General features: G+C 42.7%; 1 non-coding gene across 1 annotated transcript; it reads left to right on the forward strand.

The window, feature by feature from the left end:
* The first annotated feature begins 16,202 nt into the window (after window positions 1-16,202).
* Window positions 16,203-16,274, forward strand: Trnaa-agc. Its single transcript has one exon. It is a non-coding gene; the product is annotated as a tRNA-Ala (tRNA).
* Window positions 16,275-144,179: the final 127,905 nt, after the last annotated feature.

A 144,179-nucleotide genomic window follows, 5' to 3' on the forward strand; every position in this document is an offset into this window, starting at 1 on the left:
ATTTGGTATGACAAAACAGTTCATTGACACTGAATTTATTATGTAAAAATACTTCTACTTTAACTATTAAGCGGCGTTCAGACTGTTGTGGATTGCCAAGAGTGCCAACCTGGTATGAGAGGAAGCCGAAAGGCACACGTTTTATGTCACGCAGGCTGGCGTGAGGTCTGGAACAGGACAAGGAAATTAGACTGTCGCAAAAAAGGACGTAGCTGTTGGAATACTTAACTTTAATCCGTAAATGGTGAACGTCGCTCTTGACGGTACATGTTTTATAGCATCAATAGTAACTGGTAATGGCGCCTTGCTAGGTCTACCACCTAGCAAGTGTGGTGTCTGGCGGTGACACCACACAGACAAATTCGGGGAACCTGCAATCCTTTATACCGGTAACAGAGAGTGATACACGTGTTTCCATTGCGTCAGCAGCCGGCAAGGGTGGTATGAAACGCATGATCCATGGCTGGCACATGCTCTGTGGTTTCCGAGTGATCGTATCTGGTTCTTGAGAATGGTGAAGATTTTGTAGGTACCATGTGTCAGGAAAAATATGTGTTAATCACAACAGAGAATGTAACTACTATTAATTTCCTCCAAATATTCGAAAAGCTGCAACAGCCGTTAACCGAAAAGCAACAAGTCGTTTGTCATCTGAATTGCAGGATAGTGAGGGCAACCCACAACACAAATCTCCACGTAGAGGTGGGAGTCCTGTTCTCCCCATGGAGAGACATTGCTGTTTGTGTTAAATGTGCACCTTTCCTTTCCTCGTATCCTATGAGAAGGAATCCCGTGTTAGCTACAGTAGGAGCATTTTTTCTAATAAAACAAATATCAACGAATAATGTTGCTAAACAAAATGTTTAACTGCAATATTTTCTTCCGTAGCAAGGAATATTTGTATAGATGAATAACTTGGGATCCCTACAGTTTATACATAAGCAACTTTGTTGCATTGCTTAAATTGGGTGTGTGCTACAGAAGACGCCGTACATATTTTGATATAATTTTTTATCCAGTGGTAATATACATCTTTGTACTAAGTTAACTGTGAAAAAGAAAATACTGTTATTAAAATGACCTCAATATTCTGTTTTTACAGCAACCCCAATCATTACTCGGCAATGTTTTTCAAATAACTTTTTTTATATGCTCTAAATTCATAATATATTGCAATCAAAATAACTGGAGCTCTGACATACGCACGTGTGACCACTGTAAATTCTACTGATATGGAATTTTTATGTATATGAGTAACACTATCAGATTTATGTATAACACACATACACACATTTATACTCTTGCTTAAATTCTTCTCCTCTCTTCGCACACAAACGTACAGTAGTTCATGTCCGAGTGTTTTCTACAACACTTTCCTCTAAACAAATATTGAGCCTAAACACCATCTTCATAGGACATATCAGGCGGAACGTTTCATTATGCTGTCCTGTATATGTAGAAAAATTAATTTATTCCTCCTATATTACATTTAATGGATGGAGTTTTTCTATGAACCACGTAAGCTGCCGTAAGAAGTATTGCTATACGCCTCTACTACATTTGCAATGGCTGTCTCCTGTTTGGCCTCTTTCAAAATCTAACAGCACCATAACGGTACCAGACGCACTGATGGCTACTGGACCAAGTCTTTGCTTAACAGGTAGTCTGAAATCACGCTTCTGAGAAGAGGTCGACAGAAGCCATACTAGGAAATCTATCTCCTTGACCGTTCGTTTCATTACTATGCTTACTCATTTTGTCAATAACCTATTTTGAGAGGTCTCTGTGTAGAGGTATTGAACACCACTGTAACTATCAAGACAAAATAATAATATTACACAAGTTTGTAGTAAAATTCGCTGCATATACACTCTATATTAACGTAGTACACTGTGGTTACAGTCTAATACAAACAGTCATATTACTCCTGCAGACTTTTGCTATCCAATATGTTAGCAGCATGCCACTCCATTTATGATAGTGCAGTTATGTATAAAGAAAATAACTTACGGTGGATAGACTACTTCGAATAATCTGTGTCGAACACATAAAAGTATGTTTTATATGAACCGATTTTTACACAAAATATAGTAATTTCGTTCCAAAATCGACTGATTTTGTCCCAAAATGGAGAGAGTTCAACAGAAAAATAGCTGAATTTGTGGGTATTACTCTCAACTCCCAGAGTTACAACTACAAATTTCCTTCTATTATGTCAACTGTGTATGTATATTGCCATAAACTTGATTCAGTATTTCTGTATGCCTCCAGTAGCTTTGGAACGATTGTATGTGGATCTGTACATAAAAGAACGTTGCCCGTAACAGCATAGTTGGAAGTAGGCAGATCTCATTCGTGGCGCTGGAGATAGTGATTTCCTATGATTGACTGTTGTCACTGTAAATAACATTACATGACACTCCTGGTGTGGGAAATATCCCACACGAGGGAGGCGCCAAAAACAGGTCTCACAAACCTGACACATACTTAACTGGAACACTGCAACCCTCCAGCACAGTAGCCTGCTGTCCAGTTGTCAGATTGGACCATGGTTACGTATAACATCGTGCATTGCGTATGTGTTGCAATGTGAAGTGGTGCTTCAGATCAAAACTTAGAGCGAGTGCGTGTGATACGCATGAGCTGGCTGTGGTGTGACAGCTGAGGCGTATGACACCATCGAGTTGGAGTGTCATCGTAAAGTTTTCTCCTTAATGGATGACTACCAGTAGCGGAGTGTGTAAGTGTTGTTCTGGCACTGAATAAAGAGCTGTCTGTATGTCACAATGTGTGACATGCTGTACAGAACCCAGTGGCAGCAAAGCCCCTGCTAGTGGGATGAATTATAAACAGTATAGGAACGTGGCACAGGACTTGATGCTTTTGCACAGGTCTTAACCCGCTACCTGATGTTATCATAGTGTGAAACCTATTTGTACAACAAGCTGTAGATGGGACCAGTTGGTAGATGTAGAATGCGACAGTGGCACGTGAGGCTGGTGCTCATTTGTGATCAAGATTTCAGAATGTGATATCGAACTGACTTTTGCACATTGTAGGGCCTGGTGGTGGCTACTAGCTCTGCTCACAAACAAGACCACAGAGCCTGAGTTGCACATGAGCCGGCATTTAGGTGGAACTGCCTCAAGCACGGTTAAACAAATAAATAAACAGTTATGTGTGTGATGTCTGTTCTTTCAGATATGACCGAAAGAACAAATACCAGTCATCGACTTATGCAGCTTCACATTAATAATTTAAGGGAAATCAGTATGACTTGGCTTTTTTGGGCATTGAAGTAATTTCACAGATGCTCTTGAAAATTAGTGCAGGTCCACCGCTCGAACTTGAATCGTCAGCTTGTCTAGAAGAGTTGTCTCAACTGCCTTTCCCCGTCAGGACACGCCCCACATCTGACCCAAATTCGCAAGTGCTGCCACCACTGATGCTGTGAACCCATTCGTTTCCCCAACTGCTCGTAGCCTAACTGTATTCACACAGTGGGACAAATGAGGTCATTCATTCGCACTGAAACAGCCGTATGTCCATCGAGGCCTAGGTATACAGGTATATACGTTGTGTACTTTCGGACATGTTAGGCAACAAGCAATGCGGGAAACGAACAGAGTCGCAATATCATTGTAGAGTATCATTTGAGAATTTGGGCCGAATGAGAAGCGTTTCCAAAAATGGCTCTGAGCACTATGGGACTTAACTGCTGAGGTCATCAGTTCCCTAGAACTTAGAACTACTTAAACCTAACTAACCTAAGGACATCACACACATCCAAGCCCGAGGCAGGATTCGAACCTGCGACCGTAGCGGTCACGCATTTCCAGACTGTAGCGCCTAGAACCGCTCGGCCACTACGGCCGGCTAAGCGTTTACAGGTCGGCATGGTAGTGAAGGTAAGTGTTCTATTGAAGTAGAGCGGATGCAAAAAACTACTTGTCAGTCCAGAATACAACATTTTCAAATGAAGCTGATGAATTATTTCAACATCCAGATCAGCTGTGTCACAACAGTTATCCTTAAGTTAAAATAAATAAACTCTAACACCTCATCGGAAAGGTGGTGGTAATTGTTTAAATAAATAAAATGCTGACACAGTTGTTTCTGTCCTATCATACTAAACACAAAGCAGCAGTGTGGGGCTCTGGGGTGAGAGAAACTCTTTAAAGAATAAGTATGAGTATAGCAGACAACTGGGATGTTAAATGACGCAGTTTTAAACTTGGGACGATGGGCTTTCGCAACTTTATACTTGAATTACCCACTGTTTTTTTATTTTTAATTTTCTGCAATTTTATACTTACCAGAAGTGGCATAAATCAGCCATCTTGGATTTTTTTTTAATTTCCCACCATTTTTTACTTAAAATAACTGAGCTAGTTTGAATTTCCCCTCATTTCAAACGTGGGACAATTTGTTTTGCTCAATGTCACCGATTTCTTAATGTCCCATCATTTCAGAATTTTATGACTATATTATACTAAGGACATTTGGAATAATTTCGCCATCTTCGATTGTAATGTCAGAGCGTTTCGGGACGAGTAGGCGTGAAATATGGCAACTTGACTTCATTGACCGACGTCTTCGAAATGCAGCCTGTGCCAGTAGCCCCATTTCCCTTATATTTCTGGGTTCTGCACGAGTTGCGTATCACCTTTCTGTCCCTGTATTTTATCATTTGTATCATCAGAAATTCAGAGAGAGACTGTTACTGGAAAAAAAATCATCGCTAGCTGTTTCGAAGTTACCAACTTAGTGCCCATACCACGAGCTTTGCGTGAACCTCGTAATTAAGTATGCAATTTCTTGATCATTGCAGCAATCCCGTCAATTATTAATAATCTCCAACAAAAGTATCACAACTGGTACAACATGTAGCAAAACAGGTAAATGTGTGTTTCTTTCGAGCTCGCGACCTGCCCTCGTTTTCCGAGAGGCGTTTCACCTCCACATATTTTATTAGATGAGGTACGCTGACGTAGAATGTACTCGCCCCTGTCCACCACGTGATAGATGGAGGACGGGACGGCGACAAATTACCTGTCAGGTTTCTCAGCAAGCCATTGTTTATACACGACGTGTAGAACTTTAGGGAGCCTCCGAGTTTCTAATTACCGTAATGCACATTTCCGTTAATTTTGGTTCTCAGCTGACGGGTTCTTGAATACAGCGTAGCTGGCCCATATATAAGTAGACATAGAAGTTGCGGGGCTATCTCTTGCTCACACAAGTAAAGTGTTTTTGAACTTGCATGATAGATTTTTTTTCGATAGGCTAACTATACATTCAGTATACGTCTAACTTACTTAAATCAAGTAAGACTTGTGTGTGCAGGACCAATTTACGGGTCGGTAGGGAGTGAAACGAGGACGAAGGAGAGAACAGAAAAGAAACCGTCAGTAGACTATTAAATGTGGTGTTGCAGAAAATTGGTGATGAGATAAATTGATAAAATGTACATCAAAGTAGTCCTGGAATGAAGAAGCAGGATGGTTACATGCACTCATGAGTTAAAACGCTATGACCACTGCCCACCGCCACGTTGGATGCCGCCTGGTGGCGTTGCAGACACGTGACGCAGTAACGAAAGTATGTAGTCGGAGCAGACACGGACGACGGACACCCTAGCGCAGATACGGGCTTCAAATGGAGAAAACCACTGAGATAAGCTATTTTGACAACGAGTGGATTATTATTACGCATGGTGTGTGAATGACTATCTCGATAACGGCGAAACTAGTCGATTGCTACTGTCGTGAACATCTACGGAAAGAAGTACAAGGACAGTGAAACCAGCACTAGGCGCCAAATGGTTGGACGTCCACGACTCTTCGCACATCGTAGGGTTAGGAGGCGTGTCTGCTGGCTCTGTAAAGTAGAATGGATGGTGACCTGTGGCATTTCTGAAGGAAGAGCCCACTGCTGGTGCTCGCACACGTGTTTTCGAGACACACGTTTCATCGTACTTTGTTGAACATGGAGCTCCGCACCGGACCGCCCGTATGTATTCACATGTTGACCCAACGACATTGTCAGTTACGATTGCAGTGGACACGAGACCATCGGGATTCTACCGCCGATCGTTGGAAACCTGTCAGCTCTTCGGGTGAATCACATTTTTGGTACACAAGGTCGCAGTCATCGAGGAGAACGTCGGCTCGAAACGTGCAGCGCGCTACGAACACAGGATGGTGGGAGCAGCATTGTGCTATGGGAGACATTCTTCTGCGCTTGCATTGGACCTGGGTTGTAACTGAAGACACACTGACAACTGTGAACCACCCGCATCCCTTCATGTTTGGTGCCTTTACTGACAGCGATGTCACCTTCCAACAGAGTAACTTTCCGTGCCTCGGAGCCTGAACCGTGTGCAGTGATTTGAGGAGAATTATAGTGATCTCACTTTGATGTCTCGGCGACCAGATTCGTCTGATATAAATCCTATGGAACGAATTTGAGTCACTATCGGGCGCCATCACCGGGTACGCAAATTAGGGGCTCGTTATTTACGCGAACTACATGACTGTGCGTAGACATCTAATGCCACATATTTCTGTAAATCTACCAACAAACTGCCGGATCCCTGATACGCTGATCTTTCCAAAGGCGGACGAAGAATTATTAAGCAGGTGGTCATAATGTTTTCGCTCATCAGTGTATATACAGTCCAATCACATTAATGTGACCATCACTGATGTTCGGCGTCAACCACTCAGAGACACTAGGCGGCAACACTAGCAGTGGGTGGTATATAAGGCGTTATGGATGGACCCGGAATACAGCACAGTCGTTGTTATAACGTGGGAAAGGTGCGATTTATACGACGTCCGAACGAGCATGACCATTGGCTTTCAGTCCAAGGGCGGAAACATTTCCGAAACAGCATTTTTAACTATTCGCGTGCTGCCATGGTTTAAGTATACCTTGTGTGGCGCTATCGAAAACCAACGCCGAAGCAACTGTGGTGTACCACGGGCCATAGTTGACAACGAACGACGGCTGTGGAAATGTGTACGGACGAACAGACGTCCAACTGTTGAACAACTGACCACCCAGATGACCGAAGGGGCAACCGGCAGGGTGTCTTCGACCAACGTTCAGCAAACGTTGCTCTGTCTGAGCCTTCTCAGCAGGGAGCTGGTCCGTGCACCCACGCTGACTGCTGTCCATCGTCGACCAGGACTGGAATTTTCTGGACATTACCGCAGCTTGGCGCCCACTGAGTGGCGACGGGTGGCCTTTCCAGGTGAACCACGTTTTGTGCTCCATCGGAGTGATGGCCGTTGGCGGGAAAAATCGGAAAGGAAACACACCGCATCATTCGCCGAAAGTGTCTCAGCCACAGGAGGGAGCGTTGTGGTCTGGGGAATGTTTTGGTGGATCAACACAAGTATGCACCTATCCTTGGGGACCATGTCCACCTACACAAGCAGTTTGTTTCTCCTCGGCTGTATTGCATGTACCAGAAGAGCAATGTAACGCATCACACAGCTTTTTAGTGTACGTGCGTGGTTCTGAGAGCACCCCGATGCGTTTACCGTACTCAGCTGGCTACCACACTCACCGAAATTAAACCCAATTGAGAACTGTGGGACCTCCACGATCGGGCTGTAACGTGCCATGGATCCTCAACTGAGAAACCTAAGGCAGCTCTCCAAGGCACTGGAGTGTGCATGGCTGCACATCCGTGTCGGTACCTTTGACAGCCTCATGCCTCGAAGCCGTCCGCACCGAAAAAGTGGGCCTTTATCAGGTGGTTACATTAGTGTATCTGGACAGTGTATATTACGACGTGGGGCGTTGCTGAAAACATTAGCTGAAGCGATGATACAGGCAGAACCGCTGTGGCGGCCTAGCTGCGGGTCCGTAAGGCACATCGTCGGTGTTACAGGATGCGATGTCGCAGTGTTGGTGGTGTGAAGAGCAGAGCTGCCAAGAGGCAGCAACGAGAAGTTGCAATAGAAGACGTCAGAGTTTACGGACAAAGCAAGCTCATTAGTTCAAACTAGCTTAGCACTTGCTCCTTCGCTCGCGTGGATATTATGGTCTGCACAGACCTTTTTTGTTCTCTTTAACCAAATTTTTATGTTATTCAGAAATTGATATATTTTCTAAACATTTCACTCCAATTAAAGCTATAGAAACGTTGTCTTTTTTTCCGAATGTACTTCTGACCAAAAAGCGATTGTGGTAGTTCAAGTCGGTGATCTTTGCTAATCTTACCTTTTGGGTTTTTGTGGTTATATTTTTATAGAAATTTTCATCCCCTATCACACATTTCTTTAGAGTTCAGATACCAGTTTTCGTAGATTTACCTTCAAAAATGTTTTAATGTAGCGAAATATTTTCAAAACCGCTGAAACATGTAATTTTTTTTTTACTTCTAACCGTGAAACCAAATACCAATTTTAATAAAACGTTTCATCTCCTACCTCATTCCCCTTCGGGGTTGAATTCCCAAAACTGCTGGAACACTTTCTTTCGCTATTTCAACCGATTAGCGGAGTAATTACGAAAAGTCCCTTTTTAAGCTATGCTTCCACCTTAAAAGATAGAAACCTTCTCCAACTTTCAAGATTATATATTTAGCAGTTTAGTCTGGGCTATAACGAGTCAATTAGTCAGTTAGTGAGAACATTTCCTTTTTTGTATAGAGATAAGGAATTTGAAATGGAGGCAAGTGCTTGAGTTCTACTCATAACATTTTTGAGACAGAAACAATCACAGATAAAATATAAAGTATATCCGGTGCTAAGCACAACAGAAGTGACGGATCAGATTAGTAGGTCTTACGAAGAAATGAGTTCACGCTCATAGAAATTTTGGAACTAAACCGAAATGTCAGTCAATTGTTATTATACGTTGAATTTATCGCCAATCTCTCGCTAGCGCAAAGTACCAGGCGACCGGAAGAAAGCGCACGTGACTCTCGTATATAAGAAGGTTAAAAGAAAAAAGCAGGAGAATTACAGACCAATATCCTTAACGTCGGTTGTTGCAGAGTTCTTGAACGTTGAGATGTAAAAGCTCCTGTCCACAGACCAGCACCGGTTTAAAAGCATTGCTCGAGCGAACTCAGCTCGTTCTTACATGATATCATGATATTTTACGTGATATCATGTAAACCATTTGTGAAGGGCAACAGGCAGATTCTATGTTCCTGGATTTCCGGATAGTGTTTGACAAAGTTTCTCTACGTTACGGCTGCTTGATACTATGTTATAGAAACCAGACTTCCAAAACCTTACTTGGCGTTGCACTAAGAGCAAAGAATCTCGAAACAGTTCTGCTTACTTCAGAAAATATCTACTAGAGGTGATCTGATGATGGTTAGAATTGAGAATAAGCAGTTTTAGTCGAAAGAAGATGAAATTGCAGAGAAAACCATTCATATAAAAGTAAATAAATAAACCCGAAATACGCCGATAAGGGAAATAGGACATATAAAATCCACAACTTTCTGTGCTACAATGGCCCAAAATGAATATATATAAGCCTGGCTAAGAGGCAAGCATTTGTAGGTTAAATGCGGAATGTGAACATTTCTGGAAGTAATGTGGAGGACAGCTCCCAGGTTTGTTACCCGTAGGTTCGATCAGCACGAGAGTATTACGGAGACGCTTCGTGTGCTCAAATACGAATTCCTAGAGGGAAGACGACGTTCTTTTCGCAAAACGCTGTTGAGAAAAATTAGATAACCGGTATTTAAAGCTGACAGCAGAACGATTATACTGCCGCCAACGTACGTTTCGCTTAGGCACTGCGAAGATAAATCTGTTTGTTAGTGGGACATTGAAGGTAACCTACGGAGTGGTTCATACGGTTGCTTGCAGAGTATGTATGTAGATGTAAGGCACTTACAATAAGTTAACCTCACGTTACATATAAGAAAGTCGTTCGTGATAGTACTCTAGGTATTCGAAGTCTTTTAGATACCTTTGCATAAGTATATGTAGGGAATAAAGCACAGTGCCGATTTTAGAAAGTTAATTTTTATTTATTTGACAGTTGGAACATAAGTCGTCAAAGAGAACCTCTCGGTATTTTCCTCAGTTGTTTCCGGAAAAAGTAATTCAATCGGCCGACTGAAACCAACACTTCTGTGGCTTGTCAAGCGAAATTGTATGCCTGGCCCCATCGGTCGATGACAGTCGTCCAATAATTTTGTCCTGCCATGGCTTTTGCTATAGGCCGGTGCTTTGCTCGGCCATGCGCGTACATCTATATAACTCCAACGTCGCAACAATACGTAACCGTGATCAGCCGATTGAAATTCGCTCACCTTAGAAACTTTTAACACGTTCTCTAGCGTAATAGACCACGTTTGCTGATGCAAAACCAAATTTTACGAAGAAGAAGACGGGTGATGATGGAATAAACACGAGGCACGGTGCAAATTATACTGGTGTGGTTTTGCCCACGAAAGAGCAAGAACAGTGGCGACTACAGCTGTGCCATGACGTGTTCGGTAGTGCCTCGATTTAGCTGATACTGCATGTAGAGCCTTGTTTACAATAGCAAAAGCCTGACCACTTGCGTAAATTCACATTGCAATTGCTGTTAACTGTTAACTGCTTCGTATGAGACGTGGGAAAAATTTCGTTTTTTAGCTCGGATCCACAACGCACGTTCTTCTCTGTCGATTATTAAATAACCATTAATGAATCTTAACGTGCGTATTGAACTCCATGAACTGTTTGAATTTCATTGCACGGAGCTGCCATTTAAGTCTCTGAGCGAAAATCACGTTATACTATTGTTGTAGGTGATTCATAGAACCTAGGTAATCATGATTAATGTGTACCATTGGGTACATGCGTGGAAGTTGAGAATTTTTATGGTGATACGATTACGTGAATGATTGTATTACATTTAGTTACGCTGAACGCACTGGTACGAAATCCGTTAATACACGACAGCGGTGTTTTTCGCAGTCGTAATTGCACTGTTATATTACGAGGGGTGTTCAATAAATAATGCAACATGTTTATATTCTAAAAGCAGGTAGGTTTTGTTCAGGATTCCAACATACCATATTATACTCTACTCTTTTGGCTACAAAACCCTATTTTGTAACATTCACCTTACTTGAAGGATCTGTACGCTGTCACCCTACAGGTCGACGTCTGAGCCGACATCTTTCTCCATCAATAACCTCCCAGTCACTCATGTACTGCTTCCCACGGAGTGAATCCTTCATTGGGTCATACAGATGGAAGTCAGATGGTGAGAGACCCTGGCTGTAGTGTACATGAGGAAGCACAGTCCAATGAAGTTAGGTTAGCTCTTCTCGGGTGAGGTCTTTTATTGTCGTGGAGAATGATAGGTGTTTTTGAAATTTTGTGGCGTCGAACAAGCTGAAGCCGTTCCTCCCATTTCCTGAGGGTAGCACAATACACCTCCGAGTTGATAGTTGCACGATGAGAGAGGATATCAAACGGGATAACCACTTCTGACGTTGGGAAAACCTTCCCCATGATTTTACCGGCTGAGGGCGCGGCTTTGAACTTTTCCTTCTGAGGATAGGTGGTGCCACACCACTCTACGGATTGCCGTTTTGTATCTGTTAGAAGTAACGAACCCATGTTTCATCACCTGCGACAAGAAATTGTCACGATAAGCCTCGTAACGAGCAAGCAATTCTGCGCAGACGGTTATTCGTTTACGGTATGCTATCAGGCAGCTAGGAACCGAGCGAGCACACACCTTTGCGTACCCCGACTGATAGAGAAGTGGTTCAGCAATTACAACAGAGGTGTCCAGTTGAGCAGCCAAGTGTTTGATTGTATATGACCTTGAACGACAATATCCGCACGTTCCAGAACTGCAGAAGTCACAACTGTGGGCGGGCTGCCAGGTTTGCAAGACCTTGTTGCGATGATGACACACCAAAAAAAAAGGCTCTGAGCACTATGGGAATTAACATCTGAGGTCATCAGTCCCCTAGACTTAGAACTACTTAAACCTAACTAACCTAAGGACATCACACACATCCATGCCCGAGGCAGGATTCGAAACTGCGACCGTAGTGGTTGCGTGGTTCCAGACCGTAGCGCCTAGAACAGCTCGACCACAGCGGCCGGCATGACAGACCCCTCGCCCAACGACTCACCCTGATTTTTTTATTCAAACCCAAGTCTCTGTAAGCATTCTGAAAGCGCCTATGAAAATCTGCGATACTCCTGTTTTCCGTCAAAAGAAACTCAGTGATAGCTTTCTCCTTAGAAAGAGACCATTTCCAAGGCTACAACCTTTGTGAAACTATAGAGGCTGAAACGGGAACAATCCACGATGTCCCCGACAAGCTCTGCATTTTTCAACCCAAACTGTCCAAGAAAATAATCTGTTAAATTACTTATTGAACGCACCTGGTATTTTATCTTGTCCTATGAAGTGTTCTGATCCTAACGCTGAATTTATAAAGAGTTTATTCTATCTTGAGTGCAGTTCTAGAGACGAATAATTTAATTTTGTATGTAGAAAAAAGAAGTAACATAGCAGCCTTAGTCGCACACACTCCGAAGTCCGAAGGGACACGACTAGCGGGGTTGTTCAGTAAGACGTGTCGCTGCTATGCAAATTAGACACGTGGGTAGGGTTTCATAGCGCTAACGTTAGGTATCGGTACCCAGTTAATTTGGTAACAACTATTCTGTCATGAAGCCACGGTGTGTCATACAGAATGGTCGGTTTACTGCGAATATTTGCGTAAGAATGAATATAAAGGAAAAGGTGGCGAAACTTATTTCGGTGACAGAATATAGACTATGTTATTGGACAGTATTCACAAGCATTTTTGAGTTGGCACAACTGGATGTATGATGTATGACGAGATAAAAGAAATTATTCAGGTAGTGAAAGGAGACGAAAATTTAGTTGTCATGAGTGACTGGAATTTGAGAGTAGGAAAAAGGAGAGAAGGAAACATAATAGGTGAATATGGATTGGCGGTAAGAAATGAAAGACGAAGCCGTCTGGTAGAATTTTGCACAGAGCATAACTTAATCATAGCTAACACTTGGTTCAAGAATCATGAAAGAAGGTTGTATACATGGAAGAACCCTGGAGATACTAGAAGGTTTCAGATAGATCGTATAATAGTAAGACAGAGATTTTATGAACCAGATTTTAAATTGTAAGACATTTCCAGGCGCAGATGTGGACTCTGACCACAATCTACTGGTTATTAACTATGACTTAAAACTGAAGAAACTGCAAAAAGGTGGGAATTTAAGGAGATGGGACCTGGATAAACTGAAAGAACCAGAGGTTGTACAGAGTTTCATGGAGTGCATAAGGGAACAATTGGCAGGAATGGGGAAAGAAACACAGTGGAAGAAGAATGAGTAGGTTTGAGGAATGAAATAGTGAAGGCAGCAGAGGATCAAGTAGGTAAAAATACGAGGGCTAGTAGGAAGCCTTGGGTAACAGAAAAGATACTAAATTTAATTGATGAAAGGAGAAAATACAAAAATGCAGTAAGTGAAGCAGGCAAAACGGAATACAAACGTCTTAAAAATGAGATCGACAGGAAGTGCAAAATGGCTAAGCAGGGATGGCTAGAGGACAAATGTAAGGATGTAGAGGCTTATCTCACGAGTGGTAAGATAGATACTGCCTACTGGAAAATTAAAGAGACCTTTGGAGAAAAGGTCTCTTTAATTTTCCTGTAGGCAGAATCTATCTTACCCCTAGTTAGATAAGCCTCTGCATCCTTACATTTGTCCTCTAGCCATCCCTGCTTAGCCATTTTGCACATCCTGTCGATCTCATTTTTGAGACGTTTGTATTCCTTTTTGCCTGTTTCATTTACTGCATTTTTATATTTTCTCCTTTCAGCAATTAAATTCACTATTTCTTCTGTTACCCAAGGATTTCTACTAGCCCTCGTCTTTTTACCTATTTGATCCTCTGCTGCCTTCACCACTTCATCCGTCAAAGCTACCCATTCTTCTTCTACTGTATTTCTTTCCCCCATTCTTGTCAATTGTTCCCTTATGCTCTCCCTGAAACTGTGTACAACCTCTGGTTCTTTCAGTTTATCCAGGTCCCATCTCCTTAAATTCCCACCTTTTTGCAGTTTCTTCAGTTTTAATTCATTGTTAATAACCAATAGATTGTGGTCAGAGTCCACATCAGCCCCTGGAAATGTCTTACAATTTAAAATCTGGTTCCTAAATCTCTGTCTTACCATTATATAATCTATCTGATACCTTTTAGTATCTCTAGGCTTCTTCCATGTATACAATCTTCTTTTATGATTCTTGAACCAAGTGTTAGCTATGATTAGGTTGTGCTCTGTGCAAAATTCTACCAGGCGGCTTCCTCTTTCGTTTCTTAGCCCCAATCCATATTCACCTACCACGTTTCCTTCTATCCCTTTTCCTACTGACGAATTCCAGTCACCAATGACTATTAAATTTTCATCTCCCTTCAGTTCCTGAATAATTTCTTTTATTTCATCATACATTTCTTCAATTTCTTCGTCATCTGCAGAGCTAGTTGGAATATAAATATGTACTACTGTGGTAGGCGTGGGCTTCGTATCTATCTTGGCCACAATAATGCGTTCACTATGCTGTTTGTAGTAGCTTACCCGCATTCCTATTTTCATATTCATTATTAAACCCACTCCTGCATTACCCCTATTTGATTTTGTGTTTATAACCCTGTTGTCACCTGACCAGAAGTCTTGTTCCTCCTGCCACCGAACTTGACTGATTCCTACTATATCTAAGTTTAACCTATCCATTTCCCTTTTTAAATTTTCTAACCTACCTGCCCGATCGAGGGATCTGACATTCTTATCTCCGATAGAAGCTTTAAACAGAAGTAAATCTGAGTAGGAAAAGATAGTTACTGGCTAGTAGGTGAATCAGGCAACTAAATGTCACCAGCGCTTTGTATCCCTCAACAACCAAAAAAATTTTTGACAGCTTATAACAGTAGCTCCACTGTACTGATTCCAGGTCAGATGGAAGCTATATTGATATACTGTTTATGTTATCAATCTCTTAAGAAGTGCTAATATTACAAGAACTCTACGTGTATTTTTTGAATATCAGTCTCAATCGAAAACTTGTAGATCTACTTAACACCACTTTATGACAGGATTATCCAAGTTCGCTCTGACAAAATACATCCCACGGATCACACCTCATTCCTATAGCTTTCACCCTCTACATGTTTGACCATCCAAGGAGAAGTTCAGTGCCACTCATACGAGCAAATGACACCTGTTCAGATTTCAGAAGTGATTACTTCACACATGTATCTCAAGATATAGTGCCTCTACTCAGTCACCCATAAACCATTAAAAGCCATATTTCCCATACGTGTGGCATCAACTGGTGGTCTAGAAGGAAATTCACTCTCTTTATGTGGAACACTGACAGAATGATACAAGACAGCTAGATCAGCGAAGGTTAGCGGAGGCTTGCTCATGTTACCTCACAAGTTTAATTTGAACACTGAAGGGTCAATGATGGAAGTAAAACACAATCTCCACGTGGAAAATCAACACTAGATGGTTCGCTGATGATGTAGTAGCAGCTACCGAAAGTGGTCAGGAATGGATGAACAATGAAACACAATGGCTACAATATGAACTCAGGATAGCAATGTCATCAGCAAATCGCGTAATTGGTATCCTTTCACCTTGATTTTTAATTTTACTCCTGAACATTTCAGAGGTGCACGGCCTTAAACCAAATAATAGTGCACAAAAGTTATGATCTGAGTTGTAACTGGACAATTTGCAAACTAGGGTGGTGTCTGCCTGCGAGAACGAACATCCGCGCAGTTCTTGGGATGTGGCGTCTGGTCAATACAGATGCGCATGAAGATAAATATTAGATGAAATTATACAGTTCCAGAGACCGTATGAAGTCTCAAACATCTACGATGTGTATATACAGACTGCAGCGACGAATAAAAATTTGTCTGCATAAATATACGTTGTAGATGTTGAAGAGGTATCTGGACCCATGCAATTCATTTCATTAGACCACCTATGCCTGGGATCCACGCAGGATTCGGGATTCCCCATTTCGGTCGATGATATTCCAATACATCTGGAGAGCCTCTGCAGTGATGTTCGAGTTGAGGAGGAACACCAAATGGGCTGAGCTGTGGTGGACTGAGGAGGGAGGTGTGCTAGGGTAGGCCACGCAGTGGGGCAAAGACACCGTGCCAGGGTGGCGTAGTGGTTGGCGCACCTGCCTAGCGAGCAGGAGACCCGGGTTACAATCCCGGCCTTGGTTCAAATTTTCGTTCTGTGTGTATACATCGGAAAGAATAGAGTGCAAGTGTTGAGTGAATGTAATACTGCGAACAAAGTGAGATTCATCCGTGTGAAGTCTCAACGTATGGAACACACGCATGCAAATGGAAAGCTATACACTTCTGCTAGTTACATCAGTCACAAAAATATAGCTTAACAGCGACTGTAACAGTTATTTCGGGAACAGTAAATTACCAGTATTCAGCGTATTTCCAACTTGCGTGTAATACCTGCATGAGTACAATGTTACTGGTATCACTAAAGGGATAATCGAAATAATTCAGAGTTTCCCTAGAAGAAATGTAGCTGGGGAGATTATATTTGAATCTTTGGAATATCTGTGCATCATTTAACACGAAATCGTTTTAAAACGAGATAATATATCGATCCACTGTAGTTAACTTTTGTCGGTACTGTTGAAGGATTAATAAACCTCATACTCTTCTGATTTTATTTTTAGTCGTTTGAGTTTTTGATGCCAGAGAAATCTTATTATGCATGTCCGCTGAAAGTCCCCTCGGAAAGGTATGATTTTGAGAATAAAGGCTAACTGCACTTTGGGGATAGTTTGATGTTTTTTTATTACTAGATGAAATCGAGCATTAGAAAACGTGCCAGCTGTAACGTATTACTATCTTTACGACGTTTCACATCGAGCCATATACGTTATCTCGCATTTGTAGCTGCTTCTCTCACACAAATAATGATAAAAATCGAGAAATTCAGGGTCGCCACCAGCCCAAGCCCTTCCTAACCATTTAGAAAAAAAACGGAGCTAGAAAATTATTAGTTTAATTACTTTAATAATTTAATTAAAGTATGCATATTTCTTTAAGTAGCCAGATAAATAGCACTCCATGTTGTGCATTAAGCAACTTGATTAATTCAGGATTGGAAATCGGAATAAGTGGGTAAGATCAACACCACAGAATTTTTCTTTCACGTAGATTATTTATTGTATCTAAGTATTTGGTTGAAAATCCTAACTACACATAACTGGTACCTGACTAGAAATATTTAAGTATGAAATACGTGAGACTGTAACAGAGCACAGTTAACTACAGCAAGAAGAAACACAGAAAACGTGGGTGGTAGACAATGATACTATCATCTCCTTTGCATTCATACCATAAAAATATCTCAGTGAGGTTCGCATTACGATTCTACGCATGCACTATTCTGGACAGAGGTTTAACCAATGCACGAGGCTGTGCGATAATTATTCAACATACTAACTGCGTCTGCTGCTTGCAAACGACCGAACTAGAGCACGTGGTCCATTCTGAATCAAACTGTTGTGCTTCTTTGTAGAAAGCGCATGAAAGAACAGATATTCTTGCAGAAATTATAACTCATTAAACAAGCAACGGTGTCGCGGTGGACCAGAAGGGTCATTGATTACCAAACACGTTGCACAAAATCGACACACAAAGACAAAAGCAACTTCTGCAAAATATAAGAATTAAAATTATTAAAAATCATACTTGCTTCGACACAGTATTACACTCACGTACGGTTGAAGTGATCCTAAGCAGCTTTTCCTAATCTGATTTACCCTTTGAAATTGTACTCCATCGTTGTTCAAAATGAACAAAGTAACTTCCACACTTTTAACTCAAACACCCAAAAATCGCCTATTTAGAGCAATATAATTATGGCCCTTTCGGAAAAATAACTCGCTTCACACGCTTCAGTTAAGCTGAAGTTCTTAAGTATTTCGACAGTTAAACATAACGAAGTCCTAACTCAACCTGCTTCCTATTGCCTGAAACCCCCCGTAAGAGCTACAATCCGTACTCACCAAGCGTTCAGCGATGAGTGCCTCTTTCTCTTTAGAGATTACCTAGCTCCCCGTGCAGCGGAAGCTACCAGAGGGGTAGCCCTCCGTCACCAACCTCACACACAAAAACAGCATTCGACTAAGATGGGTAAACCTCTCTGTTCAGGTATTGGAAACCTAAGCTGGTCATCCTGTGCTCTCCTTCGAACAGGAAGAAACATCGTCTGCTCCCAGCAGACGATGACCAACTCAGCGTTTCCCACAAAACAAAACCGAAACCAAACATTAAAACACACATATAATATTCAATAGGCCTCATTTGAGTACTCAGTCTTTCTGGAAGAGTTCATGAATTGAGCTAAAATCACGTAGTGAAGTGAATAAAGTGTACCGAATTCGACAGCGTCTTATGAAACGACTTCACAGACATGTTTCACAGTTTTTGGAGAACCACATAAGCCGAGTACAAGGAAACAGGTCAAATAGCTCTTCAGTGGCATGATATTTATGCTTTTCCATGTAATTAGATAAGGATTTCGTAGTTTGAATTGTAGTTATTATTTTTTGTGAATTTATGTTATAAATAATGAAAAGGGATTTAGTTACGAATAAAAGCAAAGTTGCTTTGTCTACACTGCACTATGATAATTATACAGAATTTACATTGCCTGATAAAGAAAGCGAAGCATCCAGAAAGAGAGGAGGCAGCGAAGTAATACTTCGTGGGTGGAGGAGGTATGCGATGTTATCTTAGTGATTACAAAATCGAGCCAAATTTATAAACAACTTCGACGTGTTACAGTACACATCAATATGAATATGGGAGAGTAAAATTTTCTCAATTGGAGCAACCGGCGTTACTCAGTCATCCAGAAGTATTAACAGCTGATAACCGAGAAACGTAAACATTTCAATCCCGTTGCTCAGCCACGAGGACAGCAACCTCGACACTCTTGTGCGCCGGCCGCGGTGGTGCGACTGCTACGGTCGCAGGTTCGAATCCTGCCTCGGGCATGGATGTGTGTGATGTCCTTAGGTTAGTTAGGTTTAAGTAGTTCTAAGTTCTAGGGGACTGATGACCTAAGATGTTAAGTCCCATAGTTCTCAGAACCATTTGAACCATTTGAACACTCTTGTGTATGACTGTGCTCCAGCTCATCAGAAAATGGTTAGAAGAGCACAGGCCGAACTGCTTTCATTACTCGCGTAACGCTTTGTAAGAGACACGAGGCAGGACATAACACTGCCTAGCAGGGGTCTGAATATGCAGAAATTCGTGAGGCAAATTTAGTAGAAGCGAAGACCACTGATAATTCGAGAAGAGCTGCACCGATTCCGTCTGGACGAATGATGTCGTGCAGCAGAGCCTTTCCTTGACGACATAAATAATCCATCCCCACTGGTTCTGAGCACTTGATCAGTAGGATCGGTAGCCTTAGTTTGCTCTCGATTCTCTGGTTACAGTACGGTAATATCTAGAGTGTGAGATTGTTCTAGTGTTGGTGTAACACTTGCTGCCTCAAGAGAACAGTGGTTCATATCGGCAGATAATGAAGTCCAGCATTCATTACTGAAGTCAGCAGAGCAGCTAGCACTGATGGGTACGCCAGGGGTCTACCAACGTGGCTCCGATCCACGGCAGACGATCCCCTAAAACTCCAGCGATGCTCGAGTCTAGTATCGTATCGTACTGGCGGGCAAGGTTTCTGCACACAGCACGACATCACAGTATCCAACACGGTAGTCCACATGCGGGGGCAGCACAGACAGTGATCCGGGAGGGGTTGAGTACTCAGCAAAACAGCGTGTGAACGAAACACACACGTCGCGGTCGACGCCGTCTCCAAGCAGGGCTTCCAACGGGGCACTCCTACCTCGCCAGCGGCTGCAAACTGCCGCACCAGGGTGTCATAGACTTCTACTTCAAGCCGATGCAGCGTCTGCAGCAGCCTCCGTTGTCGCAGAAGACTCGGAAATGACTTCTGTTCGGAGTAATAAGTCGAATAATGTTGAATACATTTTACTGCGTCTAAAGACGCCACATGACTCCTAGGTCTGCATCCTCCATTCCAGGCCGGTAGTGGGTGACCCCTGCAACAGTAAGAGTCCATTTGTCAGTATGACGTTGCAACCTGTCTGGCCTGGATGCGTGCACTCAACAAGTTTGGAATGTTGTGTGTGGGTTTACATACGTTGATTTACATACATGACGCTCCCGTGTACGCGTTAACTACAATCCATTTTTAAATGTTTGCGGTCCCGCATTTCATCCCATGCCTATTCTTTTTGTGATTATATAAATTAATATAATAACCTATATGATGTTGCGGTTAATTGTGATGTCAGTAGTGTACGCATTGCCCAGGAGCACAAAAATATTTGCCCCCCGGCAGAGTCGAACCTGCGACATCTTCTAGCGAGTCCAGCTCTTGCCTCTGACCCAAACACCGCTTCCTAAACGCACTGTCACAGGGGCAATTGCTAAGGTACACATGGTGATAGATCCGTATCAAAATTCCTTTTATTTCCGAAACGCTTCACCATCTGGAGTTTCCACTTGGGGTACTTTCTTGTCTCACCACGCCCTACATGTCCCACGAATTTCGACGAACTCGGAGATTACGAGTAGGCGTCCTCTCCTGGTCAATCGACAGACTGTCAACTCTCGACTGGGGCTGGCGAGTCTGACGTGGGTATCACTCATCACCCATCTCTAAAGTGTCCTTCGGGACTGGTGCACAACGCCGGAAGGGGCGGATGTCCAACGTTAATCAGTAAGGTGTCCTCCATGGCGCAGGATGCTAAATGTAAAGCATGGTGGACTGCTGGCAAGTTTGAAAAGCGCCTGCCGATGCCAGAGCTTCCTCTGTACAGGCTACGTGAGTTTCTCAGGGACACAAAAGCCATTAGAGGCTCGTGTCTAGAGTTAGAATTCGGTTACTCAAAAAACATTTCATCAGACGAAAAATAATTTTATTTCAATAAAATGTAACTTGCTTATACCTTGTCCTCTTACGAGGAGTATCGAATTATCTACCTAGCTTGTATTAAAAGGAGGTAATTCCTAGACAGGCTGGCTGTAATTACTTCTGCTCTGCTTATGCCCACACTGAAATTACTGATGGAAGCCCATTTTAAGCGACATTTAATCACGGCAGCAGATGTCTCGCCCAAAATGCAAGCAGTGAAGCACACGCCAGCTTCTTGCCATATTTTATTTATTAATTTACCTCTAGTCATCACATTTGATTTTCATGTTAGCTAGGACAGCAAAGGAGTCAAGAGTGTAGATCCAGATTATTATTTGCCAAACATGCAATCCCAAAGAATACAATGGCACTCTTCTTTCCGAGTCGTCCGTTGTATTTGCAAACATTTGGCAAGTGCAATAGCCAATGACCGGTTCAGAAAAGGAAGAAGGTACAGAGGGACTTGTAACAAATCTCTCCCACTGGCACCACTCCAAAAGCAGTCATTTCTGTTGTGGTGTTAATGGCAGCCTATGCAAAAGATGGTAATTCCGTAGTCCGGCAGTTACTAATTTAAGATCAATAGTGTGAGACGACACAGGATCCTGCAGAGATTCACTCATTTGTTCTTGGATCGCAACCGCATATGTGAGGGTGTTACGAGGTGCATGGTTACTGTCCCCCTTGTTACTGTCAGACTTGTAAGATCTGAACTTTGCCCTCACGTTCCCATCCAACATCGCACCACTGTCACATCCAGACGCTGCGCACGTCAGAATATTGCACGATTCGATCAGCAGGTCAATGGGGACCCGCAATGAGGCCCCCGTTCAAACTCTGTCACGTGCTGACAATACTGCCTCACGCAAGTAAGCGGCACCTGCTGTACAGTGACAGCATTTGACGTTGTTCACGCCCCATCCATACACCGCCAGGTCTGATAACAACGCTAACCACGAACAGCACTAAAGCAACCTGCTGACCGTTCTACTTGTCACGGAGAACTGCAACTCTAATCATTTACGTACCGTCCAGTGGTTGCACATGTGAGAAGTTGTATTAGTTCCGACTTTGTGTACTGGTTGTTTCGCTTTTTAGTCAGGCAGTGTTATCAGAGTGATAGAATACGCACTCGGGAGATAAGCATAAATATTCTTTCCTTTCTTTTTCCTGTCCTGGAGGTTCTGTCATTCCAAAGACTAAATCTACATGGTAAATTATTCTTGGACCCAATAATGATTTATGAGTACTGAACTGTTAAATAAAAGAATCTGAATGTTTGGTCCTATTCGTGCAGCAACGTACACACTGTGTGGCGATCAAAGGCGCTACAAATTTCTCGATACAGTACTGCGCCGTGTGTAATTCTGTTCATGGAGGAAGACTGCTAGTTCTGCTTTAGACAGTGCCAGGATATACTCAGCGTATCAGAATCACTGTTGATAGATGTGAATCTCACATTCTCGACGCTGCTCAATGGCGAGCCGTCGAGAGTGGCTTAGCCATAATTTATAAGAAACTTCCTAAATTAATTTAGTTAGTACATTGGTTCGTTGGTTCATGACGTTCATATACCCTCCGATAACTACGGATAGCGGTTCTAGTTTCGATCTGACCTAGCGTGTTTAAATAATAAAAGTTTTTGAATACGTGTTTTACATCATAAGTTAGGATGTGTAGTAAAATAGTGGATAACAGTTACTCACAGAACAGTCCATTTAAGAAATAAGTCAAATAAAAGTTGGTCCAAACGTGTTTAGATACTGTGCGAAGTTGTCACATATGGTATGCCTGTTGCAACAAGTCATCATTATACTTGTCATATTATGTCTCTTTTGATTAGTACACAATGACTCACACAAAGCATTCAAAGCGCAAGCCGTGTGTCTAAAGTTATACATAATCTCGATACATCTCTGAGATCCAAACACGTCTGAATGAACCACATATAGTGTCTGTTGTCTCATTTGTTTCTGCTCTTCACGCAGAAAACCCTAAGACGTACTGTGTTAACTGTCGAAGGAACATATCACATGCGAAGTACATACATAAATTGCACTATCTCAAATGATGCTGGAAGACAAGGAACTTCACTATGTGCCTGTATCAAGGGACAAAGGTGGCGTGCGAAATTTTGCACTCAAGCATTTCCTGATTCAAGCTCAACTTTCAGCGGAAGTATAATTGTACTGCCCACAGTTTTGGGTACATCCTTATTATTGTTCTTTTTTGTGGTCTTCAGTCCGAAAACTGGTTCGATGCTGCTCTTCACAACAGTGTGTCTTGTGCAGCAGTTCTATTAATTTCTGGGTAATTATTACAGTCTACATCCACTATAGGCCTTCGTCTCTCTCTACAATATTTATCCCCCTCCATTTCTAAGTTAGCTTGACTGAGGGTGTGTCTTCTCAACCTATCGCAGCTTTTTCTCAAGTTGGTCATACATTTCATTTCTCGCTGACTCGATTCAAAACCTCTTTTGAACACTTATCCACTCTGTCCGTGTAATCCCCATTATTCTTCTGAGTGAAAACTTTTCTAAAGATAAGGACAGACGCTGAAGTAATAAATTTAAATTTGTGCCAAGGCCAGGAGTGAACTTGGGTCACCTGCTTACTAGGGAGGTATGCTGTCCACTGCACCACCCTGTCGCTGTGGCTGACATAAGTGGACAGAATACCTAACACAAATGCCCTCAAAACACAACTTCAATTCACGCCTCCTACCATCTTGATTTTTCCCCTTCTTATATTGTCAGCTGTGTTAGCTACAGTGTCAGGATGGCGTATGGATAGCGCATCTACCTGGTAAGCAAGGGACCTGGTTTCAGATAAGGGATAAAGTTGAGACTCAATATGTCTTCAGGAAAATGTAATTACATTTTTGAAGGTTCTATTCTGTCACTGTACTTTGATGACACAGTTAAATCAAATTGAAATGTCTAAAAAATTTTATTTATTTAAACGGCATTCGATGATGACCGCCTCAGGTAAAATTCTCGATCTTATACTAAAGGTTACTGTTAAGGAAACCTAGTACCAATGTCAAATAGTAAAAGCGTTATTTCTGTAATAAATGTTCGTAGGAAGGTGAGTGTAGTTTGTGAAAACATTAATAAATTTATGGAAAATAAGATATGAAAGTGAATGTAATTTATAAATGTACTGACTGTGACATTCTAAGGGTATTAGAACAGGTAATTCAGTTAAACAAATTGAAATCATATAGGTAGGAGATCCACTATTGTTTTTCGGGACCTTGACGCGAGTGGCGCAAGGGAGGAAAAGAACTATAATCCAGATGCAGTCGAGCTTTGGGAGTGTACGCATCGTAGACTGCCATGCCTGATGATATGAGGCTTAAATAGTAAACGTTCGGTGTGAAAGTGCCTAATGCTTGGGACGATTGCGAGGGTGTCGAACTGATGATGCAAACGCTCGTCAATCTGGTAGTTTTGCTGCTGAAGTAAATAACGTCCAGTGACCAGTAACATCTACTCGGGATGAGGAACAAGGTTATATGTATGATTTTAGCAATAACGTGATAGAGGAAGGTAAATGTGATCAAGAGATTTATAGATTAGTCGCAGAATTTATAGCATCATGTAGAGCAAAAGAAAGTAAAAACGACCTCCATCTAGAGATCGATGCAACCGAAAGTAGTAGTGATGACTCTGGTACCGCGAGCCGCGGAATGTGAATCCCCGCCAGACGTCATGGACGTCGAAGACCCGCAGAGGTCTGCATCATCGCGCCGTAAGCTGTGGCGTACTGGCCTGCATGTAGTATGAGGGCACCACAGTGGAACACGTGGTTCCAGCAGCCAATAGCGGCGCCCCCGATAGAGTATTTAAGAGCCGGCCTCTCGCTCTGCCAGACCTTTAGGAGGAATCGAAACCCAATAAAGGAAAAAAAAAGCTCTGCCAGCGAGTCTAATTGTTGCGTGAGTCACGACACATCGCCACGACAACAGACAGCGTGTTTATCGTACTTTGATCTCGTTAATCGTGGACGTCTCTGGCACTCCGCTGCGTCTTGCGTGTTGTCATCGTAACGTCTTTCTCCATCGTCCGTCGTTGTTTCGTGTCCGTCCTTTCCGTTCGTTTGTGCACGGGCCGCTCTCCGTTTGGTCCAGACGTGCTTTCTCTGCCACCCCGCGACCGTTCCGGTCGCGGTTACGACAGGTTACAGCAATGACCAACTTATCTTGCCTGCAGAAGTAATTGATACTGCATGCAGCACTGAATTGTGTGAAGCCAATAGGACAAAGATAGGGTTAGATAGACAAACCAAAGGCAAAGTTGCCGAATCTCCAGAGGGTCAAGAAGTATTGCTAACTGCTGAAAGAGATGAAGATGAGGAGGAGGAAGGAGATACACGACAGAGAGCCCAAGTAGTTACAGACGTAGATGACAGAAGGAGAAAAAACCTCCAGATAAACAGACATGTGTGAAGGTAGGACTGATTTCTCGTCAGGACCTAACTGCCGAATGGATTTGTTGTGGGAAAGTAAAGAAAATAATAAAGAAAACACTAGTACACGCATAATAATACCAACGGAATTCTATAGTCATGAATTATATATCTTTCTGGATACTAGGGCAAAAGTTAGTGTCGTATCCAATGCGGTCTATGAACAACCAGGTTTGGAGTAGTGAAAATAATAGGAGTCACTGGAAAAGTGAGCAAACCTGTAAAATCTGTGATACTGGCCGGTTTTAAAATACAAGGACAACCATTGTCACATGCCTTGGTGATACATGACCTTAGTACAGAGATAATACTGGGCACAAATTGGTTAATTAAGCAGAAAGTGTTGATCGTTTCTGGACAGGAATTGATTACCTATCACATAGAAGGGAAATATTTGCAAATTCCTTTCAAAGAGACGACTGCCTTAGAGGAATGTCAATTAACACAATTGTACATCAATCAATTGACAACGAATGACAGATTAGGATCCAGCCTGGAAAATTATCATGTACAAGCCACGAGTTAGGATACAAATAAAGAGAAAAGTCTTATGAGAATCATAGAATTAACAGAGGGAATAACATTAGATCAGAAGGAGGAGTTATTTGGTTTGTTGATGGAGAATGAGAAAGTATTTTCTATTAGAGCAGGTATCCAAAAAAGCAGAAGTAGAGAAGGAGATAGATTCAATGTTTGAGTGGAGCAATAATCCATATAATAACACACTCTTTCTGGTAGGAAAGAAGGATGATAGTGTGCGTGTGGCTATTGATTCATGGGTATTATATAAGATTGTAAAAGAAGAGACAGATAGTCTCAAAGATATGGACAAACTTCTCCAAAAATTTCACGAGATTCAATACATGACTATCTTGACTTAACTGCTGGTTATTGCCAGATCACATTAGATGAGGAATCGCGAAAACATACAGGTTTCCTGTTCATGGGTAATTTTTACCAATAAGAAGTTGTTCCCCTTGAGATGAACATGTCAGTTTCCGTGTTCAGCAGGACATTAGACAGTATACTGGGTAATGAATTGTATTCACAGGTACTTATAGTCAATGACCCAATGATTAACACTAAGACCTGACAAGAATATTTGACACTAATGGATAAAGTGTTTGAGGAACTGACAAATGGAGGAATAACGTTAAAGGCGAAAAATTGCAATTTCGTGAAAAAGAGAATAGTGTTTGTGGGGCAGATCATAACTACTATCTGGATTGATAAGGGTCCAGAAAAAGTAAAAGTAATATGGGATTGTGCTAGAGACAGGTCTAGGAAACAGTTAAAGGCTTTTCTAGGTTTGTGTTCTTTCTATCACACGTTCATATCTGACCAGGAATTTAACTACCATCATTTTAACTGTCTGCTGGAAAAGAACAGTGCCTTCGTTTGGAGAAAGGAATGCGAGGCAGTCTTTAGTAATATGAAAGAGAGTTTGATGAAGAATATCTGGTTGTGTCACCCAAAATTACATGAACCAGTTCATATGGCAATGGATAGCTCAGATTGTGGACAAGAAATGCTGGTGATTGAAGAGGAGGTAGACAAATAAAAAAAGGTAGACAACAAGGTAGAACATGAACAAATTGCTTCTGCCAGCTGCACCGTAACCAATTTTTAGAGGAATTATACTGTGTCAGAGACGGAAGTATTAGCCATTATTTGGGGGTTCAGAAAATTTTTAAATTACTTTTGGGGCATAATGTAATTATACATCCAGACTATGAGGAATTGACATTCTTGGAAGATTGCTGACTGTTGCATAACAGGCTAACGAGATGGGCACAGCACCGCCAACAATATGAAATAGAGGCACAAAGGAAGATGGAGAAAATTATGCGCCTGATGGATTATCATGGTTACCCGAAAATGCAGAATTACCAAATGAAGTGGAAGAGAATGATGGTACGTTCAGGAGTAGCTACTTCAAAAATGTGGAAGATAAAGACATAATACGTGATGTTTGTAGAAATGTGAGGCACTATAAAAAAAGCTGATTAGTCACAGAAATCTGTGAAGGTCAAATTTGACAATGCAGATGACACTAATATCAAATCTTCATACAAAATATGTACGGGAGTATAGTATTTACAAAAGACAGCCAACCCAGAAGTATGGAGAATATGTTGGCCAGAGCGGTTTGTAGAAGAAGTGATGGATATTTTCATTTGGATTATGGTCATTGCAGAGCCAAAACGTATGTAGAAAAATTGTTAGAAGGCACCACTTTCAATGATCAGGCGAGGGGAGTATCACAAAGAATAATACTATATGACATATGCCAAAAAGCAAAACTTACAAATGCCATAAACAGAGGTCCTATGTAGGCTATCAAACCCAACAATGTGTTGGATATAGTGTCATTGGACATTTTTGGACCGTTACCAAAAACCACTGTTAATACTTCGTGTATTTTGGTAGTGATGGAACTTTTCTCCAAATTTGTCAAACCGTGTCCACTTGCGAAAGCAACAGAAAAAACCATATAAAATAGAATGGTTCTCTACTATTGTCAGAATGTAGGTAAACCAAAGAGAGTATTATCCAACAATGACTCTCAGTTTTGGTCAGAGTTGTGGAAGGCTGGTATGGCAAGTAGCCAAGTACAGTGTAATATTGCAGCCACTTTCGCCAAATCACCGCGAGCGGAAGTTGAGGAGGAAGGGGCAGGACTCCCTGGGGCGAGCCCCCGGGTGCAGTCATTCTGCGAGCACACAGCGGTAAGCCGGGCCGACGTCGTCGCCTCGCTCAAAGAGGGACACGGTGCGAAGGGCCAGTCTGACAACGAGAAGTGTGCGAGAACTGATGGACATCTGCAGCCATTAGGACGGAACACCAAGAATGTACGCGCGAAAGCATCTGCCTGGCAGCAGTCACTTTACCTGGCTTAGAAAGCAGGGATTGCCGACAATTCCAGCACCCCACGGGCACAGGGAGCAGCGTACAAAAAGCTCGAGGAATTGGCGCAGGGAGGCGTGTGAAAGAGGCTAGCATTCTTAGCAAGGTGCATTTCTCGATAGTGAGGACTTTCCTTGTAAAAGACGGACGCCACCAGATTTCGAGACGGAGCGCAAACATGAGTCTGTCCAGGGCTCACGCAGAGAGAGCGGTTACAAAGAAGTTTTGTGTAGCTGCTCTCCCAACAGCCCCGGAATGCAGGGAAACACCTTAAGAATGTGAAATCGTAGGAAAGATGCCAGTTCACGAAGCACACGCCAGCCAACACCAGATAGAAAATTTCCACCCAGTACGGAGAGGCGTTGCAATGAAACGGCGATCTGTCATTGGGCTACATTGAAAATTTCGTCCGCCAATAAGAACGCCGAAAGAGAGAATATTTCGAAGAGGAGCTGAGCTGGGAGATGGAGGAGAAGAGAGAAGGGGAGTCGTGGAAGCGAGAGGACACGGCCGCTCTTCCACCCATCGCCAACATCCGCCTTCCGATGCCGTGATAGCACAGCTTCGGCCATGCAACCGACGATGAGCAGACAAAGCGGAGATCGTACCTGGGACCCGCCGCAAAGCCGCGATTGCTGATGAGGGCAGCCAAGCCGTGCAGCACAGCTCCGACGCAGCGCCTGCCGCCGACAGCAGTATACGGCGAACGATAACGAGAATGGTGAGACAATTCGTTCCCTCCTCCTTCCCCTTAATAACTGAGTCGTGTCGACGCCCAGTCAAATCGGCACAAAAATACATATCTTTCATGTTTTGAACATATAAGCAATCTTTTATATTCATACAGGAACCCTTTAATTTTGTACACTTTGTGTTTGTTTTCATTTAATTTCTCAAGTTCCATAGAGTTTTGGCGCCCAACATGGGGCGACAGGTATCAGATGTCACAAAATAATTTCATCACTACAACAGGTTATGCGTATACCCACATACCATGTGTCAAGTAATGTGCTGAGAGATATATGCAAGAGACAGGGCAATTATGTTGGACTTACTGCCACAAAAACAACTAAGCATGGGGAAAGTAAATAACTGAATTTGAGCACATAATAAATTCCTTAACCATGAAAATACTGGATTCACTCAATAGGAACTTTTGAAACAACAAGGAACTTGGTGGAAAAATTATTAGATTTTCCCCTTGTAAAGAGAAAACAATGGAAGAGAAGAATGAATTGCTTTAGAAACAAGATGGCAAAGCAAGCTGAGAGCAGGATTCATAGACATGAGGAAAACGTAAAGCTTCCAAAATTCAAAGTAGGCCATTTGTGTCTCTTGTAATCTTACGAGAAATTGAGCGAGGTGAACCATGAGGTAAGAAAATTTAAATTTGAATGTAATTGACCTTACAGAATATTAAATATACCAGCAACTAATGATTACTAAGTAGAATACACGATATCAAAAGAGTGTTCCGGTATTCAGAATGTGGTCCATCCGAGAATGTACGATCTAAGAGTTCAACACGAGAATTGTCAGACGTAAAATATAGCCTGGAAAGAAGGAGAAAATAGCAAAAAATCAATACTGTAATTAATTGAAGTATTGGAGAATTATGTTCAGGTGTATATACAGGGTGTTACAAAAAGGTAATGCTAAACTTTCAGGAAACATTCCTCACACACAAAGAAAGAAAATATGTCATGTGAACAGGTGTCCGGAAACGCTTACTTTCCATGTTAGAGCTCATTTTATTACTTCTCTTCAAATCACATTAATCATGGAATGGAAACACACAGCAACAGAACGTACCAGCGTGACTTCAAACACTTTGTTACAGGAAATGTTCAAAATGTCCTCCGTTAGCGAGGATGCGTGCATCCACACTCCGTCGCATGGAATCCCTGATACGCTGATGCAGCCCTGGAGAATGGCGTATTGTATCACAGCCGTCCACAATACGAGCAAAAAGAGTCTCTACATTTGGTACCGGGGTTGCGTAGACAAGAGCTTTCAAATGCCCCCATAAATGAAAGTCAAGAGGGTTGAGGTCAGGAGAGCGTGGAGGCCATGGAATTGGTCCGCCTCTACCAATCCATCGGTCACCGAAGCTGTTGTGAGAAACGTACGAACATTTCGACTGAAATGTGCAGGAGTTCCATCGTGCATGAATCACATGTTGTGTCGTACTTGTAAAGGCACATGTTCTAGCAGCACAGATAGAGTATCCCGTATGAAATCATGGCGGTGAATCGAGGAAGTACAGTACATACTGACGAAACTAAAATGAGCTCTAACGTGGAAATTAAGCGTTTCCGGACACATGTCCACGTAACACATTTTCTTTATTTGTGTGTGAGGAATGTTTCCTGAAAGTTGGGCCGTACCTTTTTGTAACACCCTGTATATTAACGGTACTGAACAATGTGTGAAGTAATTTTCGAAGTTTCGTGGAAACCATATATTATATAAAGATATTGGTTTCTGAAAGTATTTGTATGGAGTGTAGCCATGTATGGAAGTGAAACATGGACGATAACTAGTATGGACAAGAAGAGAATAGAAGCTTTCGAAATGTGGTGCTACAGAAGAATGCTGAAGATAAGGTGGGTAGATCACATAACTAATGAGGAGGTATTGGATAGGATTGGGGAGAAAAGAAGTTTGTGGCACAACTTGACTAGAAGAAGGGATCGGTTGGTAGGACATGTTTTGAGGCATCAAGGGATCACAAATTTAGCATTGGAGGGCAGTGCGGAGGGTAAAAATCGTAGAGGAAGACCAAGAGATGAATACACTAAACAGATTCAGAAGGATGTAGGTTGCAGTAGGTACTGGGAGATGAAGAAGCTTGCACAGGATAGAGTAGCATGGAGAGCTGCATCAAACCAGTCTCAGGACTGAAGACCACAACAACAACATTGTAGAAAGGACTGAGCTTCTATCATGGAACCTTCGAAATGCAGTAAAATAATAAACAGTGGGTTGTGGGAGAGTAATCACAATGAAGTGATAAAGCGGACCTAACGGCGATCGCGGAGGAACTCACTTACTTCTCCATGAACATAAGGAAAGAATTGAAGTCTTCAAGAGATTTTCTGGGCGCAATTGCTGCAATATTATTCAATTTCAGTAAATTCTATGTTGTGATAAATGTATACTATATAGATAACGAATTTTAAATTGAAACCGAAAAGGGATTGTAGAACAGGAATTTCTTTTGTACGTTAATGTAAGGTAAACGTGTTTCTTCAACGTTCGTTATCCTCATGGGAAATCTATAGTTTTGTTTCAGTTTCCTTATGAATCCATAATGAAGATTTTTTAACCAAAGAAATATTTTTTTGAACGCATCAATTTAGGATGTTTCACCAAAATATGAGGCATATGTAATGATACAGATAAATTCAGATTGAAATGTCTAAAAATTTCTATTTATTTAAATTCTATCAAATGAAAACTGCCTCGATCTTATAATAAAGTTTAGTGTTAAGGAAACATATGTCAAGATGTAAGAGTATTATTCCTGAAACAAATGTTCATAGGTAGGAGAGTGTGATTTTTGAAAACGTTAATAATTTTGTGCAAAATAAAACATGGAAATTAATGTAATTTATAAGTATACTGACTGTAACATTCTAAGGGTAATGGAATGGAAATGAAGTCTCATGCTTCTTGACAGAGCGTAGGAGAACGATTCGAGAGACCCGCACGGCCGTACTAGGCAAGGTCCTAATGGATGTGGTTTGCCGTCGCCTTCCTCCGACCGTAATGGGGATGAATGATGACGATGATCTGAGGGTATTAGAACAGGTAATTCCTTTAAGCTAATTGAGATCATAGAGGTAGGTAATTCACTATAGGTTTCCGACCGCCAGTATTTTTCCTTTCCTTGCTACGTAAAAAGGGAATCGCTCACACATGTAATCGGCCGGTTCGGTTGCAATATATACTGTTTATCGTCTGCGTTTCACTTCCATATAAAGCTACACTGTAGGCACGTACTCGTTACTGCCATTATGCATTCTACATCCCCTGTATTTTGTCTGTCGTCAGTTAATTTACACATAAGTAGCAAAAACTCTTATACTGCATTCAGCGTTCCATTATAGAATCGACCTAATTCGAACACACGTCGTTATAATAAGTAACAGAATTAGTAAAACTATTTTGGAGTGTAACTTTTAAAGAAGTCGTACTGCATAAAGGTCACACTGAATGTCGACAGCAACCATTTGTACAACTTCATTTAGAAGAATGTAATGAAAACCACTACAAGATCTTAATGTACAGACTTAACTCTATGTGTTGACCCTTGGTGACCACATTAACTTCCACAACGTCATCATGAGCTGTACTTACAAAAAGCCTATATCAATTAAGCTTCTATTGGAATACATCGTTTTTGGCGTGAATGTTTATATGGAGGTGCCTGCAAGAGCGCCAGAAGTGTTAGGAGATCGATGAACATTGTAACCTTCGACCTCGAATGATCTTCATAGTAAACAACTTAGATGGAGCTGATGCTTAGAGAAGATACTCGTGTCAAAGTGCTTGAAATCGCAATGAACACTGGAATAGGGCTTAGCTCAGCACGTAAATGATCCAGAGCTTGTATTATGGGAAAGTAGGTTCCCGTTGGCTCACACGCTTTCTGACCAAGAAGCACAAATATAAGAGAAGAACCATCACTCAAAGATTTCTTCACAGTTTTCGACACGGGGGAGACGTTTATTATATGAGTATTGCGCCAGACGGTGAATTCTAGTTACATTCTTGTTGGCCAAACACAAAACACTCATGAATAGAATCGCATGACTTCGTTTTGCCTCCAAGTAAGGAAATCAAAGACAGTTGTGTCTGCTCTGAAATGTAAGGGCAGCGTCTGCCAGCATGTAGAGGGTTGCATTATTATTCATTTTCTAGAATGTGGCAGAACCATAAGTGCTGTCCTCTATAGTCAGGCACTGCCGAAGTTGTAACATGGCTAGCACAGCAGTCGCTTTGGGAAAAAGGTCTCCCATCATGAGCTGTAATAACTTTCGGCTTGTGTGTATGTAAAATTTTAGTAAATACGGAAACTACGGCTAAGACAGACTCCTGGAGACGAGTAATACATTCACTGCCAGTTGATGACAGATGGCGTCATCATTCACTCACGACGCGACCTCGCGTCTTGCTGTACCCACCATTGTTCACTGATAGATTTGACACTGTGCAGGGAAAGCCCTATACACCCTCACTACAGTCCCGAATGGGCACCCTTTGACTGCCATCTATAGGTTCTGCGGAAGAAGAGCAGCGAGGTAATTCTATGAGACGCAAGATGACATGGAGAAAGCAGTGCATCAGTGACTTTGGGCAGCCAGGAAGGACTTGTAGCTCAAGGAAACGTAAGACTTAACAGAACCATACAAAAAATATATGTAATGAAATGTAGATGATATTAAAAGGTGACAGAAGGTGTGTAGATTAAGTTTACATAGTCTGCAAAAAATGAAATCATTCATAACTGTTATTTCTTCATGAGTTTCAGTATGACTCTCGAAAGAGCAGTATCGAACACTACCCGGTCGGTCACACTTTTACACGCGTGCCGCCACTTACGCAGCCATGTTTCTTACAGCCGCCACCTCGGCATGAGGGCGCTGCCAATGAGATGCAAGCTTCGCCTCTCCGGAACTTCAGCGACGGGTGTACCGAAGTTCGAACTTTCACGCACTGACCACATCTTGTGTGTTTGCCTCTTGAATAACATTTACAGACTTTCATAGCGGCCAGGGCTCGACATCTTCTGAATAGACACTGCATTGAGGGGTGATATACTTGTAAATCTTTTGTATCTGTACGTATTTCCACTTTGAAACCTACTATTAGCAACTGAGACTGCCAATAAAGCAACAAAACTATGTATTATTTTTACTATTTGATGTTAGATTTAGAATAAATTAATATCTGAACTCTGTTCTTGAACGGCACCTGTTACTCACTCCTGTATCCGCTAAAGAATCACACAGCATGCGAGAAAGGCATAACAGGAAGTCGTCTTCTACAGACAGGCTGGAATGCTTTCGACGAGAACATAATCAGTACATGATAATTATAAAGTCCCTGAATTATTTCAAAACTCGGTGCTGATAAATAGACAACACTAGCGTAACAAATCATACTGCCTGTGAAAGACAAGCTTTCAAATATTTTTCCAAACTTGATTCACCATAAGAGATGGGCACAGTATTTCACTGTATTTCACTTCCAGCGACGTGACAGTTTCCCACTTAGGCATTCTTGCACACAAGTTTGGAAATGTAGAGCGGCACTCTCTTGTTTGTAGATGAAATTCGTTTTGTCATTTTCAAGCCTGGCATGAACTACAGATGTAGGATAATGTATTGTGTCGAGATTGGTGATACCCTTGAAAAATGTCTCAGTGAAGAAGAATGATCCGTAATCTGTCTCCATGGACGTAACATAGAACTTGCTAACTTTCTCGGAATCCCAGACGTGTTGAACAGTTATCTGAGTTTTCTGTGGATTGTCTATCCCCGATGTGTGTTGTGTCGGTTGAGATTTACTGAAAGATAAAAGGTGGCTTCGTCAATAGTGATTAGTTTTATGCCGAAATTGGGTTTCTGAAGATGGTCCTGCATTTTAGTACAGAACAGCAGCTAGTCCAGTTGGTCGTAATGGCTTACGGATTCCACGAGCTGCAGTTTGTACAGCTTCACTCTTAATCGCCTACGAACGACTTCCCACACTGTTGGCTGTGGGATGTTCAGTTCTGGACTATGTTCATAGGCAGACTTTGTGGGACTTCACACCATCACGTCCCTCACACGATGAGCTGTCTGTTCTGACGCGCCTTGTTAACCTGACGGTTTTGCACCGCAAAGGCAGCCAACTACCTCGAATTTCTTGTATCAAGCCATTATGCTGTTATTGACGTTGTGTAGTGAAACGAACCTCGGGGAAATCTCTAAAAAAAAAAAAAAAAAAAAACCCTACAAGACGTTGCCTTTCATGTACCGCATCATTTGGCCATCACTAATATTGATTTCTTTAAATCTTGCGTGGACTTTATAATTAGCCCTAACTCCACAGTGTGGACGCTAGTGACGTGGACGTGCTTGCCTCGCTGGGTGGAGGCTGAGCGTGGTGCAGCCGACGCGGGCCGCCAGCGGCTTTCCGTCCGGAGGCGGAGGCGCAGTCGAGGCCCCCGGGCCGGCGTGGAGCCAGAGGCGCAGCCCCGAGCCTCCGCCCCCGCCGCCGCTGCCTCCGACGTCGCCCCCCGGCTGCAGCTGGGCGCCGGACACTCGCAGCGCCTCCGCCAGGTTCGCCGGCAGTCGCTGCCCGTCCAACTGGAAGCACTGCCCCATGCCGCTCACCTGCAAACACAACAGAGGGCGCCGATTTGAAACACTGTCGCAGTATCAAAATGCTGATTTCTTGCAGTAATATCACACGCACTTTTTTAGCCCCTTTTCTGTGGTACTGCTTGGCATTGTCATTGTCTTTGGAGCGTTTGAGATGGCCTTGTGCCATTTTTGAGGACTGTGAGGTCAGTGCGTGGCGCAATAAAACATTTCCGCGTAGGGTGGCATCTCGCTGTTGTTTCGAAAAGCCAAGGATCTGTCTCACGGAAGTGGGAACTGCAAGGCAATGAACTGCAGTTGTAGAATTCAACTACCTGGCCCTGATGTTTAAGCTCTTCATACTGTCGGAGACGGCAGAAAATGGTTCAAATGGCTCTGAGCACTATGGTACTTAACATCTGAGGTCATCAGTCCCCTAGAACTTAGAACTACTTAAACCTAACTAACCTAAGGACATCACACACATCCATGCCCGAGGCAGGATTCGAACCTGCGACCGTAGCGGTGGCGCGGTTCCAGACTGAAGCAGGAAACGGCAGAGATCGTCTTACAGTGATGGGGTAAAATCGGAGTACCAAAATTTAATTACTGTACAGTAATGAAATTACAACAATACACTTGTCTGGGTAACATTTTTAAGTGATTAACATCACAAGATGACAGGTTAATGTAACCGCATTGAAATGCTGGTACATTTATAACGGGAGGGTCTGCCAAATTCTGAATGCAAGCATGTGGACGTGCATATATTGGATCGCACAGGTGCCGGATGTCAGTTTGTAGGGTGGAGTTCTGTTCTTGTTATTCTTGGTCGGTCAATACAGGGACGGCTAATTCTGGTTGTGGATGCCGCTGCAGTCGCCGTCAGATGACGTCCTATATGTGCTCCATTGAAGACAGATCTTGTGATCGAACAGGCCAAGGCAATATGCCGACACTCTGTGGAGCATATTGTGTTACAATAGCAGTATGTAGGCGAGTGTTAGCCTGATAGGAAACACCCCATGCAATGTTGTTCCTGAATGCCAGCACAACAGCTCGAATCACCAGACTGACGTACAAATCTGCAGTCAGGAGGCACGGAGGTCCAGTGTGTCTAGCACGCAGACAGGTTGGTTGCTGGCTCTCAACTGACCTCATTGTAACCAACACAGAACATGCTTTCATCAAGAAAACAACAGGCCTCCACTGTGTCCTCCAGCGAGCTCCCGGTTGACATAACGGAAGCAGTAAATGCCGGTGGTTTCGAGTCAGTGAAATGGACACTGCAGCAGGCTTGGCTCGGAGCGATTTGTAACAGTTCGTTGTGTCACTGTGCTGCCAACTACTGCTCAGATCGATGCTGCAGTTGCAGTACAATGTGTCAGAGCCATACACTGAACACGATGGTCTTCTCTCTTGATAAGCCACGTGCGACCGTGACCATTGCTGTCAGCAGTCGTGTACAGTGGCTACACTCCTGCCAAGTCTTTCCGCAGTATCGCAGAAGGCACATCCAGCTACTCGCAGCCCTGTTACACGACTCGCTGAAACTCAGCGACTTGTTGATAATGGCGTCTTTGTCACCTTAAGGGGGTTCTTGACAAACATCAACTCACCACGTCCGATCACAGAGATAACTCACCCTCATGACCATTGAAACGTGTATTGAAAGGAAACCTGATTAGCATCCTCATAGTGGCGCTAGTAACACCATTCGTATGCGACTGGCGCGACATCTGAACAGACTTCATCTTTCAGGTGTAGTAAAACCTCTACCAGCTATCTTTTATGTCACACAACCCCTTCTTGGTGTTGCGATTTTTTTATCCGTCAGTGTATATTAATACGGTGTCTAAATGTGAACCTAAAATCATAGCCTGTTTGATGTAGCTGTTTGATTATAAATGTATCATAAATCAAAGATATTGTTGAGAAGTATATTACGCTACTCCGATGATCAAGTCAAAGGCGTACGTTTTGTTGTTTTGTTATTGTCACGTGATCACAGTGTGTGACTCAGGTGGGCACACTTGAGGGGCGCGACAACAGCTCAGGTGCGGGTGTTGCCAGTAAAAATAATGAAACTATTACATTTGAGTAACTTTCTGATATGATTAGCCAAAGTGACGTGATAAGTACTACTTTCATACAGAGTATTTCAGAAGTTATGGTCAATATTCAGCGATGTGACAGGAATGATCATTCGAAACAAAACACTCAAGTAAACATGGACTCTAAAACCCATACCTTAAGAGCTATGAGCAATTCTTGATCTTCAAAATGGTTCAGATGGCTCTGAGCACTATGGGACTTAACATCTGAGGTCATCAGTCCCAGAGAACTGAGAACTACTTCAGCCTAACTAATCTAAGGACATCAGAAACATCCATGCCAGAGGCAAGATTCGAATCTGCGACCGTAGCGGTAGCGTGGTTCCAGAGTGAAGCGCCTAGGCCCGCTTTTCCTTTCTTTTGCATTTTGTTCGTTGTTGATCGTTGTGTGTGGTCGTTGCGGACATCACATGACATCCGTTAAAGTTCGTTTGTTGATCCTTCCACTCAATCTTTTTATTAGAGAGACCAGCCAGATCCCTGACCGAACACGCTGAGCTACTGTGCCGGCGTTCGCCACAACGGCCGGCTCTTGATCTTCAATACTGTGAAACAAATCTCTTCTACTGCAAGCTCTTTGCTTTCCACATTTTGGAAAGTGGTAGTATTGACCTGCTTCCTGATGATGTGTGTGACAACTGTGTCTAAAGTATACCTGTTGAGTGAAGGTGACGAATGGCTTCGTGTATAGAGATGTACGAAGGTAAGGCCCGACAGGTCTCGAAATTAAAACCGTAGTGAAAATCCGATAGAACTTTGTGCAGATATGTTATGCAGTGTTTCTACTATGCCGCCGATCGCGTGAAGTCGCAATTTTCAGTTTTGAGCGCACAGTGAGCACGTAAATTTGCATAGAACTATAGAGTCTCTCACCAGTGTGTAGTACCTGTTGTCATCCGGTTTCCTAACGTTAAGGGGTTCTTCTTTATTTCATACAGCCCATGCACGATGATGATGGTTGGTTTGTGGGGCGCTCAACTGCGTGGTCATCAACGCCCGTACAAAGTCCTAATCTTCACACAGTCAAATTGTAGCCACTTTGACAAATGATGATGATGACGACGACGATGAAATGGTGAGGACAACGCAAATATCCAGTCCCAGACACCAAAGTGCGGCAATGGTCCAAGAGTTTTGAAGCAGGTCGTGCAGACGTTGATGGTGCAGGCTGTTACGGAAGGAAGGAATGTCAACTGATGGTCTTGTTCAGCGACTGAGTGGAGCGATTCAAGAAATCATCCTTACTGGGCAATTCGGAACAAGTGAAGGCATTGTCCTTCCTCCTGACAACACTTGACCATACACTACAGCTACAGCGAAAAAACTCCAGCAGCATTTTTCGATAGGAGGTGTTCGATCACTCACCGTACTGCCGTGAGTTGGCTCGATCTGATTTTCATCTCTTATGGAGACTGCTGCATTTGCCTTATATCACTTCTGCCATCATGAACCCATGACTGGATGTAGCATTTGTCCATTCCTATTGGCCCCTGACAATTTTCGGGAGAAGAGGGAGGAATGCTCCATTCCTATAAGTTTCCTGAGAGGAAGTGGTGGTGGAGCAAATCCCACTTCAAGCACCCTCTTTGGCAGTCTTGTGAACTAACTCAGTCTGAGATTGTTGGTGAAGAAGACAAGTTCGTCTCTTACACATTTGACGAGTCATTTCTAAAGTGGAAGACAGTTGCAGCATAAGCAGCCATCTGCACAGGTTGTGAAATGCGTCTTCTACCCATCATGAACCACTATCACCGTTATTTGTTGAAAAGTATTGCGCTTAACTCATCCATTATCTTTCCTTTCCACTTCTTATGTAGGGAGCTAAGGATGCACTCCTCAGGTTCTTCACAAAGTGTCATCACTTCTTCTCTTTATGCTGTTCATTTTTGGAACACAACCTACGATCAGCTTAGAGACAGAAGTGATGACACTTTCTGCAGGATCTGACCATCATTTTGCAGTAAAATGCTCAAGCACGTACAATGCAAGCTGTTACTGATTTGTTTGACTGATGGGGCTGCTAAGTGCTATACCACCTACTGCGCTCCCCTGACTTAAGCCCTCGTGACTTCAACTCGATTTCTAAAATGAAAGAAACACTTCACGGCATTCGCTTCAGAACTGATACAAATTCGTTGGGCAGTTGACCGCGCCGCTCGAACTGTCAATACAACTGGGACTGCTAAGAGTATTCTTCAACTTACACATCGGTGGCAGTGGGTTATGCACAATGCTGGTGACTATTTTGAAGGTCAGTAAAACTTTGAAACACGTATCTATTTTGTAAGAGCTGTAGAGAAATAGTTACCACTGTTAAAGTTCCAGCCATTGTATTTAATTTTGAATTATGTACGAGTTGTGATAATTTCCTGGACGGTTGAGCAAAGCTATAACAGCCACTGCACATGATATAAGAAGCAGCTATTATTGTTCCATAAAAACACGGGAGAACTGCCGTAAGTCAGTAACATCTTGCCACGATATTTCGGCACAAAGTCTTTTGGTCATCTTCAGGTGAGTACAGCTGTAGAAGTACTAGCGCATACGCTTTTTTTTTCTTTATTGTTATTTTAAACCTGTACAAGAGGCAGGTTGTCAGCAGCATTCTACGCTGCTCTTCAGCCATAGGATACACAATGAGAAAAAACACTGAGAAGACACGTAAGTTACAGTACGGTGGGCAATAAAACAGTAGGCACATAAAGACAAACACGGAGCCGTTCACACTCGACGAAAATCCACACTGCAAACTGTTGATACGACGCACAATCACTGAAGAAGACGATGGCACTGGTGAACGATGGAGTGTGACGGTGAACACTGAACACTAAACATGCCGGCACACACGAGACACTGATGGCGGTGATCTCCGGCGCGCGAATGTCCACTTAGCGTGTGCGAGTCCGGGGACCTGCCAAGACAGGAGGAGGGGGGGAGGGTGGGAGAGGGAAGAACGGGGATGACAATGGCTGAGGATACGGGGGCAGGAGGAGAGGGACAGGGGAGGGGAAGCCCGGGGGAGGAGTGGGGAGAAATGGAGGAGGGAGGAAAAAGGGAGAGAAAGGGAGGGAGGGTGCCCAGAGGAGCAAGCACAGGAGGAGGGTGGGAGGATCAAAGTTGCTAGGAGGAGTAGATGGAGGGGAGGAGGGCATCATCAGGGAGAGGGAGCTGGCGGAAACCACCTTGGGAGAGTGTAAGGAGGGTGGAGAGATGGAGACCGGGTGGGACGTGGGAATACAGGCGCAGCAGCGGGCGGGGGTGCGAGAGGATCGGGGAGACGAGCGCGTGAGGAGGATCGAGTTTACAGGAGGTGTACAGGATCCGTATCCTTTCAAGGAAAAGGAGGAGGTGGGGGAAGGGGATGAGATCGTACAAGATCTGCGTGGGGGAGGGGAGACGGATGCGATAGGCGAGGCGGAGAGCATGACGTTCAAGGATTTGGAGGGATTTATAAAAGATAGGGGAGACAGAGATCCAAGCTGGATGGGCATAACAAAGGATAGGGCGGATGAGGGATTTATGGGTGTGGAGGATTGTGGAGGGGCCCAGATCCCACGTACGGCCGGAGAGGAGCTTGAGGAGACTGAGTCGGGAGCGTGCCTTGGCTTGGATTGTCCGGAGGTGGGGAGTCCAGGAGAGGCGACGGTCGAGGGTGACGCCAAGGTACTTAAGGGTGGGAGTGAGGGCGATGGGACGACCATAGATGGTGAGATAGAAATCAAGGAGGCGGAAGGAAGGGGAGGTTTTGCCTACTATGATCGCCTGGGTTTTGTAGGGATTGACCTTGAGCAACCACTGGTTGCACCAAACGGTGAACCGGTCAAGATGGGATTGAAGAAGGTGTTGGGAGCGCTGCAGGGTGGGGCAAGGGCAAGGAAGGCGGTGTCATCGGCAAACTGGAGAAGGTGGACGGGGGGTGACGGCGGCGGCATGTCCGCCGTGTACAAAAGGTACAGAAAGGGGGAGAGGACGGAGCCTTGAGGCACACCGGCGGAGGGGAAAAAGGTGCAGGAATCTGTGTTATGGATGATGACGTAGGAAGGACGGCGGGAGAGAAAGGAGCCGATCAGACGGACGTAGTTAATGGGAAGGGCGGAGCTTGAAGAGGAGTCCGGAATGCCATACACGGTCATAAGCTCGTTCGAGGTCCAGGGAGAGGAAGATTGCGGAGCGACGGGAATTAAGCTGGTCGGAAAGGAGATGAGTGAGGTGAAGGAGAAGATCGTCGGAAGAGAAGGACGGCCGAAAGCCACACTGGGTAATGGGAAGGGGGCGGTGCTGGCGGAGATGCTGGTGGATGCGTCGGGTGAGGATAGATTCCAGGACCTTGCTGAAGACCGAGGTAAGACTGATGGGACGGTAAGAGGAGACGGCGGACGGCGGTTTGCCAGGTTTAAGGAACATGAGGATACGGGAAGTCTTCCACAGGTCGGGGTAGTAACCGGTGGACAGGACTACATTGTAGAGCCTGGCCAGGGTGGAGAGGAAAGAGACAGGAGCTTCACGAAGGTGACGGTAGGTGACACGATCGTGACCAGGAGCGGTGGTAGCGCATACGCGCTGAGCTCTGATATTTAAAGCCAAAGGGGGACGCATTGCGCATGCGCTGCGCATGTATTGTTTAGCGTGCGCGTTCACAACTCCGTGCGCTGATCCCGGCGCCCTCCGCGGTGAAAACTTGGCATTTCGATATCAGATCGATCTTCATCTTTATACAGTTGACTACGAAGTTTCTCTACAACAGGATTATATCTCTGAATGCGTAAAACATGACTGCATTAGTCACGCTATATCGACGTTGGCATATTTACAGGGAAGATGCAATTTTTTGAAGGTTTGTAAATGAGTAAAACATGAGAACGTGTACAACCTGCGCAAATAACGATGACGGGAGAAACCCGTTGAAAGTCTTGATTTGGAAGAAAAGACAGTGGCAAGATCGCGACAAATTTTTTATAATTCTTAGTAATGAATGTAATTTGTTTGCTGCATGTGCACTTTGAAAATCTGAGGTTTCATAAATTTGCCGTGACGCTGACCATTGCTGTGAAAGTATCACACTGCCACACTTTAGACGAACACGTGACGGAAACCCACGACGGTGACTAGGAATTGACACGTACATAGATTGTGAGAAACATCTCAAATCAAAATTCAGTTGACTTCATTAGGTATTTTTTGCAAACGTGTAGCGTGGTATCTGAAATTCAAATCTCGTGTGACCATCGCCTCCAGTCTGGTAGCCCGTTCGCCGGGTGCAAGTCTTTCGATTTGACGCCACTTCGGCGACTTGCGTGTCGATGGATATGAAGTGATGATGATTAGGAGAATGCAGCACCCAGTCCCTGAGCGGAGAAAATATCCGACCCAGCCGGGAATCAAACCCGGGCCGTTGAGACTGGCAGTCGATCGCGCTGACCACTTTTTTTTTTTTTTTTTTTTAAGTCACTCATGAAGTTTGTTGTAAATAAGCCACTTTTTTTCCACTTTTTTTTTACATGAAAGACGCTCTATCCATCTTTTTTTCGCGGGCAAATGCTCTACCAACTTTTTTTTGTTTTTTGTGTTTTTTCTTTTTTTTGTTTTTTTTCCTTTTTTTGTTTGTATCCAATGTCAGGCTTACCACCTTCGCTGACATACATGTTGTTGTACTATCGCATAAATAGTGTCTACAAAGTCCATATGTTGACAAATAGTGGCTAATTAGAAAATTAATTAATTAAGGAAATGAATAAAACTGAAAATGCCCGAATGAAAGACATGAAGACATTGCGGATAGTACAAATACAAAAGCAACATGCTCCTGTAGCAATGAAATGAAATTCGTGTCGGGGGCGACACCTGCTCACGACCCGACGTTCGATAGAGCAAGAGAGCCATCTATCGACTCGTTCTCCAGACGTTGGTGTAAGACTGGGTCGTCTTCTCGAAATTAACTAAGGGTCCGTAAGTGTGATCGATGTCTATCTCGGCTTCTTCGTCTATCTCATCTCTCACCCGTCACACCCCATCTGGCCGGCGGGTCGGTAAATGTCAGTCGCAAGTAATTAGCGAAGTCTTGCCTATATGTCTTATGTTGTTGCAGCTTCGTGTGTCCATCCAGGAGAAAATGCCAAAAATCAATTTTGTCCTTTTCCGATTCGTTATACACGTAGCCCACCACCATTCCCCGCACCCATATCACTGCATTGGTTTTTTGGACCGGGAAATAAGATTCTTGGGGGAAAAAAAGTGTGTCTGATGAAATTGTGTGAGGGGCGGAGCGTAACAGGAACGCCAATATCTGTTGCGCCAAGTGCCACACTGGAGCCGTCCCACTACATGCTAAACGATGTTCATCAGTGTCCACTGTTGCGCAGCCTAAACATAGTGGAGTGTCTGCCAAATGAATCGCGTGCCGCCGTTGATTCGTTGCAAACTTCATATTTATCACCACATACCATGTTGAGCGTACCGACGTTGGGAGGTAAACGTACCGTATAACGCGCCATATCTGTCGCCAGTTCTTGTCTGGGTACTCCTTTTCCAGGGTATTCCTGGGGCACCGGCGCAGTAAGAGTTGGTATACGTCTCGCGTCGTCGGTAGTCGTGTTGTTGGGAAGGAATCTCTGACATAGCTAAGCTCCAAAAAAAAAGACTTGAAATGTGACAGCTTCGGTGAAATATGGCCCACATCGACTGGGGGCAGCATTGAAGTGGGAGCTAGTACATCGGCCAACGCACCCGAGATATTGCGAAATTGACCGCGCCACTGTCGGAAAATCGTACTGACGAATAACGCCCGTGCCATTTCATATACGTTCACTAGACCAAGTCCACCCTCTCCAGGTGGTAGCGTAAGCGTTGTGTATCGGATCTTAAACAGGTGTCCCACACTCACGTAGGTTCCGAAAGTTGCTTGTATCCGTGATGCCATTGTGCGCGTTAAAGGCAGGACATGCGCTACGTGAGTGAGTCTCGGTGCTAGGTATACGTTAACATAGGTCACCCTCTGAATCATATCCAACGCTCTTAATTTCTGTAACAGCACCATCGTCCGCATCAGCTTCAATATGCGTCGGTAGTTATCCGCTGCTGTCCGCTGCACATCCGTGTGGAACGTAACACCTAGGCATTTGATGGTCTTAACTAACATGAGCGGACCTTCCTCCCCCGGTTGTAATCCTCGACCGACATTCATGCAGGGTGACTTCAGTAGATTAAGCAGACTTCCTGCCGCCATCCCGTATCGCTGTATCCATGCCAACGCCGTACGTACTTCGTCGCCTTTCCTTGCCACCAGCATCACATTGTCAGCATAAGCGCGGCAATGAAAGGTCAGATGTGGCAACGGCACTCCCTACAACCGTCTTCGGAGACCATATAGGGTTCCAAAGCCATTGCATACAAAAATATCGAAAGGGGCAACCTTTACGAACTGACCTTGAAATAACAATGTAGTCAATGCCCCGCCCATTCACCGAGACCTATAATCGTACGCCGTGTAACAGTCGCATGATCACTAGGATGAAGGCCTGTGGGATTCCCAATCTGCCCATCACCGCACGCAAAAAGGTATGATCCACTCTGTCGAACGCATGATCGAAGTCAATAGCGACGAGTGCCCCACGCACTCGGCATGCCGCTGCTAATGCGATGATATCTCGGTAGTCACTGAGCGCCGTATGTACGTTGCTCTTACCGCCGAGGGAAGTTTGATCTATGAGGAGTCTATCAGAAAGTGAAGACCGCAGGCGAGCCCCAAGGATGCGCGCGAAAATCTTATAGTCGCAGTTCTAGAGAGTCAGTGGTCTATAATCTCCTGGATTTCTGCCACCGCGTGGTTTGGGTATTGGGATGATGATACCCTCCGTGAATTCGGCAGGTATCTCAGTCTGCGGTAACAGGAGTTCGTTGTACATCTGAATCCAGGTCCGTCTCATGAGGTATGCAAAGGCGCGGTAAAATTCAATTGGGAAGCCGTTGTGTCCTGGGGAGTTGTTCGGAGCCCCCCTGGTAATTAGGTCTGTCAGCTCGTCCTCTGCTATCGCTGTGATGAAAGTCTCTGCATCCAGTGGTGGTCGGGGTAGTAACCGGTGGACAGGACTACATTGTAGAGCCTTGCCAGCGTGGAGAGGAAAGAGACAGGAGCTTCACGAAGGTGACGGTAGGTGACACGATCGTGACCAGGAGCGGTGGTAGCGCATACGCGCTGAGCTCTGCTATTTAAAGCCAAAGGGGGCTGCATTGCGCATGCGCTGCGCATGTATTGTTTAGCGTGCGCGTTCACAACTCCGTGCGCTGATCCCGGCGCCCTCCGCGGTGAAAACTTGGCATGTCGATATCAGATCGATCTTCATCTTTATACCGTTGACTACGAAGTTTCTCTACAACAGGGTTATATCTCTGAATGCGTAAAACATGACTGCATTAGTCACACTATATCGACGTTGGCATATTTACAGGGAAGATGCAATTTTTCGAAGGTTTGTAAATGAGTAAAACATGAGAACGTGTACAGCCTGCGCAAATAACGATGACGGGAGAAACCCGTTGAAAGTCTTGATTTGGAAGAAAAGACAGTGGCAAGATCGCGACAAATTTTTTATAATTCTTAGTAATGAATGTAATTTGTTTGCTGCATGTGCACTTTGATAATCTGAGGTTTCATAAATTTGCCGTGACGCTGACCATTGCTGTGAAAGTATCACAGTGCCACACTTTAGACGAACACGTGACGGAAACCCACGACGGTGACTAGGAATTGACACGTACATAGATTGTGAGAAACATCTCAATTCAAAATTCAGTTGACTTCATTAGGTATTTTTTGCAAACGTGTAGCGTGGTATCTGAAATTCAAATCTCGTGTGACCATCGCCTCCAGTCTGGTAGCCCGTTCGCCGGGTGCAAGTCTTTCGATTTGACGCCACTTCGGCGACTTGCGTGTCGATGGATATGAAGTGATGATGATTAGGAGAATGCAGCACCCAGTCCCTGAGCGGAGAAAATATCCGACCCAGCCGGGAATCAAACCCGGGCCCTTGAGACTGGCAGTCCATCGCGCTGACCACTCAGCTGCCGGGGACGGACGGTATCTGTGATGAAATAGGTAATGGGTGTACCTAGAGAACGCTAGGCAGAAGCCGGCGAGCAACTTCCGTGCCTGATGGACTAGCCAGCTCTATCATACATTGAGGTAACGAAAGTCATGATGAAGCGACGTGCACACATACAGGTGGTGGTAGTGTAGCGTACGCAAGGTACAAAAGGGCAGCTATCATTTGTACTTAGGTGATTCATTTGACGTTGTTCTGGTCGCAAGACGGGAATTAAGGCACTTTGAACGCGGGATGGTATTGGAGCTAGAAACGTGATACATTCCATTTTTGAAATCGTTAGAGAATTTCAATATTCCGAGATCCACAGTGTCAAGAGTACGCCGAGAATACCAAGTTTCGTGCATTGCGTCTCACCGTGGATAACGCTTCCTTTGCGTAAAGTTGTCAGTGCAGCACCGGATGAAATCATTGAATGACGATCATACGAAGAACATATACGGTAGGAGAGTCCGCGGAAATTCGGCGTTAAAGGGCTATGGCAGCAGACGAGCGGCGCGAGTGCTTTCGCTAACAGCACGTCATCGGCCGCAGCCCCTCTGTCAGTCTCGGGAGCATCTCGTTTGGATCCTAGGCAACTGGTAAACAGTGGCACGTTAATAGCTGATGGCAGCGTTCGACTGTGGCGCAGATCCCACGAAGCCATGAACCCATGTTGTCAAACTGGTGGTGGCTGCGTAGTGGTGTGCGTTGTCTTTGCATGGAGTGGATTGGGTCTTCCGATCCAAATAAACCGATCATTGGCTGCAAATGGTCATGTTCGGTTACGATGGAGTTTTTATAGATGACTATGCGTCATATTACAATTGTTCAGTTTGAGGAAAATACTGGACATTTCTAAAGAATGACTTGGCCACCCGTATCGTTCGAGATGAATCTCATCGAATATTTATGGGACATAATCGAGCAGTCAGTTTCTGTACAAAATTCTGTACCGCCAATACTTTCAATTATGGAGGCTGTATTTGTAGAGGCAGCGTGACTCAATATCTCTGCCAGGGATTTCCAGCGACTTGCTGAGTACGTGCCACACCGAGTTCCTGCACTACGACTGGCAAAAGGAGGTACGACATCGTGTTAGGAGGTATCCCATGACTTTTGTCGCTTCAGTATATACGTACATGTAGCTACCAACTGCTGGTATTACTCAAATGTGTGTGAATTTCTAAGGGACCAAACTGCTGAGGTCATCGGTCCGTAGACTTACACACTACTTAAACTAACTTTAAATTAACGTATGCTAAGAACAATACACGCACCCATGCCGAGGGAGAACTCGAACCTTCGGCGGGAGGGGCCGCGCAATCAGTAACATGGCGCCCTAAACCGCGCCGCGATTCCGCGCGGCGGTATTACGTCAGTTTCATGAGGCAGAAGAAATGTGTACCTTGCAAAAATCTAGAATAGCAGCAGTTTACTCAACGTAGATTAACAGAAGAGTTAGAAATCACCCAAAAGAATGTACTCAGGTGTTAGCTATAAATGATTGTAAAATGCAGAGATATGTCTGTTATACAACCTGTCGAAGTCGTTTATTTGCAAAAATTTGCAAAAAAGTGCCGGCCACGCCCCACAGCGCTTAACTTCGGTGATTTGACGGGAACCGGTGTATCCACTGCGGCAAGGCCGTTGCCCGCCACACCAAAAGCGGTATAAAATGTGTTTTTTCGGTTTCATTATTCGTGGTCTATTACGGATACCTTTACACCAGTGTGAAATGGACATACAAACTGACATGCTTAAACAAATCGCTGTGGTCATGGTTATAAAACGTCTGACGTCGCGAATTGTTACACTGAGATAAGGAAACAAAAAATATCAGGCCACAACAAGAACTTCCTTCACGTCAATAGTAATCGTACAAATGAAGTCATACTTGCAGCTATGACCTACGAAGGTCATAAATCGCAAAAAATTTGCCAGTGATTTCGCAAAACGGATGTTAGGATTTTCATGTAGACCAATAATTCACTTAACCCTTTGACTGCTGGAGGTACCCCACCTGCTTGGAGCGCTAAGGAGCCGCCACCTGTGCCGTGATCCGGCTGCCCGCGCTGCGTGCCTGTCTGTTCCACGGAGCGGTCAGCGGTGCCCGGCCCGCCCTGTGCTCAATACTTCCCGGCTGATCGCGACTCGCGCAGAGCCAGCGTGAATTTTTGGTGACTTTGCGCTGTAATATCTGGGGCAATAGTTTTTGTAAAGAAATTAAATTTGGCCATCTTTTGCAACTTCATGCGTTCTCTTTAAGTATAGTAATCAAAAGAATTTTACTAGCCATATTGAGCCAGAAAATTGTAAGTAAATCGGCCAAAAAAAAAAAAAAAAAAACCCGAAAAAATTTCCAAGTTTGGCTTCTTGCATCTCCTTAACCAATCTATGACGGACGTGAAACTTGGCATGGAATAACTTAACAACAGAAGGTTCTTAAATATGAAGTTTCATTTTCAAAGCACTTTCCAGTACTGAAAGAATTAAGCACAAAATTGACGATTTTGTAAAAACGTCAAAACTGCGATATTTTCGTTCTGATTTTGCTAAAACATCATGCTCTGTAAAACAGACCAAGCTGTATAACTAGAATGAAAGTTGGGCGCGAAAATCAGGACCGACACCAATGTAAACTTCGGATTTGCATATCTAGTAGAGTGAACGCATGATGAAAATGAGATTTAGAGTGCTATAGATTGACGGAACAACGATTAGACACAAAAACTTTTATTCCCCTTCTATTTTTCAATAATCTATAAATTATTCGAAAAGATGCTGATTTTTATGAAAAGATGAAAGCAGGATATACTCCATACATTTTTTTTTAATACCGTTTTCTGTTAATGCTTCAAAACCAGTCTCTCTTGAACAACAACTTTTAAGCCCCCCACCCTCCCCAGAACAATGAGTTTAATTTCAAATGTTGGCTAACAACAGAGGCAAAGTAGCATGAAAAATCGCACTGAGAACAGAGTTTTAACTTTGGTATGTTGTTTCTCGTCGATTAAAGGCATTTAAGCTACTAATGGAAACAGCTTTTGTACAAGTAGACTGAATGTTTATAGTTTAGAGAGATAGTTTAGACAAATAGTTTAGACAAGAAGAGAATAGAAGGGTGGTGTCACCGCCAGACACCACACTTGCTAGGGGGTAGCTTTTAAATCGGCCGCGGTCCGTTAGTATACGTCGGACCCACGTGTCGCCACTATCAGTGATTGCAGACCGAGCGCCGCTACACGGCAGGTCCAGTCTAGAGAGACTTCCTAGCACTCGCCCAGTTGTACAGCCGACTTTGCTAGCGATGGTTCACTGTCTACATACGCTCTCAATTGGAGAGACGACAGTTTAGCATAGCCTTCAGCTACGTCATTTGCTACGACCTAGCAAGGCGCCATATTCAGTTACTACTGAGATTGATATTGTCAATCATTTACCTTTGAGATCGACGTTCATCATTAATGGATTAAAGTTAAGTATGAAACTAATTACGTCCGCTTTCTGAATTCTCATTCCTTGTCATGTTCCAGACCTCACGTCAGTATAGTTCTTCCCTTCTCACGGCAGCCTGCGTGAGCTAAAACGCGTGCATTTCGGCCTCCACTAGTAACACGGTGTTGGCTCTTCTGCCAACCCAACAAGAAGCTATCGAAATGTGGTGCTACAGAAGAATGATGAAGATGAATGGGTAGATCACAAAACTAATGAGGAGGTATTGAACAGAATTGGGGAGAAGAGGACTTTGTGTCACAACTTGACTCGAAGAAGGGATCGGTTGGTAGGACATGTTCTGAGGCATCAAGGGATCACCAATTTGGTACTGGAGGGCAGCATGGAGGGTAAAAATCGTAGAGGCAGACCAAGAGATGAATACACTAAGTAGATTCAGAAGGATGTAGGCTGCTGTAGGTACTGGAAGATGAAGAAGCTTGCACAGGATAGAGTAGCATGGAGAGCTGCAGCAAACCAGTCTCTGGACTGAAGACCACAACAACAACTACAGACCGAATGTGATCTATAATTTGTACTACTAGGGATAAAAGAATATAACAGTCCATGTTACGTATTAATAATTTAAATGTATCGTATGAATATATGGGTTTTGTTGTACTGGCGCAATGTACTCGACGTAATCACATTTGCCACAGTGCAGATACTGCGCCATCTCAATCACCAAGTAAACTGCTACATATGAAGAAGTCATGCTTCGTTTGAATAATTTTACACGTGTTGCATCTATTTCCCATCCATCTTTTCGATCCAGGATTTGGACCGACACTGGCGAAGTTAAATATATTTTTATATTTTTTCCATTTCTGCCTTTTTTTAGTAATTTATTACGAAGTGTCAGCAAATTTTCTCAGATATATTTCCCAATGATTAGTAATACTTCTTTGTATGATAAGTCTAGAAGCAGGGTACAACTCATAATGGAACGTTGCAAGTTTTGCATTGGTATCTAGTTTCCCGGCGCACTTTTTTGTTTCGTGCAAACCACGCATTGCTCATTGGCGTACTTTTCTGCGAATGTTCACTCACGGTAACAGCCGTAAAATGTCTCCTCGTCAATCGCAGAGGATTCTCGTCATCGTAGCGCCTTCCCCTACCAGAATTTTTCCGTTCAGTAGCATATTTTTCTACAATCTCCCTTACGAGAGAAAGGAGAATCTCTGCGAGTGCCATTTTTTGCCCTGTTACCGACCGGTGGAGAGCATGAGCATTTAGAGTGCACAAATCCCGAATGTGAAAAAAATATTTGGTGTAGCATTTCACCGTCTTACGTGCTGATCCCACTGAGCTCAGTAACACGTGACAACGGTCAACTGCACCCATACTCGAGTTGTAATCTCCAATAAATTGTGGTTTCTTTATTTTTTCGCCAGTATTTCTGTCAGTCTTCTCTGTTTCAACCATTTGTGTTGTGTGACTCGTGGTCAACATGCACACCTCTCTTTTATCGCACCACTTGATAGCAAGGAACTTGTCAGTGGACTTAACCGCAGTTTCTCCTGCAGTTTTGGCATGTTGCTCCTATTCTCACGAAATGTGCCACATGCGGCTGTTCGATGGTTGTGAAGCCGGAGGAACAGGTCCGGGCGAAAGAATACCAGTTATCGACGTATATAATATGACTCTGTTCCAAATACGGTCCCATAAGAGTTGCCCCTAGGTCGCCACTTTTTCCCAAATTGTGGAACCCAATTTCTGTTGTTGCGCCTGTATATATTATAAAATCCCAAATAGATCCATTTTGGCATTCAGAGCGTTTATTTCGAAACTACTTCGCTTGGTTGGAATAAATTGCTTACAAGACAATCGTCCTTTGAACAGCAAGAGACTTTCATCTATGCAAAGTTTGTGATGTGGGCGAAATGAATTACGAAACGTCTTACGAACTTTGTCAACAATCGTCCTAATTTTAAATCGACTGTCGCCTCTGATGTGTTGCCAGAAGAGCCAACACCGTGTTGCTAGAGGAGGCCGAAATGCACGCGTTTAAGCTCACGCAGACTGGCGTGAGGTCTGGAACAGTTAAAGGAGTTGAGTCTACTAAATAAAGTACGGAGTTGCTTGAATACTTAACTTTAATCCATAATTGGTGAACATCACTCTTATTGATACATTAATAACAATCTCAATATAAACTGGTAATGCCGCCTTGCTAGGTCGTAGCAAATGACGTAGCTGAAGGCTATGCTAACTATCGTCTCGGCAAATGAGAGCGTAATTGTCAGTGATCCATCTCTGGCAAAGTCTGCTGTACAACTGGGGCGAGTGCCAGGACGTCTCTCTAAACCTGCCGTGTGGTGGCGCTCGGTCTGCAATCACTGACAGTGGCGACACGCGGGTCTGACGTATACTACCGGACCTCGGACGATTTAAAGGCTACCACCTAGCAAGTGTGGTGTCTGGCGGTGACACCACAGCCTCTAGTACTCGCAGAGTAATCATTGAAGTATAACATTCTCAAAGGAGAAAAAACGGTGTCGGGACATAATTTCGCTGAAAACCGGTGTGTTCAAAAGTGTATCTGTGGACCAATAACCATGCACTGCTGACATCATAGGCCAACAGCAGACTTGTGCTTTTAGATGGACGATTTTACAAACTGCGGCTTTGTATCGTGATGTCATTGCGCTAGCGCAGGCAAGCAACATAAAATGTGGACTGCTTTTCATAGACTTCCATAAGGCATTTGATCAAATTAATCACAAATACCTGATAGAGACAATGAGTCGAGTGGACTTCCTGCCAAAAACCATCGACATCATCAAGAACATGGCAATGGGTGTTCAAAAAATGGCTCTGAGCACTATGGGACTTAACATCTGTGGTCATCAGTCCCCTAGAACTTAGAACTACTTAAACCTAACTAACCTAAGGACATCACACATATCCATGCCCGAGGCAGGATTCGAACCTGCGACCGTAGCAGTCGCGCGGTTCCGGACTGAGCGCCTAGAACCGCTAGACATCCGCGGCCGCAATGGATGTTACTGCACAAATCTCCGTTAACTGTCAACTGACAAAAAAAAATTGAAATAAAAAGGGGTGTTGCCTAAGGAAGCCCCTTATCCATGCTCCTGTTCGTTATATCGCTGGAACCTTTCTTGAGACAGCTACAGCACGGGCTGACAGGCGTTACCATTCATGGAACAAAGACCGTGGTAGGTGCTTACGCGGACGATGTAGGCGTAATCATCAGAGACCAAACAGATGTGACACAACTAGAGATGATACTTGCAAAATACTGTTCCGCATCAGGTGCGACGGTAAATGAAAATAAAAGTAAATTTCTAAACATAAAGCGGCTTGCTAACTTGCGAATTGAGTGGGCGAACCATGTTAATGAACACAAAGTTCTTGGAATGGCATTGACAACGTCCCTTTTAAAAATGATAGCAATAAATTGGCGGTACATGGCAAGACAAATCAAGTTAGCTTTGATTGAAAACTGTCAACGTAGCATAGACCAGTTCCAGAGAATACTGTTTATCAACACGTATATTTTATCCAAGGCCTACTACATAGCACAGGTTCTCCCCATTCCATCAATGGTGGCGAAGACGATCATGTCCACCTTAGCAAAGTTCTTGTGGAAAGGGGAATTGTTTCGAGTGCCGGTGAAGACAGCAGTTTTGGATCCAAGCAATGGAGGAATGGGTCTAACCGACATCAAGTCTAAAGCGGTGACATTGTATGTCAAACGAACATGGAGCATAATGTGTAATGATCCAGGGTGCATTACAGCAAAACTATACGATATTGTCAGGCCAGAAAGTGCAGAGCCGCCGATAAATATATAAAAAATAAGTTTTAAGCTGAAACACATTAGGGAATATTATCTTGAACTAAGTTATCTCAGCAAAAAGCTTTTAAACTCCAAAAACGTTACAGAAAAGGCGATTTTAGCTGAAAGATGGAAACATGAAAGGAGAAATAACATGGAAACCAAATATGCTGGAATAGCATGAAATGTGGCCTGTAAAAACATCAGTAGTGATGTTCTTTCGTCTGACGTGAGAAAAGCGTGGTACAAGGTAGTCAATAACATCATCAGCACTAATGAGCGTCTCTTTGCCATCGGTTTAAGTGACACTAACCTCTGCAGCAAATGCAACCTCGTTGATAGTGTGCCTCATCGTTACACTTGTGGAGATCGGATTATCAACTGGAGGTGGACCAGGGAGAAAATTGCTCAAATAACAAGAACTTCAGCAAACAATGTACCGACTAACATTTTCTTTAGACCAGAAGAAAGTTATTACCCTCAGGCAAAAAATAACGCAGTGATTTGGTTAATGGGCAAATATACAAGTTATGTTTTTAACAACATTGGGAGCGATGAACATATTGAATACAAGATGTATATGGAAAACGAATTCGAGAAAATTCTTAAATATCAGAATCACAATAAGAAATATGGTAACATGCTCCGAATTTTCTTCAACCGAATGGATATAGGTTAGGAACTGGATTCCTAATAGAGAGGGAATGGGTTGGGTTACGTTCCCGATCCTAACCTGCAAGTCACATATGAAAAATAAATCAGTAGTACAGCAGATACAAGGATATGGCGAGAAACATCTGGTGTCTGATGTAAAGGAAGATCTTGAACTCCCTATAGATGCGTTTAGAAGGCTGGAACTGACAAAAATAACAAGGCAGTGAAATATTTTGCGATGTCGCTGTTCGGGACTTCTCTTCTGTCCGTGTAATTTACCCTGGAAGGAACACTCATCAAGGATTTACTGAATGATTAATTTGGGTCTGGGAAATGATGATGAGGAACCTCAGGCTGCAGAAGAAGAAAATGTGCCATGCTGAACTGCCACCAGTTGAGGGTGACAGTGAAGGTGCTATATGTGTGCTACAGCTAAAGACTCATTCTTTGAATGCTGTGATTTATGACTGCAATTATCTGTCACCTTATTTACGTCATTTCATTGTAGTCATCTTTGTTACTGTTTTTGGTAAAAAAAAAAAAAGTTGGTAGAGCACTTGCCCGCGAAAGGCAAAGGTCCCGAGTTCGGCTCTCCGTCCGGCACACAGTTTTAATCTGCCAGGAAGTTTCATTTTTAAATTTCATTGTAGAATTACATGAAGAGTAGCACTGTAGTCCCTGCTATTTAGAGCCTTATCCAGGATATCTGTGTAGCAGGTGTTCTATTTTTATATACGGAGTGTTTCAGTAAGAATACACAAAAATGTAACAGGACATAAGGAACGATCCACCGAAGAATTTCAGGCAGGGAACCTGTGGTCGAAGTTGCCAGATTCAGGAGATATGGAAGGAAACTTGTCTGCCACTTTGTAGAGCATTACCGTTTTCCAGCTAATTTACAACAAACATGTGTGAAAATGATCCCCTAGGACACCACAGCTGTATGGTTTAACGAAGCTTCACAAACCAAAAGTGTCAATCCGTCCAGTGGCATCCGCAATGCAAGCACCAGTACACCAGATTCCACGAGGAACAACACCATCTAGAAGAAGAAACTGAACTTCAAAGGGATATATAGCAATACGAATAGTTTTGATCTAGTTAACAGATGTTGTTCCAACGAATGCAAAATTAGCTTCTTTTAATATGCATATTTTGCTCACATATATTCCGGTAAAATACTCTGTAGATACTGTGTTACAATCATTGTATCCACACAACAATAATCCAGAAGAACAACTGAGCATTGTTAGGATAGTGGAATGTTGTTTGAATCAGAAATATTTCTGTGTTTAAGGGAGTTATTATCAACAAGCAGATTGTCTGGAAATGGGCTCACCTTTATATCCCTTACTAGCAGAAATGTTCATGGACAAGTGGGAGACTGATTTTCTTAAGAGGGAACCACTAGCAAACCATGTGAGTATTGGTACAGATATGTAGGTGATATTCATTGTGTGTGGAAAGGTTCTAATAGACAGCTCCACAAATTTGTAGCACACTAACATAAAGACAGCATGGAGTTGGGGGGGGGGGGGGCAGCATATATCTCCTGTACATTAGCTTAAAGATAGAAGACAGTAACCATAAATTTTATAGCCCGCCCGGTTGGCCGTGCGGTCTAACGCATGGCTTTCCGGACGGGAAGGAGCGCCTGGTCCCCGGCACGAATTCGCCCGGCGGATTTGTGTTGAGGTCCGGTGAACCGGCTACTGTGTGGATGGTTTTTAGGCGGTTTTCCCTCTGCCTCGGCGAATGCGGGCTGGTTCCCCTTATTGCGCCTCAGTTACACTATGTCGGCGATTGCTGCGCAAACAAGTTCTCCATGTACGCGTACACCACCATTACTCTACCACGCAAACATAGGGATTACACTCGTCTGGTGTGAGACGTCTCCAGACGGTGGGGGGGGGGGGGGGGGTCCACTGGGGGCCTAACCGCACAATAACCCTGGGTTCGGTATGGGGCGGCGGAGGGATGAAGTCGACTGCAGTAGTCGTCGTGGGGTTGTGGACCACTGCGGCTGCGGCGGGGCGGAGCCTCTCCGTCGTTCCTAGGTCCCCGGTTAACATACAATACAATAGACTCCTTTACTGACACATTCATCCCGGCTTCCTTCCAACATCCTACAGCTTATAAATTTGCAGCATTCCACCACATGATTCACCGTCTCGTTTCTGCCCCTATGTCCCAAGAAGAGTTTGACCAGGGACTTTATACAATAAAAAATGTAGCCTGAAATAATCAATTTAACTCCAACGTCACTGATAAAATTCTAGGCAAATCGATAAAGAAGCAAGCCAGGTCGCTACTGCCACCAATGAAAAACACAGAGAATCGGGAAAAGAAGTGGGGCAGATTACCTTTTATAGGGAAATCATCAAATAGGATCAGTAACATTCTGAAGGGAAAGGGTTTTTCTGTGTTTTTCTATGTCCCTCGGGCAATAGGTAGTTGCTTGTTCAATGCAACAGACAAGCAACTAGCTATCACAAAAAAATGGGGTTTATAAAAATCACACGCCGTGAGTGTCAGTCTTGCTACATTAGACAGACGGGGAGGTCAATTTGCACAAGGCCTAAAGAACGTCATAGACGATGGAGATTCAAGAAGCCTGGTTCAGCCTTTGCGGAACATTGCCTGAACAACAAACAAAAATACGTAATAGCTGTACAAGTCTTATGCACAGAGGAAAATGGGGCTAAATTCAACCAATTAGAAATTTTATAAATTAAAAGACAGATGCGTACATCCCCACATCTATTATTAAACGAGCAAATCCAATTAAATTATTCCCCCCTTTTAGATGATATCACAACTACAGGACAGAAGCAAACCTTTGATCCTCAGTTCATCAGTAGATGAAAAGTTCTTGACTGATGCATAGCTTTAGCCCCGTCATGTTAGTGGAATTGCTGAATTGCGTAATTCCACTTGTAACTTGTTAAAAAATGAACATTGTAGTAGTGTTACATTAAGCCAGGGATCGATACATTAAAAAGCTGCGACAACGGTCTTTGCCTTATCACGTTGATCTGCGCATTATCATCTTTATGAATCAGTAACGTTCTTGAAATTGGGCTTATAACCAAAAACCTAGGTTGTGCAGTACCATTAATAATAAAATTTGTTTAACAAGGCAAAGAACGGTGTTTGTTTATTCAATGCGTACGAGTTTATTTGTACTGTGCTGTTTATTTACGTGTTCAGTATTTATTTTCTGAAAGTAAACAAGGAGGACAAGCGTAATTACTAGGAAGTCATGATGCAAGTTATGTTTACTTTACTTGTCCACAAGGTGGCTCTGCTGTATCGTATTCACATTGACCCATGACGGAACGTGCTATCAAACAACGACAGGCTCATTCATTACTTAGCGCTATTCAGAGAGGTACAGTATAGTACGATAGAACAGTACTGGTACAGTTTCGCAGATCTCACTGACATGCACTTTGTCTATAGGGAACTACGTTGCAATGCTCTCTCTGCTGAAATGTATACGAGGAAACATTTCCTAACGGACATCATCCTTCACGACGAATGTTTATTTCTCTCGATCGACGAATGCGGGACACTGGTTCACTGGAAAGAGGAAACGAATGACCTAGCAACTTCAGGACCACTCCCACACACGATTTTGAATAGGAGGGGCTGGAACGTGTTGCAGCGGACCCCACGGCAAGTACTCGCACAGGGGCGCAGCACATACTACCGTGTGACGCGTACTACACGAACAAGTATCTCACCCATATCACCCACAACGAGTCCACGCAATGCTGTGACTAACTTCCCACCAAGGGTCTCATTGTGTCAGTGGTTGCTCCAATAATGGATTGATCGACCAGATTTCCTCCAAATCGTTCTGGCCACTGATGCGGCCTCATTTGATGGTAAAGGTATTTCGAACAGCAGGAATAGCCATGTGTGGGATGAGAAAAATCCTCTCACTGTAGTAGAGTCTCTCCATCAAGTATGTTTTGCTGTGAAATCTGGGCTGGCATTGTAGGCGAGTGACCGAGCGGTTCTAGGCGCTATAGTCTGGAACCGCGCGACCGCTACGGACGGAGTTTCGAATCCTGCCTCGGGCATGGATGTGTGTGATGTCCTTAGGTTATTTAGGTTTAAGTAGTTCTAAGTTCTAGGGGACTGATGACCTCAGCAGTTAAGTCCCATAGTGGGTTGGGGTTGGGTTGTTTGGGGGAAGAGACCAAACAGCGAAGTCATCGGTCTCATCGGATCAGGGAAGGACGGGGAAGGAAGTCGGCCGTGCCCTTTCAAAGGAACCATCTCGACATTTGGCTGATGCTTTTTAGGGAAATCACGGAAAACCTAAATCAGGATGGCCGGACGCGGGATTGAACCGTCGTCCGCCCCAATTCGAGTCCAGTGTGCTAACCACTGCGCCACCTCGCTCGGTAAGTCCCATAGTGCTCAGAGCCATTGTAGGCAACAATCTCACTGAGCCATACCTTCTATCTGGTCGACTGAAGGGCCAGCTGTACTTTAGGTTCGTGCCTAGAGTGCTACCTGTGTCGTTGGAGAACGTACTCTTGGCTGTTTGTGAGAGGGTGTGGATACAACATGACTGTGTTCTGCCCCACTTCAGTGTGGATGTCCGCAACCATCTCACTGCTGTATTTCCTGGTCGCTGGATTGGAAGTAGAGGTCCTATTCCACGGCCTGGCGTGAACCCCCTTAATTATATCCTATGGGGATATGAAGTCACTTGTGTATAAGACCTCAGTGGATACGGAGATGGAATTAGTTGCCAGAATTGCAGCTGCCTGGGATGTGATTTGAAACATACTAGGGATATTTGTCAGGATTCGTCAGATTCTTGTTCGCCTATATTATGCTTGCAATGAGGATGATGGCCGTCAGTTTCAGCACATTTTGTAAGATACAGTACAAATTGGTACGTTCATTGTGTCGGTGATGGTAGTTGCAGTTAACTGTAGCTAATGTAAATAGAAAAGTACACAGTAATGTGATTTTATTCCTGTTATCTGCGACTCCAGGTTCCCTGCCTCAAATTGTTGAGTAGAATATCCTCTACGTCCTACTAAATTTTTGCACGCTCTTACGGAAACAACCTGTATACCTACAAGTTATTAAAGATGATTCGATCTTTGGTTGTTTCTTATAACTATTACTAGTGTTATTGTCTTGCGTCTAAGTTAAACGTTATATTCATTTTTAGTCGTCATTACTATGTTCTTTTGCAATACGGATACAATACAATTTATCATCAACTGTGTCAATCCTTGTAAATGCAAATTATCCTGCTCCACCTATCGTCTTTGTTGGCCACTTCGGTCGGCCAATAGGAGGCTTTGCATAAATCAGTTTGCTTTGTCTTGTCAGGTCTGTGGGTATCCGGCATTTCCCTTTTAGTCTTCGACCTGCGCGCATAAGACCGCTATTGCATTCGCCATGCAGGATCATTCTTTTGTAAGCCATGGTATGGTATTTGTCTCTCATTTTATGATTATTGATCACAAAGACTTATTTGTGAAATTACTGCCAACTGGTTGGTTTGTGTGTTTACAGCTACGGAAAAGGCGGGAATTTGTGGAACCGATGTACATACTGGTCCCACACTGGCAATTTTCCTTCATTATTACCGTCACCCTGCGAGATTAAGCTATGTTATTCGTATTTTTAACGCTGCACAGTGCTTTGATGCTTCTGTATCTTGACTCTCACTCATGATCTGCCTTTTACATATGGCACGTTGCCAGTTAGCTATACAAGACAGCGTTCCTGTAGCGTAATTTTTAATTTCATTCGTCTCTAATTTTTAGAGTTTTAAATTTTTTTGGACTTAGGCACAGCCTTCATGGGTTTTATTCTTGAGTTATTGTCAGTTACGTAGTATTTGCCTAATTCATACGGCATGTTGCCAGTTAATTTTGTAATACAGCATCCCTGTCTTGTAATTTTAAGTTCTTTCCGTTGTTATTTTTATAATTTTAAAATTCGCTTTGATGCAGCTACAAGCATTTTCAGATTTGTGGTCCAAAATTTTTTCATCATTTCTGCAACCTTTCTTGCTGACAGTGATGTTCTTAAACTGGTATTGTCATTGTGTTGGTATTTACGAATTCATGTCACTGCGTGACTACAGCCAATGATGCTTTCCAATGCACATTCACCTATTTTTTACCATTTTAACGGTATGTATTTTATAAGGATTAACGTTTTTTGTACCACTCTATTGAATGGATTTGTCAAATGTGCACTTTTACCGCTGGAATTGGCTCCTCATTATATATTTTGGTCATTATATATTTTGTTCTTATATCCCACTTGGCTGTACAAAATTTTCTTAGGCTACTTTTCCTCCACTTGCTTACAGATCTGAAGATGGTTGCAGAAAGCAAACGAAACCTACTATCGTAGTGTAATTGTAATAGGAAAATTCCACTCTAAGCATTAAGATGTTTTACTTTAATTATTTTACCAGTAAACAACGTAATTAGAATTTAACGTCTACAGTTATAAAGGTTTTATATACGTAACGTTAAATATTTAATTCATTTGTATTATAATCAGACGTTGGATGCCGCTTTATTCTTGGGAGTTCGATTCTTTAAAGAACTGGGTTAGGAAGAGGAGAGTAGGGAGAAGTGGTTACTCTTAATCATATATCCGACTTGATCTAGATTGACACTGTAAAATCGTTACGTTGTCTAACGTGCGCAAATTGGCTAAATATTAACCCTGTGCTGTACTAAAATAAAGTAAATCTTAATTAATGGATACCAGTAAAAACAGATGCTGGAAACAAAGTTCGTTGTGTTGGTCCACAGGTTTCGCTTCAGTTTTGGCGGTTGGTCCGTTCCGTGAACAGAGATTCTCGGTGTTTATTCGCCGCCGCAACGGCGACCACCTGGAGCCCTCCAGAGCCGGGGCGTGCGCGTATTTTCCGGGCCTGCGTCCACTCCCACGCCAGTACAGCTCTTTGTTGACAAACACGGGACGCGCAAACCGCCTGTGTTCACAGCTCGCTCCGGTGCCGGGCGCACTCTCGTTTGCGGCGACTCTAATTGACCGCCGCTTCGGACCATTTGCACACACACATCAAATAGTGCACAAAACGCCCGCATGGCGGTTTCGGAGAGACGGCGCGACTATATTCATTTGTAAGCATTTTCGCGTGCCTGCAGCAAAATACACGCTCACGCAAATTGCCGACAGCCGTCCAGAAATCGTCGAACGGTAGAATCCCCGTATCGTTCAATGGACTCTTTTTTACGCTTCTAGTATCACATCGTATGGCCCCTTCCCTCCCCCTCCCCCCCCCCCCAGCCCCACTCCCCCGCCTCGCCGCCCACCCATCCGCGTTGCACGGTGGTATATTTGTCGTTTCCAGTCCACATTTCCAGGAACGCTGACGGGAAGGCACCACCAAGGGAAGGGACTACACAGGATGATTTCGTAATGAGGCTACAAACTTTCAGGGATGGTGGAGAAGGGTAAATGTATCAATCTGAGGTAAGGGACGCTGGTTCAGGAATGACCGACTTGGAAGTTATAAGCGAAAATCTTTCTGATGCCTCTGACAATGGGACAGATATAGCGGAACCGTTGCTAAGATTGTATAGTAGGCAATCTCGACGAGCACTTTTTATTCGTCAACGGATGTAATTCAATCATGAAAGACCCCTACGTTAGGTTTACTGATGGTTCGTGAGCACCTCGATCAGACATTCAGTGAAAAGCGGATAGACAGAGGATATCCCGTTTTGTGGCCAGGACGCTCACTTTATCTCATCCCATTTGATTTATTCTTGTGAAGCCGTGTGAAAAGTTTTGTGTATGAGACGCCTGCCGAGACAGAAGATGCTCTTCTAGCAAGAGGCCTTGCCGTCTTCGAAATTGTTCAGACGACACTCCATATACTAGAACAGGTCATCGTGTGAAACTTGTGGAGATGAATGGAATTCATTACGCGGTGTTTCAAAAAGGACTTAACACTTTTGAAAATTCATATAAATTACTTCAAAGTACCTATAGAGGCGATTGTAGTGTCAGTTTGTAGGGAAATACATCAAGTTTTGTCTTGTGTAGTTCGCTAGTGCCGAATCGCACCGTAAGGAGCGCTAGCGGCAGTAACGTTAAAGATGGCTGCCTTCACTGGACCAGAGTGTGCTTGCTGTATGTTTTGGTTTGAAGAATCGAAGTCGGCGACAAGAGTACAGCGTAATTTCCGTACCAAGTACATTAAAGATCCTCATTAGAAGACCTACAATTTATGAAGGGCACGAATTTTTTGTAGAAACGGTGTGATTGTAAGACATGCGAAATCGTCTAGTCGTCTAAGCACATCTGGCGACGTCCTTGAGCGAGTGAGACAACGTTTTTAAGAAACATTTATGCCACTCATTAATTGTTGGCGTACTAGGAGGATCTTCAGCGTACTTGGTACCGAAGTAACGGTGAGCTGTTGCCACCGACTTCGAGTCTTCAAAGTAAAACACACAGCTAGCACGCTCGGGTCCAGTGAAGGCAAACATCTTTAATGTAACTACCGCTAGCACTCCTCACAGTGCGATTCGGCACTAGGGAACAATGCGAGAGAAACTGAATCTACAATCACCTCTCTAGGTACTATGAATTAATTTATATGAATTTTCAAAGTTGTAAAGTCCTTTTTCAAACTCCCTGTATTACTGTAAGATAGAATTAGGATTTTGCATTTACCTGACATCAAGATAGGTGCGGCGTCACTAATTTATCAATAGGTGGGGATACTGTGGAGTATTTAGCGGGAATTCTGTACGTCATGATCAGGATTCCGAAGCTGGTGCCTTTAATTCGAGCGTTGCGCCAGGCTATGGCGAAGTTGAGTAGATATTCGCTTACAGCTTTCGACTCTGTCGTTTCCAGACTAAGGTACTTCGCCTGAAATTGATGTATATACCCTATTCCATCATCCCTGAAAGTTTGAAGCATCATCATGGAATCAAACTGTACATACAGGGTTATTCGTAAGTACCAGGCGGTTATAACGTAATTGACAGTGTTCCGAGTGTTGCAATGCGGCCTGTACTCGTACGTCGCAGGACGCTGCCAAATTTGTTAGGATATGGCACAAGGTACAAAATGTGTTCAATATCATTTCCCAACTCAGCAACATGCCACATTCATAACACGGTACGGTCGACACTTGCTTGCAGCATTCTCAGCCACATCTCATCCGCTTTCCACGCCTGCCAAAGAAACGAAGGGCTAAGTCACGGCGTTGTAGTGGGTCTTGGAGCTTCATTTGGTGCACATCCTGAATGTTATAGAGATACTAGAGTAAAATGCACTGAAAAATCTTTTGAACTGTTGACCTGCGCAAGGTAAATTGCTGGGACCCAGCTGGACCACTGGTTGCTGAAACTGAGCCATGTTCTGCAAGGTTGGCTATAGCCAGAGCAACCTCATCAACAATTGCCGTGGCAATGGGTCGCCTTCTTCTCCCTGCTGCACCACCTAGTTTACCTGTTTATTCACATTTCCTTAACATATCGTTGAGCTCATTTACTGAGATGTGGCCTCTTTGCAGCTGTTTCTGTCAGTGATATTCCCTCAATGCAGCGCTGCTGTTGCTGCCGCTCTGATCAAATAACATTTGCCAGCATCGCACAGTCTTTTTCTCAATAACCATTGCGTTTCGTGAAGAAAACTTCAATCTTGTTAACTCTTAACGCCAACAGTCACTTCAGAATAGAAATCAAGATGCGTCACCAAACGAAAAACAGCATGCTGACCTAAAAACAGGAAACATTTCACAGGTTGAGTAGTTACATCTCGAAATTTTCAACTGGTGGCATGAAGTGGAACTATTATTTTTTTCAGCACAATCGGTGAGTGCACTGATTAATGAACATCCCTACGATATTTCAGCATCCTGAGACGTATAAAGCCCGCACTCCAGCACTGTGAACACTGCCAATTTAACTAAATCATAACCACCCGATACTTCAAACGATACTGCATGAAAACTACAACACATACAGAACTTAGACACAAAAGTGGACATAGCATCCTCCAAGTTATAGTCGTACCTCACGTTACAGATTCTCTGTAAGGATACCGTCTGTGATGCTAGAAATGTCTACAGGTGTGTGCAGTTCACTGATGAACTACTTGAGAGAGGGAGACAGCAGTTGGGTTTAGAAACCTGTTCATTCGGTTGCCTATCTGCAGGCGTTAGCAAATTCAGTGTAACAGTACAGAGCGAATGATTGGTGCACATTTTCTGACACGGATGGCCCCCAGTCCAACTACGCTATGGCGCGTACCACCGATCGAAAGTTGGGGTGGTGCTCTACCCAATATTACAATGTGTTTCACAAGGTAAGGTAACAAGTCCTTCCCGAAATCAAAGAAAAGGAGTTGCACAAAATTACGAAGCCATTGGTGCTTAAGCTCACTGTTCTCTGTGTATGTGACTAATTTTTTTCCATTCTTCTACACAACAAGATTTCAAAGATTTCCTGGGACACTGACCATCCACTGCCCACCGTGCTACCTGGTGGCGTTGCAGAGACGTCAAAATGTAAAGAGAATTGTGTAAGCCTAGTGGACACGAACAGAGAGTCATTCTAGCGGCGATACGCACGGCAAATGGGCAAATCTACTGACGTAAGTGACTGACGGAGAACGGATTTCCTAGTGCCAGGGAACGAACACCTCCGCAACGGAGGATTTGGTCAGCTGTTCACGTGCTGCTGTCGTGAACATCTATGGAAAGTGGTTGAAGGATGGTAAAAGGACGAGTAGGTGACAAGGTGATGGAGGCGCAGGCCTCCTTACAGGTGGAGAAGGCGGAGACTTATCACCTCTGTAAAGGTGGATAGGAGGCCAACTGTGGCAGATCTAATGGCAGAGTATGATGTTGCTGCAGGTGGTCATAATGTTTGGGACCAGAGTTGTACCCGTACTGTTACTTCTATACTGCCCAAGTCTCCAAGCTGTAAGTAACTAAATTCCATGTAAATAATGTTATGAAGCTCTCTTTGTTTGGTCCATTCCTGCTGATGTTAGTCACCAGTAATAATTTTAGTTTCCGAAAGGCCTATTTTCGGCACATTGTCCTTTCCTTTATACAACTACTATGCGCAGTATGCATACCTCTTAAGGGTCCACTCTCTTCAGTTAGCTTGTATAATAAGCGATGGTTCAATTTTTTTTGAAAAACTAATGAAGCAATCAACATACATGTTTTGCACATTATTTACTGATTTTCTGAAATTTTTCAAGAATTTCAGTCATCATTAAGCTACCGATTCGGGGTTTTAGAGTTGCTTTGCCCAAAATGGGGTGCGTCCATACACAAGTTCTGGAGCGTGCAAATCTTAAAAAAAAAAATTTTTCTTAATCTATACAATACTGCGCACGGAGTAGCAGCATAAGTTTTTTAAATTAGAAAACAACAATAAAACAGCGGACGTTTGAAACAAAGATCTCGTTTTGTTTTGTGTTTTTAGTCCCGTTTTATGCAGCAGGGACTGAATAAATTAAAATAAAGAAAATTAGAAATAATTCTGCCAAATTATAGAAAGATATCTTTCTTAGTATGCCCACAGATCATTCCGTGAGCTTAAGATACAGCGTATTTCAAGTTGAGGGTGTGGATTGCCGGCACATTAATAAAGCCATATTTCTAAACTTTGGCATCTCAGGCACGTCCGAAAGGAGTAATAGGCTACAGTTTATTCATTGGTCACTGGGGAAAACGTGACCAAAACACACGACAAAACTGCGTCGTGTGTACCAAGTTTATTTTTTTTATTTTTTTAAAAGATTGACTTGCGGACTTCAGCACTTCCCTCGTGGATAGACCTCATTTAGGACCAAGGAAATCTAATTCCTCGTATGGAGGCCACAATGATGACTCAGATTCTTAAAAAATCAAAAGATGTTGTACAGGAATCAGTAAATGATCGTCAAAAAGATTCAAGTTGATTGCTTCATTAATTTTTCAAAACAAAAAAATAGTAAATCCCTCGTATTTTATAGGTTGACTGAGGAGAATGGACCCTAAAGTACACGAAGAGGTTAAGTTACTAAATCTTATTTGTTAATTTCTACTCGTCATAAGCACAATGGGCAAAAAGTCAGTCACCTGCATGAGACATCATGGTAATACCATGCAGCACCACCTCTAGCCTTGACAATGGGGTCAATTTCGCAAAGAAGACAGTCAACGTGTTTATTCAGGTATGCCTATCTAGCAGCAATCAATAACTGATGATTCAATGCCACAGGCCTACCAAATTGCGGGGATGTTGATTGTTAGGTTTCAGATCCTCTTCTAAATTGTCCGGACATTTTCTCTGGGATTACTGCCGGGTGATTTAAAGGACCAGTTGAGGGGCAACTGCATGCCTGAGTGTTCTTCAGACCAGGGGTGTAAGATCGGAGCCATGTCGACACGGCTGTTGCCATCTTAGAAAACTGGAGGTTTTGCAATGTTAGAAAACTGGAGGTTCCACAGCATACTCATCATGAGGATGCAGAGAAAAGACAACATTTGATTACCACGAATGTTAAAACAAACATCCTCGTGTTAGTGAGAGAGACGTACTAGGGTAGTCTGTGCAGCTGTACTAGCTGCAGCGCCAGGGTGGCGCAGTGGTTAGGGCAGCTACCTGGTGAGCACGAGACGAGAGTTCGACTCCCGGTCTTAGAACAAGTTTTAAGTAATTACTTCTACCTGCATTCATTATTCATTACCCTCGTTCATATTCAGTAACCTGATTAACGCCACTGAAACGTTAGTGATCTCTCCCTCTGTCCATTCGCCCAAACTACATCCTCCATACACTGTGGAATAAATGTGTCATTGGACCATCTTTGCATTCCTCGCGTTACGTCACTGGAAACTAGGCATAATCGTAACCCATCAGACCACACTACACGCCTCCAGTCAGCTTCTGTTCAGATTCCGAGTCATTTGACTCGCTGATGACGTGGAGCTGTATAGACCACTGTGAGCAATACACTTTTGCAAAGTACCCGACTCGAAATATCGGTTACATGCACTCCCCTTTGCAATATACACTCGGACTTGACTTGGAGCGTTATTGAAGCTTCGTGTAACCGACAAGACGTGGCACTCGTCCTTGTTCACTGTAGTTTATTATCTTTTTACTACTTTTCATGGGCCATGCTACGTGATTGTGAGTGGTACACCATAACTTGTAGACATGTTGGACTGTCCGCACCTATCAATCGGGTAACTACACTCTCGGTGAAGTCACGGGCACGTCCTAAAGCAGTAGCTTCTATGTGCCATATTCTCAGACTCCCTTGCTGAATCATCTTACAAAGCTGATTCCATGCAACCGACTGGCACGTACACACAGCCAGAACGGTACTGCAGTGACTTACGTCACCAGTGGAGGGTCATCCAAAAGCTCCAGCATCTATTGCACCTCAAAGCAACCAGTAGCATATTTCGAGGGGATGATTGCAGTTTTGTCCAATGAGCTTATTTACATTACTATTCGTTTCGAAATATTTTTTTCTAATTTTTCTCTTTCTCTACAGTACCCGGTAAAAACGGAACACTTACGCTATCACTTTGTTGTCCGTCTGACTGTGTGTCTGTCTATCTGTCCACTTGTTAACAACCATTTTTCTAAGAAACGGGTTAACGTATAAATTTGAAATCTGTGTCACATATTAAGGACTAACGTCACTTAGTGCAGTAAAGAGTTGAAGCTTCTGAGTCAGTGCACACAAATCGTACAGATCATCAAACACTGTAGAATCGCGAAACTAGGCAAGATGTAGGCAAGAAGCACGGTTTCATGGAACAACTAAAGGAAAAACTCCGAAAATTGTTAATTTGTAATGATATCACGGGGAAAAATCCGTTGTTCGACTGTAAATGCGGAATGTCAATAAAATGCTCCGAGCAATACGAATGACTGCAAAACGCACAGTGAAGAAATGCAAGTTGATCGCATGGCGTATTTGCACATTCTATAATATCAATGTTGAACGCCACGTCAATGACACTTTTGAAGTTGTTCACTGGTTCAACAATATCGCTGCCAGCGTTCTGCCAAGCGTAACGAAGCATTGGTATGTATACTCCCTCAGATAACTGATTGTAAATGACAGAATGCATATTTATGATAAATAATCAGTCGTGCAGTTTCGGCTGCATATTACTGGAACGTAGTTTAATGAAGTCCGTTATTCTCTTGGCATATATTTTATATTTCCTGAAGAAATACTCATCCAGCGGTTGTGCAGATTTTGTAGTTTTAGGCGGAATGATTTTTAAATCTACGTGTTTTCCGCCAGATGCTTCCAGTAGTACTCGTTCATCCTTATGTCCAGACCAGGAGTCACAAAGTACTAATGACTTTCTCGGCAAATGTTGATTCAAAACTGACAGGAAAAACGTCTTCAGATGTTGTTTCGCCATTTTCCCACTCACACTTGCATCGACGACGACATTTGGAGGGCACCGCGTTTCTATTACCCTTGACACGCGGGGTCCAAACTTTCTACTGGATTCTTGGAAGCAAGTATAGATTTTGTGTGCCAATCGTCCGTTAACTGATTGCAACATCGCGACAGTGTTTCTCTCCCCTTTCATGGATAGTGTTCTGTCACAAGAAAGTTCGTAGTTGAACTGACTCTGATCACAGTTCCACACAGAACTAATATCGATGTTTTCTCTCGTGATATGCTCATTGACGTCAGCAAGAAACGTTTGTGCTCTTTCAATCAGCTCTTCTTCGTCATCCTTATCTTTTCGTGCTTGGGGCATAGTGATACGGTGTGATGTTATCCTAAACTCCTTTTTCAAATTAGTAATATATCCTAGTGAAGCTGTGGTTTGCACACCCGCGATTTCTGGCTACGTCCAATGCCCAATGTTGCAAATGCCAATAATGAACAGCGGAACCGCATTCTCGCGCTTCATCTAATTTCGCCATTACACGCTCCTTGATGGTCTTGAACAACAGTGTACAATTTCCTTTTGCCACGTAATCCTGTATTTTTTAATATTGCTTTTAGACTTCAGTTTAGGGTATCTTTTCAGAAGCTTGTCGTATGTGTCGAAACCTCTTACGTAATAACCATCGTACATGTTCTCCAGTGTGTTGTCATCAAACGCCGTGACGATACTTGCAGCTTTAACCTTCTTCTTGGGAGACAGTTGGTATTCACTCTCACTGCTTCAAGCGCCTCTTCCCGCACTTTCCGTAGCACTACCGTTTGCAATGAGTTGTTCGTCATTATCATCCCTATCATCATCATTATGTGTTAGTGTTACAACAGTATCTGTTTCTAACTTATGCTCATATATCTGCACTATAATAGATACCAGAAAACATGCGAATGACTCGTCTTCTACACCAATACCATCTTAATAAAGAAGGGCTCTTCGTAACTTCATCTCAACCCATCGCAATACATTAGCAGGATTGATTACCAATCGCCGAGCCATCTGACGCTTCAATACACAAATAATGTCACAAAACGCAACTTCAGAGGCACACTGCACCGTCCCTACTGGTCCCGACTGGCGTACCGGCAGGTCAGCGTGCAATGCGGCGTGGCATACGCAGAGGCCTCTAACGGACGACTGCAGAGGTGCGCAGATGCGGGAGTATCACTAGCGCAATAAGAGACGTTTACATTATTTCTCACACGATTTTGGTGTATTTTGTGCTTGTTCGAGGCCAAGTACTTTCATGGTGAGAAGCGTCCGGACGTTAACGGCGAAGTGGGCTGGAGCACCATCATGTAGGAGCCACATAACCTTTCGATTCATCAATGGCACTTTTTTCAGCAGGGGAGGCAAAGTCATCCGCAAGAAACGCCGATAGTTCCGGCGCAGCCGGAATTTGTGGGCTGTGATAGCTGGCGTCCGTATGTTTGGCTTATCCTGGTGCTTATAAATTGAAATTTATAAGCATGAGGATAATTTTAATAGGAAAGAGGAGGCAATAGAACTTAGCGACATATGGATAGTATCTCCGCAGAATCGCTGGAAGGTTTACTCTTTCACAAGACGATAATCGATAGCTAAGTTTTATCTCTGACAAGGACTACGTCTGCTCATCACGTGTTACTATGAGCACGCCCCCTTCCCTACAGTATTTATGTCGGTTTCCGATGTCCGACCGGTCAGGTGACAAGACTCAGTGGAGGAGCGCCTCTGAGAATGTCCAGCGCAGTCCTGGACGAAACGTCAGGAACAAGAGAGTTTCTTGCACCACAACCTCATATCCCGAAAAGTTTACCTGCAGCTATGTCATCCGGCCGTGAAAGCCTTCATTCCATGATCTTCCCTTTTAGATTTTACAGAAGCGACATTCCAAATATGAGCCAAATCAGGTGGCCGCATCTGAGGACTTTCCCTTGTTAACTCTGATATAATGCATTCATAACTGCACAGAACACTGTTCCGATCACGAATGTCACTTGAAACGTATTGAAGACATTGTGTAAGTCCCGCTCGCGGTCAAATACAACAGTGGAAGTTGCAGACTTGTCTAGCATCTGCATTTGTGTTCAAGCGTGCGTTTCTTGCGGTGTTTCTACAATTTTGTCAAATCCCTTTACCTTGAAACAGAAGCTCTTTTACCATGGAACGTGCGGTACTTGCAAGTGAAATGAATTTCTTTGAATCCCGAACTATATCACCTGTCTTAAAAATCGCAATTTGTGTTAGTTCCCAGTAGCGTCTATTTAAAATGCAGTTGAGATGTAACTGGTCTTTAATAATACTTCTGCTTAATTTGACTTCATTTACTGGTTATTAATGTGTACAGCAGAGTAATAATGTCACACATATTCCATTAAATACAGCATTGACAAGATATTTTCGAGTTCAATGCTTTCAAATTTCAGTCTAATATTTATTCCTACAGAACACTGAATAGCTTTTGCATTGGAAATCCTTACTTTTCTGGAGTAGCTTTTGTAACTTCAGAAAAGGACTGAAGCACATGACGTACGTCACATGTATACCATCATTTTCAAACTGAATTAGAAAATATTTTAATTTTCATTTACAGCGCTGGCTAGAGGAGAACGTCTGGAATATGTGCAGAGGTACAACACTCTTCCCTACCAAATGATATCCAAAACTATTTTTCTTTGTCAACATAACTGAATTTTTCTCTGTCGAAACAATTTCCATTAATAACCTTCCTTGAGCTGTTTCTGTTATGTACTCGTATGTTCTTAATAGGTGTCATGTACGCTTTTTCTTTGTCCATGTATCGTAAAACATAAACTATATTTTTCTCTTAGTTATTTGGTCTTCATGCATGCTGGAGAACACTCGTGGGAAAAGTAACAAGTCCTTGTTCAACTATCTGTAACGAGAACAACTCAGAAAATAAAGATTAAGAAGACATTAAAGCACACTCTCCGTTAGTATACTACGAGTGAACGATTGGTTAACGTATACTGGATATCACCGTGCCTCCGTTTCTGCACATGCTCAATCTTCAGCACACTGAAAGTTTTAGAACACTTTCAGTTGGGTCATTGAGTCTACCTGACTGACTGATGCGACCCGCCAAGAATCCATCTCCTGTACGAGTAGCAGCGAGGTGGCGCATCGGTTAGTACAATGGACTCACATTCGGGAGGATGACAGTTCAAACCCATGTCCAGCCATCCTGATTTAGGTTTTCTGTGATTCCCCCAAATCGTTTCAGACAAATGCTTGGATGTTTCCTTTGAAACGGCACGCTTGACTTCATTTCCCATCCTTCCCTTATTCGATGGGACACAACTAGAGTAGCACTTGCAGCCCATGCCCTTAATTATTTGTTGGATGTTTTCCAGTCTCTGCCTACCCCTGCAGTTTCTACTTTCTATAGCTCCATAAAGTATCGTAGAATCTATTCCTTGATCTATTAACACTTGTTCTGCCATCTTGTCACTTCTTATTATTGTTTCCATAATTTTTGTCGATGTTTTCCCCATTTTTCTCGTCTTGTCGATAATTGGGAGACTTCCACACTTTCTGTCTAACAAGTCCACTTAAATTTCGAAATCCGTCTATAGCACCACATCTCAAGCACTTCAGTTTTCTTCTTTTCCGGTTTTTCCACAATACATGATTGCCTTCCCTACAGTACTGTGCTGTGAACATACATTCCCAGAAATTTCTTCCTCAAAGTATCACCAATGTTTCATACTACTTTCCTGGCACTCTCTCTGAACCTGTGCTAGTCTGCCTTTAAGTCCTCCATGATTCATGTGCATGTGATTTTCCTTCGAAGGTCGCAGAACTCCTTCATTTCGTCTACTTTATGCCCCAGTTGCGATGTGAAGCTTATCGCTAATCTCATTTCGACTACTCCTCATTAATTTCTATTTTCTTCAGTTTTTTCACAGTCCATGTTAATTACTCATTAGACAGTTCATTCCACTCAACAGTTCCTGCAATTCTTCTTCACTGTCACTGCGGATAGCAATGTCATTAGCAAATCTTACCATTAACTTCAATCCCACTACTGAACCTATCTCTCATTTTGGTCATTTTTCCATCGACGTACGAAGTGAACAGTAGAACCGAAAGACTGCATCCTTGTCTTATACCCCTTCTAATGTGAACGATTCTTTCTTGGTCTTGCTGTCCTATTTTTCCCTCTTCAGTTTGTACATATTCCTACAGTTTACATTTACTTACTTTACAATATCCGACATCTTGCTTCGTTTTGCATTATCGAATGCTTTTTCTGGGTCGAGAAAACCTCTGAATGACTCTTTGCTTTTTTTCATCATTAAATGCAACTTAGAATTTTGCATTTTCTAAAGGCAAACTTATTGCAATTTTCGGTTTCCTTCTCAATTCTTCTGTGTGTTATTCTTGCCAGCAACTTGGACTCGTCATCTGTGGAGTTGGTTGTGTAATATTCCTAACATTTATCTGCCTTTGCTATCTTCGAGTCTGTGTGGTCAATATTTTGCCGAAAGTATAGTGGTTTTCTTCCAGTCTCATAAATTCCGTGATCTAACGTGAACAACCATTCGGTTATCGCATCCCCAGTCCTACACTCTGAATAATTAAGTAGTCACTGACCGTCACGGACGCTCTCCGAACGCGGTTGGCAGCACATTTGCAGGGCAGAATGTGATCCGCATCTGGCACGAGTTCATTTAGACAAGAAAGTCACTCATGCAAAACGGCTAATAATAATAACCAGAGATCTGCAAGTGCGGTTTAGCCCTGGGTTCATTAACACCGACTCAGTGCAAAGTGGCGACTGTGGACAATTTCCGGCAAGCAAACGTCCGAGCGCGCGCCGCACTCTTTCTCCGGGCGGCCCCGCCTGTTCTTTTGTAACGACCATCGCTGTGAGTGCCTCCCCGGCCGTACGTCGGGTGCGCCATTAATGAGGGCGGAACAAAAGAACGACGCCGAGCGCCGCAGCGGCTGTCCTTTGTCGGTGTTGACCTTTGCGTGTCGGCAGCGGTTATTGCGGGCCTTTATTCCCTCCATTGTAATTTTATTGCCAGAGATCTTCCACTAGTTCTCGATTCCGCCAATCTTACTTTCTGTTTGGTCCTTGCAATTTCTCTGCAGTGAAATGCAGTCGAATAGCGCATCACACATAAATAACAATTTCGGATGAAGTTACCGCTGTCATAACAGCCTCTCCCATATAAAGCAAAATAACATTCTTTGTCATCACATAAATGTCCAGTTTTTCATTCTTTTTATTAGTTAACTCAGGTGCCTTACGTTAACAGTTGTGTTTGCCGAGAGTAAAATAAAATAAAATAGCACCAGTCCTGCCCAATAAATGTTTATGAGCGTTTCATGTACAAACTAAATTATTTAGAAATTATATTCTTCTAAGAGTTTATTGCTCCTGTTCGAAATGTCAAAAATTGAAAATGATGTCAACGAGTCTCACAAACCAAAAGAAATATTATTGACGAAGAACCTTAAGACTTTGAACGAATTTTCTATACAACTATATTATTTTACATTAATGCTATATGGTGAACGGGGAAATTAATAAAACGCTTTGTTTCAATATAAGCATGATTTGTATTTACAGTAACCTATTTAAAACAATGATATGTGTTAATAGAGGTTTCAGTTTATAATGGATTATACTGTAAATGATGAAAGTATGTGAATGCAGCTTGCCGCTAACTTGGTGTAATGTCTCTCACACATAAACCTGTACAGTAAAGTAAGGGCCTCCTGTTGTATCTTTAGGCTGATCCGTGATAAGACAGGCAAACAATTATACTAATGGAGGATTCTGCGTGTTTTCTCTAATTTCATTCGCTCTCTCTCTCTCTCTCTGTCCTTTATCTGTATACAGTTTTAAATATAATATTTCATTACGTGAACTCAGCCCAAAAGAATCTCTGGTGGAGCCCTTCGTCTTAATATTCAGCGGCTGGCTTGCTGTAAAAGATCTTTATATCTATTATTATTTTTAAGCGCTGCATTCAGTTGGGAAAATCGATCGTTTGAACAATTCGTTCATTTTACGACAGATTTAGAATTTCAGATGTGTCCGAAGCCTTTTTGGACGATTTTATAAAATGTCGGTGATTGCAGGCTCTCTTCGTCACAACTGAAACTTCCCCACTAATTACAGGGCCAAGACAATCATCAATGATTCAGACAGAGAACTCATTCGTCATTCACTCTAGAAGAAAAGGGTCACAAACCTTATTTCTGAGAAAAATTGTATATTCAATCCATCTCCATTACATGTTCAGTTTTCTGTTGATTCCAAGTATTACTTAATTTGCGTTTACAGTTTTTCCCTCTCTTCAAATAACCCGCTAGTGGCACAAACGTTAATAGCTCGCTTTAGCGAGAAGAAGAGCAAATATGTCTCTTTTAGCAACCCGACAATCTTCCAACAGATACTTCCGAAGCTGTCCTCGTTACACGTCTCTAACAACCATGGAGAATACATATATGTATCTCTGTTATTCCAAAGAATAAACGTACTAAAAAAATACCTTGGCGTCGACGAGCTGTCGGCGCATATATTACTAGAAAATCCGATCAGATACTTTCCAAAAGTGAATAAGTGTGAATGATTTGATTGATAATTATTAATTATTGCGTGGTAGAGGGTAATTTTCCGTGGGGAGATTACAATGCCCCTCGCAGCGAGCGAAGTTTGTGAGCTCAATTTTGATTTACCGAACACACTTCGCGAGCTATCTATTAGTGTGGATAACCCGGAAGTGATGATTGTCAGTCCTCCGACTGAAAAAGAATATTATGTTTAAAACAGACGAAGAAAAGAAATGTTGAAAACAGAAGAAATGAAGAGACAGGTACCGCGGCTGTATTCCTTTTACGTGCATCTGGGTGTTATGTCTGCTGTGCACAACCAAGGAAGATGATCTTTCATGAAACTGTTAATCAGGGTCTACCCATTCGGGAACTTTCTTAAGCAGGGAAACCTTGGAAAACCTCTTGAGTCTAGACCCCCAGCCTACGGTACATAGAAGATAGGAAAGCCTATAGAAGAAAAAAAAAATAATTTTGAAATAGATCTCTAAAGGAAAGACAGGGATCAATTTATATCACGATTTGGAGAAGAGTGGTTTGTGCCTCTACCAAAAAAAAAAAAAAAAAAAAAAAAACATTTTACAATAAATAACGTGAATTTTCGTTTTACAATCTTGTTCCTAGGACAATATCTTGCGGTGCTAAAGCTCCCCCGGGTCTTGCATGTCCCCGACGTCCACATTTGTAGTCGGTCTTCTACGCGGCCCACTTTGTAGTCGGTCTTCTACGCGGCCCACAATGGGAAGAGTAGAAGGGACAGGGATACTCGAATTCACATGCAACATCTATTCCAAAAGAATCAGCAGTGACCAAAAGGGAAACTCTTCCTGTAAGAGAACTGGTTAGGTTGCACAGTCCAAGATTCTCCTTTTTGAGAGCAAAATCCTTATGGCTTCATGCATCCTTTTTGTTACGACGTACTTCAAGGAATTTAGCCATTAACTAATGATGTTGCCAAAAGCATCACCATATTTACTCTCGTTTGAATATTCTTTTTGACTTTGCATCCCCACTTGTGCTTATAAGCCCAAAAGTTCTGACAAATTTTCTATCACTGATTTGTTCTTCGTAATTTAAAGGATTCATGCAACTTACAATAGATTTTGTATTCAAATCATCTAATAATGGAAAGTGTAGTTCATTTTATACAAAGACATAATCCATGATTTCCTTGAAAAGTCATACAATTTATCTATACTCACAAGCTTTTTATTCTAAATACATATATTTCTCCGCTTGATTGCTGTAATGTAAAAGTTATTAGCATTGAGGAATGCGGATTCACTTCTTTCATTTATTCTCTGATTCATACGGCGTTCATACATGCACATATATGGAAAAGGATTTTTCAAACAAAATTCCCAAACGAACACGAACCATTAAATAACTACTAATTCTATGAATATTACTTTCTTTCATCATTCATTAATAAATTAAAAACTCTTAACTTCTAATTATAACACCTTTTCTTTTTAAAGTTCAACATGAATCAGTTTACCCTCGCGTTTGATGCGAGTCTCTTACAAAGCATATCTGTGTCGTCTATATCGATTTTAACTCTCGCGCCGACGTCAACTGTTTTGCGCGGGAAATTATCTTTGCGGCGTTAACCGTCACTCACGATTCACTGCCTCAACACATCCCTTCACACGTTTACACATCGAAGCGTGCACTTGAAATTATATATGAACCTTCACTCGGAACCTCTTTTGATTATTCAGCGTCATTTACGGGAAACATTTCATTGTTCTTGAAGGTCAGTTAGATCCTTTATAAATCTTGATGACATTAGCAATGCTAAAGTTCCATGTTCACCCAAACACAGGTGAAGCCTATCTCCACTATCTTCTTTGCAACACTCGATTGTAATAGTTAGTCACTATTTTTATAGTCTATGTCACTGATTAATTATTTCAATTTAAAGTTTTCTAACACTACACACACAGTTTATTGTTATGTTTTTTACGAGTGTTCATCTCTGTCACTCGCAACACCATTCCTCCCTATCTTCTAATCTTCATTAAATTTTTTCAAGTCGTTATAGGAAAATAATCCTTTTACTTTGTTCGATCCCGGGTATGCTAATAGATAAGCCCCAGGATTCGGAATTTGTAGGATAATGTATGGGCCAGTATATAGTAACTCCCATTTCTTTATACTTTTCTTTATTAAGGATGATTTGGTATGCCTTTTGACTAGTACCTTTTCTCCTACACGGTATGTCTGTACCCTCTTGATTAATTTGTCATATTGTTGTTTTCTCTGATCAGCCTTTTTCGTCACATTTATGATGGCTTGTCTTATTTTTTCTTCCCAAGGCATCTCAGTTTCCCGAGTTTTGGGCATATGGTCAGTCCAGAAGTTTTCCTCTTTTGCTTCGAACATCAGTTCACGAGGTGTATATCCAGTGGAGGAGTGGGGCATGTTATTGTATATCTATTCAAACTCTTCCACATAATTTGCCCACGCAGTCTGCTTATTATGGCAATACGTCCTCATAAATCGATTGAATTCTCTAAAAATTCTCTCAACCAAATTGCCTTGTGGGTGGTAAAATGATGTTAGTATGTGTTTCACACCGACTTGAGACAAAGTCTGTTTCCATCGGAGTCCCGTGAATATCTTGGCATTGTCTGTCATGATCGCTTTAGGGGTACCAACATGTGGAAGATAATCCCTTATCAATCTTAATACAATTACTTTGGCTGTAGCCGCCGTTATCGGGTATAGCTTTACGTATTTCGTACACACATCGAGAAACGCCAACACATATTTAACACCACCTCTTGAAGTAGGTAACGGTCCACACAGATCGCACGAAATTAATTCTTTTGGTTCTTGGACTAATATAGAGCATAATGGGTGCTTACTCCCTTTTGAATCCGGCTTTGTTTTTTGACAGATTATGCATTTCTTTAAGACCTCATGCACTCTGCGCTTTATGTTGGGAAAATAACAGTACCCACTTATCTTGTCTGCACATTTTGTCGCACCGAAATGTCCCCAGATTAAATGGGTGAACCGTATGAGTTTCTCTATTTGCGCCTCAGGTATACAAACACACCAACGGACTTTGTTTTGCCTTCCACAAAGGAAAAATAATACGCCATTTACCAGTTTGTAATAATTTGCCATCTGATCCGAAGGTTGGTGTTGTAACCTTTGAATGACACTTCCCCATTGAGCATCTCTTTTCTGTAACTGTGCCATATGCGCACACAAATTGACGTAGTACGTCTTAAATGGATTTTTCTGCAGCAGCAATACAGGGAATTCAGAGTTATTATTTACTTCAATCTCTTTAGTCAAACCCTGCGGTGACCTTGATAGAGCGTCAGCAATAATGTTTTGCTGTCCTGAGACATGCACGATCTTAAATTGGTACTGTTGCAGAGCGAGAGTCCATCTAGCCAGTCTGGGGTGTAACAGTTTACACGTTTGTAAAAACGTTAATGATTGATGATCGCAATATACGATAGTCTTTGATCCATATAGATAATAATGAAATTTTTTAAAACCCCAGACGACCGCAAGAGCCTCTAATTCTGTCGTCGTGTAAGTTCGTTCACAGTTGGACAAAACACGACTGGCAAACGCAATAGGACAGAAGGTGAGTTGTCCATTTATCTTGCGTACTTGGAAAAGGCACGCTCCAAGACCCACATTCGACGAATCTGTTGACAAGTAAAATTCTTCTTGCATGTCCGGATGGTACAAAAGCGGTGCATTTACTAATTGCTTCTTTATCTCTTCGAATGCTTCTTGACACTCTAATGTCCAGAGCCAGGGCACATCCTTCTTCAGCAAACTATTTAGAGCTGCTGCGTTCATGGCCTGATTTGTTATAAATCTTCTAAAAAATGAGGCAAGACCCATAAACCCTTTTAATTGCCTCCTATTTCTGGGTGTTGGAAACTTACTAATCGCAATTAACTTCTCCTTGGTTGGTAAAATTCCCTTTGCGTCAATTATATGCCCCAGGAACTTGATTCTGTTTAGTGCAAAATGGGATTTCTGTAGGTTAGCAATTATTCCCATGGTTTTGAACACGTCCAACGCCCGACTCAGTAAGGTAATATGCTCCTCCCAAGTCTTCGATGCTATAAGCAAATCATCAACAAACACTGTTACCCTGCTTCTTAGTTCTGGGCCTAGTGCATAATCTAGAGCTGCTATAAAGATTCCAGCACTAATGTTGAGTCCGAAAGGAACTACAGTAAATTGGTAACTTCTTCCGGAATAAATGAAAGCCGTATATTTCCTTGATGACTCATTCAGCTTGACTTGCCAATAAGAACTCCGCAAATCAATGCTTGTCAAATATTGGACATCCTGGAACCGTTGTATAAGTTCTTCTATGTTTTCCGGATGTGTTCTCACTGGAATTATGATTTTATTTATTTCTCTGGCGTCTAGTACCAGTCTCACAGTCCCATTTGCTTTTGGCACGACCAACAATGGCGAGCAGTATGGGCTTGTAGAGGGTTCGATCAAACCCCATTTCAACATGCGATCTATTTCTTTTTGAACTTGAGCCTTTAACCTCCAGGGAACCGGATAGAAAGTTCTACAATACGTTTCGTGCGGCTTAACGTAGAGATGGCATATGTATCCCTTAATAACTCCTGGCCTTTCATCAAACACGTTTTCATACGCTAATAATAATTCTTTGAGCTGCTTCTTCTGATCTTCAATAATGCAGTCGGATTCATTTAACTTCTCATACACTAATTGACCGAAATCTCCTTTGACTTGGAACTCATTAATTACGTGCTGCTTAGAATTTTGTGCCGTCCTGATTACTTGCACACTGATCCCACTATTATATTTTCTGGTAAGGCTTTCTTTTTTCAACAAGTCCAACTCAATTTCTTGTTTATTTACATTTAACCAAATTTTTCCTGTTTTAAAATCTATTCTGCATCCGTATTGACGTAGGCTGTCGACTCCGATAATGCAATCTACCACCAAATTTTTCACAACAAGGAATGTGCTTAATATTGCTACATTTCCGACTTCTACACTAAGTAGTGACTGCACTTTTACATTAGCCGATCTAGCCCCAACGGTGCCTATTATTCTGCAATTTTTAACTGGAAAAATTGGTACGTCTTATATTTCTGATCTTGTTGAATAGTGCCTCCGAAATAACATTTGTGGTTGCAGCTGTGTCTAAAACCGCCACTATAGGTACAGCCTCCAAAATGACTTGCACTTCGGCTACTGCCACCTGTTCCTTATCCTCATCCTGTGGTTCTAAGTCCTCGGTCAGTTCATCTGCCAGTAATCGTCCATCATTATACGTTAGCATGGGTACACATATCCTGTTGCCCCTCAACCAATTGTTGACCGCTCCTCCGGGGCACGAGTGGGTCCTTACAAGTTTGTTGGATTTTGATTTGCCTGCTGGTTGACATCATCCGCCACTTCGGTAATTACCGGTTGATTCGTAGATGTCCGTCCCCAATGATGTTGGTTATTTGAGTTCATTCCCCCCGGTTGATTCCACTTTCTATTACTGTTATTGTTCCAGGCTTGAGGTCTGAAATTCCTTTCGTTCCCTCACACGGGATTGTATCTTTTCCCATTCCTGTTGTTCCTTGGATAGCCCCTCGCAAGACTATTGCCGGTATTACTATTGAGATTTTGAGGGGTTTCTCCACTATTTAACGATCTCTGTGCATTCCCTTGCCTACCATTTGGCGGAGGTTCTATCTCCCTATATTGGAATCTGTTATTACGGGCTTTCTGGTTGTTCTCTTCGATAATATCTATATGGTCTAACGTCGTGAGGAACGACTCCAAGTCTTTATCGTTGCCGTAAATTAATTGATTCCGGATGCTAGTTGGTAGTCTTGCCTTAAGTATGTTTATTATGTCTGGCAAGGGCATAGGTCTGTCCCAGTATCTAGTTTTATTTATATATTTTTCAAAATACTTCCTAAGGCTTCCTTTTGAAAAGGAGAAAGGCTCTGGGTAGAGCACCTCCTGCCTTAGGCGTTCCTGTACCCCTTCTGACCAGAACTTTGCTAAAAACGCCTTCTCAAAATCGTCATATGTCGAGCAAACAGAAGTCATGTCCGAGGCCCAGATCGCCCCCGAACCTTGTATATATCCTGTAACGAAACTGATCTTCTGCCACTCCTACCAATTTCTGGGTAGCACTCCTCTGAAACTTCGAATAAAAACAATTGGATGGACCCCCCTTTTGTCAGTGTTAAAAATCTGGAATTGCCGATGCTTTATCATTTTTTCTTCGGCATGGCAAAGGCTTTCGTAATCTCCGTTAGATAAGACTTCACGCGAACAACTAGCTCGAGGCAATTTAATGTTTGAGTTACTTACACAAGTCGGTATCGTGTGCGAATGTGCAGTAACTGGCTCTATAGTCGCTGCCAACTTCTGCTGCTGGCCTGTATTCATTTGTTCTGAGCCTTGTTGTGAAACGCGCATCGACTCTTCTATCGTTTGTTTCCAATGCTCTAAATCAGCACCTAACTGCTGTCGCACTTCCTCAAGTCCTTTCGCAAACAAACTCTCTTCCTGTTTGCCAGATAGACTCTGGAATGTTGCCTTAACATTTTGCTCAACGTTTTCACACATTAGCCTTTTGTTTTCTAATGTGATTTCGGATAATTTACCCGTTAATACATTAATTTGGTGGTCTATAACATCTTGACGCTCTGTCAGATGTTCAACACTTTCCTTTAGGTTAGTCTGCGTACGTGCCAATTCAGGAAGTTGCGCAATTGCACATGACATGGCATCTTGCTTTTGTACTAATTGTGGAACCATTTCCACCTGTTCCCGTACGGTATCTATCTTAATAGCCACATACTCCTTCATTTCTACACGTACGCGGTGAGTAGATTCCTCACATTGAGCTTTCACCAATTCTATTTGTGCAGTTAATTTTCGTTCCGTCTCTTCGGCCTGATCTTTGAGTTCCTTGGTCTTCGTCTCTATCCGCTGCTCTAATTCGGAAAAACTGTCTTGTAACTGCTGCTTAATCTCAGTTTTCAAATTTTCCTGCCCTTCCGTAACTGAGGCTAATTTCGCGTTCAAATCATTTTGCCCTTCAGTAACTGAGGCTAATTTCGCGTTAATGTCGGTTTTCAGATTTTCCTGCCCTTCAGTAACTGAGGCTAATTTCGCGTTCAAATCATTTTGCCCTTCAGTGACTGAGGCTAATTTTGTATTCATATTATTCATGCTCTCGGTTATCATTTGCATCTGTCTCATGATAATGACCAATGGATCTAACCCATGTTGCGTACTTGCCGTTTCATCTCCAGCCGTGTCTACAGGGCGTTCTCTTGCGCTATCTGTAGCGATCGGTTCTACAACACTTCTTACTACATCATTATTATCAGTGCTAACAGCTGAAGGCTGTTGCGCGCTGCTCTGCTCTGCTTGACTCATCTTAAACATTGCCCTAGTTAAAACCATATAAATGTTCTACCGTCAATATATATATCTCCCTTCTACTGTCACTGTATGTAACTCCGTTCTAAATGCAACTGGGGCAGGTCAATCAAACTACATCTAGCATGAACACAATTAATCAATGTTCAACTATCCAATAATACTAAACAGAAAAGCGTATACTTCATCTATACTAGCAAGCTTTAATAATAAAATTATAGATCCGGCCTTTTCTCTGCACCCAGCGTGTTGTTTTATGATCTTATTTGTAGATCCACTTAATGTGACTGCGAGTATTTCTTCTCTTTTCCAAGCGTCAGTTAAGTTGGCTCGTCATAGTTCACATGAAACAGAGAACAAAGTTATTTTAACTACGTCCAAAAACGTGTCCTGTCACGGATTGGCCATTATAATGGATTATACTGTAAATGATGAAAGTATGTGAATGCAGCTTGCCGCTAACTTGGTGTAATGTCTCTCACACATAAACCTGTACAGTAAAGTAAGGGCCTCCTGTTGTATCTTTAGGCTGATCCGTGATAAGACAGGCAAACAATTATACTAATGGAGGATTCTGCGTGTTTTCTCTAATTTCATTCGCTCTCTCTCTCTCTGTCCTTTATCTATATACAGTTTTAAATATAATATTTCATTACGTGAACTCAGCCCAAAAGAATCTCTGGTGGAGCCCTTCGTCTTAATATTCAGCGGCTGGGTTGTTGTAAAAGATCTTTATATCTATTATTATTGTTAAGCGCTGCATTCAGTTGGGAAAATCGATCGTTTGAACAATTCGTTCATTTTACGACAGATTTAGAATTTCAGATGTGTCCGAAGCCTTTTTGGACGATTTTATAAAATGTCGGTGATTGCAGGCTCTCTTCATCACAACTGAAACTTCCCCACTAATTACAGGGCCAAGACAATCATCAATGATTCAGACAGAGAACTCATTCGTCATTCACTCTAGAAGAAAAGGGTCACAAACCTTATTTCTGAGGAAAATTGTATATTCAATCCATCTACATTACATGTTCCGTTTTCTGTTGATTCCAAGTCTTACTTAATTTGCGTTTACAGTTTTTCTCTCTCTTCAAATAACCCGCTAGTGGCACAAACGTTAATAGCTCGCTTTAGCGAGAAGAAGAGCAAATATGTCTCTTTTAGCAACCCGACAATCTTCCAACAGATACTTCCGAAGCTGTCCTCGTTACACGTCTCTAACAACCATGGAGAATACATATATGTATCTCTGTTATTCCAAAGAATAAACGTACTAAAAAAATACCTTGGCGTCGACGAGCTGTCGGCGCATATATTACTAGAAAATCCGATCAGATACTTTCCAAAAGTGAATAAATGTGGATGATTTGATTGATAATTATTAATTATTGCGTGGTAGAGGGTAATTTTCCGTGGGGAGATTACAACTTGTCAGCTGCAATTGGTTTGCATTTTCTCTCTCTTTTTTCATTGAAGCTTCTTGTGTAGCTTTTCTACGATGAGACCCTTGCTGAACTTGTCAGTGAAGTGACCAACAGTACTCCCCCATCATAGTGGTGTTCCAGCTGCCTTGGTAGCGTTTTTCCATCACTTTAATGTCCTGTAGAAAACGCTCTCCTTGTTCCTCACTAACATCTCCCATATTGAGTGGGATGTAATCAAGGTGACTGTTCAAAAAATGAGCTTTCAGGATCATTAAACATCGTAAAGTTTTAAGCTTCTTTAACATTGTAGATATAATATAAATGTATTCTTTGTCTCTTTCACGTCCTAAGAACTTTGTAAAGACTTGCTTGAGTGATACCCATGCTTCTTTCTCATTTAAGGTCAATGTGTATTCAGAGTTAACATCAAATGTCAATTTTCTAATATCAAGTCCAACAAAGACGTCTCCTTTTAGTTTAACTTCTGAAACGTGTGAAAACGTTTGGCAGAAATACTTCAAACATGGTCCATCTTTAGGCAAAGCCTTTACAAACTGTTTTATTAGGCCTAACTTCATATGTTGAGGCGATAGTACCTTTTTAGATCTACAAGGTTTTTGTGTAGAATGTTCTTCTCACCAAGTTTTAAACACTCCCTCGAAGGCCAGTTCTTTCTGCACCAGTTTTGATTCCTAGCCCTACTGTCCCATTCACACAAGAAACATGGAAATATAGTAAAGGAGCCTTGCTGACCAAGATGCATGCATATTACTCTTAGATCGCCAATATCATCCAACCATGAGCAGAATAGCCTACTTTACTTAGCACTATTTATAGGTTTTCATAGCTTTCTTTCATATGTACAGAATGTCTAACAGATAAACATGCATACATGTTACCATTGTGCAATAAAAACAGCCTTTAAAATAATTTGGATGAATCAATAAACAGCTTCCAGTCTTCCTTTTTGTATTCAATACCGAACTCATTCATCAGACCGGGAATGTCTGAGCAATACACAAAATAACCTTCATGTTGAAAAAACTTGGAAAATAGCTGCTCTCTCTTTCTATACATGTATATGCTGGTTCTTTTCTTTTAATCGAGAGCCAAGTAAATCAGCTTCTTCTTCGATTAAGCCCAGATCCCTAACCAAATCGTTAAGCTCGGTCTGAGTAAACAATTTGGGTTCTAGACTTTCTGTATTACAATGGAATTCATCATCATCTGGTTCATCTAAATCAGATTGTACATCAGAAAATACTTGTGTTGGAATAGAATTTAAATCATCTGGTGGTTCAGGAACCGGAAAAATCTGCACTATGCCTCACTGGTCAGATGGCGGACGGAAGGTTAGGATAGCTTATTACCTTCTAGTTTTTCGAATTATGACCAGTAATATCAACACTGCAAACGTAGCAATCATCGGAATGATTTCTTGGCTCACTCCATATCATACGAACAGCAAATCTAAAGTCCTTTTTCTCCTCTTTGGACCAATTTCTTAGATCTTCAACACACACGTAATACACCTGATGCAGTACCCAAGATTTATCTTGATCACCAAGTTTAGATCCAAAGCGTGATAGATAAACCTTTTTCACAAAGTCTGTAATGTTCCTTTATCATAAATTCACCTCAAATATGACAAAAGCAGAGTTTTTACAACCATGATTAGACATTATACTGAGCACATGTACAGGAAATGGGAATGTGAGCTGTGAAATTATTTGAAATCGTTTAATTTAATAAATTTAACTGTAAAATGTGAAGAAATGGTGGGTGATACAATTTTTAAGTATCATATTTGGATTTACCTAAAAAATATAAGTATAAGGTATTTTCAGCAAGAAAGTTTTTCTGTCGTTTGTCTGTGTAATTCGTTGTTATACTCTAATTCCCTAAATTACTCATGAAAGGTCTAAAATACTTTTGAATGCTGATGAATACATGTAACTCCATATATATGAATTACTCCAGTAACTTTACTCTTGTTAAACTCTGAAAAGTATGTAGAGATTGCTTTGGAGCCTACTATTATAAACAAGCTTTCTACTATTGCCAGGGAGGAGAGAAATATTAAACATGACAAAGGACATAACACTATTTAATGTGAAACACTTACCCAAAGATTCAAAATTTATTTAACAAACTCTCTACAGGACGTTCCACTGTTACTAACAGATATAAATCTTCTACACCTATTTTTTCCTGAATCAGTTTTCTGCGAATAGTTGATTTCATAAATAATTGGTGAATGTATATACGCAAAGTAAAGTAATTTATTTGTTCTTAAAAAGCTTACATAAGTGAACTGAGCTTTTCTGCATATAGGCTGTCTTTTCTTATACATCAACATCAGTTTGAGCTTTTTCAGCCCTTATCCAATGATCAGCTCAATAAAAATGCACACTACATTACTACATTACCACGACGAAATAGGTACATAGTGGTAGGAATGCAGACTAACAAGAAGACAGCTACCAAGGAAAACGTGCCATGCGTGTAAAAATGGCACTATATTCATATTATGTTTTTCTGTTTCATTATAATTTACAAATTTAAGTGTTATTGAAGGTCTGACAGGTAGTCGGTTCAGATCAGTCGGGAAATGTGAAAACTTAGGGTGGTCTAACAGTATCAACGATCTGGTTAAACATATGTGTATTTTGGAGATGTATTTACACATACATGTGTACAGCCAAAGAAATAAAAAGAGCTAACAAAATACAACTAAAATAAAATTATGAAGAACATACAGTTTACTACAAATGGAAATTTTAAAATTTCGGTTAGTATGTAGACAGTGCACCACACCCTTCTGGAAACTGCAAAAAGGAACTTCTAGTTTAATTTTGATTATCTGCAGCCAGATATCAACAAAGGTATCGAGATACCTTTCGTTTTGACCATCAGTTTGTGGAAGTTCGACTAAATACATTCCAAGTGGAAAAACGCAGATGCCATTTAATTAATTTGTGGATGTGATAACCACAATACAGATGATTTACATACATCATTACGGAATTTGTAGCAGAAGGCTTTATTAAATGGGGCATATTTGTAATTCCCAGAACTGAAGAATCGTATAATTGTGTTTCGCTCTCGTGTTTTATGAAATGTAGCGAACTATATGTTTTGAATTATCCTAAAATTCACTTAACCTCGAACATCTGATAATATTGTTAAATATTTCTTTTGTTGCCTTTTCAGTAAGACCACAGCAACTGTTTATAATTGTTTTCAGTGTGAAAATAATGTATACAGAAATAAAGGGACGACCAAAGGTACAACCCTTTCGTTCAGCGGGCGAATAGGCTTCTAGATTCAGAATGGCTATTACCTCTTACTATTCTTGTCACTATAAGATGTGGTATTAACCTTATTAGACAACTGAAGAAGTGGTGGGGAACAGAAATTCTATTATAATGATCCATAGTGAATTAGAGCCGGTTTAAACGATGGGCGTGTATTTTGGACATGCGTACGTTAATATTCCTCTCCAGTCATGTTGTGTTTCGTTTTCTATGGTTACTATAAATCACTTAAACACACTAACAAAAGATATCGCAACACCAAGAAGGACTTGTGCGACTTCAACGAAATTTGGTAGGCTTTCTCTCTGTCTGAAATATTATTAGTCAAATTTCATGTCAGACGCATAAAAGTGGAACTAGTAACGCCGCTATGAGAATGAAAATCGAGTTTGCTTTAAATACACGCTGTAACGGTCGTGAGCGGTAGTTATCCCTGAGATGGAAAATGGTGAGCTCATGTTAGGTAAGAATGCATTTAAGGCGACAAAGGGGCCACAACCAACACCCCACCATCTTTGAGCAAGGTCGTGTAGTAGGCCTACGAGAAGCTGGATGTTCATTCTGCAATACTGCAGAGAGATTTGGTAGAAATGTTGTAACTGTGCATGATTGTTGGCAGCAGTGATCACGGGAATATACAATCGCCAAGAGTCCTGTCGCCAGACGATCACGTGGCTTCTACCGAGAGGGAAGAGCATCGTGTTCGACGTGTGGCTCTGGAGCATCGTACTGCATTTGCAGCAGCAGTCTGAGCAGCGGTTGACTCCATAGTGATATAATGAACTGTTACAAATCGGTTACTTCAAGGAGAGTTCCGAGCCGCACGCCCCGTAGTGTACATTCCACTCACCCCAAGCCACGGCCATTTGCAACTTCAGTGGTGTTGCATGAGCGAATTGGTAGGCAGGCTGGAAATGTGTTGAGTTTTCTGATGAACACAAAAGAACCCCACAGACACTACAAAAGACATGGAAACACAAAACAGTAACACTCATGACACAACAAAAAGGCAAAAGGTACACTTTAACATACGAACACAAAGCAACTCACAAGGTACCTGATATATTACAGAAACAGTGATTACACGTTTGTTACAGTACAAGAAACACACTCCAGTTACATTTATAAACAATAGACAAGCCAGATAAATATGAAGGAGCAGGTATACACCAGCTGGAGTGCCAGCAATGTAAATCAGTATATCTAGGGATGACATGTAGAACCTTCGAAACTAGATATAATGCAGATATAAGAAGATGGAAGTATCACAATAGCCATTCCACCTTCGCTGAACACCTAACAAAAGATGAACCATCCATCACACAACATGACATGACAGTTATTAGAGTGAATAATCAAAACAAAAAGTTTCTGATATTGCAAGAAAACTTTCACATACAAAGAGCCATTGAAATGAAGAAGAAGGTACTCAATGACCAAATCCATATACGTAATAACTCTTTGATAATGTTACCCCCAAAAACAATAACAAGCATATATCCAAAAAACTACCAGAATAAATAATTAATCAATCTTCCTGTCCCCCCTACTTCATCTTCTTCTACTCTCTCTCTCTCTCTCTCTCTCTCTCTCTCTCTATCTATCTGCCTGTCTGTCTGTCTCTCTCTCTCACTCTCACTCTCTCTCTCTCTCTCACACACACACACATAGAAATCCATTTAATTTTAAAACATCAAACTCTCACAAAGAAAAGACACATTTAAACACACACACACACACAACAAATGTAAAATTAAACCATATACACGACACAAACAAAAGAGAAGTGATAAACACATAGCGACAGTTGGCAACACTAAACACCTAAAACAGTACATGTTGGACACAAAATGTAAAGTGCAAGTGATGTATGCGATGTGCTGAATCAAATATGGGTGAAAAACACCGACACTCGGCCAACTGGAGCATGTAGACTAATGAACACATCTCTAGGACCACACAAATGGGCTAACAACGCTGGAAATCGTAAGTAACAACGATGGATAATTTCACTACACGAATTTGTGCTACAAAAGTTGATTCTAGCATGACAAAATGTAACATAGCTGCATATTGTAAGTACCACATTATTCATTTATTATATGTGTAAAATGAAAATGTTTTGTAGTCCACTGATGATGCTTCATAAATAAAAGAAGCGAAACACCTATTGCAATATACAAACTCCCTTCAATTAGATGCATAGACGGAACGTTCCTCTACGAACCATTAAATAAGTTTAATAACAGAACATACAATTGTCAAATAAAAGCAGGCAGGATCTTGCTTATGTTCACTTGAAAAACTGAAGCTCTTTCTTTTGCAAGAATCATTTACATCACATTTTTCAATTCTTTGTTCAACTTACGCAGTACTAGCCCACTGTCATAACTGAAGGTAAATATTTTCTCGAACAGCATATGTTAAAATTGTAATACAGCATTACTTTTTTCTTTGGTGTTTCCAGTATGAAACACGTTGCATGACATGTCTTTTTTTTCATTGCCACTGTATTTCTGGTTTAACGGGTCTATGATCAAAAGCACGTAGGCTCAACACAAAAAGTTCATTTATGCATTTAATATAGTAGCAGATGCTAGTTTCATCAGGCAAAGTAAAAAATAAGAAATTGGAAAGAAGTTGCAAGACGAAGAGTCTGATTCAGCTTCATCTGGTAGTGTGGTAAATCGTTGGACAATATTAATAATCAACTATAGCAAAAGAAGAGTGATACAAATTTTGTACAAATTCGTAGTGTTTCAAGGTGCTTTCTGTCAAATGACTCACGGTCAGTCAATCCTCTTTAATTTGCATCCTACTAGTGACAACATAGGCACTTCAATATCATATTTTCTTTAGTCGATATCTGCCAGCACCTTCTATACAGTCTGTATCTGAGCCTAAACCAAATAAAGTTTCAGGTAACTGATTGTGAAACGAAACTTCATATTTTCTTTCACAGTGTAATAAAACTTGAAAAAGCACATAAAATTTATAGTGTAGTTGTAAGAAGTAACTGCTAGTCATTTAACTACTAATAAACAGGAATAATTACTAGTTCATAAAATCACGTGTTGTTGAATGCAGTATTCTTCATGTCAGCGAAAATTAGTTATCTACGGATCGGAATTCCAATTACGTTTGAAACAGCAGTATTTATATTATCTGCGTAATACATCGCTCCAACAATTTCAGACGGTTAGGCGCTCCTCTTCTTAGTTTTCAAATAAAATGTGATGAACCAAAATGTTCAGTATCTGGTATAAAAGCTGCAACACGCAACCATTATACCAGATACTGAACATTTTGGTTCACCACATTTTATGCGGAAAGAAACGGAAGAAGAGGAGCGCCTAGCCTCCCCCAAAATTGTTGGTGCGATATATTACGGAAATATTTTAAGTACTGGATGCCTCAAACGTAACTGAAATTGCAATTTGATCATCCAGTTGTGACTACACACTGAAGTGTCAGAAGACATGGTATAGTGGTGTGCACACGTACACAACGTGTAAAAGGACAGTGCATTGGCGAAGCTGTCATTTGTACGTAGGTGGGTCATTTTAAAAGGTTGTTGACCTGATTATGGCCGCACGACGGGAGTTAACAGACTTTGAATGCGGAATGGTAGTTGGAGCTCGATGCATGGACATTTCATTTCAAAATCGTTAGCGAATCCAATATTCCAAGATCCGCAATGTCAAGAGTGCGCCGCACTTATCGACCGAGAGCAGCGGCGTTCGCGTAGCTTTGTCAGTACTAACAGACAAGCAACACTGAGTGAAATAATGGTATAAATCAATGAGGGAGGTAAAACGAATGTATCCGTTAAGACAATGCTGTGAAATTTGGCGTTAATGGGTTATGGTGGGTGCCTGTGCTGACAGGCTGGTGACCATATCGGTTGCTCCCTAGACGACTGGAACACCGAGGGCTGGTGAGACGAGTTCCGCTTTCAGGTGGTAAGAGCTGGTGGTAGGGTTCGACAGTAGCGCAAACCCCACGAAGCCATGGAAACAGTTGTCAACAAGGCACTGTGGAAGCTGGTGGCGGCTGCATAGTGGTGTGGGATGTGTGTACATGGAATGGACTGGGTCCTGTGGTCCGCTGTACCGGTAATTGACTGGAAATGTTATGTTAGCCTAGCTGGAGACCATTTGCAGCCATTCATGTACTTCATGTTCCCAAACAACAATGGAATTTTTATAGATGACAATGTGCTATGTCACTAAGCCGCAATTGTTTGCGATTGGTTTGAAGTATATCCTGAACATTTTCAAGCGAATGATTTGAACGACCATATAGATCAACATGAATCACATCGAACGTTAACGAGATTTCTTTAGGGGGCTTCCAGCGACTTCTTGAGTCCATGCCAAATCGAGTTGCTGCAGTACGTCGGGTGAAAGGAGGTCCGACACAATGTTAGCAGGCATCCGACGACTTTTGTGAATTCACTGCATATCGGCTTTACATATAACCACCTAACAGCTTTTCTATACGAACTGTAATCTCTGCAGAATGAGAAACGAAAACTATGAAATTGGAAAAGCAACGAGGCCAACACTTTAATCGTACGCAGTCTCAAACATTGTACAAGTATCTACGTTATTATTGTTATCGATGACGATTTAGTTTGAATATTTCTCTACAATGCTGCGAACTTCATTATCAATTCATCACGATTGAAAGCACACGTAAACACATAAAAGAAGAACTTGATCGTATTTTGAGGTCTCCCCCACTTTAATCAGGATATTGCTCAAGCAGCCAAGGAATTTGTGTCTGGGCTGACGGAAAAAGCGGTTTCGTGGGCGCTCCGCGTCCCGTAGGAATCCAATGTCACCGGAAACGCTAGCTCATTCGTTTTTGATTAGAAAAGTCTACGACCTCCACCTGCAGTCCCTACCTCCCTTCCTCCCCTCCGCTCCCTCCCTCCCATCTCTGGGGGACTGATGACTTTCGCTGTTTAGTCCCCCTTAAACATCCCAACAACCACCACCACCTCCCATCTCACCAGAACACAGATCTTGTTTTCTTCCTATCCCGCCCACAGATACACCATCCCGCTGCCCAAGTCGTTTGCCACATGTGACGTTGTGTACTGGTGAGTTGCAGGTCTTCATAGGCGCAAATAACTTCGAGTAAAAGTACAGATCATGTAACCAATTGCCTCTTAATTGCAGTGTCGTGTAATTTCATCGTTATTGAAACGTATTTACGACTATGGAAACTTTCGGTAACGGGAATAGTATCAAAACAGGTGAATCAGCAAACTGTCTCAAAAAAGATTAACAGTCTCGAAAATAATGCCTGTTATTGAAACTTCCTGTCAGACTGCAACTGTATGTCGCACAGGAACTGCAAAATAGCAGGAACAGCACGCCTGAAGAAAGGATATTGCCGAGACATCACAATTTGGGGACTGTTTTCAGAATGTTTTTTTCACAGAGAAATTTGAAAGATACTAGATGAAATACTGGCGGAAATACAGTAAGGAGGGGTCGTGAATCGTCCTTAGATAGCTCAGACGACAGATCATTTGCCCGCGAAAATCAGTTGTTCGAGGTCCGACAAACGGTGTTAATCTGCCAGGAAGACCCATATCGGTGCACACTCCGCTGCAGAATGAAAATTCATTCAAGACAATATCCATTGGTGGTAGGCAATTATTCCACTGTAAGCTAAGATATTCGACCATGTTAAGCTTGGTTAGTGAAAAACAAAGTTGAAAGCAAGAACTCCTCCTCAGCTGCGTAAATATGCCTAGGGGCGTCTTTCAACACGCATCAGGAAGATCTTGACGACGGCCACATATGCGTAGGCACTACCACTTTCGATTTTCGGTAGGTAGAAATCCATCTGAAACACACTAACGGAAAAAAGTCGCCACTCCAAAAAATATTTAATGTAGGGTAATTAAATGTCGGGTATACTTATTTCTAGGTAACATTTCTAAGTGATTAACATTGCCAGATCACAGGTTAATGTAAGCACAATATGAGCCACAGCAAATGTTAAATTCTGGTACATTAATAACCGGTATAACTTCTAGAGTGTTGAATGCAGGCATGCAGTCGTGGATGCATTGTGTTTTACCGTTGTCAGATATCATTTTGTGTGATGAAGTTGCATTCGTGTTGCACTTCGTCAGCTAATGCTCTGTGTGGATAACGCTCGAGTTGCCGTCCCGTATGTGCTCTATTGTAGACAAATCCGATGATCGAGCAGCCCGAGGAAATTACTCGACATTCTGTAGAGCATATTGAGTCACAACAGCGGAATGCGGGCGATCATTATCCTGTTGTATATCACCCCCTGGAACGCTGTTCATGAATGGCAGGACAACAGATCGAATCACCAGACTGACACACCAATTTTCAGTCAGGCGTCTTGGGATAACCACCAGGGTGCTGCAGCTGTCATACGAATCGCACCCTAGACTATAGCTCCAGCTGTAGGTCCATGCAGTTTTTAGCAGCTCTGTTGCATGACCTCGTTCAAACTCAGTGAGGTGTTGATAATGGCATCTTTATCGCTATAAAGGCATTATTGACTAACACCAAGTCACCATGTCCAATGTGGAATGTAACTAACGCCCACCACCGTTACAGTGTGTATTTAAAGCAGACCTGCTCTGCACCCTCGTAGTGTGGTACTACGAGCGTCAGTCTTAAGCGACTGACGCGAAATCTGAATAGACATCATCCTTCAGATGTAGAAACACACCTGCCAACTTTCGTCTATATTGCATAACTCCTTCTTTGTGATGCGATTTTTTCCGTTAGTAAGTTACACATGTTAACTGGTGTGTACCCATGTAGACTGAAAACTCAGTGGAAGTTACTAGCTAAAACAATGGCTTCATGTTGTACCTATAGGGTCGAGTCGCACATTCTGACATCCCCAAAGGTTTACATCAGCTTCAGAGCAGGTGCAGGATCAAAGGGGATGGAACCATGGGCATCATGGCCCCCATGTACAAACAAAACTTTACTAAAAGCGTTTATTCAGAATGTCTACATGAAATATCCAAAATGCAAACAACGAGACAAATATATTTGCAGTGTCGGCATGATGAAAAACAGGATAAAAAGTTTATGTGTATATTTTTTAAACATTCCTTTTTTTTTGTTACTGGTGCTAGATGATAAACAGAAAAGATTGTACCTAAAGAGATGGCCAATTGCGTGGTAGGCTTCGTAGAAGTGCAATCACTCATTGCTGTCGATATGCAGTCATTTTCATCAAAACTGCAATGCATTATCATTAAATTAGTGAACCCATCTATCCTAGATTAATTCCCATCAAGAAGTTAACTTACAAGTACAAATAAAGTTAACGTTAGCGATTACCATTAGTAAAATTACACATTAATTTCTTCTTCTGAATAGTTACTAAAGTGAGTAGCTGAGAGTCCATTGAATGAATGTTGTGCGAAGCCTCAGAGAGCAGATATAAGAGGGCCAATGTAGAGCCGTGAGTCCTGAGGGATCATGGGTCATTTTAAAAAGAGGACGTGCCGCAACACCTAGGGGAGGGAGACGTCAGATAACAAGGCGCTACACCAACTGTTCACTGAGGTGACAAAAGTCATCGGATACCTCCTAAAAGTGATTCAGACCTCCTTTCCTCGGAGTGTGCAGCAACTCGATTTGACGTGGACTCAACAAGTAGTTGAAAGTCCCATTCAGAAATACTGAGCTATTCTGCCTCTGCAGCCGTCTGTAACTCTGAAAACTTTGTCAGTGCAAGAGTTTGTGGACTAACTGACCTCTCGGTTCAGTCCCATAAATGTTGTATTGGATTAATGTCGGTCGATCTGAGCAGCCATATCATTTGCTCGAACTGTCCAGAACGTTCTTGAAGGGAATGGCGAACAGTTGGGGCCTGGTGACACGGTGACACGACGCAGTGTTGTTGGAGCACATGAAGTCTATGAATGGCTGCAAGCTGTCTCCAAGTAAACAAATACAATCAAATCCAGTCAACTACCTGTTCAGTTGGGCGACAGGACCCCGGTCCATTCCATGTAAACACAGCTCACACCATTAAGAAGCCACCACCCTCTTGCAGAGTAAAAAATTAAATTAAAACAGTCTCGTTCGCGTTTTCTGATTTTTTATTCGTTAGCAACCGGTTTCGGCCCTTTCTTCAGATCGTCTTCAGACTTTGTCCGCCATTATGGCTGCTGGTGGCGGCAGACGGAGCGAGATCCTCAGAATATGGACACCCTTACTCGTCTGCCGCCACCAGCGGCCATAATGGCAGACAAAAGCCTGACGATGGTGTGAGTGAAGGGTCAAAACCGATTCCTAACGAATAAAAAGCCTGAAAACGCGGCCGAGCCTGTTTTTATTTAATTTTTAGCATTTTATACCGCTCGCTGTGCTCCAATACGGAATGCTTTCTACAATTTTAAATACCTTGGACAGGGCCTTGTTGGCAAATTGTTTCCACAGCTTCGTGGGGTCAGCGCTAGGCTGGAACCATACCATGAGCTCTTAGCAACTGAAATCGGGGCTCATGTGACCAGGCCATTGTTTCTCAGTCGTCTAGCGTCCGACGGATGTAATCACGACCCCAGGAGAGGCGCTGCAGGCGATGTCGTGCGGTTAGCAGAGGCATTTGCGTGGTCGTCGGCTGCCACCGCCCATTACCGCCAGACTTCGCCGCACCGTCCTAACGGATACGTTCGCCGTACGTCCCTCGTTGATTTCTGCGATTATTTCATGCTGTGTTGGTTGTCACTTAACACTAACAACTCTACGCAACCGCCGCTGCTCTCGATCATTAATTGAAAGCTGTCGGCCACTTCGTTGTCCACGGTGAGAGATAATACCTAAAATTTTATATTTTCGACAGGGTCTTGACACTGTGGATCCCAGATTACTGAATTCACTAACGATTTACGAAATGGAATGGTCCATACGTCCTGCTCCAACTACTATACCGCATTCAGAGTCTGTAAATTCCCTTTGTACGGCCATAATCACGTCGGAAACGTTTCCACATGAACCACCTGAATACAAATGACTGTTCCGCCAACGTGTACGTGATGCTACATCCAGCTGTATATGTGCGTATCGCTAGCCCATTACTTTTGTTACCTCAGCTCATTATGTGTGAGCAGAGGCCAGCCAGACAGGCGGCGTCTGCCGTTTATTGGATGGTGATAATGTTTGCGTCCTAAGCCACTGGAGGATATTAAGCAATAACTATTCCCACAAGGAAAGTGTGACAGATGCACCGAATTATCAAGATCTGGGCACTGGAGGACTCCCATGTTTTGGGAAACGCTGCTCAAGGGACTCTTCACAGCTAGAATCTAAGACGTGGAATAAGAAGAGGCCAGGCTCCATCAACTGTCAGGCAGACACCAAGTTAACCGAGGTTGTTCATTTTGGCTAAGAAATGTAACCTGTGGTTGACATAAATAAATTATGAAGTGTAAGAACGGACTTTGTCTGTGTGTATGTGAAGGAGACATTATTGGCTGGAACGCGAAACAGGAGAGATAACGTGTGTCACAAGCTGTCTGCTTCTGGGCTCCAGCACATAAGGCCCCCACTATTGGTTAACTGTATTAAATATGAGTATGGAAGGGAGACTGCTGCCCGCTAGAAAGTGTCTGGTTGGTCAGCATTCGGAAGTACCATTGTCATTGGTGATCAAAAATTGCCCTCACAAAGAAACAGGAAAAAGAGCACTTATTCAGCACTAGACAGGGGACACTTCAGCTGAGAGAGGGACTGCGATTTCAGTCTCTGAGGGTAGAACAGCTTTCGATGCAGGATAAATGACTCAAGTATTCTGCAGACGTCACAGCAGACAATCACGCCAGTCCATAACTGTATGTATGGTGAGCAGTTGTCACTTGTGTTGACAATTCGTGAACATAACTATTCTTTGTTATTTGTACAATCGGTATTTGACTTGAAGTCTGTAGGTATTTGTAATAAAAAGAGCTTTATAGTGAACAATGTTTGACGAATTCTCTATTTCCCTCACCTTTATGAGATACAGTAGTCATGTTTTATGTATGTTACGGTCACCTCTGCTTAACTAATTCAATCCATTAAGTTATCAACTGCGCAACACCTGTAATTAATTTCTTGTGATGCTATGGGGAGCAGTCTGCTTATCAGTAAGGCCGCCCAATACAGTCATCCTGACGTCAAAAGTTGCATGTCGATCTCCCAGCCTTAACCTGATACTGTCAAAAAATAATTTTCGACTTGGATTACAAACGGAATCACCTACCTGCCATATAGGCACGTGCACTTGGGAAAGGAACCCCAGTCCCTTGGAATTAATGACTCGACATTGACCCTCCCATCTCTGTTCTGCGAGATGCTGCAAGGCTGTAACTCCTCGCAGTTTAGTGACGTCGGCACAGTAGCTCAGCGTGTTTGCTCAGAAAGCCAGCTGCCCTCCATAATAGAAAAGCAAAGTGAATGGATAAATGATGAACGTAAACAGGTGTCTTGGTACGTCTCCCGAACAAATGCACGAAGAATAACTTATAAAAATAGATCAACAAAAAAAGTGGTAAACGCCACAAATGTAGCCACGAAGACGTGAGATCGCAATCACTCCATTTCATTTCTTTTAGTGGCATTTCTATTGACTATAAAAGTACTCAGTCTGATGGCCCTCAAAATAATTTCCTTCACTTTTTAACCATCTGTGATACCATAGATATCCACAACCATTCCGTCACGCAGGTCAGGAGCTTCTTTGCCCTACAGCGGCCCATCAGCCGGCTACCCGCCACATACCACTCACCAACTTCGCCAACCGTCATACGACAAGGTGAATGTGGCACTGCATTGTGTTTATCAGCTGTCATCTTCTAATTTGGAGTTCCTTAATCTTGCAGTTACATATTGGATTGGGCACGCTCGAAACTTATGAACGTTGTTCAGGAGTTGTAAAATAGAGTCACAAGGGCAGAGAAGTCAAACATTTGCAACATATTGTTTGCTCTGGGGTTAACAGACGTGTGAAGGTAGCAAGGCAGCTCTGAAAACTTGCACTGTTCGTGGAACGAGTGCTTTTGGGCAAAACACGTTGTTATCAAGTTTCAGCTATACTAAGAGTGGGCTACATCAAACCAGTCAGAAGAATGCTGACTCAATTAAAAAAAAAAAAAAAAAAAAAAAAAAAAAAAAAAAAAAAAAAAAAAAAAGGTAGAGAGAGAGAGGGGGGGGGGGGGAAGAATTGGTTTCACCAAGTGGCATGAAGACTGGCACAAAAGTGGGCACCTCTTGTGTCTGAAAGACATGGCGGATAACGGTCTGAATTCCAAAATTAATTCACGTTTCTGAACGACAGCGTGTTTACTGATACTCTGACTGCAGATTCAACATCATAAATCAGTTACAGTCACAATTATTTCTATTTTTCTGTTACAAGCACATTGAAAACTGAAAATGTAATTCATCAAACGCGATCCACACGTCTGGAGCCTCTCGAGTGGTTTTACTGCATACATTATGGGAAGGTAACACGTCTTTCATCGTTACAGACTTTGAAAATGTTTTTTCTTAAGAATTCAGTCATTGTCACTGTCCTCGAAAAAGAAGAACAGAAATGAACAAACACTCAGCTTTCATTGGAAAACGTGAGCACCCAAGGAGAGGCTTCGTAAGCTATGAGTAACGTTACGTCCCAAACCAAGAATTATCTGAAGAGTGGGCTCAAAAAACTGTGTAAGACTTTACGCCAGCGAATATGCGCTGTGTTAGTTCGATTTGGGCTGCTGCTAACGTGAAAGGAGAAGCAGTTGTCATCAGGAAAAGGAATAAGGATCGAAAAATACAGAAGGTAATGTCTGGAATAAGTCGTCCTTAAGCAACACTGTCGTTAAGACTATAAATACATAACGACCAACAAATAATTACTCATAATGATTCCACTATAAGCACTGACGAAGTTTTCTCAGGAAAATCGAAGAGCATAATGCTTGACACAGAGAGATATCGAGATACCAATAGGTTCATCATGCTGAGAATTGGGATAATTTTCTACACAATGCTTCACAGACCGTGCACGGTGTTATTAGCTTGTGGAAGGATTTTTTTCTCTTTTTCCTGTTTTATTTTTTCGCAGTAGACTGCCAGCTCGTTTTGGAAGCGATAAACAATAGTTACAGTCTACCAGACCGTATTTCACACCCACGGCCTCACCGCCCAATCATAACAACAACTTTGGGTGTTTCTTAAAAGCCGGCTGGTGTGGCCGTGCTGTTCTAGGCGCTTCAGTCTGGAACCGCGCGACCGCTAGGTCGCAGGTTCGAATACTGCCTCCGGCATGGATGTGTGTGATGTCCTTAGGTTAGTTAGATTTAAATAGTTCTATGTTCTAGGGGACTGATGACCTCAGATCTCAAGTCCTATAGTGCTCAGAGCCATTTTGTTTCTTAAAATATGACACTGGATGACCTTACCGGCTTCTTGTTGTTAGCGCTTCTGAGTGGTTATTCTGCTGTTTCTATACAGATGGATCCGTAAGATAAATCCTATATTTTATTGCCTTGCACATACGATGTCTCCGTTTTTGCTAGTCCTTCGTCCAAAATGCAGTGAGCTACAGGTATGCGCTTTTGATTGATAAACAATATTGTACAGTAACGGGAAAGGTTTGGCAAACCCCATTAGTCATCTGACGATTACGAACTCAGGTGCTTCATAGGATTCCTTTAGCTGATTTCGTTGCGGTGCTAAGTTCAACGTCCTCGACTACGTGGAATAAATCAGTGTCAGGCTAACCAGAGCAGCGTGGCAACAATGAATTACCGCTTAATTGCTTATTATGCACGAATTATTTTGGCGTTATAATTCCAAGCAAATATGTAGTGAACTGGGGTAATTCACCTTCAGTGCTGACAGTCCGTCGACTATCAGTGGTTGCCAAACACTTTTCAAACAGCGTTTAATGTGTAACTGTTTTTCAGACAACACATATAACAGGACTCTAAGGCCATCCTTTCGTTAGTCGTTGTCTTGTGATGCAACTAAAACATGTCAAATACCTGTGCCTCGAGGTTAAACGGTCAGTATGCTTCATAACAGTGGAATCAATACTGCAAGAAACTGGTTACTTCGTAGCGAAGGTGTTCGTAGCCTCACAGCAGTGCATAGGTTGTGGAGCCTCATAAGACCTCCTAGTCATAAGAATGGAATACAGCGCCACATTATCACTGGATTACGTGCCCCAACAGTGGCGTCCTGCAAAGTCGGTGCGCAGCGTGGCGCCGCGTCATTCTCTGAGCGCCTGTACCATTCCGATTATACAATTTTCACTGTGGTGTGTTAGCGATGGTTACAATATATGTGCGCCTGGCGCTTTGCCAACAAACGTGAAATGTGCCTTATAGACGATAATTTATACACTCCTGGAAATGGAAAAAAGAACACATTGACACCGGTGTGTCAGACCCACCATACTTGTTCCGGACACTGCGAGAGGGCTGTACAAGCAATGATCACACGCACGGCACAGCGGACACACCAGGAACCGCGGTGTTGGCCGTCGAATGGCGCTAGCTGCGCAGCATTTGTGCACCGCCGCCGTCAGTGTCAGCCAGTTTGCCGTGGCATACGGATCTCCATCGCAGTCTTTAACACTGGTAGCATGCCGCGACAGCGTGGACGTGAACCGTATGTGCAGCTGACGGACTTTGAGCGAGGGCGTATAGTGGGCATGCGGGAGGCCGGGTGGACGTACCGCCGGATTGCTCAACACGTGGAGCGTGAGGTCTCCACAGTACATCGATGTTGTCGCCAGTGGTCGGCGGAAGGTGCACGTGCCCGTCGACCTGGGACCGGACCGCAGCGACGCACGGATGCACGCCAAGACCGTAGGATCCTACGCAGTGCCGTAGGGGACCGCACCGCCACTTCCCAGCAAATTAGGGACACTGTTGCTCCTGGGGTATCGGCGAGGACCATTCGCAACCGTCTCCATGAAGCTGGGCTACGGTCCCGCACACCGTTAGGCCGTCTCCCGCTCACGCCCCAACATCGTGCAGCCCGCCTCCAGTGGTGTCGCGACAGGCGTGAATGGAGGGACGAATGGAGACGTGTCGTCTTCAGCGATGAGAGTCGCTTCTGCCTTGGTGCCAATGATGGTCGTATGCGTGTTTGGCGCCGTGCAGGTGAGCGCCACAATCAGGACTGCATACGACCGAGGCACACAGGGCCAACACCCGGCATCATGGTGTGGGGAGCGATCTCCTACACTGGCCGTACACCACTGGTGATCGTCGAGGGGACACTGAATAGTGCACGGTACATCCAAACCGTCATCGAACCCATCGTTCTACCATTCCTAGACCGGCAAGGGAACTTGCTGTTCCAACAGGACAATGCACGTCCGCATGTATCCCGTGCCACCCAACGTGCTCTAGAAGGTGTAAGTCAACTACCCTGGCCAGCAAGATCTCCGGATCTGTCCCCCATTGAGCATGTTTGAGACTGGATGAAGCGTCGTCTCACGCGGTCTGCACGTCCAGCACGAACGCTGGTCCAACTGAGGCGCCAGGTGGAAATGGCATGGCAAGCCGTTCCACAGGACTACATCCAGCATCTCTACGATCGTCTCCATGGGAGAATAGCAGCCTGCATTGCTGCGAAAGGTGGATATACACTGTACTAGTGCCGACATTGTGCATGCTCTGTTGCCTGTGTCTATGTGCCTATGGTTCTGTCAGTGTGATCATGTGATGTATCTGACCCCAGGAATGTGTCAATAAAGTTTCCCCTTCCTGGGACAATGAATTCACGGTGTTCTTATTTCAATTTCCAGGAGTGTATTTTCAGTATTCCTCAATTCTTGTGTTTGATCTTAATAAATTCCAAACAGTATCACGGTAATGGGCTATTTCGGTTGGCAAATTATACGTAAGGGAATTATGTATGCTTGTTTGCTGGACACTTGACTGCTTTGAGTGTAATGCAACGGCAACTGCGAATCAGTGCTGGATGCACACACAGAGATGTTCACTGTAGCAAGGGCGACGGGGGGGGGGGGGGGGGGGCGCACTCTCCATCCTTACATGTCCCCGTAACATAATGTCTAAAGCACACGTGGTCTATTCACAAGAGAACTCGGTGTCCAATAATCCATGAATAACAGTTTGTGGCAGATATGCATGAAAGGAAAGAGACTTTTGGGTTTGTAGCGTTTCCGAAAGGGACTGCGATGAGAATCCAGTGTCAGATTACGCTTGCCGACCGCTGTGGCCGAGCGGTTCTAGGCGCTTCAGTCAGGAACTGCGCTGCTGCTATGGTCTCAGGTTCGAATCCTGCCTCGGGCATTGATGTGTGTGATGTCTTTGGGTTAGTTAGGTTTAAGTAGTTCTAAGTCTAGGGGACTGATGACATAAGATCTTAAGAGCTATAGTGCTTACAGCCATTTGAACCAATATTACGTTTCACAACTCTAAAATGTTTGTTTTCTCACTTCATACTGAAACATGTGCTGCGATGTCAGAAAAGCTATTTAATTGTGTACTACTATCGAGTGCAGAAAAACTCTTCTTCCTTTTGTGTGTGTTGCTCAAATTTTGATGTCCCCTCATCTTACTTTGCGAGTAAGTACTGCTCCTATTGAGGTAAGAAGAGCGTCATCAATAACTGGTTTATATTCTGGTGACTAATGACGTGATGTTTCTTTTATAGTATCTACGAATTCAGGTGCAATCATAGCTGAGAGGCCTACTGTAATTTATACATCCCAGTTACGAGCGTATTATACAGTATCCTTCATTTGATAAGACTCATAGCCTGAAAGCCAAATTGAGAGGGACTGGTTGAATGACATTAGACTGTGTGGTATGGAACCTAAGAGGAGATCACAGAACCTATTTAATCGTTGGTCGTTCGGTTGGTCGTCACATTGGCCGACATATTTGGTCCTTTCGCTGTTTCCGGGCCTGGGAAGTTGATCGGGCCTGGGAAGTTGGTGGAGCAGCGAGGAAACATCCACAGTGTGTAGTTTGGCTGTGCCCGCTGGCGGCCTCTATGCGGTGTCAGAGTGTGTGGTGAACTTCCCATTGCTACGAGATTAGTGGCTCACCGATCCCGGACATGAAAGTTAAATTTTGACTTAACCCTAGCATTACCAACGGGGGGGCCTCGTAGGCCCACTGACTCAGTTTTTCTATGTTGTATCCACACCCTTTGATATATGAACTTGAAAGCAAAGGTAATTGTTCGTTATTGAATGTACTATTGAGTCATTACAGAATTTCGGAATAAAAATGTAATTAAAATTCATTTATTTGATTTAATTCTCTGTGGGCCTTAGAAGCCCACCCGTTGGTAATAGCAAGGAAAGATTTACGAGGTTGAGTCTCTCGTTTCAAATTCTTACCATGAAACGAATTTTGGCATTGTTGCCTTCAGACATATTATTATGAAGCGGACCATTGTTATTTTCAGTGTTTCTGCTGCTGTTGAACCAGCAACATGAGTAGACATCGTTTACGTGATAGTTCCATTGAAAGAGTGCTAGAAGAAGTTTTGAACGAATCAGATTTAGAGGAAAGTGAAGTGGATGATGATGTGGAAGAAATTAGAACTGATTCATCGTCTGAGAATGAAGATGAGGTTTAAGCCAATCCACCAGATGATAATGATACGGAATGTGATAAATTCATTGCAAAAAGTGGACAAGAGTATATTACGAAGCCATCTCGACAGTATCAGCGTTCTGTACAAAATATAGTGCGAGAAAGAATGGGGCTAGGACAGCAAGGAAGAATTGCGTCTCCGAAAGAGGCTATAGAGCTCTTTTTTACACCTCAAATTATGAATCTAATAAAACTACACTCAAATGAAGAGGCTTCTCGACTAGGTATTCAGCACACAGATGAAGATGAGTTATTTTGTTATATAGGACTCTTGCTAATCATGGGTTCAAATCATGACAATAAGATACCTGTCCAAGATTTATGGTCTTCGCTTCAGGGCCGACAAGTGTACTATGGATCAATGAGTCGGACCCGATTTTTCGAATTGACTAAAATATTGAGGTTTGATGATAAGAACACAAGAGAAATTCGTCGCCAGACTGACAAGTTTGCTCCAATGAGGGAAATTTTTGAAAGCTTCAATTCTTCACTTCCATTGTATTTCATTCCTGGTCTACATACAACAGTGGATGAGATGTTGTCTTTGTTCCGTGGTCGCTGTCCATTCAAGGTGTTTCTAAAAGAAAAACCTGGAAAATACGGCATTCTAATTCGAATGCTGTCTGATTCTGAGACTAGATACGTTATCAGCATGGACATCTATACAGGCAAGTCAGGAAATACACAGCATTCAAATGGACCGATGGAAATTGTAAAGAGACTAATAAAACGTATTGAAAAATCAGGCCGTAATGTTACCACAGATCGGTACTATACTTCAGTGGAGCTTGCTGAGACTCTATGGAATGATTTTCACCTCACATTTGTTGGCACCCTACAGTCTAACAGACGACACATACCTGAAGAGCTGAAGACTACAACTGGCCGCAGTTTACACTCTTCCATCTTTGCTTATACTGACCCTCAGACACAGAGGCCACCAGTTACTCTTGCATCAACGCTAGTCCGCGATAAGCCAAAACGACTGCTGTTGATGCTTTCAACTTATCACTCAGAAGGGGTGTTGAATGAAGACTCAAAAAAGACTAACATAAATCTTTTTTATAATTCTACAAAGGGAGGCGTGGACACCATAGACCAGATGGCAAGACACTACAGCACAAAGAGAGGAACAAGAAGATGGCCTTTGTCCCTCTTCTACACACTCATTGACATAGCAGCAATAAATGCATATTCACTCTTCCTCCTCAATTTTCCGAATTGGGAAAAGAATTTGCTAAACCGCAGAAGAGTTTTTATCACTAACTTAGGTCTCGAACTAATAAGATCTCAAGTAGATAAACGGGCACAAAATTTGTATGGTCTTCAGAAGCCAGTAATAATGGCAATGGAAAGCATCACACAACGGAAGCTCAGCTGCTCTGTAGAACCATCATCCTCAACAGCAGAACCAGGAACACGTGGACGGTGCCACCTATGCTGCCAAGAAGCTGCATCTAAAAAGATCAAGTACAACAAGCTGGGAAAGTCAACTGTTACCTGCTCTCAGTGCCACAAACACGTCTTTGGGAAACACTGCAGGAAGACAGTGTTGTGTGAAAAATGCGTTGCAGAATGAGACAGAAAATTTTGTTTGCTTCATGTAGTGTATCGAATTAAAAAAGTCGTTTTTATAAGAAAACACTATTTTGAAACATTATTCCAAAAAATATATAAACTGAATCTCGTGATTTGTTCATTTTATTCCTATTATAATAACATCTTTTATTATCCAGTATACAAAAACAATGTCTAAGCATTTTGAATTGTTATTAGAGGTATCAGAAGTAAATAAACTTGATTTATGATAAAATAAATTGTGGTATTCTTTATGGGCCTTTGAGGCCCCCCCCCCGTTGGTATTACATGTAACAAAAAATACGTTGGTAATGCTAGGGTTAATCTAACAGCAAGTCATGACTGTTCACATTGCGTCGTTTGGAATTGGTTGTCGGCTGTTGGGATATTCCCGAGAGCAACAACGTGTGTTTTCAAGTTGGCAAATTTTGGCCACCCTCCAGTGGAGTTTAACTGCACTAGGTTATTTGAACTGAAGTGCACCAGCGGAATCTTCTGCCCTATGGCCGTTAATGTTCCGGTTACCTGCCATGGCTGTTGACGTAAATTCAGGCAGTGTATTTTCCTCATAGTGTTGTCGCTGTCCAGCATGGTGTGTTGTTTAGTTGAGATTTAATTTATTGGCTTTCAGCCGTTTTTAAATTGAAGTGGTCTCGATCTTAAGGTATGAGATTGTACGGCGCATTCAGCCACTAATTAAGATCCAAAACTAAAGCTGTGTCTTTAAAAAAAAAAAAAAATTCTTGGCTCTTGTAATGTTTGATCTAATAAAAGGTAGTATGTTCGAGTGTAACTGGCTGCCGCTTTTTTTGGCCCCTTTCCACAACTTAAATTACCTGTCCTGTCCTGCCGGTTTAGCAGGACTGTGTCTTATATGAATCGGTGTAATGATGCCATCAAGAAAAGTTTTAGGGGCCACTGTCATCGGATATATCAGCTTTTGTGCGATGATCGTGCATGTGAAAGGCATCAAAGAGTTGAAACTTCTGCAAAATTCGATGGGGATACAATTGGGTCCAGGGGATTTGTTACCAGATTCTGCCTTGATAGCAACGAGTACTTCATCTGTGGTCTATTCCTGGAGTCCAAGCACTATTTCCACCAGAAGAGAGCTCGTAGGAAGTTGTCCGACCTCTGTGATCAGTTCCGCGGAATGCAGTACAGCTGCATACAATACAGCGAAATGACTGTGGAGAGCTCAGTCTATGGTTTGTTGGGTCTCATGCCGGTGGCATTCCGCATCAGTGAGAACTGGGATCAGAGCCTAGAATCCTCATTATCTTTCCTGAGGTAGACGTGTAGATGTCCGAGATCAGACTGCAGTTTCTTCCAGGTGATGAAGCATGATCAAGGAGATCTGAGCCTTCGTTCGGTGTACCACAATCCATTGGCCTGGCAAAAAAGGCAACGTCGTCCAATCCAGAAGAACAGAGTAATAAAAGTGCAAGTAATTAGTTCGCCAAGCTATGGCTTCCTTACCATAACTCATCAATGTTTTACACAGCTTCAACAGAGCCTCTCATGTAGGAGGATGGCGACAGTGCTACCAATGTTGCAGGCATGACAAATATGGGTACTGTACCCGGTAAACACTTGGAAGTCAGTGACGAATACCCCCTGTAGGAGTGCAGTATCAACATCCACAGAGCAGATTGTGTCCTGGAACATGGTCAGTTTGTGAGGGGCTCAGATGGTAGCAAGATTCATTGTAGGACAAGATATTGCTGTGTACAGTCCCTTGCAGTCGATGAAGAATGCATGTTGCAAGCGTCTGGCAGGTGTAGATTTGGCAGATCTGCCGCAATGGTCATGATTACTGGCCAGGCACCAGCTCAGGGCCCATGCAGTCTGATATGCTCCTTCTACAACATCATCTGTCCACGATGCTGATGTTGAACACATATGACTGTTGTGTACTTTCAGAGTTGCTAAGCCTGATGCTGCGACAAAGGCAGTAGGGGATCCGTTGTCCTCATGTACTGCCAAAATTGGGTATGTTTTCTGGATTGAGAGATGATTGGTCACAGGAGGGACGCCAGGAGTGGCCGCACCATATGACTGGATGCAACATGGATGGTCAATATCAGAAATCCGGTTGTTATCTCGCGACGCTATCTGAAGGAAGGCATTGTCAGAGGGTGTTCATTGGTGTTTCTTGAGCTCCTGGGGCGACTGATGATTCTTAATGTGATGTTCCGTATTACAATGTCGTCGCCCATTGTCAGATGCTGTAGGCAAAAGTCGGCACGAGATCGAGTTCAATGTCCGTGGTTTGAACAGTATTTTCCGTCACGGGCCATTGATTAAACAGCCCCGGCGCAAGCACTACAGGTGACGCCATGATGGTCTCGTCGGCGCATTGTGGTGTGGTGGGTGCCACTAACGAGGCTTCAGGCATATCCTGGAGGACGTGACAGTGTTCTGTTCCACCATTGTGTAGGTGATGAGTAGGGACGTGAGTGTCGATGCCGGGGTCACCTTCACCCACTGGTGTCTGTATCAAACGTCGGCGCAAACATTCGGACTGGGCATGCCCTTCCTGGCCACATCCTGTGCACGTTTGTGGCTGGCCGCTTGCCCACAAACTGGCAATCATCAAGTATGATGGAATGTGGCTAAAAAGCTCAGTTTTGATCTCCCGGACCGGCCACGGTGGCCGAGCTGTTCTAGGCGCTTCAGTCCAGTTCTAAGTTCTAGGGGACTGATGACTTCAGATGTTAAGTCCCATAGTGCTCAGAGCCATTTGAACCATTTGATCAGCCGGACGCCATTTAACACGTGGTAGGTCATAAATGTTTGCCACTTCTCCGCGAGGTGATCCAAGACGTTTTCATGTGGTTAGAAAGCGGAAATCACCACTTCTTGAGGTACTTCGAACGGGAGGTGAAACACCCGCAGGGTCTGGAGACCGTATCCCACCTCTTCCATCACCATCGCACCTACATGTCCACCAGAGTGTTTAAATTTTAGTCCGATGGCATGTCGTTAGGCAAATTTATTTCGATCACTTCCAGAGGGTTCAAACGGGGATCGTGTCATATGAACTACTCAACTTCAAAGGCTCTTGGTCGTGGATGTTCGGCCTGAAACGTAACTTTAATCGTCGCACGGCGGTAAGGGTACGCCACGAGGTACGTCATTAATGGGCTCTGTATACAAAGATACCGCGACGCCGAAGTAAACGAGTCCAAGAGCAGAGCGCTGTCCTTGGCGCGAAGCAGTTCCGCACGCTACTGTGGTTTAGAGCCGACACGCCAACTAGACCACTAGTTACAGCCTTGCAGTCTCTCGAGGAAAGGACAACACTTCCTACAGACACTTCCGCAATCCACGGTGTTGCCAGATCGCGCATATTGCCGGACTTGGAATTCTGAGGGATGACCGATTTTATTCGTCACCTGAGTGAACGTCTCGGACTTAGCCTCTGGGGCAGTGCCTTTGTCTAAGAATGTACGTTCCACGCTTCTATAGCCAACGGATATCCGTTATGCATGTCATTCATAAACCACGGTATAAAGAGGACATAATGATAAACCAAAAATTATTGTTCGTGTATGGAATAGTGTCCCCTGGTGGTCTGGAAACGTACTGCATTGTTAACAAGATGTACTGCACTGCCACCTCAGATACCAGCTCTAAATGTCATTACGACTGGAATAAACTCAACAGAAAGGCTGTGGGGTGGTATTTTGTTAAGATGAATAAATACTTTTCTCTTAATGCTTTTCTTCCAATCAGCTGTGTTCATTCTTTTAATTTATTTGCAATCATCATCGAATACACTAAAACAATACACGCATATAATTGTAAAAATGGTAGTTAGAGAATCAATAGCAGTTTTCCTCCTTAACAAAATGCTTCACACCTGAACTCCCAAATTTCATGCACAATGGCAGTAAAGAGATTGCAGACCTACTTCTGTCCTCATCTTTCAGACAATAATCACAGCAACCAATTCGACTTTTTGTCGTAACGTCAAATACGAGAGTTTCATGAATTGAATTTGTCAGATTTTTAGAGTTTTCTGGTAGCGGTTTTTGATACTGAGACATCAAGAGTAAATTGTTTTATACTGTATATAAATTCTCAGAGGAACTTTTACAATTTGAATTTGAGATTTCGTGTATCAAGTTGAAATACATATTCTGTTTCGCATCGGAATTTTTCTATCTGAGAAAGTGAAACATTTCTGCAATCTTCCTAGATCACCCTGTTAGCTGGGAGAGTGCTCACGTGCGTCCTGAGTGTATTGTTTGGTGGCTCAATAAGGCAATGTGAGAAACTGGGGTGAAGGCAACATAAGGTAAGAGATAACTGGAATTTCTTTTGAAGAAATATTACTACTTGTTTGAAAAACTTGAACTCTGCGGTTTTGAAGGACCGGAAAACCACATCCAACTCTAAATACCTGGTTACACCCATATATCCAGAAGGGAAAAGGGAACTGTATGACGTCTTTCATTATTCACTGCGAACTGCCGGACAGAAACCTTAAAAAATACAGCAGGCAAATCCGGAAACGTTCCACGTCGTTTTGAGGCGTAAACTGCATCTGTCGAGCAATTTTGTACTGCATGTGCTGTGACAGTACAGATGTTAAGGACTGTTCTACTGCACGGAGTTACTATACCGCACCGCATCCTTGGGTGATAAGTACTTTGTACAGTTGTTACATCAGTCGCCATCAGTGCTGAAAAACGTATTACCGAACTATCTGCTTAGTAAGTGATAGTTGCAAAATAGTAACAGGAACCATGAAGGATGAATCGACTTATAGAAGGCGACCTGGGGAACACCAGCTTGCGTTCCGAAGCGATGTATTAAAAGGTGATGCGGTAATGACCCTACTACTTGCAAGAGATCCTGAAGAAAGGCAAGACGACATTTACAGCACTGTAGTTTTAGGCAAAGCTTCTGACTTGGGTGTTGTTGTTGTGGTCTTCAGTCCAGAGACTGGTTTGATGCACCTCTCCATGCTACTCTATACTGTGCAAGCTTCTTCATCTCCCAGTACCTACTGCAAACTACATCCTTCTGAATTTGCTTAGTGTGTTCATCTCTCGGCCTCCCTCTACGATTTTTACCCTCCACGCTGCCCTCCAATACTAAATTTGTGATCTCTTGATACCTCAGAACATGACCTACCAACCGATCCCTTCTTCTAGTCAAGGTGTGCCACAAATTTCTCTTCTCCCTAATTCTATTCAATACCTCCTCATCTAATCTTCAGCGTTCTTCTGTAGCACCACATTTTGAAAGCTTCTATTCTCTTCTTGCCCAAACTATTTATCGTAAACGTTTCACTTCCGTACATGGTCACACTCCATGCAAATACTTTCAGAAGCCCTGACTCTTAAATCTACACTCGATGTTAACAAATTTCTCTTCTTCAGAAACGCTTTGATTGCCGTTGCCAGTCTACATTTTATATTATCTCTATTTCGACCATCACCAGTTATTTTGCTCCCCAAATAGCAAAACTCATTTACTACTTTAAGCGTCTCATTTCCTAATGTAATACCTTCAGCATCAGCCGATTTAAATCGACTACATTCCCTTGGGAAATGGAACTAAAATTACGTAAAAAAGTAAAAACTTGAAAGTTTACTATTAATACTGTAACCCTGCCCGGGAGGGCAAATCACTTGAATAAAATAAATAGCCTCTGAGAAAGAGGTTGCAAGATGAATATCAAGAAAAATAAAGCTTGGGTAATGGAGTGCATTCGAATTAAACCAGACGATCCTGAAGGTATCAGATTAGAGAATGAGACGCTAAAATTGGTTGAAGGATTTTTTTTTTTTACCCCAAAGCAAATGATGTCTGGACTAAGTAAAGAGGCATAAAATGCAGACTCGTAATAGCAAGAAAAATGTTTCTGAAAAACGGAGGTACGGGAACATACAACGTAAATTGAAGCGTTTGAATACATGTCCCAAAAGTATTTGTCTGAAGTGTTGCATTATACCGAAATGAAATGGGGATATAAAACATTACATGCAGAAGAGAACAGGGAAGTTTGATACGTGGTATTACAAGCGAAAGATGAAAAATTATGTCTATGTAATACTCCGACGTTACTTGGCAGAGCTCGCTGTCAGGAATGGACGCTGGATTAGAGAGAAGTGATCAGGTACGAAAGAGCCACATTGTTCAATTGTAGAAGAAAGAATTTCGTATGCTCCATGGACTCTAGTGGATCGGTTAGGGGTATGCATGTCGTGGACGGGTATTTTCGATGTGAATCTGTGCAACACGCTCTCCGAGTCGCCTTTCAGGAGACATCACACGCGGTGGCAAAGCGGTAAAGTGGAAACAGTAGTAGTAAGAGTAGCAGTAGTTTTGTTCTGTGGATCACTTTTACAAGGATAGTGAACGTGTCATCGCACTATAATTTGAGAACCTTAACGTTCACTCATAAGGTCAAGGGCCCATAAACAAGTCCAGCAATATGGATTTGAGTCTTACGTCGAATCTATAGATCGACTGAGATAAATGTAGGCATGATTCCTTAGAAATCGCCCATTTATTGCTGTGTCATTGTTCGATCAGACATTGAGCTCTGTTTCTAATGCCCTTGTCGTCGATCGGATGTTTAACCTTAATCCTTATTTTCCTTTTGGTCAAATGGTTCCTGTGCATACTGTTTCAGTACTCAGACGTGTCCTAACAGTGAGGTGGCGCAGTGCTGACGGTCCGGAAACCCATGCGTGAGGACGTAACTCTGAATCCCTGTCTGACCACTCGGATTTAGGTGGAGCATGATGTTGCTAAATGGTTCCGGGCAAATGCTGGGATGGTTCCTTTGAATAGGTAAGGGTGAATTCCTTCCCGCACCTCCCTATGTGCGAACGTGTGTTCTTTAGTGAGCTCACGATCGACTGGACGGTGAAAAAATTTTCTTTCACTGTTTGAGACATTTTATTTTGTCTGCCCTAACAATTTCAAATTTTTACCATCCCCTGCCAGTACTCAAGCACGTCATGTATGCCACCAAATGGCCATAAACGTCGCGCAGTCATCTAGTCCCAGTTGCAAATTGCCTATCTAACGGCTCCCAGTAGCAACAATAATCTGAATTTAAATACTTCATATAGTTACTGACCGAATTAAAAAATAAAATGCTGTCATAAGCTGCTAATCAAGAGGCATCATCTTAAGCTAAAAGTTTAACATAACAAGAAAAGTATTAAACTTTGCTGTTTGTCAGACATTTTATGTCATTTAGTATGTGAACAAAAATTTTGGTAGCAGCATTCTGCACTCGTTATTGTGCTAAAGACAACCTTAATGTGGAATAATGAGCATCATTTTTCTTCTGATGTTGTAGTTATATATATCACTGTTCCTTCTCAATTGCAGTGGATTATATACAACGAACTTCGTGAGGTAGCAAATATGCTGCGAAGCAGTAGTCAAAATGCCCGTTGCCTGAAATAGAAGTCTACCAGATGACAGTGGATGCACGCCACGTGTTTATTATGTAGCAGTTATTGAGCATTAAAGACTTTTTTTGTAAAGATCAATTGTCACCGAATGTTCCTCCGTGTGAAAGTACTGAATGAAAATAGGTAAAAATACGTTATCTTACTGATTTGTCTCTGTGAAATATTTGCAAAGATTCGAAGTCCAAATGTGGCTTAATTGTTTTAGGAGTTCAATTTATTCTTTCAGTTTAATTTCTTATGAGTATTGACACCTACAAATGTTGAATTACCCACTCTAGTTATTATTTCCTTACGTTGTCACACTCATCACGGTCACACTCGTCAAGGTATAATACCCCTAAGTGTGCGGAAATGTATAAGTAGAATCCTTTTGAAATTAAGGGTGATGCTATTTGCGGAAAATCACTCAATATTACTTTTAATTATTTGCCATTTTCTCGGTTGCTGTTGTGTGTTTGGACCGATTATAATATTATTGTCATCTGCAAAAACAACTAATTCTGCTTGCTGTACATCAGATGGAAGGTCGTTTACATGCAGGAGAAGTAATAGAGGACCTAAGATTAAAGCTTACAGAACCCCGTAAGAGATTTTTTTCCCATTTAGAAGAAATTCCCTTGCAAACTGTGGTTGAATTATTAAGTACAACTTCCGACGGTCTTTTGGTTACATCTCACATTATACATTGGTTGGCTACACCATCCATCTCATGAGCCCACAATTATTCTAGAATCTTATTGTGATCACATAGCAGCTTACTGTGGCGGCGTGTGTCTTCCCCGAATCTAGATACTTAACATAACCAGCGCCATTTAAAATATCCAGTTCCTGAATTCCGTCAGAGACGCGTCAACAGCCACGTGTACTGATTTCACGTGTCTTGTTAATCCAGCCTCCAATCGTCTGACGACGCCACAGTCTGCTGATGCGACAGACTGTTGCATTCGCCTTGGCTAACACGTTGCGACCTCTCCAACGTAGCAACCGTCTGTAATTCAACCGCTCACACGGTGTACTGCGCTGCTTAGGGAAATCCAAACTCACACACTCAAAAAATGACTCTAGAACCTTCTAAAATAAATGAGATTATGTTTCACATCGGACAAGGCACTTGATAAGACCAGTTAAGTTAAAACAGGGGACACAAGCACCACAGACTATCTGAGGGACAAGACTGGCTGCCAATGAGTGGGTTGAAATGTTCTAATTGGTTTTTACTAATGTGCAACATTTTTATAATATGAGGGAGGAAGCATTTAAGCATATTAAATGGCAAAAAGTGCCAATAGATGGCTCACAGACTAATTGGGTCAGATATCAAATCTAAAGGTCTGTCGCGCAATCTCAAGTCTAACCAAGTACAGGGTGGCCAAAATTAAACTGGCCTGGAAAATGCTTCATGCGCCTTAAGGTAGACAACCAAACTTTCTTCATCTGCACACAGGGGTGGACGATGTAAGCTTGGTGGCCTTTTTCAGTGTGCCCGCTCTGTATTTATTCTGTTACTAAACAGTGCCTGCACGTCAAGGATATGTGTGTGCCAAAATTGCTAGTCACATCGTGGTTTGATTCCTCGGTTAACTAAAGGTCTCGCTATAGCTTGCTGGATAAGTCAGCCGAATAGGTGAAGGAAGGCAACGGAAAACACACTCAAGAAGACCATGACCGGTAAAGCACGGCGCTATTCAAAGAAACCTTCGGTTTGATGACAACATCCAGTTTGTGTATGTACTGACAAAAGGCAACTGTTGACTTTGTTGTGGTGTTTAGTGTGAAGACTGATTTGCAGCAGCTGTCGATGCTCAACTAACCACTGCAAGTTTCCTTATCTCCGCAGCCTACACCGATTAGAACTTGCTTATTGTCTTCACCCCTGGACAAACTCTACAATTTTTATCCCACCCTCCCCCCACTTTCCTACAATAGCACTATTAAAAATTTCTTGATGCCTCACAATGTGTGCTATCAGCTGATCGGTTCTTTCAGTCAAGATGTGTCATAAATTCGTTTTCTCCCCAGTTACATTCAGTTCCTTCCCATCAGTTATTCGATTTACCCACGAAATTTTCACCATTCTCCAGCAGCACCACATTTCAAAAGGTTCTACTCCCTTCTTGACTATACTGCCACGTTCCACATGCGCACAAGACTATGCTCCAAACGAATACATTCAGGAAAGGCTTGCTAACACCTAAATTTATATTCGACGTTAACAGAGACGTTTTACTTGCGATTGCCAGTTCGCATTTCATATTTTCTGTACATCAGCCATTGTCAGATATCTTACTACTCAAACACCAGATCTCATCGACTAGTTTTACTATCTCATTTTCAAACATAATTGTGTCATCATCTCATTTAATTCGACTTCTTTCATTGCCATTATTTTATTTTTGATGGTATTCGTCTTATAAACCCTTGCAGACTGCCCGAAGTTTCAACTGCGCTTCCATGTTCTTTGTTGTTTGTGAAAGAATTAAAGTACCATCGGCAACCCGCGAATGTTTCATTTCTTCTCCCTAAAGTGTCACTGCCCTTGCAAACTCTACTTTGTTTCCTTTTGCTTCCTCAGTGTACAGACCGGATAACGCCAAAGAGCCGCTACTACCCTGTCTCCCTCCCTTCTCTGCTACTGCTTCCATGTCATGCCGTTCGACTCCTGTAACAGCAATTTAGTTTTTTTACAAGTTGCAAAATACCTTTGCGCTCCAAGAAGTTTACCATCCGTCTGAAATGTTTCAGAGAGCGTAATACAGGTAACACATTGTCAAAATCTGTCTCTAAATCTACAAAGGGTATAAGGGTCGGATTTCCTATCTTCAGTCTAGAGACAGTATTGCCTCACGTGTTCCTACATTTTCAAGGAAGCCAAGCTGATTTCACTTGAGGTCGGCTTCTAGCAGTTTTTTTTTTCATTTAAATAATTCGCGTCTATGTTTTGCAAAGATGACAGATGGTTTCGTAATATTAACACCTGTCAGCATCTGCCTTGCATGTAACAGGGATTACTGCGTTCTTCCTGAAGGCTGAGCGTATACTGTCTCGTATATCTTGCATACAAGTTGGAACAGATTTGTCATTCCTGGCTCTCCATATTGTGAGGAAATGTTGTCTACTCCAGGCGCTTGTTTCGACCAAGGTCTTCCAGAGCTCTTTCAAAATTTTCTTGCAATATTATATCTCTGACCTCTTCTTCAAGTACTTACTCTTCTCTATCTGTATTTTTTCTCAAAAGGTCTCTTTAATTTACCAGTACGTGGCATCTATCTTTTCACTAGTTATGCATGCTTCCGAAATAGTACAATAGGATGAAATTTTCCCCCCATCGCATTTCCAGTAATAAGTTGTTCGTTCATAAGTACACGGAGTATCAAAATATTCTTTGGGATTGAATCAAATAAACTGCTTTTACGCCGTTCCAACTTATAGAGCTGCAATTATTAAATTTGAAAAGTTGTTGTCTCTCTAACGGCATATATCGAAGAACTACATGCTGCAGATTGACGATCAGTGCAATTTCTTCTGTGATCTCGTTGAGTGTTACTATTTCAGTAGAAACTTTGTCTTACATGGTAGATGTTGTTCGAAACTGATGTTAACAAACAGACAAAGAATACACAGAAAGGCTGAGACAGGTCAGGCAGCACTCCCTGATGTGTCACGCCATACTGTTGGTCGCCACGTTTCGCACAGACATTCAGCAGGTGTTCTGAAAGTATTGGTGTTTGACTTTGTAATCTACATAAGTATTAAATTTGTTTTCGGAAGAGTATCTGTCGTTTGTTCAGCGAGTAGAGGCACGCACGTATCTGGATCAGTGATCTAATTGGCAGGAGTCACAGTATACAAATTGCAGAGTATATTAGCAGTCACCATGAAATATTCGGTGCTGAGTTAGAAGGTGTGAAGCACAAATGGAAACAATTTGAAAGCATTGTTTAATATGCTTTAGACAAGTATGTTCTGAGCAAAATCATAAGGAATGGGAAAGACCCACCACGGCTTGATAGCCGTGATGGATAACTGCTACGTAAACGGAAAAAGCTTCATCACAGGTGCAAGAGAAGTCAAAGCCCTGCTGACAAACGAAAGCTGAACGAAGCGGAAATGAGCACAAGGAGAACAATGAGATAAGCATTCAGTGACACTCAAAATAATTTTTTTTCCAATCGATCTGAGTAAAAACGTAAGAGCTTTTGGTCCTTGGTAAAATCGATTCATTCACTCAATGGCCGTACTGGTACCAAGTCTGAAGATAACGGTGAGAAGGCCGAAATACCGAATTTGATCTTCCGAAATTATGTCACCATCGTAGCACCATCCCTCGTACCAATCATTGCACAAACACCGAAATGGCAGATACTGAGGTGATCGATCGCAGAATGGAAAAGTAGCTACATTGGTTTTGTTGTTTGAAGGCATCAGGTACAGATGAGATACCCATAAGATTCTACAGACATTACGTGAAAGACTTGCTCCCATTCTAGCAGCAGTTAATCTTAGACTGCTGGGGCGACGGAGGATACCTGCTGAGTGGAAAAAAGCGCAAGTCATTCACCTTTTCTAGAATGGTCTCAGGACGGATGCGCGTACTCTGAGGTAACAAAAGTCGTGGGCTGCCTCCTAACATCATGTAGGACTTCCTTTCGCCCTGCGTAGTGTTGCATCTCGACGCGGCATGTACACAACAGGTCGTTGGAAAACCCCTGCAGAAATACTGAGCTGTCTTGCCTCTATAACCTTCCATAATTGCGAAAGTAATGCTAGTGAAGGATTTTGTGCACGAACTGACCTCTCGATTATGTCCAATAAATGTTGAATAGGATTCATCTGGCTGGTCAAATAACTCGCTTGAACTGTCCAGAATGTTCTTCAAACCAATTGCGAAGGCCCAGTGACATGGCTCTTTGCCATTCATAAAAGTTCCATCACTGTTGTGGTACATGAGATCCATGAATGGTTCGAACTGTCTCCAAGTAGCCGAAAATAACCATTCCCAGTCAATCATCGGTTCAGAAGGACCAGAGGACCCACACCTTTCCGTGTAAACGCAGTCCATGGCATTATGGAGCTACCACAAGCTTGCACAGTGCCTTGCTCACAACTTTGATCCATGGCTTCGCGGGCTCTGCGCCTCACTCGAACCCTGCCATCGTCTCTTATCAACTGAAATCGGGACTCTTCTGATCAGGCCACGGTTATCCAGTGGTCTAGTGTCCGACCGCTGTAGTCACGACCCCAAGAGGCGTCGCAGGCGATGTCGTGCTGTTAGCAAAGGCACTCTCGTCGGTTATCTGCTGCGATTCCCCATTAACGCCATATTTCGCTGCACTGCCCTAACTGATACATCAGCCGTGCGTCCCACATTGATTTGTGCGGTTATTTTACGCAATGTTACTTGCTGTTAGCACTGACAACTGTACGTGAACGCCGTTGCTGTCTGTCTTTATGTGAAGGCCGTCGCGCACCACATTGTCCGTGGAAAGAGGTAAAGCCTGAAATCTGGTTTTCTGGTCACACTATTGACACTGTGGATGTCGGAATACTGAATTCCATAACGATTTTCGAAATGGAAAGTTCCATGCGTCTACTTCCAACTACCGTTCCGCGTTGAAAGCGTGTTAATTCCCATCATGCGGTTATAATCACGTCGCACACTATTTTACACGAATTACCTGGGTACAAATAACAGCTCTGCCACCAATACACTTTGTGTACGCGGTACTGCGTCATTTGTATGCGTACATATCGCTATCGAATGACTTTTATCACCTCAGTGTAATTGTAGGCCTATATGATTGACATCAATCTGTTGTAGAATTATGGAACATTGTTTATGCTCAAGAATTATGACATTTTTTGATAAACGGAGGTATCCTCTACAGAAATCAACATGGATTCCTTAAACAGATATCTTGGGAAACTAAGCTTGTTCTGTTCGATCATGAGATCCATTCCGCTGTAGACACTGGTGCATGCCTTTTACCTTGCCTTCAAGAAGGCATTTGACACCGTCCCATACTGTCGTTTAGTGAAAGACGTACGTGCTGACCGACTGTCGGACCAGATTTGCGGGTGGATTCAAGACTTCCTCGCAGACAAAACATCGCTCTTAAAGGAAAAGGAAGCGTGATTTGAAGTATAGAACTGATCTGGTAGAAACCGTTGGAAACTCCTTAACATTATTCGGCCAGCCTCTGTGACCGAGCGGTCCTAGGCGCTTCAGTCTGGAACCGGGCGATCGCTACGGTCGCGGGTTCGACTCCTGCCACCTCGGGCATGGATGTGTGTGATGTCCATAGGTTACTTAGGGTTAAGTAGTTCTAAGTTCTAGGGGACTGCTGACCTCATATGTTAAGTCCCATAGGGCTAAGAGCCATTTGAACCATTTTTAACACTATTCGATGATATTACGGTTTTATGCGTGAAAGTAGCTACGCCAGAAGAGAGTATCGATTTGCAGAATGACCTCCAGAGAATTGATGAGTGGTGCAGGCTCATACAGTTGACTCTGAACGTAAATAAATGTCACATATTGCGCGTACACAGGAAAAGAAGTTCACAACTGTACAAAAACACAATTTATGAGAAACTGCTGGAAATAGTATCCACCATAAAATAATTCGGCGTAAGTATCCAGAGCGACCTTGTTAAATGACCACATAAAACAAATAGTAGTAAAAGCAGAAGCCATATTGAGATTCACAGCAAGAATCTTAAGGAAATACGACTCATCCGTGAAGGAAGTGGCTTTCATTGTTCTACCAATTCTGGAGTATTGTTCAGCTGGAATCATTAGCAGGAAGAACTGATAAAGAGGCAGAGAGAATCTACATCTACATCTACATTTATACTCCGCAAGCCATCCAACGGTGTGTGGCGGAGAGCACTTTACATGCCACTGTCATTACCTCCCTTTTCTGTTCCAGTCGCGCATGGTTCGCGGGAAGAACGGCTGTCGGAAAGCCTCCGTGTGCGCTCTAATCTCTCTAATTTTACATTTGTGATCTCCTTGGGAGGTATAAGTAGGGGGAAGCAATATATTCGATACCTCATCCAGAAACGCACCCACTCGAAACCTGGCGAGCAAGGCAGAGTCTGCCACTTGAGTTTGCTAAACATCTCCGTAACGCTATCACGGTTACCAAATAACCCTGTGACGAAACGCGCCGCTCTTCTTTGGATCTTCTTTATCTCCTCCGTCAACCCGATCTGGTACAGATCCCACACTGATGAGCAATACTCAAGTATAGGTCGAAAGAGTGTTTTGTAAGCCACCTCCTTTGTTGATGGACTACATTTTCTAAGGACTCTCCCAATGAATCTCAACCTGGTACCAGCCTTACCAACAATTAATTTTATATGATCATTCAACTTCAAATCGTTCCGTACGCATACTCCCAGATATTTTACAGAAGGAACTGCTACCAGTGTTTGTTCCGCTATCATATAATCATACAATAAAGGATCCTTCTTTCTATGTATTCGCAATACATTACATTTAAGGGTCAGTTGCCACTCCCTGCCCCAAGTGCCTATCCGCTGCAGATCTTCCTGCATTTCGCTACAATTTTCTAATGCTGCAACTTCTCTGTATACTACAGTGTCATCCGCGAAAAGCTGCATGGCACTTCCGACACTATCTACTAGGTCATTTATATATATTGTGAAAAGCAGTGGTCCCATAACACTCCCCTGTGGCACGCCAGAGGTTACTTTAACGTCTGTAGACGTCTCTCCATTGATAAAAACATGCTGTGTTCTGTTTGCTAAAAACTCTTCAATCCAGCCACACAGCTGGTCTGATATTCCGTACGCTCTTACTTTGTTTATCAGGCGACAGTGCGGAACTGTATCTAACGCCTTCGGGAAGTCAAGGAAAATGGCATCTACCTGGGAGCCTGTATCTAATATTTTCTGGTTCTCATGAACAAATAAAGCGAGTTGGGTCTCACACGATCGCTGTTTCTGGAATCCATGTTGATTCCTACAGAGTAGATTCTGGGTTTCCAAAAACGACATGATACGCGAGCAAAAAACATGTTCTAAAATTCTACAACAGATCGACGTCAGAGATATAGGTCTATAGTTTTGCGCATCTGCTTGACGACCCTTCTTGAAGACTGGGACTACCTGTTCTCTTTTCCAATCATTTGGAACCTTCCGTTCCTCTAGAGACTTGCGGTACACGGCTGTTGGAAGGGGGGCAAGTTCTTTCGCGTACACTGTGTAGAATCGAATTGGTATCCCGTCAGGTCCAGTGGACTTTCCTCTGTTGAGTGATTTCAGTTGCTTTTCTATTCCTTGGACACTTATTTCGATTTCAGCCATTTTTTCGTTTATGCGAGGATTTAGAAAAGAAACTGCAGTGCGGTCTTCCTCTGTGAAACAGCTTTGGAAAAAGGTGTTTAGTATTTCAGCTTTACGCGTGTCATCCTCTGTTTCAATGCCATCATCATGCCGGAGTGTCTGGATATGCTGTTTCGAGCCACTTACTGATTTAACGTAAGACCAGAACTTCCTGGGATTTTCTGACAAGTCGGTACATAGAATTTTACTTTCGAATTCACTGAACGCTTCACGCATAGCCCTCCTTACGCTAACTTTGACATCGTTTAGCTTCTGTTTGTCTGAGAGATTTTGGGTGCGTTTAAACTTGGAGTGAAGCTCTCTTTGCTTTCGCAGTAGTTTCCTAACTTTGTTGTTGAACCACGGTGGGTTTTTCCCGTGCCTCACAGGTTTACTCGGCACGTACCTGTCTAAAACGCATTTTACGATTGCCTTGAACTTTTTCCATAAACACTCAACATTGTCAGTGTCGGAACAGAAATTTTCGTTTTGATCTGTTAGGTAGTCTGAAATCTGCCTTCTATTACTCTTGCTAAACAGAGAAACCTTCCTCCCTTTTTTTATATTCCTATTAACTACCATATTCAGGGATGCTGCAACGGCCTTATGATCACTGATTCCCTGTTCTGTACATACAGAGTCGAAAAGTTCGGGTCTGTTTGTTATCAGTAGGTCCAAGATGTTATTTCCACGAGTCGGTTCTCTGTTTAATTGCTCGAGGTAATTTTCGGATAGTGCACTCAGTATAATGTCACTCGATGCTCTGTCCCTACCACCCGTCCTAAACATCTGAGTGTCCCAGTCTATATCTGGTAAATTGAAATCTGCACCTAAGACTATAACATGCTGAGAAAATTTATGTGAAATGTATTCCAAATTTTCTCTCACTTGTTCTGCCAGTAATGCTGCTGAGTCGGGAGGTCGGTAAAAGGAGCCAATTATTAAGCTAGCTCAGTTGTTGAGTATAACCTCCACCCATAATAATTCACAGGAGCTATCCACTTCTACTTCACTACAGGATAATCTACTGCTAACAGCGACGAACACTCCACCACCAGTTGCATGCATCTAACGACGAGCGGCGCGTTTCTTCACTAGTTCGTTACTCGGTGCACGTTTCAATGCTGCTCAACAGACTCCAGCAGCAGAGGCTACAAAAGACATGTTGCCATCTGGGAGAGGTTTAGTATTGAGATTTCTCTCCAGAAATAGTCGGACAAAGTATTACTCCCCCCCCCCCCCTCCTCCCGACATACATCTGATAAAATGAGCACGAGAAGAAAATTCGAGAAACTAGAGCTAATAAAGAGGCTTACCAACAATCATTCTTCACTAGAGCAATTGTCGAGCGGAACAGGGAAGGAGGGATCAGTTAGTAGTGACAGAAGTACCCTCCGCCACACACCGTTAGGTGACTTACAAACAATTATGTAGATGTAGATGAAGAAGGATTGAAGTCTGGTGTACATATTTTTACATATGTTCCGTGACTGAGGTGCTTTTTGTGTGGGTTGATGTGTATGATTACTTGTGTAACAAAGCGAAGTATGGTGACTTATGCCGGTTTTTGTAAGGAAATAATTGGCAGTTGCGCTAAGCATTACTGCAACAACTGTTTTTTTTATTTTTGCAGTCTTCTGTCAAATGTTGATAGAAGTACATTTCCACATTATAAAATATGAATTACAGACAGAAAGACCTGTAATTTGAGCAGATAGTTACTAGTTTTTGATTGAAACTTCAAATTATGATGTTAGTCACTTCTATGCAAAGTAAAAAGTGCAAAGTGTAAATTACTCTACGAAACAGTCTTAGTGTCCTTTTCCTCATGGGAAAACGTTTCGTGTAATTTGGTCGAATATATTGAGTAGAAGATAAAATGATTCAGAAGATAGACAATTTAACTACGTGCTGTCTTAAGCATCAACTAGACGGACTTAGGATCAGCAGACATCTTCTCTGCATGTTGACTGGCTGTGTGGGTATTTGACCTGATCCATCAGTCGGAGTTTCCTTCCTCGGCCCATGTAACCCTTTGTATAAAAGCAAAGTTTCTCTAGAATGTTTCACTGAGATCTTTGAGTTCTCCGCAAATTGTGGATTACACATATACCGCAGTAATATTCGAATATTTCTGTGTTCAATATATCTTACAGACATTAAATTATGTGTTAAACAAAACACTGAATTATGCAGACCGTGTCTTATCGTTGAGAATGTCACGCAAACGATGATCTACCACTGGAGTACTTGCGTGTATGCGATGCAGTCATTGCCACGCAGACGACGTAGCGCGAGTGTTCGTCCACTACAATCAATGGTAGTTTCTGTTCATGCTGTTATTATCGGATATTATATCGTAGTTAATTGACAAATTATCTTTACAGTACTCTACATCACGACCATTTATTCCGGAAACACAAAACGTGGCGGAGAAGTGTCCATTTTGCCTCACAATCATCGCGTTGTTGCCTTTCCGTGATATTCTATCTCTTTAGATGTTATTGCAGTTAATGAGTGACGTCGCTTCTTCATTTTCCAGTACCATCAGCTGTATTTATGCCTCTTGACGCAAGCCATCGTGTTTATATAAAATCACATCGATTTAATTCGGCTTTTGGGCGGAGTGATACGCTCTCTCATGAACGTCCACCCGTTCTATAAAAAAACTCGTTACAGTAGATATGTTGGTAGCTCGTTTAGTTTTGAAACACGTTTTGATAACAGCGAGTAATTATGGGGTGCACCGCGTGCAGCGACGCCACATTGAAGTTCGCGCAGCGCGGATCTAATGACAGCGTCCATTGTGGAACGGGGGAGCTTTCCCATCTCGCTGATATTGGGTGGCGGAGGGGCGCGCACTTTACCGTTGTTATGCCGCGCGTAAACAGCTGTTTAGCGCCGTAATATCCGGCGATGCCACGGACCACAGCATCAGCTACCACCGTGTTCCAGCGGCTGTACGATGCATCAAGAACCAGAAAAGAAGGGGGGTCGTTATCGCTATAAAAGGAGATAAAGCATATTCGCTGGAAGCGATATAGCTAATTCGGAACAGGCGTGGCCCAAATCATAGCAATCACAGCAGTATTTTACGTAATTATCCTTGTAAGTAGTCTGCTCCAATATCTCTTTTATGTTTAAATGTCTTACCCCAATGAATGGGTTGAAGCTGAAACTATACACCCAAAACTTGGTTCTTTCACCACGGTACTTTACTGGGTGCTGTAGTAGCCTTGCCCCTTCTCTTGCTTTCCTCCGACGTTTGAACTATCTTATCCGGCGGATTACGGAGGGATCTACAGGGCGTTACAAAAAGGTACGGCCAAACTTTCAGGAAAAATTCCTCACACACAAAGAAAGAAAATATGTTCTGTGGACATGTGTCCGGAAACGCTTAGTTTCCATGTTAGAGCTCATTTTATTACTTCTCTTCAAATCACATTAATCATGGAATCGAAACACACAGCAACAGAACGTACCAGCGTGACTTCAATCACTTTGTTACAGGAAATGTTCAAAATGCCCTCCGTTAGCGAGGATACATGCATCCACCATCCGTCACATGGAATCCCTGATGCGCTGATGCAGCCCTGGAGAATGGCGTATTGTATCATAGCCGTCCACAATACGAGCACGAAGAGTCTCTACATTTGGTACCGGGGTTGCGTAGACAAGAGCTTTCAAATGCCCCATTAATGAAAGTCAAGAGGGTTGAGGTCAGAAGAGCGTGGAGGCCATGGAATTGGTCCGCCTCTACCAATTCATCGGTCACCGAAACTGTTGTTGAGAAGCGTACGAACACTTCGATTGAAATGTGCAGGAGCTCCATCGTGCATGAACCACATGTTGTGTCGTACTTGTAAACGCACATGTCCTAGCAGCACAGGTAGAGTATCCCGTATGAAATCATGATAACGTGCTCCATTGAGCGTAGGTGGAAGTAACTAAAATGAGCTCTAACATGGAAACTAAGCGTTTCCGGACAGATGTCCACATAACATCTTTTCTTTATTTGTGTGTGAGGAATGTGTTGTGACTTGGCAAGACAGCCAAGCCACTATGAGGTAGCCGAAAGGCACGCGTTTAAGCTCACGCAGGCTGGCGTGAGGTCTGGAACAGTTAAAGGAGTTGAATCTAGTAAAAAAAGTACGTAGCTTCTGGAATACTTGACTTTAATCCACAATTGGTGAACATCGGTCTGACGGTACATGCATCACAAGACAAATAGCAAGTGATAATGGCGCATTGCTAGGTCGTAGCAAATGACGTAGCTGAAGGCTATGCTAACTATCGTCTCGGCAAATGAGAGCGTAATTTGTCAGTGATCCATCGCTAGCAAAGTGGGCTGTACAACTGGGGCGAGTGCTAGGACGTCTCTCTAGACCTGCCGTGTGGCGGCGCTCGGTCTGCAATCACTGATAGTGGCGACACGCGGGTCCGACGTATACTAACGGACCGCAGCCGATTTAAAGGCTACCACCTAGCAAGTGTGGTGTCTGGCGGTGACACCTCAGAATGTTTCCTGAAAGTTTGGCCGTACCTTTTTGTAACACCCTGTATAGCTTAACTTGGAACCGAGCCACGACGCTATTCGACATTTTTCGCAAAGTCGTATCATAGTCAGTTATAAATAGGCAACCCGTGAGCGAAAAACATCACAAGGTCAGCTGACAAGGGAAACCCCATTGCACCTCCTCAGATTTAATAGCCAAAAGCCCAGTGGATAGCCCGTCAAAAACTGAACACAGATCAAGAAAAGAAGTTGTACAGAACTATGGAAAAAGAAGAAAAATGGAAACAGCGAAAGAAGCTTTATAAGTGCAGCATGGAGCTGATTCCAAGAACGACGCCGTTGTGGTTGTGTAGTCACGTTTTTGGACTTCAAAGAGAGAAATCCGTGTTAAAATCTCGCTCGTTACTTCGCTTTTATTTTCTTCCATTGTTACAATTTTTTTGTTTCGCAAATTTATGAACTATCCGTCATGTCACTGACGTGTCTGTTCTTGTTCTGTAGTCTTGGCAATTGTCATACTATACGTTGGTTATACACTGACAAGCCAAAGAAACTGATACACCTGCCTGACATCGTGTAGGGTCCCCGCGAGCCCGCATAATTGCCACAACACGACGTGAAGTTGTGCTGGAGGGAAATGATACCATGTATCCAACGGGGCTGTCCATAAATCCGTAAGAGTATGATGGGCTGGAGATCTCTTCTGAAGAGCACGTTGTAAGGCATCCCAGATATACTCAATAATGTTAATGTCTTGGGACTCTGGTCGCCAGAGGAAGTGTTTAACCTCAGAGGAGTGTTCCTGGAGCCACTCTGGACGAGTGGGGTGTAGCATTGTGCTGCTGGAATTTCCCAAGTCCGTCGGAATACACAATGGACATGAATGTATGCAGGTGATCAGACAGGATGCCGAGTCACCTGTGAGAGGCGTATCTAGGCGTATCAAGTGTGCTATGTCAATCCAACTACACAGCCCCACACCATTACCGAGCCTCCACCAGCTTGAGTAGTCCGCTGCCGACATGCAGGGTCCATGGATTCATGAGGTTTATTCCATAACCGTACATGTCCACACCCTCGATACAATTTTGAACGAGACTCGTCCAACCAGGCAACAAGTTTCCCGTCATCAACAGTGCAATACCAGTGTTGACGAGACCAGGCGAGGCGTAAAGCTTTGTGTGGTGCGGTCATCAATGGTTCATGAGTGGGCCTTCAGCTGCGAAAGCCCATGGGATGGGGAAAAGGAATGAAAGAGGAAGCGACCTGGTAGAATTCTGCACAGAGCGTAACTTAATGATAGCTAACGCTTGGTTTAAGAATCATGAAAGAAGGGTGTGTACAAGGAAGAGACCTAAAGACAGTGGAAGGTTTCAGATAGATTATATAATGGTAATCAGAGATTTAGGAACGACATTTTAAATTGTAAGACATTTCCAGGGGCAGATGTAGACTCTGGCCACAATCTGTTCGTTATGAACTGTAGAGTAAAACTGAATAAACTGCAAAGAGGTGGGAATTTAAGATGATGGGACATGGATAAACTGAAGGAGCCAGAGGTTGTAGAGAGTATCAGGGAGAGCATTAGGGAACGATTGACATGAATGGGGGAAAGAAATACAGTAGAAGAAGAATGGGTAGCTTTGGGAGATGAAATAGTGAAGGCAGCAGAGGATCAAGTAGGTAAGAAGACTAGGGCTAGTAGAAATCCTTAGGTAACGGAAGAGATATTGAATTTAATTGATAAAAGGAGAAAATATAAAAACGCAGTGAATGAAGCAGGCACAAAGGAATACAAACGTCTCAAAAATGAGATCGGCAGGAAGCGCAAAATGGCTAAGCAGGGATGGCTAGAGAACAAATGTGAGGATGTAGAGCCATGTATCACTAGGGGTAAGATAGATACTGCCTACAGGAAAATTAAAGAGACATTTGGAGAAAAGAGAACCACTTGTATAAATATCAAGAGCTCAGATGGAAAACCAGTTCTATGCAAAGGAGGGAAAGCAGAAAGATGGAAGGGGTGTATAGAGGGTCTATACAAGGGCGACGTACTTGAGGGCAGCGTTGTGGAACCTTCGTTTCTAGCATTGTAGACTTAGAGAAAGCTTACTACAAGGTTGACTGGAATACTCTCTTTCAAATTCTGAAGGTGGCAGGGGTCAAATACAGGGAGCGAAAGGCTATTTACAATTTGTACAAAAACCAGATGGCGGTTATAAGAGTCGAGGGACATGAAAGGGAAGCAGCGGTTAGGAAGGGAGTGACTCAGGGTTGTGACCTATCCCAGATGTTATTCAATATGTATATTGAGCAAGCAGTAAAGGAAACAGAAGAAAATTTCGGAGTAGGAATTAAAACCTATGGAGAAGAAATAAAAACTTTGAAGTTTGCCGATGACGCATCAATTCTGTCATAGGTAGCAAAAGACCTGGAAGAGCAGTTGAACGGTATGGACAGTGTCTTGGAAGGCGGATATAAGACAAACATCAACAAAAGCAAAACGAGGATAATGGAATGTAATCCAATTAAATCAGGTGAGGCTAAGGGAGTTACATTAGGAAATGAGACACTTAAAGTAGTAAAGGAGTTTTGCTATTTGGGGAGCAAAATTACTGATGATGGTCGAAGTAGAGAGGATATAATATGTAGACTGGCAATGGCAAGGAAAGCATTTCTGAAGAAGATAAATTTGTTAACATCGAGTATAGGTTTAAGTGTCAGGACGTCGTTTCTGAAAGTATTTGTATGGAGTGTAACCATGTATGGAAGTGAAACATGGACGATAAATAGTTTGGACAAGAAGAGAATAGAAGCTTTCGAAATGTGGTGTTACAGAAGAATGCTGAAGATTAGATGGGTAGATCACATAACTAATGAGGAGGTACTGAATAGAATTGGGGAGAAGAGAAGTTTGTGGCACAACTTGACTAGAAGAAGGGATCGGTTGGTAGGACATGTTCTGAGGCATCAAGGGATCAGAAATTTAGTGATGGAGGGAAGCGTGGAGCGTGAAAATCGTAGAGGAAGACCAAGAGATGGATACACTAAGCTGCAACAAACCAGTCTGTGGAGTGAAGACCACAACAACAACAACTCAGTTCAAACGTTGTAGTGCGCAAAACAAAAATAAAATACATTACGTAACATCCGATGCAGGACACTCGTTTCTTTCAACAAGTTTATCACATGTTTGGACCCTGTTGCAACTGAAGCACATTTGCGCAGCAGAAACGTGTGAGGAATCGTTCTTCGACAATCCAGGCCGGAAATGGAGAGATCCCCTGAGATAAGCGAGATAAGGCAGGTTATTGTGACCGGGGATTGGGAACGAGCATCTCGGAAAATGTGGAACTGGTCGACTGCTGGTGTGCTATTATTATTAGCATCTATGGAGAGCGACTGAAGGGTGGTGGGTGACATGGTGTTGGGCGTCTTCACCTCAACACCGCACGTCAATGTCTGAGGGGTTGGAGTTGGGTTGGTTTGGGGGAAGAGACCAAACTGTGAGGTCATCGGTCTCATCGGATTAGGGAAGGATGGGGAAGGATGTAGGCTTTGCCCTTTCAAAGGAACCATCCCGACATTTGCTGCAGCGATTTAAGGAAATCACGGAAAACCTAAATTAGGATGGCCGGACGCGGGATTGAACCGTCGTCCTCCCGAATGCGAGTCAAGTGTGCTAACCACTGCGCCACCTCGCTCGGTAGAATGTCGGTGACCTGCCCGCTCTGCAGGGCTGGATAGGGGACGATCTGTGGAAGATCTCGCGGCAGAGTACAGTGCTGCTCCAGGCACGTTTTGGAGCGTACCGATCGGCACCTGTTGTTCCACATGGGCATTCTCAGCAGACGACACCTACATCTACTCGTGCTAGCCCAACAACATTGGCAATTACTGCTGCAGTGGGCACGGAATCATTGAAATACGACTGTTAGTCAATGGGGCCGTATTTGCCTGGTCGGAGGGATCACGTTTCTTGTTACACCAGTCCGACTGTCGTGTGTCGATACGCCGTCATCTGGGCGAATGTCTGTTCGAAATATGCACCGCGCCAGGGACGCAGGTCGGTGGGGGCAGAATAAGTTGTGTTGTGAGTAGCAGTCTCTTCCGTGAGACTTGTGGCAGTAATCGAAGGCACTATGACGACTGTAGACAACGTGAGCATCATTGTGCACTGCCTTGGACCCCTCCGTACTAAATGTCTTCCTCGACGACGACGGCATCATTTGTCAGGATCATAGACCATGTTGGAAGGACAGAACCCTGCTACAGTATTTTGAGGAGCATGGTAATGAAATCGCGTTTACTTATCGGAAACGAAATTTATGTGCTCGCAACCTTTCGGAACACATTTTCGACGCCACTTGGTGCCAATTCCGCACCGACAAACCACCAACCCATAATTTCCTGGAAATGGATGATCAGTGCGTGCACATCCCATGCCACATACCACCGCAAAACTACAAGAATTTTTTTGAATCCATGCCTCTCAGAATTCTCTAACGCTACAAAGGTGGACCGGTAACGCTACTGAGAAGGTCGCTATCAAGTTTAGCTCATCAGCGTGTGTATTGGGTTATACACACTTAAAAGAAATCGACGCACTTCGCAGCAGCTATACAAATGAGACTAAAGTTGGTGGTTGTGATATACATATACAGACAAGCAAATGTGTACTGTTGCAGAAATGTTGGATCATTTACTCAAGACAAAGAGCTTAACGAATTGAGCAAGTCAATAACACGTTGCTGCACCTTTGGCCCTAAAGCAAGTAGTTATTTGGCTTGGCACTGAATGACAGAATTGTTGGATGTTCTCCTGAGGAATATCATGCCAACTTATGTCCATTTGGTGCTTTAGATCACCAAAAATCCGAGCTGGTTGGAAGGCGCAGCCCATGATGATACAATCGTTCTCACTTTGGGAGAGATCCGGCGACCTTACTGGGCAAGTTAGGGTTTAGCAAGCACTAATATAAGAGCAGAAACCCTCACCATGTGCAGGCGGGCAGTATCTTGCTGAAACGTAAGCCCAGGATGGCTTGCCATGAAGGTAACAAAGGGGGTACAGAATATCGTCGACGTACTGCTGTGCTCTAGAGGTGCCACTGATCATAAACAAAGGTGTCCTGCCGTGAAGAGGAATGCCACCCAAGACCATCACTGCTGATTGTCGGGCCTCATGGCGGGTATCCCACCGCCATCTGGCGGGTTTTCAGACACGTGCTTGCTGGTCACAGGGGCTGATTTCGAAGCAGAACTCGTCACTAAAGACAGCTATACACCTGTCAACGGTTCCAGGTCGATGGCGTAATTGGAGACACCCCGGCCACCGTTGGATACTGTATATGTAGATCGCATCTACCAATTTCCGTCCCATTCGGATAATTCCTTCAGTTGATGTTTGGAGAGACGGCATCACAGTTGCAGCTAGTCTGCATAAACCAGTCAGGTTGGCCACTGATGCATCGTATGTATGGATTGTGATAACCCCTGCAGCATCAATTAAGGCCTGAGGATGGTGCACTGCAGCGCTGAAACTGGTAGCTACACAATAAATGACATCTTAAGGACGGCAGCTGTTTCATTTTCTTCTAATTCTTTCATGGTGCATCGTTTCTTTTCTTTTTATCTTGGAGTGTACTGGGACGTGTCTGGAACAGGCAACAGTTTCGACGATGTGTGTATATTTTAAACTGTCTTTATTATTACTTTCGTAGAAAGGTATTGTTTCTGTTTTGTTCTAGACACACGAAGAAGAACAGGGAACACGGTTTATGTGTCGACTTTGAGGTCATCAGAGACGGATTACAAGCTTGGAATGGACACATTGAGGAAAGAAATCAATCTTGTTCTTTTAAAAGGGATAAACGCAGATTTTGCTTTAGAAGCAGAAAACCTAAATCTTGATGACTGGGAATATTAACCCCATCCCATTGAACGCGAATCGATTATCTTGAGCACTGTGCATCTCGCTCGGTGCCAATAACCATGTTACCGTCATCGCAGATCAGTGCTTCTATTAATTAAATGGATCACTAACGAAGGAAATATTTCGGTGTCAACGATTAACCTTTAGATGAGAAACAGGGTTCTTGTGTTTTTACTGTCACCTAAGTATACGTTGATATTTGAAAGACCAGTGAGAAAGTCAGAGAAACAGGCACGTATAAGAAAGCAAGGAACTGAGGAACTGTTTTCAAGATTGGCGAAACTGTTGCACGATTCTCTTCAATCAATGGGCAAGAAAGAAACAAGGTTCCTGACTTAAAACAGTGCTGACCTGCAGGAGATCCTTCATTGGATCTTCCTGAATCAGCTGCAGATACCCAGTCGACGATTCACCGAAGCGAATATCAGGTGTACAACAGCACTTACGGTTGTCGAGCCAGGTCATTATGGAAATATGCAGAACAGCATGTTGGTCGACCTTTAGAACACAATACAGCAGCGAATCTACGTGGCAATGAGCGGCAACTCCTTGGTAGGTTTTCGCAGGTATGTGGTAGCACGTTTTCGCTCCGGTGAGGCGTTTTCAGTAAATTACGGGCTGGCTAATTTGCGGATACGGAGCTGGAGCCCGATGGCGATTCTGACGTGTTCCATCGATTGTGCAACAATGTGTGTGGAATCTTATGTGACTTAACTGCTAAGGTCATCAGTCCCTAAGCTTACACACTACTTAACCTAAATTATCCTAAGGACAATCACACACACCCATGCCCGAGGGAGGACTCGAACCTCCGCCGGGACTAGCCGCACAGTCCATGGCTGCAGCGCCCTAGACCGCCCGGCTAATCCGGCGCGGGTGTTCCATCGATTCCCGATCGGGTGAATCTAGCAGCCAATACTTGCTTGCGAGAGGAAAGCACATCTGGCCATTTGCAGCATAGTCTGTAGGACCGACTTCGAACTTCTGGTACAGAGCCGAGTGGAGGATCTGAATCAAAGGCTCAGAGGGTTCTGCGACCGTGAAGGCTGTAGATTCCTCGACTTGAACGATAGAGCGCTTGGGTTTCGGGTTCCGCTGAATAGGTCAGGAGTCCACTACACGCACGAAGCGACTACACGGGTAGCTGGTGCTGTGTGGCTTGGATTGGGCGGTTTTTTAGGTTAAAGGGTCTCGGGGAAATACAAAAAGGACTTCAGTCACAAAGAGTGCAGGCCGAACACGGGAAGAACATAGATACAGTAAACTGTCGTAGCTTTGTTGGAAAACTACCAGAGCTCCAAGCGCTAATAGAAAGCACTGATGCTCAAGTCGTTATAGGCACTGAAAGCTAGCTAAAGCCAGAAATAAGTTCAGCTGAAATTTTTACGAAGAAGCTAACGGTGTTCCGAAAGGATAAGCTAAACGCAGTTGGCGGTGGCGTGTTTGTTGCTGATTGAAGTAGTTTAGCTTGTCGAGGAATTGAAGCAGATAGTTCCCGTGCGTTAGTATGGGCAGAGGTCATTGTTGGTAACTTCAGTAAAGTAATAATTGGATCCTTCTACCGACCTCCCAATTCAGATGGTACAGTTGCTGAAAGGTTCAAAGAAGACTTGAGTTTGATTCCAAACACGTACCCGACTCATACGATTATAGTTGATGTTGACTTTACTTTAACCTGTATATGTTGGCGAACATACATGTTTAATCGCGGAGGTACGCATAAAACATCACTCGAAATTGTTCTAAACACATTATCTGAGAATTATTTTGGGCATTTAATTCATGAGACCACGCTGATAGTAAAAGGTTGTGAAAACACACTTGACCTCTTAGCAACAAATAATCCTGAGTTAGTAAAGAGCATCAAAACGGATATATGGATTAGTGAACAGACAGTTGTCGTAGCGAGACTGAATATCGCAATCCCCAAAATCTCCAAAAATAAATGAAAAATATATGTATTCAAAAAAGTAGATAAAAATTCAGTTGACACCAGCCTTCCTGAGAGACAATCTCCACTACTTCCAAATTAACAATGTAAGTGTAGATAAGGTGTGGCTTGAATTCAAAGAAATAGTATCGACAGCAATTGAAAGATTTGTGCCAAATAAATTAACAAACGACGGAGTTGATCTCCCATGGTACATAAAATACATCAAAACACTGTTGCAGGAACAACAAAAAAAGCATGTCAAATTTAAACAGACGCAAAGTCTCCAAGATTGGCGATCTTTTATGGAACATAGAAATTTGGCGCGGACTTCAATGCGAGATGCTTGTAATAGTTTACAAAAGGAAACTTTGTCTCAAAACCAGGCAGAAAGTCCAAAGGGATTCTGGTCGCATGTAAAGCATGCTAGCGACAAGACACAATCAATGCTTTCTCTGCGCGATGATAATGGAGATATCATCGAAGACCGTGCTGCCAAAGCAGAAGTAGTACACACAGCCTCCCGAAATGCCTTCACTAAAGAAGACGAAGAAAATATTCCAGAATTCGAATCGAGAACAGCTGCCAACATGACTGACGTGGAGGTAAATATCCTCGGATTAGTGAAGCATCTAAAATCACCTAATAAAGGCAAGTCTTCTGGTCCAGACTGTATACCAATTAGCTTCCTTTCGGAGTATGCTGATGCATTAGCTCCATACTTAACAATCATATACAACCGTTCGCTCGAAGAAAGATCCGTACCCAACGACTGGAAAGTTGCGCAAGAAAGGTAGTAGGAGTAACCCACCGAATTACAGAGCCATGTGATTAAAGTCTATATGCAGCCGGATTTTGGAACATATATGGTGTTCGAACATTAAGAATTACCTCGAAGAAAACGGTCTATTGACACACAATCAACACGGAGTTAGAAAACATCGTTTTTGTTTCTGGATTTGCAGAAGGCTTTTGACACTGTGCCACACAAGCAGCTTGTTGTGTAATTGCGTGCCTATGGAATATCGTCTGAGTTATGTGACTGGATTCGTGATTTCCTGCATCTTATCTACATAAATAATTTGGGAGACAATCTGAGCAGCCATCTTAGGCTGTTTGCAGGTTGTCGTTTATTGACTAGTAAAGTCATCAGAAGATCAAAACGAATTGCAATACGACTTAAAAGGCATATTTATGGTGCGAAAATTGGCAATTGACCCTAAATAACGAAAAGTCTGGTGTCATCCACAAGAGTGCTAAAAGGAATCCGTTAAACATCGGTTACACGGCAAACCAGTCAAATTTGAAGGCCATAAATTCAGCTAAATACATAGAAATTACAATTACGAGCAACAGAAATTGGAAGGAACACATATAAAATACTGTAAGGAAGGCCAACCATAGGCTGGGTCTTATTGGCAGGGCACTTGGGAAATGTAACAGATCTACATCTACATCTGCATCTACATCCATACTCCGCAAGCCACCTGACGGTGTGTGGCGGAGGGTACTTTGAGTACCTCTATCGGTTCTCACTCCTATTCCAGCCTCGTCTTGTTCGTGGAAAGAAAGATTGTCGGTATGCCTCTGTGTGTGCTCTAATCCCTCTGATTTTATCCTCATGGTCTCTTCGCGAGATATACGTAGGAGAGAGCAATATGTTGCTTAACTCGTCAGTGAAGGTATGTTCTCGAAACTTCAACAGAAGCCCGTACCGAGCTACTGAGCGTCTCTCTTGCAAAGTCTTCCCCTGGAGTTTATCTATCATCTCCGAAACGCTTCCCCGATTACTAAACGATCCTGTTACGAAGCGCGCTGCTCTCCGTTGGATCTTCTCTATCTCTTCTATCAACCCTATCTGGTACGGACCCCTCACTGGTGAGCAATATTCAAGCAGTTGGGGAACAAGTGTACTGTAACCTACTTCCTTTATTTTCGGACTGCGTCTCCTTAGGATTCTTCCAATGAATCTCAGTCTGGCAACTGCTTTACCGACGATCAACTCCGTATGATCATTCCATTTTAAATCACTCCTAATGCGTACTCCCAAATAATTTATGGAATTAACTGCTTCCAGTTGCTGACCTGCTATATTGTAGCTAAATGATCAATGATCTTTCTTTCTATATATTCGCAGAACATTACACTTGCCTACATTGAGATTCAATTGCCATTCCCTCGACGATGCATCAATTCGTTGCAAATCCTCCTGCATTTCAGTACAATTTTTCATTGTTACAACCTCTCGATATACTACAGCGTCATCCGCAAAAAGCCTCAGTTAACATCCGATGTTATCCACAAGGTCATCTATGTATATCGTGAATATCCTACTAAGGAGACTGTCTGCACTACGCTTGTCCATCCTCTTTTAGAAGACTGCTGCGCGGTGTGGGATCCTTACCAGATAGAATTGACTGTGTACATCGAAAAAGTTCAAAGAAGGGTACCACGCTTTGTATCATCGCGAAGTAGAGGAGAGAGCGCCACTGAAATGATACAGAATTTGGGATGGACATCATTAAAGCAAAGGCGTCTTTCATTGGAGAGGAATCTTTTCACTAAATTCCAATCAGCAAGATTCTCCTCCGAACCCGAAAATATTTTGTTGACGCCGACCTACAAAGGGAGAAACGATCACCATTATAAAGTAAGGGAAGTCAGAGCTCGTACGGAAAGATGTAGGTGTTCGTTCTTTACGCGTGATATACGAGATTTGAATAATAGAGAATTGTGAATGTGGTTCGATAAACTCTGCCAGGCATTTAAATGTGATTTTCAAAGTATTCATGTAGATGTAGATGTAGACGTTAAGGATGGAGGGAGACGACGTTCACGCGGTCCAGAGCTGTCGTCGTGCTTCCTGTTATCCGCAGGTGTCACGCAGCATCTCATAACTACCACAGCTGCTTCAGCTGCCACAGCTGCCCAGCTGAATGTCTCCCATATCATTATACTGCCCTCAGCAACTTGCGTCGTTGGCTTGGTACATATTTGGAGGAACGGTTTGCCTATATGTAGGCGTATCCACAAACGGCAATCAACCTATTTTCACAAGAAACGTGATTCATCCTACAAGGTTACACGATTTCATTGATCCAGTCTGGTTGGTCCTGCGCCCAGTGTAATCGTAATTGACGATTCATTAGGTTAACGTGGGAACAAGTAGGAATCATCTGGTGCGGAAACCCATGTTGAACAACGTAAGCATTTGGCTTACCAGTGCAGGTCGTTAGTATGCTTTGTGTGTGAACTTAAAATGAATTCGGACAATGTGTTATAGTTGAATACTCAGTGGGTCTCAGGTTTAGTCTTGGGTAAAGTCTATTTCACCTTTACACAAACCATTTTGTGTTTATAAAGGCTGCGTGCTTCCCACATGACAAGATTCGTGGGATTGCTTATCTGTTTTACTCAACTAGCTGCAGCCACTAGACATAAAAACGAGAACACGGTGACAGAATTTCCCCTGTGTTGATGTAATTAACTTTGAATACTGAAGCGTCGCTTGAACCTTGCAAAATCGTGAGGTGGTACTTCTGTTACGATGATGGTCTTGTATTCGGGAAGACGATGGTTCTAATTCCGGCCCAGCCACATAGATTTCAGTGTTTTGTGGGTTCCCTAAATCGTTACGGCAATGCCGGGGTTTTCTTCTAGAGGGATGAAGACGATAAGCTACCTCATGTTTATCCAATGTGAATTTCGGGTCCATCTCTGACGACTTCATTCTCTGTGCGACTCGCAGCTGCCACGCAGCGGTGGACGCAGGGATTGCTTGCTGCCTCTGACGCGTGCTAGGTTTCTGCCTGGCTAACTACTGAACTGCTGTAAGCTGAGCAGCTCAGGGGATCCCGTGTGTGCTGCGGTGCACCGGCGACTTCCCCTCTCCTCTGAGCACTTGCCTGTGAGTCCACATCAAGGGCTGATGACGAGTTCGCCGGGGCACTCTGCTAATGAATGCCCCCGTGCCAGTGTTCCACATTTACCCAAACTTACGGCTGTCCAGCAAAGCTAACTAGCCTGCCGTGAGCGTATATTTGTTGGTGGTTGTTAGAAATCACGTTTCTGAAAAAATGTTGTGATATTCAGTCTAGAGACTGGTTTAATGCAGCCGATAGCGCTAAACTGTCTTGTGAAAATATCTTCCTCTCTGAATAGCTACTACAACATTACTTACTGTATTCACCTCTAGTATCAAACTGACGACATCTTGATACCTCATTACATGTTCTATCAATTGATACTTTATTTAGTCATATTCCCCATAAATTACCACTCTCCCCAATTCTATTCAGAAACTCCTCATTAGTTACGACATCTCCCAGTCTTATCTGCACCATTCTTCTACAGAACCACATTTAAAAACTTTCTATTCTCTTGTCTCAGCTACTTGTCTGCCACGTTTCACTTATGCACAAGGCTACATAGTGCACAAATATCTTCACAAAACACTTTGTACACTTAAATTTATTTTCAGATCTAACAAATTCCTTTTTATCAGAAATGGTGTCCTTGCTACAGCCACTGTGAGTTTTATATCTTCTCCACTTCGATCACCATCAGTTATTTTGTTGTCGAAGTAGCAAAATTAATCTACCACTTTCGTTGTATCATCATATCCATCAGTATCGCTGAAATTAATTGCACTACATTCCATTACCCTTCTTTAGCATTAGTTGATAATAATCTTATAATCTCTTTTCACGACACGATCCATTACATTGAACTGAGCTTCCAAGTCCTTTTCTACATCTGACAAAAGGACAATGTCATCGTTAAATATCAAAATTTTTATTTCTTCTTCCTAAACATGATTTCCTTCTCTAAATTTTTCCCTGCGTTGCTTTATTGCTTTCTCAGTGTACAGATTGAATGACATCAGGCATAGACTACAATTCTGTCTGATTTCCTTCTCAACTGCTGCTTTCCTTTCATGTCCTTCTACTCTTGCAACTGTAGTTTGGTTTTTGTGCAAGTTGTATCTCTGCCTTTATTTTATCCCTGCTGTCTTGAGCAAAGATTGTGTTTCATTCAGGATGATCAAAGGCTGTCTCTACCTTTGGTTGAATTAATTTCTAAGAGCTCTTTCTCGTGTTCCTACATTTCTCCAAAACACAGTCTGATGTTCTTCAAGGTTGTCTTCTTCAGGTTTTCCATGCTTCTGTACATACATCGTGTTGGTATTTTGCAGCTATGCCATATGAATCTGATAGTTCAGTGTATTCGCACCAGTCATCCCCAACTTTTTTAGAACTGGAATTGTGACACCTTCTTGAAGTCTCACATATCTCGCACACCAGACAGAAAAGTTTTGTCATGGCTAGCTCTCCCAAGGGATCTAATAATTCTGAAGGAACGTCATCTATTGCAGGGTTTTCCATTGGACTTCGATCTTTTACTGCTCTGTCAAATTCTTCTCGCTGTATCATATTTGCATCTTATCTTCAACTACTTCCTACTTTTTTTGATTGGTTCACATCTTTTCACATCTTGCGTGGGGAAAATGCCGAGTTTATTCCGATTTGTCTTGAATTTGTTGATAATGATGAGTAATTATTGAAAATATTCGTCCAAACCAACACAGTGGAAAACAATTATTTATAAAGATTAACCTATAAGAACCTTCCATTCAGAATGATCAGGAAGGCAATAAGAGGAAAAACCTGTACATTCATTTAATGATATGTTTAATGATGCTTATCACAACAACAGTGATTTCGTATTTGGTACGAGATGTCTCATGAACAATTGAAATACAAAGGGTGACTGACACTTTAGTAACAAAACTGCCCACCATTGAAAGCTGACTGTATAGATACAAAATCAATTGAATTTCCCACGTCTACAGACAACCAGACATTGCACAAAACTGAAAAGAATCAAAAATGATGTCCCTCTTTACTTAAAACCAATATTTACCGAGCTGTCACTAAATTTCCGGAGTTCAGAAACGACACATTGGTGGAACATAAGACTAATGCAATAATGTTATTAACAGGATAGTTCAGTGACGGAAGGTTGAGACAGAATTTGGACAACCTTAAAAACGTTCCCTATGAAGACAGGCGAATGACGTAACAGATCGTTATGATCATGACTTCCCGAGCTAAGAGCTTCTTTTCTCGAGCCACAGAGCCACCATAAAGTAAGATATCTTTGGAAATAACAAAGCAGGCAGCAGCAGCAGTGGAGGTCACACAACTCCAAGAGGTCATTGGCGAGCATGGTGCTCGCACGCTACTCATAAACAGACACACAGGGGAGAGGGAGCGAGCCAGAATATCTGGAGAGAAGTGACTAAACATCATTAGTGCCGATGTTCACTGTGTATATGCAAGCAACACGACAACGAATAAATGGATGAATATAAATCAGTTAGTTAAGGATAGACACTGTGAGATCGGAGACGCGTTGAGTTCTTGCATAAACCACCTACACAACAGTACCACATGTAATTATATTTTAGTTTAATTTACATACAATTAACTAATAACAGACCAGACAATGAGCTTGCAATAAAAAATTGCACAGCCAACTTAAGCCATTTTGTGTTAACGATGGTGCTGACAAGAGGTTTGAATTTTTAGTGTGTTGATGTTGAGTCAATGAATATCTGCAGATGCTGTCGTTTGCAGATTGAAACTAGTAGTAAAAAAGTGCAAATACGAGTATTACCAACGACATGTGCCCTTTTTATCTGTTCATTAATTCGTAACAGCCGCTTTGTCCCCTGGAGGTAATACTTGCGTTTTCCGCATTTACTTTGCTGTTGTGTTATAATAACCACTCGTCTGTAGTAAGGGAGTAATGCCCACAGCGGATGTCTTGATTATGAAAATGTGAGTTCTAGGAATTGCAAAGATGGAGTACAGTGTGCTCTCTTCACTGAAAATCTATAGTCTGTCTGCGAAACTGAAGTGCGAGTAGGGAGAAGGAAGGAGAAGCTTGCGGAAGAATGCTACAACTTCCATAAAGATGTGTCAGTATCTGATCAGAATCTAGTCAAGCAGCGCTGTGCAGCGTGTGGTAATTTGTATAGATTCTGTACATGCCGTTTCTTTGCGTTTGTTAGTAAGTAGTAAGGTATGTATTTCGTATTCTTGAACTTAAACTATCCCCACGTACGTCTGTGCACTGCGGCGCAACAGATTTAAAATATGCGTTAGGGAGAGTCAGTATAATCTTGAGAAACAGTGGTAGTTCCTGTGCTACACTCCAGCAATCGACCAATCGACTCATGAGGTTAGTTATTTTTTTAACCCTGTATCAAAACTGCTAGTTGTGATTACCCAGTGTCAATCGGTAATTGCTTGACATTGCAAATTGTGCTTCACTAACGAAAAAGCTGGTACAATGAGCAGTTCAGTGCACTGGAGGTCAGAGTGGGGAGGAAAGAGCAAAAGTAAGTAAATTAGTAAGGTGATAGCTCGTCTTTCAGAAGCACCACAGAAGAGAACAGCTTTCGTTTGTAAATTATTTGTACGATATTCAAAGAGAAGGGACTTATTTTCATTTACCTTCGTGTTTAGTAATTTAATTCGTACATTTCTACGGTATTTGTGCTTTAATAGGCATAGATCTGCGTTTTAATAACTGTGATTGCATCTTTAGTATGAAAGGGAACTGTGATTACTGCATTCTGATGCAGCCTGAGGTGGTGTTCCTTCACTCACAGCTCCAGGTGATGCTGGCTTCGGTCACTCAGCTTGAGGCTGTCGGTGGTGGGAATCACTGTGAAGAGGGGGGAGGGGCAGACGTAGGGATCCGACTATGGATGTCCACTATTTACAGCGTGTCCCACAATCGGTCCAATACTGTGGCTGCCCCGCCTAGTGCCTGCATGGAGTTTCATTCCCCACCTGTAGTCGAGTGGAAGTTCGTTCCCAAAAGAAAAAAAAAAAAGGTTCAAATGGCTCTGAGCACTATGGGACTCAACTGCTGAGGTCATAAGTCCCCTAGAACAACCTAACTAACCTAAGGGCATCACACACATCCATGCCCAAGGCAGGATTGGAACTTGCGACAGTAGCGTTCGCGCAGTTCCAGACTGTAGCGCCTAGAACCGCTCGGCCACAGTTCGTGGAAGTTGTAACATCTCAATCCACCAAAAATAAGTAAAAGATGTACATATTTAAAAACGGCAGATAGAAATTCGCTTGATGCCTTCGTAAGAGACACTCTCCATTCTTTCTGAACAAACTACGTAAGCGTAAACTTGATGTGGCTTAAATTAAAAGAGATAGTATTGACACCACTTGTGAGATTTATATCGAATAAATTCATCCTCCATCGTACAAAAAATGTCAGAACACTGTTAGAGAAGCACAGAAAAAGCAAGATATCTTTAACAGAACTCAAAACCCCCAAGACTGGCTAAGTTTTACAGAAGTTAGTAATTCAGTTCTGATTTTCAAGCGAGGTGCTTTCAGTAGTTTCAATCTCGAAATATGTCACAAATTCAAAGATATTGTCGTCGTATGTAATGTGCAGGAGCGGCCAGACGCAATCATACCTTCACAATGTGATACCAATCGTAATGTTACCGATTACAGTACCGATGGAGAGCAGTTACTAAATACGGTTTTCCAAACTTGTTTCACCAAAGAAGACGAAGAAAATATTCCAGAATTTGAATCAAGAACTGTGGTAAACATGACTAACTTAAAAGTAAATGTCGTCAGTGTAGCGAAGCAACTTTAATTACTAACGGTCCAGGCTGCACACCTGTTAGGTTCCTTTCAGAATGTGCTGATTTAATAGCTCCATGTCTGGCAATCATATACGACCATTTGCTCTACGGAAGATCAGTAGCTAAAGACTGGAAGGCACAGACCTCACCAATACCCAACAAAGGAAATAGGCGTAATCTGCCGGAATTACCACTGATGCTCCTTTACAAGTAGGATATGGAAACATATAATCTATTATGAATTACCTCGAAGAAAACTGTCATTGACACATAATCAGCGTGAATATCCTTCCGTGCGACACAACTATCTCTTTATTCTCATGAAAATAGGAGTCCTATCGACATAGAATGTAAAATTGATTCCATATTCTAAATTTCCAGATGGCTTTTGGTACTGATACGCACAAGCAACTTCTAAGCAAACTGCGTGGCTATGGGATATCGCTGATTCGTGATTTCCGATTCCGAGAGACATATAGAAATGAAAAGTTATATTAGTGTTCCCAGAGGAAGTATTACAAGCCTTTTGATATTCATAATCTCCGTTGGAGTATTTCTCTGCAGTATGCCATCCTTACCAGGTTAGGTTGACGGAGAACATCGAAAACGTTCAGCGCAGGGCAGCTTGTTTTTTACCGTCGTAAAATAGGGAAGAGTGTCCCGAATATGATAAGAAGTTGGGGTAGCAATCGTTAAAACGAAGCGCTTTCGTTGGAGTGAAATATTTTCATGAACTTTGAGTCTCCAGCTTTCTCCCCCGAATGCAAAAGAATTTGGTAACACCCCTCCCCCCCCCCCCCCCCCGCCTACGTAGGGAGAAATGATAATCGTGATAAAATAAGAGAAATCAGACCTGGAAGTGAAAGATTTGATATCCATTTTTCGAGCACGCTGTGCAAGAGTGGAACGGCAGAGGAGTAGTGTGAAAGTGATTCGATGAACTAAACAGAGAATTATAGAGTGGT

The sequence above is a fragment of the Schistocerca americana genome, chromosome 3, assembly GCF_021461395.2.
Source record: "Schistocerca americana isolate TAMUIC-IGC-003095 chromosome 3, iqSchAmer2.1, whole genome shotgun sequence".
Classification (NCBI taxonomy): Eukaryota; Metazoa; Arthropoda; class Insecta; order Orthoptera; family Acrididae; genus Schistocerca; species Schistocerca americana.